We start from the raw sequence: 144179 nt of genomic DNA on the forward strand, positions 1-144179 counted from the left end.
CCACACCCGCCATCACAGCCCTGGGCACGCTGCCCTGTAACCCCTCATCTGTCCCCTCTGGGAGGGCAGGAGCTGTATCCCAGGCACCTCTGAGACCCAGGGCCCAGCCCAGGCCCTGGTACACAGTAGGTGCTTAATTAATAACAAAGATGAAAATGACCAACTATCCCAAAAGAGGACAGGGATACACTGCCTGGGAAGTTCTGAGGGGAGAGATGGTATTTTCAACATGGTCATGGGGAGGTGGGAGGACACACTGCGTTGAGTTATTATCATAGGGGTTGGCAGGTGGCAGACCTGAGTTCAGATCCAGCCTCTGCCACTTCTTGCCTCAAGCTAAGAGACTTGAGGAAGGCTTCAGGTCTCTGAGGCTCGGTTTTCTCATCTGTAAAATGGGTTAGTAATACCACCTGTCCAAGTCATTCTGAGGACTGACAGAAGACGTAGATGCAATACCTCCCTAACAAGGCAGTTGGTACACAGTAGGTCTTCAACAAAGGGTGGGATTTTGTTGTTGTTTTTTTTGGTTTTTTCCTGGGCCCTACGTTTCAAAGGTCTGGTCTTGAGTCTTCCCAAAAGGCGCAGCAAGAATAAAAGGCTCTGGGATCTACTCATCCAGTTGCCCCTCCCCCTGTGAAAAAGGCCCAGAGCGGGAAGGGGCTTACCCAAGGACACACAGCAGAGAAGTAGGTACTCAGGGGTCCTGACTAGTGGCCGATAACTCAGTCTAATATACTCTGTATTCTCTCCCATGGCCTCGGACCCCTTCTCATGCCAAGCAAGTCCCTGGCAGGCAGGCAATCCATTCTAGAAACAAAGACATGAGATTTCCAGGGCTGGGGCCTAAAATGAAAGGGAGAGACAAACTTGGGCAGCTTCCCAGGCCAAAGGGCCCTGGGAGTTCCCCAACGAGTCACTCCGCAGCCCAGCCCAGGGCACTGGGCAGGGCTTGGCAGGCACTGTGCCCACTAAGGCCCAGGCTCCATGTCTGGGCAGGCAGGGTGGCGGGAGTTCACGGAGTGACCTCGGTGGACCCAACGTGCCCACTGGCCTCCCTCTGCCGGTGGGCCCCGCACACCCTGGGCTTCCTTCCCACAGCGGCGCCTCACCACGCCTCAGGTAAACAGGATGGCACCCAGAAAGGGCTTCCTTCACTGAGGAAGCAAAACAAAAAGAAACGTCAACACAGAGCCACAGCCCTGACCTGGAGCCTTTGAAAGTGCAGCTGACTCTCCAAGGAGAGTCACACACAAAAGGGCTGCCACTGGCTGGTAGCTCTGGGAGAGGAGGTTCACCACACCGGGACTCAGTTTCCTCATCTGTAAAATGGGAACGACACTAGCACTGAGAAAAGATTGGATATAATAATGCACAAGGAACTAGAGTATAAGAAGCAGTCCATCAACGCTAATTATTATTTTGAATTACTGCTACTATGACTACTTCTGCTACTACAAACAAGGAAGATTTATATAGTGATTCATAAAGTCATTCCTTGGTATAACTTACAGAGAGTTTTTAAGAATACTAAACTGATCTTTTTATGGGTCAGCGATCCCATTTTTAAAGTGCCTACTATGTGCACGGTTATCTCACCTAACCCCACAACCACCCCACAGGGAAAATCCTAGAGTCTTCTTTCTGCAGATGAGGACTGAGGCTCAGAGAGGCAAAGTCACTTGCCCAGAGTCACACAGCAATGACACAGTACAGATGGGACGGAACACTAGGATTGTCTAGCTTGGCCTGCTTTACCGCCAGGGAGGCAGCAAAGGAGGGATTGAAGGCACATGGGCTGAGTCAGGCTGCAAGGATCAGCATTCCCCCTTCCTAGTAGAGGCCCTGGGCATGGGGCTCCCTCTCTGAGCCTCAGTTTTCTCATCTGTAAAATGGGGACATAAGAATCAAATAGGGCTTCCCTGGTGGCGCAGGGGTTGAGAGTACGCCTGCCAATGCAGGGGACACGGGTTCGTGTCCCGGTCCGGGAAGATCCCACATGCCGCGGAGCGGCTGGCCCGTGAGCCATGGCAGCTGAGCCTGCGCATCCGGAGCCTGTGGTCCGCAACGGGAGAGGCCACAACAGTGAGAGGCCCGCATACCGCAAAAAAAAAAAAAAAAAAGAATCAAATAAAACAATGATGAGCACAGTGCCTGGGACAGAATGAAAACTCCCTACTTATTATTTTTATTTTACTCTAAATAACATTTAGTGTTCTCAAAAGCCAGGTCTCAGCAGATGGAGGAAGAGCAGACTCAGTCATCTCCCCAAACTTCTGAAGGCACAGGAGCCAAGGCAGACCATCAGGTACACACAGGTCAAAGGCTGTCCTCTCTCACCTTCAGTGACACCTTGGCCCATCTGAGACTCACTTCACCGATGGGGAAATGCCCAGAGAGGTGAAGTGACCTACACAGGGTCACATAGGTATCCCATGCTGGCGCTACCCAACTCTTCTCCAAAAATCCAGCCCTGACATCAAGCAGATCCCATTTTCCCCATGGCCAGCACGGGATTTGCCAAGCGATAGCTACAGGATAAATTTTCATTGAATGAAGGAGTCAGTGTGACTTCTAACCCTGCACCTAGCTCAGGTGGCCTCCAGCCGATACTCATAACCAGGGGCTCCCTGAAACCTGCTGATTGTTTCCACAAAGGGAAGGTGTGAATATTCCTTAAACTCAGAGCATCCAAGACCCCTCCCTGGCCGGAAGGGGGCTGAGTGGATAGTCAAGGCTCGCCTTGGGGACAGAACGTCAAGTAAACAGTGATCCGTTAACTGACAGCTCTCCAGCTACAGCAGAAGGGGAAAAACACTTGCTGGGAAGCAGGGGTCCTAAGTCACTCCTTTCCCCAGGACCCTGGTGCTCCAAGGACCAGAAGCAACCTCACAGACCTTCATACATAACAATGATACTAGTAATAATGACAATAGTATTATTGTAAAAATGACACATGTAGGGACTTCCCTGGTGGTGCAGTGGTTAAGAATTCGTCTGCCAATGCAGGGGACACGGGTTCGAGTCCTGGTCTGGGAAGATCCCACATGCCTCAGAGCAACTAAGCCTGTGCACCACAACTACTGAGCCTGAGCTCTAGAGCCCACGAGCCACAACTACTGAGCCCGCATGCCACAACTACTGAAGCCTGCGTGCCTAGAGCCCGTGCTCTGCAAAAGAGAAGCCACTGCAATGAGAAGCCCGCACGCCGCAATGAAGAGTAGCCTCCACTCGCCGCAACTAGAGAAAGCCCGTGTGCAGCAACGAAGAACCACGCAGCCAAAAAAAATTAATTAATTAATTTAAAAAAATGACACATGTACATTCATTATAGGGCACTATGTATTAACTCATTTAATGCTCATCCACCTCAGGAGGAAGGCACCATTGTTACTCCCGTTTTACAGAGGAGTAAACTGAGGCACAGAGAGACCAACTGTCTTGCCTAAGGTCACACAGTTGGAGAATAGTGGAGGTGGGGTCTGAACACAGGCAGTCTGGATCCGGAGTCTCTGCATTATTCCCAAGGGATGTTGGGAATATCTAATTCTAGAACCAATTCTGCAGAACCGATATCCAGTTTTGCAGAATTCCTCACTCCACCCTAATTAGGAACCCCCACCCCCATCCCAGCTCCGCAGTCACAGGACCATTTATATGTCATCTACTTCATGCCAAGTGTTTCACAGTCCTTCTTGCTAATGGTCATAAGCACCCTGTGTCCATTTTACAAACAGGAAAACTGAGGTTCCGAGAGGTGATGAGACTGGTTGAGGGTCACGAGGACCATAAGGAGCAGAGCTGGGATTTGAAGCCAGATTGATCACCTCCACAGCCTCCCCTTGGCCTCACTGGGATCTCCCAGTCCACTGGCTACAGGTACCAGAGCCTGAGGAACAAAGTCCAGAGCAAAAACCACCATCAAGACGATTATCCCTCACCTTCGCACCTCATGTCACAGAAAGCACCTCCTTATCCAATACTGTTTCAAGCTTCACAGCAGCTCTGCCAGAGAAGACGCATTATTCCCATTTTCCAGATGAGGAAACTGAGGCTCAGAGAGGTGAACTTCCTGTTCTGGGAGTTCTCACAAACCGGGTCGCCTTACCCAGACCCCTGCTTTGATGTGTCCCCCACAAATCATGAGCCACGATGCTCACTGCCACCTCTGGGCGGACCCTCCACCTTGGCAAGGACCTCCCTGACCCATGTGGGAGGCTGTATTCCTGCTCAGAAGATATATACTAGCTCCCTCTCAGCCTCCATGAGAGGATCGTACTTCCATCTCATTGATATTGAGTTTGGCCACGTGACTTGCTTTGGCCAAGAGAATGAGGGCAGAAATGACACCTTCCCAGTTCCAAGGGGAGGCTTTCGGAGGCTCTGCAGGTTCCCAGTGAGCTCCTGAGCATCTGTTGTCCACCACAGAAGAGCACGTCCTGGCTGGCTGCTGCCTGTCAGCCTGGGTACCAAGATGAAGATACACAGGGCAGACGGGAACCCAAACCAAAGCCTGGAATCCAGCCTCCCTGCCAAGCCCAGGCAAGGTCAGCCAAGCCATCTGATGACCCCCAAGTACGAAACAAATGTTTGCTGTTAAAAGTCACTGCAGGGACTTCCCTGGTGGCACAGTGGTTAAGAATCCGCCTGCCAATGCAGGGGACACGGGTTCGAGCCCTGGTCCAGGAAGATCCCACATGCCGCGGAGCAACTAAGCCCATGCGCCACAACTACTGAGCCTGCACTTTAGAGCCCGCGAGCCACAACTACTGAGCCCGTGTGCCACAGCTACTGAAGCCCACATGCCTAGAGCCTGTGCTCCGCAACAAGAGAAGCCACCACAATGAGAAGCCCGTGCACCACGATGAAGAATAGCCCCACTCACCACAACTAGAGAAAGCCCATGCACAGCAACAAAGACCCAATGCAGACAAAAAAAAAAAATCACTGTGATTTGGGAGATGTTTGTTACACAGTATTATCATGGAGAAACCTGACTGACACAAAGGACTATGTGTTTCCAGCCTTGGAAGGAATAGGAAAGGTACAGCCACTCTGGAGGGAAACTGAGCAGGTGAGATCAACATTCTAAACACCCTATATCCCAACTGTTCCCCATCTTGGAATGTGCCCTCCCATCGACTACAACAAGTATGCAAAGACACATGAGCAGGGATGTCACCGTGACACTGTGTGTTATAGCAAGAAAACAAACCACTCAATGCTCACCAGCAGGGCATGTGCTCAATAACTAATAGCACCTTCAGGCATTGAAGTATTGTTCAGTTTTTTAAAAGAGTGCAGTAAGTCAACACGGTCTAAAATGGGTCCACATCTATTTTTAATTTCTGCGTGAAATTCTTTGTCTTATGATTGTTGTTGTTCAAAGCATATGTCCACATATACCTATTCATTTCTTTATTCCACAACTGTTTACTAAGGAAACAGCAGTGAAGACAAATAGGGTTTCTGCCTTCTTGGAGCGTCATCTAGAGGGGGAGGAAGCAATACCACCTCCACTACAACCACCACAAGGAACAAGAAGCAACACATACCGAGCACTGACCATGTGCCAGTTCCTTTTCATTTCCTCCTCTCAGCAACCCTCAGAGGTAAGACCCGTTATTATCTCCATTTGCCGATGAGGAAACTGCGGCTCAGAGAGGTTAAGTCACCTGCCCAAGGTCACACAGACAATAAGTGGCAGAACCAAGATGCAATTCTTTCCATCTGGTTCCAGAGTGGACCAAAAAAACCCCAAAAAACAACTTAAGATAGCAGAGTGTGATAAGGGCTTGGGAAGAAGTAAACAGAGCATATGTATGTGGAAAGTTTCTGGAGGGTCGAGGGAACTGCTGACTGCGTTATCTCTGAGGAATGGGATTGGGGGTCTTGGGCGGGATTTTACTTTTCACTTAACGTAAATTCATTTTGCCGTTTTTGAAGTGTTTGGTATGTTACATGTTATTTTACCATAATATATATATTATATGTTATTATTATACTGTGTGTGTGAGTGTGTGTGTGTGTGTGTGTATGTGTATCTCTTCTGACTCAGTGATGTAAATATCCAAAGATCAGCCTTTGGGGATGTATTTTATATTCTCAGTGGAGACAAGGCTATACAACATTTCAAAGGTCACTCAACTGAGCAATTAGCAAATGTGGCAGTGATAACTACTTCTCAGAAGTCAATCCATAATCATTTCCATATTTGTCTCAATTTGCCTTCCCCCTCCCTTCCTCCCAACCAATTGACCAGATTTCTGTGGAGTGAATTCCTAAGGGCAGAGGCTCTTTTGACTTGCCCATAGAAGATGCTCAATAAAATATCCATCACATTGAAGGAAAAAAAAATTTGTGTGTGCCTGTGTGTGTATCTCTCAATTCAAAGTTTGTTAGCTTCTTTGTAAATGACAGGAGTTTCGGTAGTGGTCTTGGGCAGAAGGACCCCCTCAAAGCCTCAGTTTTATAAACTGCAGAATCAAGGGTCCCCAAAGTAGGCATCGCCTGTGTTTGTTGTGAAGAATAAAAAAAGAACAAAAGAGCTTCGCCCAGAACCCAGCACATGTAAAGGGTTCAGTGAAAAGCAGTTGCTCTGATGTGTTATGTGCTTTCTCTACATTCTCTCCAATCCTCCCATTTTACAGAGAAAGAAATTGAGGTCCCAGGAGGGGAATGGCTTGTCTGGGGTCACACTCCTATAATCTGGATGGGTGAGTGGGGGAAGAAATGTGAAACTCCTGGACAGAGATTCCCCCTGCCCTCCTCTCAATCCCAAACCTGCCAAAGCCTTCCTGTTTGGGTATTTAGGGAGCGGCAGGGGGTGTAAAGAGAATTTTTGTTGCCAATGGTCTAACTTTTATTTCTTCAACACACCCTGTATTCTGGGTATACCAATGAGCACACAGTTCTCCTAATGGCCCTGCCTTTGCCTGTCCTGCTCCTGCTGCCTGCAATGTCCTCATCCTTGCCCTCTCCTCCTTTAAGACTCAGCTCAAGTGTCACCCGTGGTCGCCCAACGTCCCCCCCGCCCACCCACCAAACACACCAGGTTGGAAGAGGCAAGCACCACATGCCTGAAACACTATATATATATATATATATATATATATATAGTGTGTGTGTGTGTGTATATATATATATATATATATATATATATATATACACACATAATGACATGCCGTGGTGACATCTATTATAATAATCATACCCACTACTTAGTGGGCACAGACCAGTGTGGACACTATGCCTGGTAATGTCCATGCACTGCTTCTCTCAACTTGTATAACAACCCTTTGAGGGAGGGGAGTATCCTATCATGAGACCATTTTACAGATGAGGACACGGAGTCTCAAACCAAATACCATGGCCTCAGACCACAGCCAGGAAGGGGCAGCGCCAGGGTTTGCCCCCAAGTCTCCCTGGCCGACTCCCTCCTTTCTATCCCTGCCTCCTCCTGGAAGCCTCCCTGGGTTTACCCCTGCTGCACCCTGACCCAACCTCACCAACATTTGTGGCTTCTCTATTCAACTTCCCTAACTCCAAACATCCTGGATTTGCAAGCTGGAAGCAAGTTCAAATCCCTGCTCTGCCACTGGCAGCTGACAAAGACCTCACCGCCACAACACTGAGTCCTGAATCTGTAAAATGGGAATGACGAGCCCCACCCCCTCACGCAGGAAGATGGTGAGGGTTCCAAGGTAAAGTCCCCTCAGATGTTTATGACCCTCCCAGGGCAGGTGACAACAGATGCTCAGGAAGGTTTGCTGACTTGAATGAAATACTGACACTTAAAATATTCAGGCCACCTCCACTGGGGGTTTCCTTCTCCAGATTGACTGCCATGCCTCCAGGAAGGGGTCTTCAACCGCATGGCTCTTGAAACACAACACTGACCACTGTCTCTATCCAAGTTCAGTTCCATCATCACCTCTCACCTGGATTTTTCGAGCAGTCTCCAGCCTCCTGGCACACCATCTCCCATCCAGCCTCCCCAAGAGATGGGCAAGCTTCCCAAAACACACATCTGACTCCATCCCTCTCCCCCAGAGAAACTCCCACAGTGCCCCAGTGCCCCAGTATAAAGTCCAAACCCCTGGGAATGGTTGCCCTGGCCCCTGCCAGGATCTCCAGCCAACACCCTATGCTCCCTCCTCCGTCCAGGCACCCAGGCCTTTCTGTTCCCTCTTTCCAGCACATAACGCCATCCTCTACCCACGGGCACGCTCTCCAAGAAACAAACCCCCTGCCCACCATCCCCCACTCCAGGTCAGAAGCCCTCAGCCCCTCTTCCCATTATCACAGCTCTCTCCTTCTGGGCAACTGCCTCTTTTCACAAAGAATTTACCCCTTAAGGGTGTGCCTCCTCTTTGACATGGTGTCTTGAAATATTTGTTGAATGAATTAATTAATGAATGCACATTTAAAACATCCCTCTGGGGCTCTTTTTCTGAGATGGTCAGAGATGTATTCTGGTGGTGCTGAGAGGGGAGAAAGGCTCACGGCCAGATAGTGGGCTGTTCCATTCTCCTGCCAAAGTCAGCCCTGAATAAAAGCCAGCCCCCAGGACCTCCAAGGGGGGGTGGGGCACCTCCAGACTAAGAATCTGGGGTGAGGGTTATACCCCCAACATCAAGAATCAGTACAGCTGCCTCACTGGACTGCAGGGCAAGCTGATTGCTCACAGCTAGATCGCAAGCCAGGAGGACAGACCCTATATTGCCCTGGGTCCACCATTTCTAGTGTCTGCCACATAGTAGGTGCTCAATACACACACTGGTTGACCGAATGAGCTTCTCACATGTCTAGACACTGTACTGAATGAAACCCTGTACTTCTGTAGGATAATTGCACCCTTGTCAAGCATGCAAATCCTTTAAAAAGGATTCCCCATAAAACCACCAGGACCGTGCCTAGTGGATGCACAACTCCCTCTGGAACTGTCCCAAGGATGAGACACCGGTGTCTGAGGGTGAATGCATGTTTGTCCAGGAGCTTCGATGGATTAGCAAAGGGAAAGCTGGGCCAAGGGAGAAGTCTTGTCCAAATGCCCTGGTTACTGATTAGCCAAACCCTAGAGCTTCTCTCTGCAAGGGGGATCAGAGGGGCAATTAAACCCCTTTGGAAGAAAGACTAAGTTAAATATCTGCCTAATCCTGCAGTTTAAAAAGACGGCAAGTTGGGTTTCTGGAGCCTTCCTTCAGATACCTGAGGGGAAGCGGCAGGGCATGAGACAAGGGAGAGACCACAGAACGAGGGCCCACTAATATTTACAGAGCCTGAACCTGTTTCAGACCTTTTATGCCTATTAATCCTGCCAGGCACCCAGACGAGAGAGGACTGTGACCCCCACCCCCACTCCATTTCGCCCGAAAGGGAGACCCGGGCTCAGAGAGGTTAAGTGTTTTGTCCAAGGTCACAAAGAAGCTGCAAAGAAAAAGCACTTTCTTTGTGCAACAGGTATAGCCCTTTCCTTTCCAAAAGGTAATGGCAGCTCCTGTCTGGAGAAAGTTCAGTCCCGCGGGCAGGAAGCCCTGGCCACCTAGGCGGCGCGCGGAGGTCACACGGCAGCCCCACTACCGACCGGCTACCGACCAGCGGAGAAGCAGGGTTTCAGGGCGCGGCGCCGCGGCTCCGTGCCGAGTGTGTGCTAGGAGGGTGTGGAAAGGTCGGGCCCGGCTCGGGGGTCAACGGGCCGCTTCCCTTCCCCTGGGTCCCGCCTGTAGCCCTAGGCAGCGACGCCAGCGGGGTGGGGGCCACTCGAGCCTACCGGGAGCAGGGGGATTGAGCCTTAATCCCATCAGGGCGCCTCTGCCCTGAGAAGGCGCGCGGAGGGGTGCGCAGGCCCTGCAGGGAGGGCGCGTCTGGAGCCCCGGAGCCCGTGGGGCCCCGCGCGCTGCTCTCTCCACCGCCCCAGGTGCCCGGAGGATCCCTTCGCCCCGGGCTCCGCCTCGATCAGCACCCCCGCTTCCCAGTGTCCACCTCCTGGGCCTCCAACCTGCACGGACGTCCGGATCCTAGCAGTTCCAGGCTGGGTACGGATCTCCAGCGATACCCCAGCTCCCGGCCACCAGATCTCCTCTCGGAATCACTCCCAAGGCTCGGACCAGTGGGGGTCAGAGGAGAGGGATCAACTAGCTCCCAGTTTCCAATCACCGTCCACAGTCACCCCCAGGCTGGGGATCGTATGGGACCCCAGGCCACCAGTGCCCGATCCACTCCTGGGATCGACTCCCAAGTCTTCAACCGGGTGGCGTGGGATCCATTGGCTGCCCAGTGAGGGATCTTCCCGCGGGATCCACTCCCAAGTCTCGAGAGACAGACCTCCCGGCTCCCAAATCGAGATGCCTTCTCCCCGCAGACCCAAAGCCCCGGGAGATCCACCGGGTCCCCACCTCTTCCCCGGCCAACTTTGCCAACTTTTCTCCCGGGGCCTCAGCCGAGCAGAAACTTGGCGGCCATCGCCGGCCGCCGCCTCCCCGGCCCCCTTGCAGGCCGGGGACAGGGGGCGGATGGCCTGCCCCCATCTACCGCCGCCGCCGCTCAACCTACCCTAGAGCCGCCGCCGCCGGCCCGCCGTGCCTCCACCTGCCCGCAGCCCTTGGCACCTGCCCGCGCCGCCCGCGGCCCAGCGCAGCCTAGCCTGCTGGGGGCGGGGCCTCGGGCGTGGAAGCGCCCCCGTCGCCGTGGGAACCGTGGCCGGCGGCGCCTGCGCGGTGGGCCCCGGGGCGGAGCGCAGCCGGCGGACCCGTGCTCTCGGCCGGCGCCGGGGCCGGGGGACGGTGAGACAGGTCAGGGGTCACGAGTTTGCCCCGACACTCCTCCCGGAAGCGGTCCCGGCCCTCGAGCCCCGACCCCGCCGCGCCGGACTCAGAACGTTGTTCATGATCCCCGCCCGCATTCCCGGGGTCAGCCCGCGGCTCTGGCTAGGATCCCCCGCAATGGACACCGACCGGCCGCCGGGTCTGCGCCCCCAAGAGCCTAATGCAGCCCGGGAACTCAGGAGGCGCACGGTTAGAGCCTCGCCCATTGAATCTCTTGGGCTGCGGGCGCCGGCTTGGGTGGGTGGGGGTGGAGGGGCGGTCTGCGCGAGGCGCTCGCGTCGCCTCGCGGCAATCAGGGGAATTGCACCCGGGACCGCACGACCAGGGGCTTGGCAGGAGGTTGTTCACTCCCGCTGGGGCGCCTACTGTATGCCACGCCTGCTGCCATTGTGTTGAGGTGGGGGTTGAGGTGTGAGGCATTTAGAAACTTTTTGGACAAGTTGAGAGAATCGAAGGAAGTTGCTCCTGAATGGGAAAATGCCTGTTTTGCTATCCTTTACTCATTTCATTCCACAGGTCTTTATTAAGCACCTGCAGTATGCTGGATGTCAGGGACCCAGTGGTGAAGCATCTGGCAATATACAGGCTCTCGTGGAGCTTACAGACATTGTAAACAATATTTGCACGAATAAATTGAATTGTATTTGTGACTCGTGCTTTCTTCCTTAGGAAGGAAATGTACGGAGAGTTAACTGAAGGATCTAAAATCATACATGAATTTATTGTACGTCAGTTAGACCTCAATAAAGTCAAAGAGAGGAAAAAGAACATCACGCTGTGTGGCTTCAGGAGAATTGGCAGGGATCTCTCTTACCTGTCTTTTTCTCAATTTGTGTGTGTGTGTAAGAAGGCACCCCTGTTACAGGAGATACATACATCATATCTCGTTTCTTTTAATCTGCACTTTTGAAGTAAGTATCAGCATTTTATCAAGCAGCAGCCTGAGACTTGCCCACAGTGATGGAACCCAGAAGTGGTGAGGCAGTGGCCCCATGACGCCCATGGCTGCGTTGGTTCTTCGTTGCTGCACGCGGGCTTCTCATTGTGGTGGCTTCTCTTGTTGCAGAGCACGGGCTCTAGGTGCGCAGGCTTCAGTAGTTGTGGCACGTGGGCTCGGTAGTTGTGGCTTGCAGGCTCTAGAGCGCAGGCTCAGTAGTTGTGGTAGACAGGCTTAGTTGCTCTGCGGTATGTGGGATCTTCCCGGACCAGGGATCGAACCTGGTTCCCTTGCATTGGCAGGCGGACTCTTAACCACTGTGCCACCAGGGAAGTCCCAACGTCTTACATCTTAGAATAATCTCCTGTATCTGGATGTCTTGAGAACAGCCATCAGTAGGACCCAACTGAGTGGCTTTTAAATACGACTACCACTCCCAGGGCGGAGTCTTTGTGGTGGGGGACAGAGAATGGTTGGATTGAAAGTTAAAATGCCTCAAAATCAACCTTTAAGCAGGACTTTTGCATTACATGTATATTATATGAGCAAAGGCAAATCGTCTGCTGTCCTCTCCAGAACTTCTGGAGGCAGGGGCTTTTATCTCTTTAGTTCACTCCTTATTCTTAGTGCCTAGAGCAGAGCTTGGTACATAGTAAGTGCTCAATAAATACTGCGCTTAATAAATATTGGATTAAATGCATGAATGGCCAACAGCTGATAGGGTACCCTCTACTATCTCTCCTCCATAACCTTATCAGAACTTCCTGTCTCTCCCAGGCACATCTCAATGAACCAGAACATGTGGGCTGAGGATTCTGTTGAACTGGATGTCTCTCAGCTCCCCATCCAGCTTAGTCCTCCATCTTGGCCTCTCCTCTCTATCCCAGAACTTAAGTGGGGGAAGGGAGAAGACAGTCCTTTTTCTGCCACCTGTCACAGAAACCCCAAACCCAGATGTGTCCCCAGCCCTAGCCAGCCCACCCCCAACTCTACACCCCAAGAAATGCCCAGTGTCAGTTCTACCCACATCAAGCTTTGAGGGGAAATCTCAGATGTGCCAAACTACAACTCCCAGAGCCCTCCTGGCCCCAGAAGGGGCGGGACTTCCTGGCTCAGCCCCACCTTAGCTGATTCTCTCTGTGTTCCTGTGTCTTCCTTCCCAGGTGAGAGGCTGCCAGCCAGCACACACCCAGAGATTACACCCTGACCAAAGAGGTGTCAGGTTCTACATTGTTTTCAGAGCCAACACCCCACCCACCACTCCCAGCCCCGGCTTTTCTCTTCCTGAGGAGAGAGGACAGTGCCACCCAGGGACTTTCCCAGAACCCTTTCTCTGCCGTTGTTTGCCCCCTCTTCCAGAATGTTTGTCCTGAACTGGCAGCTCTGTCCAGTAGAGCTTTCTGCAATGACAGAGATGTTCTATATCTGCACTGTCCAACATCAATCGCAGATGACTACTGAGCACTTGAAATTCGGTCATTGTGTCCGAGGAGCTGAATTTTTTATTTCGTTTCATTTTAATTAACTTAAATAACCACACGTGGCTACAGCTACTGTATTGAACAGAACTCACACACTCCTTGGCAAAGACCATATTCACACATTTTCATTGATGTATATTTATTCATTTTGTTTCTCCCGTAATTTACCTGCTCCTTGAAGGGGAGAGCCAGTACGTTCTTTGAAATGTTTTCTCTCAACACCAGGCCTTTGCCCATGCCGTGGCCTCTGTCTGGAACACTTTGCCCTCCATCATCTGTAACAACTATGTGTCCTTCAGATCTTAGTTTTAAAGTCAACTCCTCCAAGAAGCCATCCCTGATCACCATCCCTTACCCACATGCCGAAGCTTCTGAGTCTTCTAGCCCCAACTAGACACTGATGACACTGTAGTATAATTGCCCAATTACTTCTCTGTCTCACTTTCTAGACTATGAGCTCCTTGGGAGCAGAGACTAGCATAATACCTGAATCAGAGCTGACCCCCAATAAATATTTATGGAGTTCAACGTTGAATAAATGTTTTCACATGATACAATCCAATGCCTCATTCACAGTAGTGATACTAATGAAAGCTGTAATTTATTGAGCTGTCTCATTAAACGCCACAACAATCCTATAAGAGATGCTATATTATCTCCTTTTCACAGGTAAGTGATCTGAAGCTCAGAGAGGTTAAGTAAATCATTCAAGGTCACACAGCTAGGATCACAGCCTGGGTTCCCTAGAAAACAGAGCCTGAGGCAAGATTTATAAGCTAATGCCTTATTAGGGATGAAATCCCAGCTTAACAAGAGTGAAGGAAAAGGGACTGTGAGACTGAGAAGGAGAGAGAGCAAATATAAGACGTGTCTTACTAAGTTGGCCACAGCTTTCCAAGAAAATACGGCTGGGAGTTCCACTGCTCAGGGCATCTCTGGAGAAGCCACGTGAAACATGCAGGGACAAAGGGCAAGAACTTCATCTGCCGGCCCGTCCCCTTTCCTGTCTGCCATTAGTGACCATTGGGCCCAACTGCTCCTCATGTCTGAGCTGTGTTACCTACACCTCCAGGCAGCCATGAGGGAAGCCAGTTCTACACCCAGAGCTTCACCTGAGTCTAGAAGAGGAGGCAGCAGAACCCTATTCCCAGCCCCCAGCCAAGGATCCAGTCAGGTCGGACTGGACCACAGCTGGGGTCGTTGGGAGACCAAGCCACGACTCAGGCCTCATCACCGCAGGCTGAACTGGCCAAGTGGCTGCAGCAACTGACCCAGGCCGCCTGCAGGGGCAGGTGAGCGGAGGCTTACGGCATCCAGTGCCGCTGGGTGGCCAGGAAGGACACAGCTAAGCACACCTGAGAAGGTGCATCCTTCAAGCCTGAGAGATATCACACTGGGATTCAGATCCAGTTCAGACTAGCTCCAAAGCCCTTCCACAAATACTGATTGAAGGAAAGAAAAAGAAAAAGAATAAATACGTGACTGAATGAGTGGGAAAAAAACCCTGGCAATCATCTCTTCAAAACCCTGGTGTATTCCAGAGGCTCTCATTTTACAGTGGAAAGACTGAGGCCCAGTAAAGCAGAGATCCCCTGACCAAGGCCACACTGAGTGTGGGTGGCAGAGCTGGGACTCCAGGCTCGGTCTCAGGCATCACTGAACCTTCCTGCTTCTGACAGCACCAACTGATGTGTCTCATTTGTCGTGTCAGCATTCATAGCATCAGAGTGACGCCTCTTGTTCTCACCTTCCCAGCATCCGCGGCCCATCCTCTGCTAACAGCACCTTGGTTTTCCTCCTAGAAACCAACCCAGCCCCCACCTTTAGTCCATGTAGTTCTAGCGCGGTGAGCCTCATGACATGCTTACTCTAATCCCCATTCTCCAACTCTCAATCCCTAATCCTTGAGCCCAGGTCCTAGGTCTGGCCAATCAGAGCATCCCATTTCCCTGGCCACAATGATGGGACCCAAGCTTGTCCAGTGAGCGTTAATCACAGCAATTGCGGCAACTATGTGCAAAGAGGAGCTTTTTTTTCTCTGGGGCTGCTAAGCCTGGAGGCACCAGAAGCCAACACTGTTAGAATCTGCCTGAAAGCGAACCTAACTCAGCAGAAAATGGAGCTGAGAGATGGAGAGAGAAAGAGAGGTCCATTGCTTGTTCACCTGGAGCCAGCTGTGCCTGAAGCTGTCCCACAGAATTTTCAGTTATGTAAGCCAATGCATTTCTCGTTTCTAGTTGAGCCAATTGGAGCTGCACTTCCATCACTTACCGCAAAGACAAGACAAGCGCCTATTCTGTGCCAAGTTTTATGCTGAATGTGGGAGACAAAGATTTTTCAGATCCAGTGCCTACTCTCCGCAGGTTTACAGCCTGCAGGGTAGGTATCCAGATCCCAGAGAAATATCCCTCAACTAGAATTACCAAGGCAGAAAAGTAGAGAGCACAGTGGCAAGAATTTCAACACCTGGTGTTTAATCGTAGATCGGTTAATCCCTATTCATGCCTTCTCCTACCCAGGAAACCCCATACCCTCACCCCATCCTGATTTGGGGCTGGCTTTTCCCTCTTTGCCCAACCCACCCAGCAGCCCAGTGAAAGCCTGTCGATTTAAGGAACTGGGAAGGAAAATACACACACACATGCACGCGCACACGCACACGCACACACACACGCGCGCGCACACACACACACACACCCCTCAGGCCAGCTTATCACACACTTGGGCTTTGTTCAGCAGCCTGAATGTTTCCTTCAAACAGAAGGACACCTGTTATGAGGTCGCAGACGTATGTTCAAAGCTGGAGCCTGAGAAGAAGTGGCCACGTTGGAGGGTCTTGACCTGAAGTGTGGTGAGTCTGGAGGGAAGAGGGATGTGAGGTCAGGATGGGGAGAGAGGAAAGTATTGTCCAGGAACCATAATGGGCTTTAAGGGTCCATGAGCCCCTGAAATTACAATACTGTGTGTGTGTGGGGGGGGGGTGTATACAAGTACGTCTGCATGAAGAATGCATCCATGCTTTTAAATCCTATTTTCAAAGGAATTCATCACCTCCAAAAGGTTAAGTCCCACTGGTCTAGGATATGGCCATCTTTCTGCAGGTGGGTGTTTTAGTCTACTCAGCCTGCTATAACATAGTGCCACAGACTAAGTGGCTTATAACCAACAGAAATTTATTTCTCTCAGTTCTGGAGGCTAGGAATTCCAAGATCAGGTAGCTTTGGTGTCTAGTGAGAGCACGCTTCCTGGTATATAGATGGCTGTCTTCTTGCTATGTCTTCACATGGCAGAAGGGGCAAGAGTGCCCCCTGGGGTCTCTTTGTAAGGGCACGAATGCCATTCATAAGTCCACCCTCATGACCTCATCACTTCCCAAATGCCCATCTCTCAATACCATCACCACTGGGGTTAGCATTTCAACATGTGATTTTGGGGGGCACACAAACAGTCCACTGCAATGGGGAAACAGAGGCTTGGAGCCATTACATTACATCATAATTCGACCAGCTCACACAGCCAACTTGTAATGGAGCTGGAAAAGCACCAGAAGTAGGGCTGACCTGGCTGTGCAGCTAGGAGAATGAGACAAGGGATGCGGGTCAAAGTCCTCCCCTAAACCTGACTTGCCCATCTTCAGATCTCAGCCTGGATGTCACCTGGCACCCAGGCTGGATCAGGTGCCCCTCCTCTGTGCCTGCCCCAACATCGCCCTGGGCTTTCTCTTGGTGTGACGCTGTGTCTGTTTGCATCTGTTGATCGATGGGTTGGCGAAATACACATCTCAGGCTTCATTTAGGCTACGCCACACTCAGCTATCTCCACCTCTCCTAGCAAACCGGTCCCTCCTGCAGCCTCCCTATCTCAAGTAAGGGCAGCCCCTCCATTCCAGGGGCCAAGGTCAAAAGCCCTGGCGGCATCCTTGCCTCCTCTTGGTCCCTCACACTCCAAGTCCAATCCATAAGCAAAGCTGGTTGGCCGGACCTACCTTTTTCCTTCAACAAAGATCCAGAATCCGCCCCCACCCTCCCTCTCTCCTCTCTCTCGGGTCCACTGATGTCTCTCACCTGACTGACTGAAGTTGCCTCTGGTTGCTTCTTCCTCGCCCTTCCTTCTGCCTCTCCTCCATGCAGAAGCCAGTGATCTTTTTTTTTTTCTGTATGTGGGCTTCTCACTGTTGTGGCCTCTCCTGTTGTGGAGCACAGGCTCCGGACGCGCAGGCTCAGCGGCCATGGCTCACGGGCCCAGCCGCTCCGCAGCATATGGGATCTTCCCAGACCGGGGCACGAACCTGTGTCCCCTGCATCGGCAGGCGGACTCTCAACCACTGCGCCACCAGGGAAGCCCCAGAGTGATCTTTTTAAAACACTGAGACAGGTGACGTCACATCTCTGCTCAAGACCACCCACAGACTCCCCATCTCACTCAGAAAGTAAAAGCCAAAGATCTATCATTGCCTACAAGGCCCACCACTCTCCCCCTTTCCTCATTCCTTCCAGTTACCGGGTCCTCCTCGCTTCTGCCAACACGCCAAGTACACGCTTACCACAGGGCCTTTGCACCTGCTCCTCCCTCTGCCTGGAATTTCCTCCCCCATAAATCCACATGGCTTCCTCCCTCAGCTCTTACTCAAAGGTCACCTTCTGGGCTTCCCTGGTGGCGCAGTGGTTGAGAGTCCGCCTGCCGATGCAGGGGACACGGGTTCGTGCCCCGATCCGGGAAGATCCCACATGCCGCGGAGCGGCTGGGCCCGTGAGCCATGGCCGCTGAGCCTGCGCGTCCGGAGCCTGTGCTCCGCAATGGGAGAGGCCACAACAGTGAGAGGCCCGCGTACAGCCAAAAAAAAAAAAAAAAAAAGGTCAAAGGTCACCTTCTCATGGGGCTTTCCTGACCATCCCCCAGTCACTCACCATCTCCCTTCCCAGCTTCATTTTCCTCTGTGGCACTTATTTACATCAGGCATCTTATATATTATTTCCTTATTGTCTCTCTCTCCCACTAGAGTGTAAGCTCCATGAGGACAGTCGTTTTGTCTGTTTTCCTCACTGCTAAACCCCCACCACCTAGAACAGTTCTCGGAACATAGTAGATACTCAATAAATATTTGTTGACTGGATGGACAGATGATGGACCATATTCTTCCACCCTGTTTGTCTGCCTTGCCCACGAAACCCTAAGCTCCTTGAGGGCAGGCACTATGTTCTGTTCACCACTGTATCTGTGAAGGTCACACAGGGTTGGGCACATAAAAGTTGAATGAATGAATGATCAATTCCTTCCAGTTCACAGACGAGGACACGGACAGCAGGATGATGGGGACATACCAAGGCTCTAGCAGCCACCTCTAAATACCCGAATCCCAGTTCCCCTTCTGCCATGGCTGGCTATGGCTACCCTGGCCATCCATGCTCACTGGCTGGAGCAGGTGGGAGGGTTGACCAAATTCTAACCCTGGGTAGCTCCTAAAAAACGCTGGGGTATTTGACTTTTAAACTAATTTCTTAATATCACTTTGGGTTTAGGTCCCAGAGTCAGGAGCCTGATTCCCTGAGTTTGAGTCCCTGGTCCACCACTCATTTCCTGAGGCTTCGTTTTGTCATCTGTAAAATGGGAACTCAGATAACAGTACTACCCACCCTATCATAGAGGGACCACAGTCTTGAATTGAATGAGGCACTGAAAGAGTTTAGAATGGGGCTTGATGAGTGCTCAGGAATTGTCAACTGCCATTAACAGTTAAGCACTGAGCTGGAGGAGAAAATATTCAGTCCCTTTCATGTTTCCCTTAGGTGGATTCCAGGTAATTGAAGCCTGGCCGGATGTGGTTTCGGGTTATAATGCCTCATTTAAGTTTCTGGGCACCTGGACGGTTGGTGTGATTTTCCCAGGTGACACTGAGCACATTATCTGGAGAACAAAACTTCTTTCAAGGTCAGAAACGCCCGGAGAGGCACTGGGGCGGCCAGAGAGAGGCAAAATCACGGGCCTCAGTCAGCTCTGGGCTCCCCAGCTTCCTGGCTGGAATTACACCCCTCGGGATCCTGCCAGCCCCAAAGTTGAGGCTGATTTTGGTGTAGGACACAAATCCACCCTCCCTTCCTCAAGGGGCCGTGTCTCATTTGCTGGCTAGCTGCCGTGAGGTTTTTCTAATCCTGGGAATAAAATGTCTGTGCCACCTTACCCTGACCTACCTTCCCAGGCTTAGCTCAGCCCCTCTCCCTGCAGCACACCTGCATCTGACCCCCTAGAACCCTACCCCTACCCTACCCCCATTTCCAGAGAGACGAGGTGACCTCCCCAAGGTCATAGGGGGGAAACGTGGTTTGTTGCTTCTTTCTACCACATCATCCTGCTCAGTGATTGAACCCAACACCACAGGCCCCCTGGGATTTAGAATCTGCTTTTACAGATGCAGAAGCTGAGGCCCAGAGCAATGGGGCAACTTGCTGCAGGTCACACAGCTGGGAAGTGGTAGAGGGACTGGCTGGCCTCCAAGCCCAGGATTCCGGCCACGTTTAAAGTGCTGGCTGGGCTTAGAGTCCCAAAGTGAAACCCAAGGTTGAAGTCCTGGAAAGTCTGTGTAGGTGCCCTTGGCTGGCTCAGCTGCTTTTGATCCCGGGTGCCCTTAGGCTGCCTCAGCCCTTCTGGGCCTCACTTCTGACCATCAATGACAATGCTGGCTATTAGCAAACCACCATCCTGCCTCAGCATCTCATCCAACCTCTATTATTATTTTGGTAAGACTGGACTTGAAATCAACTCTCTTTCTCCTTAAAATAGATTTTAGTTTAAGATGGATAACCGGTATCATGCCAAAAAATAGAACAAAAACACCACAACAAATACAAGGAAAATCCAACTACATCCCCCAAATCTCACTAGACCCCACTGCTTGCTCAGGGCTCCCTGTCTTTTAAAAAGAGGAGATAGACAGATGCTTGGGAGATGATTAAGACCCTTTAGCTCCAACAGACATTTTCTCCTTGGTGTAAAGAGAAGGATTGAAGGAGAATTGAAAACTAAGTAACTCTTGGCATATAAGGCTGGGTTCAGGTGCCACCTGACTATCCCTCAAGGGTCATATGTGGCACTGCATGAAACAGCGATATATAAAACAATGCCATTTACATACATGAAAAATACACATATACTGAACAATACTGATTTTGCAAAAATACCTCCATACAAAAAGATACACATTAAATAATGGTTAAGGATTGAGAGGAGATAGCTGATGGGCAGGGTAGAAGCAGACCTTTTGGAAAGTGCAAGCCTTGATGGGCAGAGCGAATGAATGAAGGAATAAATGAATGAATGAATGAAACACGAGAGGGGGCTCACATGGACCAGTGATGATCATTTCCCGAGGACTGGTTGTGCTCCAAGGTCTGTTTAAGCACTAACATTCATTCTAAAATTTGGAGTTTCGACTTTCAGAACTTGTTAGGGAAAAGACCCACCCTCACCCCAGTTATTAACACCTCCAAGTGCATCCCAGGCCGAAGGGAGGCTAATGACCTGTGATCTGAAGACAGGACCAGATCCCTGGCTGGCCGGGGAGGGGGGACACCTTTGCCAGCCCCTGTTTCTCTCCTTCCACTAATCTTGTCCCTTGACCTCTAGGTCACTGACATTCCCTGATGGTGGGCAGCGTGTGGGCAACTCTGGGGCTTTCCCTAACCTGCATCTCAGCCCTCAGCCTCATCTCTCCTGCCTGGTTCCAGACCACCACTTTCTCCTTTGGTGTCCTCACCTACTGCTCCTGGCCTCAGGGTAACAGCTGGAACCAGAGCTGTGGGACCTTCAGGTCCCCGGATGATATTCCTGACTTTGCCTGGAAGGTGAGGCGTGGTCTCATCCATTCACTGGGACCTGGCGGTGGGGCACTCTTAAACCCATCAGAGTAAAAAAAAAAAAAAAAAAGCCAATTTCTGCTCACCTTCCTTCTAACCTCTGACTCTGTAGGTGCGGGGTGGGGTCTGGCTATCCGCATTTTAGCAAACACCCAGGATCATCCTGAAAGCAGCTGCCAGCATGCAGTGCCTTTGTACAAATTAGGAAAAGGATGCCCCTTCTTCAGGACTCTATACTGCCATCTGCTGGAAAAGTGCTGTAGTCAATATGCATTTCTGTGATGACTCCCAAACGCATCTCCTGGAGTTGTGCAGTGCACAACCTGTACACACCTACCTGGTCATCCTCTATCTAAGCGCTGCTAGGTTTGAAAACCACAGCTAAGGTGTTGAAAGTCACTGCAAATTGCCAGATTCAACAATGGGCACAATGGGTTGGGACTCCCAGTTCAGCACCTCTAAGGAAGATTACACAGCCTTCAAAACCGATAACAAAGGTGCCTCTCTTGGTGACTCTGCTGTATAGCAGGTACTCAATAAAGGGAGGGTATAGTGGTTGTAGATCTAGATCTTAATTCTGACTCTATCTCTTAAGTAGCTGTGTGCTCTGAGGGAAATGACTCCAATTCCTTATACCTCTGTTTGTTTATATGTAAAACAGGGATAATAATAGCACAGACCTTGTGGGATTTTGAGGACTCAGTAGCTGATCAGTTAAGCAGAGAGAGCAGAGCCTGCCCCCACCCCAGACAACACCCTCCCTCCTTTCTCTTCCTGGCAGGTCTCAGCTGTGATGCTCCTTGGAGGCTGACTCCTATTGGCCTTCAGTGCAATTCTCTTCCTGTCCTGGGCCTTAGCCCCCAAAGGGCTGTGCCCAAGGAGGGGCAGCGGCCCAATGCCAGGGGTGCAGGCAACAGCAGGTAAATCTTCTATCACATATGTGTTCCAGACATGTTTGTGGAATGAATGAATGAATGAATGGATGGATGGATGGATGGATGAGCCTGTAAGCAGAGTCTTGCCTCCTAGTTGAATCTCAGAGATAAACCCTAGGATTGTAGACTATTCCAGGTCCTTTAACAAGCCAGAAGTTGGAGGTAGGGAATGGTATCCTTAACATCACCCTCTCTTGCCCTTATCCAAACCCAGTCTTAATAGTCTGTCCTCCTTTGTTTCTCTCCCATCCATCCACTTTGCATCATTTTTACCAGGACCATCATATACAGTTGGGCAGGTTGTGCACTGCATAAGGGCATCCAGCTGAGGGCTGAGAGCTGCTGAAATCTAGCCATGCTCCAATTCCTAAGCTGTGAAAACTGCAGGGCTGCGTCTGCCCGGCTGCATCTGCTTTTCTCTAATTCACACATCGGCTTGGGATGATCTAGCTCAGGTCTTGACTGAACCTTCATCCAATTAATTATCCACCATCTCTCACCTGGTTTAGAGGTGACCACCTCACACGTCTCCCTGCTGCCACTCTTGCCCCCTAGAGTCTGTTTGCCACACTCTGGCCAAGTGGGTCCTGTTGAAGCTGAAATCAGACCATGCCACTCGGACTGGCTTATCCGCGCCAATGACTTCCTGTTACCGATGAGGCTCCACTGATGAAGCTCTCATTCGCTCGCTGACCTCATCTCTTACCTGCTCCGCCAGGCTCAGCATGCTCCAGCCAAACTGGCTTGCTTTCTGTTGCTCATGAAAACCAAGCTTGTTCCCTCTGCCTGGAATTCTCTCTTCTCAGATCTTCACATCTTGCTCCTCCCACTTCATTAAGGGCTTTGCTCAAATATCACTGCCTCAGTGGGGTCTTCCATGACCTCAAGGTAAGGGAGCTTCCCTCTCCTTAGAGTCCCCTTCCTCTTACCTTGCTTTCCATTTTTCATAGCACTTACCTGCCCGCTTGATAATATCTTATCTGCCTGCTTGATTATTGTGCATCTCTCTCCACTAGAACATCAGCTCCATGAGGGCAAGGACATGTCTGCCTTGATATCACCAGCATCTAACACGGTACTTTGCACATAATAGTTGCTCATTAAATATTTGTTGAATCAATGGATGGAGATACAGTCCTTGTCCTCCAGTGTCTACTGGGGGTGGGGTGTATTAGGCAGTTATAACTCAGTGGGTATTTGGCACAAGAGGATGAGCACAGGATGCAAAGAAAAACTCCAAGAGGTACCAGACCCAGTGTGTGGAAGGTGTTAAGGAAGGTTTCCTTGAGGAGGCATCACTGAGATGAATCTGGAAGGATGAGTGGGAGTTAACCAAATGTAGAAGGGTGTTTCAGGTAATGGGAACATCACGGGCCAAGGCACAGAGAAAAGAGCAAGGCATGTGCAGGTAACCTCAAGTGGACGAGAGTGGCTGAAGGGTGGCTGCAGGTCACGTGACTCTCCTGCACGGGGAGTGCCTTCTAGGTGCAGAGGTGTCGGGTTCATTTTCTTAGTATCATTAGTACCTTTGACAGAGTGCCTAACAGTTTTGATGAATGAGTGCATGGATGGATGGATGGGTTGGTGAATGGATGGAGTAGGGTGGGTAAGTAGGTGGACGAGTTGATGGATGCATCAATAAACATATTACTGGAAGGATGGATGAATAGATAGATGGATGGAAGGATGGGGAAAATGGGTAGACTGGAATATGGATAGATGGATGGATGGATGAATTGGTGGAAGGCAGGTGGCTAAGTGGGTGGATGGCTGGCTGGCTGGATGGATGAGTGAATGGATAGGGAGGTGTAGGAATGGAGAGAATGAGTGGATGGGTGAGTAGATGGACAGATGGGTGGAAGGCTAAGCTGAGTGATAGGTGGATAAAAGGATAGATGAGCCAATAAATAAGTGAGTGGATGGATGGATGGGAGGGGGATAGGAGGGTGGATGAGTGAGTCCTGGGATGGAAAGGCAGCCCAGAGCCCCTTGACCGACACACTGGTTTTCCTTGCTGCTGTTTCTAGCCATCGCCACCATTGTGGGCCTGCTGGTTTTCCCGATCAGCTTGGCCTCCCCCTTTGCCAAGGAAGCCTGCTTAGCCTCCTCTGTGTACCACGGTGGTCAGTGCCAGCTGGGCTGGGGCTATGTGACTGCCATCTTCCACACAGCCCTGGCCAGCCTCCTGCCCATGTTCAGGTGGCTCCACGTGACTGAGGTCCAGCAGAGGACCATCCTCGTCTCCAGTGACACTGAGAGCATCATCCTCGTGCCAGAAATGAGCAAATAAAAATATCTCAGGAGGAGCAAAAAGAGCCCATGCAACAGTTGTATGAAATCACCATGCACCCAGGTTCAAATCCCACCTCTGCTGCTTCCTTGCTGTGTGACCTCAGACAAGACACTTCACTTCTCTGGGCCTCGGTGTATACTTCTGTAAGATGGGAGTGTGTGTGAAATAATGCCTACCTCATAGGGTTGTTATGAGAATTAACTTAAGATGCTGTGTATAAATAAAGCCCTTAGCATGATGTTAGGCACTAGTATTCAATAAATTTAGCTATAATTATTATAATCCCTATCTCACAGGACTGTGGTGAGGATAAATCTATTCATGAAAAGTGCCTGGGGCAATTCTGAATCCGTGGTCACCACTCAAATACTACATCTTTTAATAAGTATGTGCATATTCTCTATGAGAGAATAAAATAAAAATATCCTTCCCTTTTTATAACTCCTCCTCTTGGAGAATTTGAAAATTTTTCATTTTCCCATCAAACGTCTAGTGAGTGCCCCTTATAGATGAGAGTTGGTCCAGTGCTGGGGTGGGGATTGGGGGGTGTCAGGCAGTAAGGACCTATCTCACCCCTCCATGGACAATCCCACTGATGTGGAAACTTCACTGTTATTTGGGGAACATGAGGCCCCTCACGATCCAGTCCAAACCTCTCTCTCCAGCTTCTTTCTTGTCATTCACCCAACCCTGCGCCTCTCCCTCCAGCCACACTGAATTCTGAGCTCACAGTAGGTCTCTTCACAGCTCCACCCCTTTGTACACATTGCTCTCTCTGCCAGGGATGGAGTCAGTCTGTTGCCTTTGCTTATCAAGACCCATTGTCCTTCTTTGGGAAGAGCGCCCTAATCTTCCCTTGGGGAATGACCCTCAGCAACTCTCTGACCACCCCAGGCTTTAGGATGGACAAATGAGTCCTTCTGGCCAGTCAAACCCAGTCAGAATGATTGGTTCAGAGATGGGCATGGGACCTGTATAAGCCAACATGGACAAGAGTGGAACCACCAGATAGACAAAGATGGAGCTCTAAAGACTTCACTTGAGTAGCTGGATGCAGCCATGCCTGCTCCGCTACCTGCAAGAGACATAGTCACAGGCAGCTCCAGGCTGGTACCCCTCTAGTTAGACTGCCCAGAAGAAAGAGTGAACCGCTCTCTTCCCAGGGATGGAATCTGATTGGCCAGAACTGAGTCATGTGCCCACCTTGGGGGGAGGGGCTTGTCAGCAATCTCAATAGACTATAACTATAGTTATAACGTAGGAGATACATTTCCCCAGAAGATGGGAGAAGTTGCTGGTCCTAGAATGGGGCAAGGATGCCAGGCAAGCAAAAACATTTGATACCAAACTCTCTCTTTAAGGGAAGCTTTATTATCTGCATTTCACAGAAGTGAAAAGTGAAGCTCAGAGAGACAAAGTCACTTGCCCAAAGTCACACAGCTGATCAGTGGCAGAGCTGGGATTTGAATCCAGGTCTGTCAGACTCTGTGATGGAGGCAAAATAACACCTGAATTTGTGATCTCTGCCCCGACCCAGCTCACCAAACTCTTTTGGTTTTAAATGTTCAACTAAGAACATCTGTAAATAACAATATTATATTATTAGAGCGATTCTATTATTTTGAAAACACACAAACCACAGAGAATGCAGCTTGCATTTGTCTTTCAGAAAAAAATAATAAGGACAATAATTACTTTAAAAAGTAATAGAATAATGGAATAAAGTAATAGAAAACCTAGGAAGCCACCACATGGTATCCAAATGGACTCGAAGACCAGTGGTATGTTTCAAGTGTCATCAGCACTTTGATGTGAGTCAGGCTTCTGTGGGAAGATTCCAGGAGGCCCAGGCAGCATCCCAGTGCAAAAAGCAGCAAGTAGATGCCGCCAAGAAGAAGCCCAAACTCAGCTTCAGGTCACCCACCTGAGCTAGGGATGAGCCGCCTCCTCTATGTAATAACCTTACAGTAGCTCCCAAGTTCCTTAATTTTCTCCTTCAACAATTTCAGCAATGCCAAAGGGAGCAAATCTGCAGCCTATGAAGCAGAAGCGTTTACACAGACACTGTCTTTATTTGACAAGAGACAGAGGGATCTGTCTGTCTTATTTTCTGTTCATCATAATAAGAGGTATTCTTTATTTGCAGGAGCCCTTTACCTGCCGAGGCTGGAAATCACGGTGCCCACAAGACTGAATAAAGCAAGCCAGGAAGATACTGCAGGATTCCTGCCCAGCACCCCGATGTAATGGAAAGTCCCTAGGGAACAGCATCGTTCTGTAGGTCATTTGAATTCTACTAGGTTGACTTAGCAACGGATTGGCAAGCTGGCACTTCAAAAAGGATCAAACTGTGCTCCTTCTAGAGTCTATACCTGTCCTGGGCTCAAGCTCTCAATGTGTCCAGCAGCTTAAAAGCCAGCAGTACAGAGACCCGAGAGCCCTTCCCTGACTCAGCAGAACCGGATGCAAACTGCAGAGTCAGAGCGGGTTTTGCTCCTGCCAAGAACTGATGGCCTCACCACACCTAACTCCAGTTGCTCTGTCATAGCCCCAGAGGGCTCAGAGCTCATCCCTTCCCCAGTTCTCCTTCAGGAGCTGTGTCAAAGATTCACCTGAGAACCTGAGCAAGACAGATGATGGGAACTCAGGGAAACTGAGGTCCCAACCAGGAAATCATCCCCAGTGATGCTAGGGGCAGAGGGTCCCAGTGGAAAGAGGGGGGCCAGGACTGAATCCAGACCCAAGGGAGGCATTATTACCCCCAGTTCACAGAAATGCAAACCAAGGCTCAGAGAGGCAAGGTCACTTGCCCAAAGCCACACAGCCAGGAAGCGGCAGAGTTGGGATCCTAAGTCATCCCTCCCCAAGCATGTGGATAAAGATATAGGACCTGATTTTAGTTGGTGTGGTGAGAAAGTCACTCCCACTTCAATCCTCCTTGAAGTCCTCCAAGAAGAAAGGCTCGTCAGGTGCTAGCACGTCTTTAACCTCTCAAACCCTTAGCGCATCTCTTCTTAACGGCAAGAGAGCAAGCTTCAGAAAGCCTTTGGTGGGAAATAGTATTTTGGCAAAATAAGATTTATTTTTACAACCATCTTCTGTTTATGCAAATGATTCTGGCTTGCCATAAGTTTGAAGTTTTAAAAAATGAGTTGATTTAAAGAAAACTAGTAAAGGGACTTTCCCTGGCGGTCCAGTGGTTAAGATTCCGCGCTTCCACTGCAGGGAGTGCAGGTTCGCTCCCTGATCGGGGAACTAAGACCCCACATGCAACACGGTGTGGCCGAAAAGTAAAAAGAAAAAAGAAGACTAGTAAAGATATAATAGTACAGATGGTACACAGATATGGTCCAAATCAAAAGGTGGACTGCAGGTGACTTGAGTTTGATGCTGTCATAAAACCTGGGGAGAAGACTCATTGATTGATGGATCTAATGTCTCTCAAACTTGAGTATTTGTTGAAAAGGAAAGAAATCTAAACCACTTCCTCCCACTGCCCTTGACTGTACCCTCACCTCCTTTCTCCGATGGGCTGCTGGGACCTCAGGCCTGGGAGAGATGGAGGGAGGGATAAGAAGGAAGATGAAACAGGATGGCATAAATGGTTGCAGCCGTTCTGAAATGGGATGGTCGGGGCCTCCCAAACTCTTTGCATAAGTGCTTCTCAGTTGCCCCATGGCCTCTCCCACAAGCCAAATGGAAAGCTCGAGGTGAAAAGAAAATGGAATGTGATTTAGAAGAGAGATGACAGAGCAGCCAGAGGGTCTAAACCCAGCAGTGTTGTTCTGAATGAGAACAGCAACATTCAGTCAGAAGACATGGTGACGGACAGTGTCCACATGCCCATGGCTACAAGGAAAGGAGGCAGAAGGGGCAGAGGAGAGGAATCGGAGGGATGGGGGAGGGAGAAGATAAAGAAATGGAGGAAAAGATGGAGGAGGTGGCGGAGGAAGAAGAAGAAAAAGGGGGGAGGAGGGGTCCACAGTGACAACTGTGTGTGCCGTACGCATGGCAGCAAAGACCCCTTCTCCATTCCTGCTTCGAGTCACGAAAACGTGCCTAGTGGCCCGAGACTCATCTTCTCACATCTATGCAAGGTGCAGATGCATGTGTTTAGGAAAAACTTTACAAAAGCAAAACATTCTCTTAGGATTTTTTTCCCACAAAATACATCATCCTTTACCGTAAGTCAATAGTGCATGTAACTGCACATTTGTACACACATAACAGGTATGCTGGTGGTACCCAGGTCTGGTGGTGCCAGGCAGCTGCGAGAATAGTGGGGTCCTCCAGGAGGAGGGCCATGTGTACCAAGCTATGGCTGGAGTTGGGGAAATGAGACCAGTGGCTTCAAAGGATGGTCAGAACATCAGGACCAGTCTTTGCTCTCAGAAGCTTCTCCCAGGAAGAAGCAGACCTTCCCACTAAGAGAGCCCCATGGGGGCCAGCAAAAGACAAGTCCCCACCTTCCCGCTGCTGTGTGGCTTCAGACTTACCTCTGCTGGCACTCTTCCAAGAAAGTGGTGACTTGGGCTCAGCCAGGCCACCAATGCCACCTGAAACTCCTTTACTTTGCTGGCCTATTTGGAAACTAACTTTTTCTATAGAAAACCTGAAGTTTTGATGGGTGCTCATTAGATTAAATCAAGCTTTGCTTCTGCAGCGGAAAACCAGAAGTTTCCCTTGGTGCATGGGGGTGGAGATCCATGTGAGGTCTCCATTGCCCAAAGACTGTGGCTCAGAATGGCAGCCGTGAGTGGGAATCATAGATATTGAGGAGATAAGTTGATGGTCTATGGGAACACTGGGGGTGAGAGAGGAGCTAGCTCAGCAGTGGGGATACAGTGAGGCATCAACTTAGAGGTATACTCTTGAGTCCAATGGCTGACCATCTTGGGACCCCTCCTGTGCATGGACCTTGGGATACATGGTAGACTGTTTGCAAAAATACTCAATTATTTCCGTGCCTGTATTTACAGCCCTTTTCATTGTCACTTTTCAAAACCTCCCATCTACTGGCGGAATCTATTTCTCCATCCTTTCAATCTGAGCTCAGCCATATGACTTCTTTGACCAAAAGAATATAGTAGAAATAACTTTATGCCAATTCCAATCCTAGGTCTCAAGAGGCATTGCACACTTCCGTTTGCTCTCTTAGAAACTGCCATCATGGCCATGTAAACAAGCCTGAGCTAGCCTAATGGAGGATGAGAGATACATGGCCCAGTTTCTCCCACTATCCTAGCCAACAGCTGGCCAATTGTCAAAAGCAGAGTTGCCTGGCTGGCCATCAGCTGATCAGAGACACACAAAGAAGTCGAGCTGAGACCAGAAGAACCGCCCAGCTGAACCCAGCTCATATTGTTGACCTACAGAATCATCACAAGCTAAATAAATGGCTGTTTGAAGATTTGGGGTGGTTTGTTACACAGCATTACTTGTGGTAACAGCTAACTGATACAAAGGATGAGATGCGATTCACCAGCCTTGAACTTTCAGGGGAAAGACCAGGGAGCTATCATAAGAATACGTCCCTCTCTGTGTCTGGGTCACTGAGGTGGGGTGGAGGGTGGGGTATGAGGACACAGTCTTCAGAAGCAAGCATTTCTTTCTTTCAAATTAAAAAGAAAATCCCCAAACAAAGAAACAAAAAATAACCCAGGTTCACATGTTTCTGTTTATATATTTTCTCTCTATATAGACACAACTCTGTAGTAAACTGTAACAAGATATGTTGGCAACACTGAGAAAAGGAGGGCACTCCATAGATAAAACAACTCGCACGCATACGATTCAGGGACACAAGGACACACACAACGTACAAAGATCCAAATAAACACAGTAAGCCGAATAAATAGGAGTTATTCCAAATCACAACCACGACGCTCTCTGGAACACCACGAGAGAAGGCAGAGAAGAGATTTTGTGCTGTACTTTCAGACTAGTCTGTCAAAAAATAAATAAGAATCGGAAGGTCTAGGACCTGGGTCTTGCTAAAATAACATCCTCTGTAGTGAACAGTTGAATGGCAATATAAACTTTTATCTGGAGGGGACTTTCATACATTTTCTCCCATCTTGGGAAGGTGGGGGACTAGGGCGAGGAGATGCATTTCTCACGGAGCGTTCTTTGGAAGCGAGGGCCATCTAGTCTCATCCATCCTGCCCAGGAGACCATACTCAAGCGGAAGTTCAGTGCAACCTAAAGTGCTGGGTCCAAGGGAAGTGCCTTCACAAGCACGCCAGGCAGGGACTGCTCCCCTTCCTGGTTTGCTCAGGACGGAAGGACTAATGCACTCTCTCTGCGAATGCTTCAAAGTGCTTGACGAGTCTCCTACCCTCTCCAAAATCCTACCTGCCATTCTTGGGACGAGCATCCCTCCCCAACTCTCACTGTTTCTCCCGACTCTCGTACACTCTCGGGAGAGAAGGGCTGGCAGGACCACTCTCTTGGGAGGACAGGTAGGCAGGTAAACTAGCTTGCTTAGGGTCTGTTTGGGGATTGGTGACCCTCTGTGTGAAGACATGGAGGGGACCATTTCCAGTCTGGTCTGTGACCCTGGCACCAGTTCATCAGCTGATGTTTCTTTCCCAAGGAAAACACCCGCCATACCCTACCTGGGCCAACCTCTGTCCTCCTTTCCCTCCTTTGTCCTGAGTGAGCAAGGGCACTTAGAGAAAAGCCAGCCTCCCTAAACAAGTGGCTTGCACTAACACACATCTTCCAAGCTTCTGGAACATCAGACCCAATGTATGGAAGGAGAGGCGAGGTCCTTCCTAGGAAGAGAGGAAGGGGATGTGGACTCTGCCCTGCCCGGGGGCCCCTGAGCAGGACCCGGAAGAGGCCTATCTCATGCTTACAGACACTTCTCACAGGCAGACGTCTTTCTTTAAAAGAAGAAAAAAGTCTCTCCTGGGCCAGGTGGAGGAGAAAAAATGAGAAATATACAATGGTTGAAATCCCGGACCCCAAGAGAGATGTGCAAAGGACCCCATGTGCCTTTTCTAAATGGAAGAAAATCTCAGGATATAGGCGGCTCAGGTACAAAGAAAGTGGAGAGGGAGATACACTTGTAGCCCCTCCTCCAAGCCAGTGGTTCTCAAATGGGGCTACTTGGCAATGTCTGGAGGTGCTCCGGGATGTCACAAGGGGCTGGGGAGGAGGGTGCTACCGGCACGTAGTAGGTAGGGGCCAGGGATGCTGCTCAAATTCCAACAGTGCACAGGGCAGCATCCCTCCAAAAAGCATTAAATGTCAACAGTGCTCTGCTCCAGGCCAACCTTCCAGCCATGTTCTGGAACATCTCCAAAGGCCCCTTTCAAAGTACAGAGGTAGCCCCACAGACCTCTCCTATACCAGTTTCCAAAAAGTTCCCTCCCCAAGTCTCATCCGACAAGACAGTTGGAGGGATGGGAGAGAAGAGGGAGGAGACCATTCTGGGGACCATGAACGAAGATGTTCCCTCCGCACACCAACAACTCCCAACTCCCACAAGGGAGAAATCCCAGACTTGGGCAATCTTTGGTCAAACAGAAAAACGTAAGGCTGAACTGAAGGGGCAATCCCTCGATCCCACCTGCCTGGTGGCCAAAGTTGGGGTACTTTCTCTTTGCACAGAGGTCCATGCTCGGGAACAGATGCCAGGACCTTGCTCCCTGGGCAGCCAGGAGGAGAAGCAGGCAGGACAGGCAGGTGGGCAGAGGCTTGGGTGACGCTGCCTGGGTGACGTGGTCCTCACTTGTTCTCAATCAGGGTCTGCACCTTGTACACGAGGTCCCGGGCCAGCTTCAGGACCTGCTTGGTGTTGTGTCGCTCGGCCATTTCTGAAAGAGCGGAAGTAAAATCTCATGAGCCTCCTTCTGTGTCCATCCTCGGGATGCACTTTCAGTGCCCAGAGAGGTCTCTGGGGCATCCCCATCATCATCATCATCTGGCATCACCCCCAGAGCAGTTCTGGAAGCAGAGACTTTGGGGAAGGCCTGCATCTCCAGACCTTGGTTTTCTCATCTGTAAAATGGGAACCATAACAGTACCTACTTCACAAGGTTACCGTGAGATCAAACGAGACAAAGCTGACTCTCAGTGTGTGTGTTTAAAAAAAAAAATTAGGTCCTCCCACCACCCTCCTACAAACATGATGACTGGACACCTTTTAAGAAAGCAATGCCAGGCACAGGGTAGATGCTTAAAAGTAGAGAAGGAAGGAAGCAACAGAAGGAGAGGGGGAGGGGAGGGGAGAAAGGACCAGTAATCACTTTGTCGAGAGTGACATAAAATGATCAGCTCTTCAAAGCAGAATAATCCTAAACTTAGACATTTATCATAAAGAACTCATTTGGGGACTTCCCTGGTGGTCCAGTGGTAGTCCCCACCTTCCAGTGCAGGGGACGTGGGTTTGAATCCTGGTCAGGGAACTAAGATCCCACATGCCATGGGGCAACTAAGCCCACGTGCCACAACTACTGAGCCCACATGCTGCAAACTACAGAGCCCACGCGCTCTGGGGCCTGCGCACCACAACTAGAGAGAGACAACCTGCATGCCACAGCTAGAGAGAAGCCCGCATGCTGCAATGAAAGATCCTGCATGCCGCAATGAAGATCCTGCGCTCTGCAACTAAGACCTGACACAGGCAAGTAAATAAATAAATAAATAAAAGTTGAAATAAAAACAAATAAAAATAGGGATAAGTAACATTAAAAAAAAACCTCAGAAAAACAAAACAGAACAAGAAAGAAAGAAATGATTTGGTAGAAGAAAAACAAACAAACAAACAAAAAACACTAACACCGTGGTTCCCAAACTGGGTGCTGAGGAATCCCAGGGTGCCACAGTGAACACATGGAAACTTTGAGGGATACAGCTATCTTCCACATCTACTGAACACCACATAAACTGCTAATGCAAGTGAGTTTGCAAATTTCATGACATTCCTATTAACGGCTTTCTAGCTTTGCAAAAACTAGGTTTTCAGCAAGCAGTTGCCGTGATAAAAGCAACTATCATGTGAAAATCACTGTGGAATAGGAAATGAAGGTGGTGGGGTTCAAAACGATTCCAAGGTTTGAGAAGTTGTGCAAAGCCCAACAGGTGAACACACCCATTAGTAACTGTACTTATTTATTTATTTATTTTTATTTATTTATTTTGGCCACGCCGTGTGGCGTGTGGGATCTTAGTTCCCTGACCAGGGATTGAACCCATGTCCCTTGCATCAGGAGCACGGAGTCTTAACCACTGGACCGCCAGGGAAGTCCCAGTAACTGTACTTATTTAAATATAAAATAAAAATACGATTTTCTTTTGACTTACACGTATTATTTTTTCAAATGGCTACTAAGTTGTTAGGAGAGATATACTTATTAGGTGGTTTGGACCTAACTAGTTAGTGAATGGAACTTTTGGTCCGAGTGCCACGAAAACTTTACGGAGACATCAGGGGTGCCATGAACTGAGAAAGTTTGAGAACCTCCACGCTAAGACAGGAATTGCTTTGGGTTCTCAATCACACCCTCAAACCAAAAACAACCTAGATGCCCAATCAGAAGGGACGGTTCAGTAAGTTATGAACAGTCACTTGAGGTATATTCTGCTGTCTTAAAAAATGATTATATAGAAGATGGTTTTTAAAACATTAAGCGGAAAAAACCCTAGATACAACTGGATTCTGAAATGGTAACAACATAAAAATATCCATTACTTTGGGAAAGACTAGATGGAAAAAACATTTTTTAAAAAATGAACCCACTAAGTACAGCGTGGTTTCCTGGATTGGATCCTGGAGCAGAAAAAGGACATTAGTTAAAAACCAAGTGAAATCAAGTCAGTCTGTAGTTTAGTTGATAATAATATATCAATGTTAATTGCTTTGTTCTACAAATGTACTAGGATCAGGTAACATATTAACATTAGGGGCAGCTGGGTGAAGTGTATTGGGAACTCTCTGTACTATCTTTGCAACTTTTCTCTAAATCTAAAATCATTCCAAAATAAAACAGCTTCTTTAAAGGAAACTAATAATGTTTCCAGTGTAAGGTCATCACAGGTGGCTTTTTTCTTCTTTTGCTTTTTCCAAAACCTTCCTTAGTTTAAGAAAATGTTTTAATAGTGATAATATTGATAGTAGCAACAGCTTCTATTCATAGTAACAGCTATGAGCCAAGTACCATCTGACTGATGGGCTTTATATCCTTGTGGTCTCATTTAATCCTCCTGACATCTCCGTGAGGGAGGTGTTAGTACCATTTTATCCCCAAGGACTCTGAAGCCCAGAGACATAAAGTCACTTGCCCAAGTCACACAGCTCCCAGGTGGCAAGGCTGGGATCAGAATCCATCTCTGATTGCAAAGACTGTGCCTTTTTCATGCCATTTCAACTGCTTTCCTGTATCTGCTTTCCCTACACACGTCAACCTTCTGAAGAAGACACTGTTACTCCATTTCCCAGATGCGGAAGCAGATGTTTAGAGAGAGGGGAAGTGACGTGTCCATGGCACAGCTGATTAATGGCAGAGCCAGGGATGCTCCCTGAGCCTGATTTCAACACCTAGGCCCCTTCTGCCAGATCCCTGAGAAAAACACACAGGGATCACTCAGCATTACAAGATGTTAACTCATCCATTTGGAAATAGCTGCAAGAAGTGGGGAGAACCCTCCTCCATCCCCTTCATGGTGTATCAGTCTCAGTGACCCTCCATCCCTCTCCAGGCCCCAGGAAGGGGCCCTCCAGAAGCCTGCATCCCTCAGATAAGACCCTGGTCACATGGATACCATTAAAAAATTTGATGATGTCTGTGAAATCCATGTTGTTCTCCAAGATGATGTCACGGTAGACCTCCACCAGCGCCAGCGCGATGAACAGGACATAGTGGGCAGACGACACATGTTTGGCTGCCCAGATGGTCTCCCAAACAGAGAAGACGTCATCATAGATGAGTTCTGCCGGGACACCAACACACACGCGCAGGGGAAGGGTCAGTCACTGAGCTCACGGTGCTGCCCTCCCTCCGGAAAGATCCCAGGCCAGCCATGGTCCGCGCTTCTGTCCTGGAGCAGTGGACAGAGCTCAGGCCAGGAGACAGGAGACCTGGACGCTGTCATTTGACAGAAGCCTCAGTTTTCCCCTCTGTAGAATAGGCTATGCAAACCAGGTGGGTTGTAAGTTTCCAACTCTGACATCCTGTAAGTGGAGGAACCGGGCACATGCAGATTTGATTTACATTGACCTGTCCTTGCCCTGCCCCTTGGTCAGTGTCCCCCTCTCTCCCTGCTCCCTCCATCTCTTTTAGCACCAATGGGGGTATCTCCTTTTCCCCCTGCACCCAGGCAGAGCTGGCTGCTGTCTCTGGGTCTGGTAAAGAGATAGAATAGAGCAATGATGAAAAGTAAGGCTTCCTATGTCCAATAAACTCAGTCTGAATCCTGGCCCCATCACTTACTAGTAAGGTGACCTTGGGCTAGTTACTTCCCCTCCATGAGCCCTTCTCTTTCCTCATCTGTAAGTGCGGTGATACTAACAGTAATAAAGGACTGAAGAAATAATACATAGAAATGGCTCAGCACAGTGCCTGGACCTTAATAAACACCTCCATACAGGTTAGATATTATTAGCATCACCCCAAATTGGCATGACAGCAATGCACCGTGTCAGACATCATTTCTAAGTCACGTGTGAAAGATGCTCTATGGGCTTCAGAGTTCTTGGCCTCTGATAAGCGGCTTAATAGAATGGAAGGGAACTGGGCTTAGGTAGCCAGAGTGGGGCTCAGATCCTGGCTTTATTATTCCTAGCTCTGAATTTAGTTCTTCTCAGTCTTAGTTTCCTCATCTGTAAAATGGGGATTGTGACAACACCTACTGCATAGTGTCTCTGCAAGAGAAGTTGGGTGAACTGATAGTCAGAACTCAACAAATGGGCATTACTCTCTTCCACTGGCTTTGTTACAACACCTCCCAGCCTCACCTCCCTGGTACCTTTTCCCCTGAGATTCTGCTACAAAGAGTCTGAGAACAAGTTTCCAGTTTGAAGTCTGTACCTCGCTTGAAATCCAGCAGGAACCAGCGGTAGCAGAAGTAGAAGTGAGTGTAGTCCCCATTCTGATGCATCAACTCGAAGAGCTCTGAGTCCAGGATCTGTCAGAGAAAGGAAAGATAGGCATCAGTCTCCTGGGCAAAGGCTAGACTAGAGGGGACAGCTGAATAAATGATGCTACCTCCCCACACCAGATACCATACAGCCCTTAACAACCAGGTGGAGTTTAAAAATGGGCAAAGGATTTGAGGTAGAAGTCAACCTAGCTCAACCTAACCCCGTCATTTCTCTAAAGAAGATGTGCAAATAGCCAATAAGCACGAGAGATGCAACAAATGGGCATCATTAGCAATTAGGAAAATGCAAATCAAAACCATAATGAGAGACCACTTCACATGCACTAGGATGGCTATAATAAAAATGACAGACAACAAAGTGTTGGTGAGGATGAAGAGATACTGGAACCCTTATATGTTGCTGGTGGGAATGCAAACTGGTGCAGCTGTAATTCCACTCCTAGGTATATCCCCAAGAGAAATGAAAACCTATGTCCATATAAAAACTTGTACATGAATGTACACAACAGCATTATTCATAACAGCAAAAAAAGTGGGAACCACTCAAGTGTTTATCAGTGGATGAATGGATAAACAAAATGTGGTCTATCCATGCAATGGAATATTCGGCAATAAAAAGGAATGATGTACAGATATATGCTATAACATAGATGGACCTTGAAAGCATGATGCTAAGTGAAAGAAGTCAGACACAAGAGGCCACATATTGTGTGACTCCATTTATATGAAATGTCCAGAATAGGTAAATCTACAGAGACAGAAAGTAGATTAGTAGTTGCCAGGAGCTGGGGAGGGATTGACGTTAATGGGTATGGGGTTTCTTTTTGGGGTGATGAAAGTGTTCTGAAATTAGATAGTGATGATGATTTCACACCCGTGAATATTCTAAAAATCACTGAATTGAACATTTTAAAAGGGTGAATTTTATGGTACATGAATTGATCTCAAAAAAGGTGTGTGTGTGCATGCGTGTGTGTGTGTGTGTGTGTGTGTGTGTGTGAGAGAGAGAGAGAGAGAAAGCGAGAGAGAGAGAGAAATATACTCAAATATTTCTTTGCAGAAAAGGACCAATACAATCAAACATCCTGTTAAGGGCGAGGGCCATGTCTTGCTCATCAGTGTAGCCACAGTGCCTGAACCAAATAAATGCTCAGTGAGAATGAATGTAGTGGAGTTGAGCTGTTGAGTGAAGGTTGAGTTGAATTGAGTTTTTTAGTTTAACTCAACTGGGCTGAGTTAAGTAGGATTGAGAGACTGAATCAAGTTAAACAAGGCGTGGCTATTAAGTTGGCTTGCGGTCCATTGGGCTGAGCCGGAATAAGTTATATTATTGAAAAGCACAAGGTCCTACCTGGATTAGCGACCTCATGTTGGCAAAGTGCGTGTCCATGGCGCCTCCGTGGGGGAAGTTCTGGTTCATCCTCTTCATGAGCTCGGTGAAGCAGCTGAAGGCAAGCGCCTCTGCGGGAAGAGCACAGGAGGAACAGTCAACTGCGCCACTGCCCAAGGAACCCGAGGTCCCAAAGTGATGGTCCGAGGCCCTGAGCTGGTTCACAAAGTCCACAGCCAAATGAGAAACGTAAGGACGATGGAGTACAAATGTGTACCATTTCAAGGAACACCCTCCAATTAATTACATACTTCCCACCTTTAGAGGTACTGAAGTGTTTTATTTTAGGAAACAATGGTGACAGCAAAATGCTCTGTTTTAAAGATCCCTATTTGCTATAATGAAAAGTTGACAATGTTTGGTCCCAAACTTTTTGAAAAAAAAATTCTACAGGGTTCATGAAATTCTCATGTCTGGGAACCACTGTATTAAAAGAGCAATTGTTAATATTGGAAGGGTGTTTGCAGGCCTTATGCAAAGAAAGGGTCAAATAACATTGGGAAATGCTGCTTAGAGAGCCACTACCTATATTAAGAATGAAAAGGCTCTGAGAAGTCATGTAATTTAAAAAATCTTTTATATTGTTCAACCCAGTGTTTAAAACATTTATTTGAAAATAGTACCTTTTTTCTCTCTTAACACCTAGTAACTTTGGGGAAAGTTATGAGAAGGTTTCCAGAGGCACAGTAGGATCTCATTTATTTTTTAAAAGACTTTATTTTTCAGAACAGTTTACATTTACAGAAAAATTGGGAAGAGTGTACAGAGAGTTTCCATATACCCCACACCTCGTTCCCCCTATTACTAACATCTCCCATTAGTATGGTACGTTTGTTACAATTAATGACCCACTGATGATACATAATTGACTCAAGTCCATAGTTTTTTTACCTTATGTCCTTTTTCTGTGCCAAGAACTCATCCAAGGACTACATTACATACAACTGTCATCTCTCCCTAGGCTCCTCTTAGCTACGGCAGTGCCTCAGGCCTTCCTTGTTTTTGATGACCTTGACAGTTATGAAGAATACTTGTCAGGGATTCTACGGGATGCCTCCCTATTGGAATTTATCTGATGTTTTTCTCACGATAAGACTGGAATTATGGGTTATTGGGAGAAAGACGTAGGTAAGGTGCCATTTTAATCACATCATATCGAGGGTATACTGTATCAATGTGACTGAGGATGGCTGATGACCTTGGCCAGCTGATAGAGGCAGTGTTTTCAGGTTTCCCCACTGCATGGTTTCTCTCTCACCTCCCACCCCCTTCTACACTGAACTTTCTGGAAGCAAGTCACTATGCTCAGCTCTGAAGAGTTGGGAGTCATACTTCCCATTTTAAAACAGCCTTACTGAGGTTCACGTACCATAAAATCCACTCTTTTAAATGTATAATTCACTGGTTTTAGTATATTCACATCTGTGAACCAAAATCTCTAATTTCAGAACATTTTCATCACCCCCCAAAGACACTCTCTCTATATCAGAGGTCATCACCTATTTCCCTCTCCCTGCAGTCCCTGTCAACCACTAATCTATTTTCTGTCTCTATAGATTTGTCCCTTCTGCCAGCAATCTTATTTTACTGTTGCTAAAAGGCCCAGCTTCTCACATGATCTTGGAGGCAGTTTTCATATCTTACTGGCTTCCTCATTAATAAGTTGAATAAAATCTTTGTCATGTGTTTATTTTATTTGTATGAGAGAGACACATTAACTTTTTGAAAATTGTATTTTATCAGTTCTGAAGGTCATCCACTGAGATGTTTGAGGGGATTAATCCAATGGAGACAAATTAAATCAATTTACCTGTACATCCTCGGTGGCAACAGAACTTTTTCTGACCTTCTAGTTCTTTTTTTCTTTTTCTACTGATATTATGTATTTGTTTTCATTTCTGGCTTGTATACCTTCAATAAGTTAATCTGAATTGGTGGCAGCAATGACTGGGGATTTGCTCTTATGGTCTGACTATTTGGTGATCTCTGTTGGGTGTATAATGAAAGCCTATTCTCTCTTGGGCGAGAGATGACAGAGAATCCAATTTTGTCGTCTTTTTTTCTTTGTTGTTCTTTTTTTTTTTTTTTTACCTGTTTGTCTATTTGCAAACTCAAATCAATTAAGAATTGCATGCTCACTGGAAGAAAAATAACTAAGTTTTTGTGTTTCTGGTTCACTGTTTTCAGCAGTGTTTTATAGTTTTTGGTGTACAAATCTTGCACTTCGTCTGTTACATTTATTCATAAGCATTTTATTCTTTTAGATGCTATTGAAAATGGAACTGCTTTCCTAATTTCATTTTTAGATTATTCATGGCAATTGTATAGAAATTCAACTGACTTTTATATAGGTCCTCTATCCTGCAACCCTGCTGAACTTGTTTATTAGTTTTAATGTGTTTTGGATTCCTTAGGATTTTCTATAGGCAAGATCATGCCATCTGAAAATATACATGGTTTTACTTCCTTTCCAATCTGGATGCCTTTTATTTCTTTTTCTTCCCTAATTGTAAAGGCGAGGGCCTTTTGTGGCAAAAGGGGGCATCTTTGTCTTACTCTTGATCTTAGGTGAGAAGTGCTCAGTATTTCACCGTTGAGTATGATGTTAGTTGTGGGTTTTTCTGCTGAATTTTGTCAGATGGCATCTCTTTGTCAACTGAGATGATCATGTGATTTTTGTCCTTTATTCTATGAATGTAGTGAATTACACTGATTGATTTTCATACATTGAACCAGCCTGGGATTCCTGGGATAAATCCCATTTGGTCTTGAAATATAATCCTTTTCATATATTGATGGATTCTAGTTTGCTAGTGTTTTGTTGAGGATTTTTGCCTTTGATTTCATAAAGGATGTTGGCCTGCAGTTTTCTTTTCTTGTGATGTCTTTGTCTGGTATTGGTATTAGGGTACCAGTGGGTCCTCATACAAGGACCTGCCTTATAGGATGAGTTGAGACGTGTTCCCTCTTCTTCTCTGTTTTAGAAGAGTTTATGAAGTATTGGTATTCATTCTTTGTTAAGTGTTCGGTAGAATTCACTAGTGAAGCTGTCTGTGTCAGAGTTTTCCTTTGTTCTCACTCATGTTTATAAAACCAGTGGCTAGCAAAAGGTTGGATGGGTGTTGGACACCTGGAAATAAGTGTTGGTCAACATGGAATAAGAGAACTTTTTATTTCACTAGGACCTTGATGTGTTCACTGGACAGGCCTTCTGAGCACCTGTACTGACCCATTCCATGGAGTCACAGAGTCAGGTTAACCTCTCTTCTATGTAGTGGGAAGGAAACTGCATCCCCAGGTCTGGGGCAGGGAGGATACACTCACCGTCATCCAGAATGACCAACAGTGGAGCCAGGAGGTCACACATACCCTGGACATAGCCGATATCAATGTGCTGCCAGATGTAGCTACAAGAGAGACACAAGATGCCCAGTGATGCCCCCACGGCACAAGATGCCCAGTGATGCCCCCACAGTACAAGATGCCCAGTGATGCCCCCACGGTGTGCCTCTCCAACCCCTCCTCCTTTACCTCCATCCTGGTTTGGTCCCCATCTCTCACCTGGACCACTCCCTCAACCTCCTGCCTGCATCCCCATCCCCAGTCTCACTCTCTTCAAACATCCTACGCTCAGTCACCAGGGTGTCCTTCTTAAAGCTCAGCTCAAGGAGACCACTACATGCTCAAAACCCCACTGCGTGACAGGACAGTGTCCATACTCCTTAACTGGGGGTGCAAGGAGTTCACAGTTTCCTCCCAATCCCTCTTTATAGTCTCACACTTCACTTCCCAGTGCTTCTTCCCCTCCAGCTGCAGAGGTATTTACCTTTGTACAAATAAAGCATACATTCATGCCGCTGTGCTTTTGTCCCAGCAGCTTCCTCTGCCTGGAATTTCCATCTGTCCCTTAATAATAATAACTAATATTTACTAAGCATTTACCGTATGCTCTGTCCACTATACATGAACTGTATCATTTAATTCTCAAAATAATCATATGAAAAAGTTACTATTATTATCCCATTTCACAGGTAGGGGTAATGAGGCACAGAGAACCAAGTGACATGCACCAGGTCATACACCTAACAATAAACGGTAGAGACAGGATTTGAACCCAGGTGGCCTCACTCCAGAGTATGTGCTCTTAACTTCAGTGCTAAATGATTTATTTCTTCAGTGTCTTCTCTTTTTGCCAAAATTCATCTTGAAGGTCACACCACAGTGAGGCCTTCCGTGATTTCTCCTGGTGCCATACCTAGGTAAAAGTCAGTCTATCCTTCCTTGCCCTCCAGCACTATTTAATTTTAAGGTAGCATGCTATATTAAAGTTAATTATGTTTGTATCTCATCAACTAAATTTTGAGTGGCAGTAATTGCTTGGGAGACCATAAGACAGAATAGTTAAGAGGTGGTATTTATTAATAAGAACGGTTTGAACAGGGTTTGGCAATCCTTTTCTGAGAGGTCCAGATAAGAAGTATTTTCAGCTGTGTAGGCCATATGTTCTCTTTCTCAACTACATAACTTTGCAGAAGCAATCACAGATAATACGCAACCAAATGGGCATAGATAAATTCTAAAAAAAAATTTATTTACAAAAGCAAGTGGTAGGCTGGATTTGGCCCATGGGCTGTAGTAGTAGCTTGCCAACCCCTGAGTTAGAGTAGCATGTAAAGAAGTCCAGGGTGCACTGCTGAGTGTAAAAAGCAAGTTGTAGAAAAATAGTTTATAGTATAACCCAACGCAGATAAACATTTTTAAAAAATTAAAACGTGTGCATTCATATTATATTATACTATATATTACATAGTATAACTATATATTATATAGTATAATTACATGCTATATATTTATACAGTTATATAGCATTATATTACATTAAATATTAATTACTATCTAAATATCAATATATTAACGTGTATATTCATATTATACTATATAGTTATATAATTATATACTACATATGAAGCATAACTATATGTTATATAGTATAACATTGTATATTATATAATATACTATCTATTATATATGTGTATATATAGATATCTCATATATATGGCTTGGGAGGATATTCACTAAACTGTTAGCAGTAGTTTCTTCTTCTAGGTGAGTGGCATTAATGACTGGATATAAAAGGAGAAGTTTCTCTTTATACTTTATGAACTTCTGATTTCTTTGGTTGATTCAGGTTTTTAATAAGCATGGGTTACTTTCATATATCAAGAAATAAAATATTTACTATTTAATGAAAAGTAACAAGTAGCCCCAAATCCTGGCTTAAAGAAATAAAGCAGAGATTCTAGAGTCCGAGAGAAATGGGTGAGTTCCCGTACAGCCACTGCCCACCTGGAGGGACCCTGAGCAATGTGGTACCCCTCTGAGCCTCTATTTCCTCACCTATAAAAGGGGATAACACTTACCTCATAGGCTTGTTGTGAGGACCAAGTGAAATGATGTTAGTAAAGGGCTCAGGACAGTGCCTGGTATACAGTAGGTGCTTAATAAATGCTCTCTATTATTATCCTTACTGTAATTTTTATATAATTGTCAGGATGGGCTGGAATGAGATTCAAGGTGGGCATGGTGCCAGCTGCAGAGAGTGCAATTCTAAATGGGCTCCCCGTAGCCCACACCAGTGCCATCCCCTCCCAAGCCCTGACTGATCCATCCCCCCCACCCACCCCAGCCACCTGCACATGATGTTCCGTAGCTTCTCCAGGTTGGCGGGTGTGAAGTACCAGTAGTTGCGGTCACACCTCTGCACGTCCTTCTCGATGCGGTGCAGGTTCACCGTGTACAGATCCAGCAGCTCTGGCTGCGGGCCCCCAGGAGGGGAGGAAAAGAACAATTACACCCCAACTCCTCACAGAGGCTGTCTTCCAGAGATTCTCTTTCCTCCTCCTAGCCCTCTCCTGTCATCACTGAAAAAAACTTCCTCTACCTGGACCAGTCAGATGTTCGACTTTATTTTTGTTGCTATTGTCTCCTGAGAAAGCCTCTTTCACTTTGTATGTTGAAAATTCTCTTTTTTTCCTTTATAAAACAACACAATCCTGGGACTTCCCTGGTGGGCCAGCGGTTAAGACTCCACACTCCCAATGCAAGGGGCCCGTGTTTGATCCCTGGTCAGGGAACTAGATCCCGCATGCTGCAACTAAGAGAGCCTGCAGGCTGCAACTAAAGATTCTGCACACCACAATGAAGATCCCGCAAACGGCAATGAAAATCCCGCATGCCGCAACTAAGACCCGGCGCAGCCAAATAAAAAAATATATTAAAAAAAATAAACCAAAAAAAATAAAACAACACAATCCTATGAGATGTATAGAATTATTATCCCCATTTTATAGATGAAAAAAGTAAGATTGATATATATGTGTATCTATATGCTACAATATATATGTAGCAAACTAATAAAAAGCAAACAAAGAAATGAAAATACTTCTAGGAAAAACAAAATTTTTTGCAGGAAAGAAAAAACATATACAGGTTACTACATGGATTATGCATTAAATTCGTATAATAATATAACCACCGAACAGTCATTTAACTAAAATTACTATAACCATAGTGAATGGGTGGGGATTGGGACGGTTTCACTCGTGTGGTGGGTGGGGGCGGCGGGGGGGGGGGAAGGAAGAAGACTGAATCCTCTTCCTCCTCAGTGGGGAGTCAATAGATATCAAAAACTGAAGAAAAACAAAAAAAGATCAGTAAGTAGCAATACAAGTGTATTATTTACAGACATGAGGGTAAACACCAGATAATTGGGGCAGAATAAGTAACTACTACTGCCTCTGGGGAGAGCCTAATGGGCAGAGGTGGGGCGCACAACTTCCAGTGTTTGGATCCAGCCTTGTCTGACTGTTTGACTCTTTGTGATAGAAATAAAGAGTCCTTTAAAAGAAAATGGATATACAACACCTGGCCCAGAAAAACCTCCCTTTCAGTTGATGTCCTTTGCTTTGGGCTTTTTGGCAAGAAAGTAAAATATTTAAAAGATATTGGACCTGAGTGTAAATCAGGATGCTCACCATCAAGGTTTCTATTGATCGCTATGGGCTGAGCACAGAGGCCTTGACTCACTAATTCTGAAAACAACTGAGGGAGGAAGGTACGAGATAGATAGGGAAACTGAGGCTCAGAAAGATAAAGTGATGGACCTAAGCTGGGATCTGAACCCAGCACTGTTTGTCTGCAAAGCCTGTGTTCTTTAAGTATTATATTATCTTCTCTCCCAAATGGGTTTCTACAGTGAACCCTCCGTGATGGGAAAAGGCAATGAACCAGAGGTCGTTCTGGATAACTGAGGTTTGTGGGACACTCCCACCCTCCTGAGGCTGCAGAAAATTGAGTGGAGGAGAATCCTGGTGACTTACAGAGTAGGTGACGCCACTAGAAGACACAGGGGATGCCTCGTTGTTGGCAGAAGTGGTCACGGCCAGAGAAGCGAGCACAGGGAAGAGACTTTCCATCTCGGGCTCCTCTGAGAGGTCGTCCTCACTGCCCACCTGGCTCTGCTTCCCCACCTCGATGCCCCTCCAGCCCTCCATCGCAGGGCCCTCCCTTTCGGGCAGAGCTACATCCATACTGCCAGTGATGGACACGAACTCGTCCATGCTCCCGTTGGCCAGGAGGTCGCTCTCCAGGCTGTCCTGCACAGCCAGCTCCTCACGGGGGACCTCATCCCGGGAAGTGGTGGCCTCGCTGCTCTGCCCGTCATCCACACCGTTGTCCCTGGGTCGAATCACCAGTGGGGCAGGGCGCTGGGCGTCCATGACGCTGTCCTCCGTGCTCAGGCTGGGTTCTGAGTGCTCCGAGAGGCCCGAGGAGAAGTTGTGGGAGGAAGGGTGGCCGGAGTCTGGGGAACAGGTGCCATTCACCAGGTTCCCGTTGGGGATCTTGGGCTGCTTCTCCTCCAACCTGCATTCTGCCTCCACCTGCTCCACCTCGTCCACAGACTCGAAGACCTGCAGACCAGGTGCACAAAGACAGATGGACTAGGATGTCTATTGTGGTGCTACTGTCAGCAGCAGCCTGAATATCCATCCACAGGGGACTGGTTCAAATACGGAACATGCCTGCAGGGGAACACTATACAGTCAGTAAAAAGACTGAGGCAGAGCAAGGTGTAATATATGCTCCCATGTGTAGAAAATAAAAAATTGCTCCATATGCACACATAAGCGTAGAATAATCCAGAAAGAAACAAGGAAGCATTGCAGTTGACTCTGAGGAAGAATATCTTTTATCATACAAAATTATGTGCACATAATTGTTTAAAGTAAAAAAATTAGTTAACCACATAAGGAACAGGCTAAAAAGCATCCGTGTGGTGGACTATTACGGCTCAATTTTCAAAATTAGTTAGATGCATATGAAATATCATGGACAAGTCTCCAGGACACATATCTAAGATTTATTTGTGGTTCTTTGTGTCTGTAGGCCATATCCCGTCAAGACAGACTGTATAAGATCATGTCCCAAGATCACTTGAAATATTTCTTCTGTGTGGTTATGTCACCAACTTGATTTACTGTTAATTTCATGTGCTTCTGGTTTTAAAAAGATTTCTTTTCGATTAAATTGCTTTTGGAGTTAACTTACCTAACTCCAAAGTCAAAACTAGAAAACAAAGTACATTCAGGGAAATGTAGCTTCTTTCCCTGTGCCCCTCACCCCACTTAAGTAACCATTTGACCAGTTTCTGGTTTATCCTTCCATCATTTTAGAAAACAGATGCAAATACATACATATATTAATATTTCCTCTGTTTATGCAAAAGGTGACATACTTTGCACATTTTTTCACTTTGTTTTTTTCTTTAATATTGAGTGAGAATGTGTTCACTTTTCTTTGCACTGAATGAAATGAAAGGCTGTTGAACAATACATCTGATGGTATTTATTTAGAAATTTTAAAAGATTACTAAACATCGCAATATATTACATACTGTCTATGTATTTCTGTGTATGTAAAGGCATACAGAAGGGTCTGGATGGATACACAGCAAATTGAAGATAGCAATGTTATCTCTAGGGAGGGCACGTGGGGATTAGGGATGGTCAAAGCCAAATTTAGTTTTCTCTGTAATATTTTAATTTTTTTAACAGGCAAAAGAGATTCATGTATTACTCGTGTAGGTAAAACTTCAATTTTTAATGCTAGCATAAAAAGCTAAAACAGATCAACCATGAGTGACCTGTATATGAAGGACCTCCAGTCCCATTATTCCAGGTTGGAGGGAGGGGGATGGGTGGGGAGGGGCGGAGCCTCCGGGAGGTCACCTGTGTGCTGCTGCTGGAGTCGCTCTGCAGGCGGATGTTCTGGCGGCCCGAACTGCAGCTCTGGGAGGACTGAGAGAAAAAGGGGTAGGATGGAGTGAGGGTGAGGCTGCATCCGGGTTCAGGGTCCCCACATTGAGCTCAGGAGGGGCTGCTGGGCTGGAAGTCAGTAAGTGTGGTCTTATCTCTGCCCCTGACTCAGGCAAGTCCCTTCTCAGGGCCTCAGCTTCCTACCTATCAAATAAAAGTGGGGCGGCGGCTCACTCCCTACTCCCTGGAGCCTCCTCGGAGGCCACAGCAGCCACTGGACCTCCACCTCCCACCCACAACCAGAGAACCCCACCTTTAACTGCTCTGCACTTGAGACTTCCAACTAATATTTTAGTTCAACTCAAAGGACTGGTTGTATGCATGTCTATGTTCTACTCCTTCCCTGTATACGTGCTTTTTGCCCTATAACTTCTAGCTTCTGTCTATCCTGATGCTAAGCTTGGCCAAGTGACCTGCTTTGGCCAGTGGGGTGTTAGCAAACTCGACAGGGCAAACACAAAAAAAATGCTTGTGCATTTCTGCTTTCTCTCTTTAAGATCTGCTTTCACTGCGAGAACATGGCCAGGCTAGCCTGCTGGAGGATGAGAAGTGAGGAGCAGGGCCGAGTCACCCCAGATATGTGAGAGGCCAACGAAGATCAACAAACCTTCTAGCTGAGCAGAACTGCCCGGCTGACCCACAGACTCATGAGTAAAAAACACATGTTTACTGTTGGACATCATTGGCTTTGGGGGGTTGTTTGTGACACAGTATTAGTGTGGCAATTGATGATGAATTTACCACTGGTGAAGGGAATTGACTTTCTTTTCATCCCCTGCTTTGGGATGCTAAACTGGAGATTCTATCAGGACAGATATGTCTGACCTGGTCACTGGAGCATTCTTGACATTCCTGACAGTACCTGGCACATAGTAGGTACTCAACAGCATTTGCTGAACAAATGAAAGTCTAACACTGTGCTGGGCACTTTATATATGCTAGCTTGTTTGAGTGGTACACAAATCTCCCCTATACAAATGATCATTCCCATTTCATAGATGAGGAAACTGAGGCCCAGAAGTAAAGGTGCTTGTCTGAGCCCCAGAGCTAAGAAATGAAGGGGCTGGAGTTTGAAGTCAGGTCTGTGTGACTCCAAAGTCACCTTCCACCTAAAAGCCAGGGGTGAGACTCTGTCCCAAGGCCCCAAACACCCAGCCCTCACCCTTCCTACAACAGCCTGATGGAGCAGAGCCCCGCCCCCTGCTCCCTGAGGGGAGCCACCCGTCACCTCATTGCTGATGGTGGAGTCCCGGTGCATCATCCGGTGCAGGTGGCTGTCCAGGCTGGCCCCCGAAGAGCACTTGGCCAGGGCGGCCGCGTGGGATTCCCGCTCCCTCTGCCGCACAATCGCTTCACAGCCCAGCCACTCGGACATGGTCTGCGCATAGCAGGCATGCATCTGCTCGTCCACCTGCCAAGGCAGATGCACGGTCACCTGGAATGGTGGGATCCCAGGGGACAACCAACCCAACCCAGAAGATGGTGGCTCTGACCTGGGACCCTGAGCCCTAGAAACACCCATCCAACTTCATGGAGTTAACACCCAACAGACGTTAACTGAACACTATGTGCCGGGCACTGGCTAGGCCCTGGGGATACACAAAAGTGAGCAAGGCAACTTCTTTCTTTCCATTTTTCCCTCCTTCCTTCCTATCTTCCTTCTTTTATTCATTCATTCATTCATACACTTATTCAAATATTTGTTGACAACCTACTCTGTGCCAGGCAGTATACTAAGCCTTGGGGATACTAAAATGAGCAGACTGTTCCTTTCCTTCTTTATTACCTTCTTTTCCTTTTTCCTACTTCATTCATTCATTCATTCATTCACTTGTTCATCTAAGTTGATAAGTACCTACTATGTGCTAGGCACCAACCTAGGCATACGAAACATAAGATGAGCAAGATGCCTCATTTGTCCATTCCTCCAGTCACTCAATGCACTTACCAGGGGCCTCCCAGGTGCCCAGCATGGGGGTAGGTGCTGAGAACACAAAGATGAATAAAAGTGACCCTTTCCTTTACTTACAGCAATGGCTTTAGAGAAGGGCCACAGGTTTCTAGTGTTTCCCTTGTGAGATTTCAGCAGAGAAGATCGGAGCTTACTTCATTTCTGTGTTGCACAGCCCAGGTAACTGAGGTTCTGAATCTGCCAGACCTCTGGGCACATGTGGGGCAGACAAGCTGACGAAAGGGTGTGAGGGGGCAGGAAGGAGAAGAGGGAGGGCAGGGAGCCTGCCCATGCCAGGGTTAGGAGGGGCGGGCGTCCTTTAGCTAGTCAGGACTTCCAGAGAGAGGCTCTGGGTCCACCCTGCCCAAGCCTGTCATGCGCAGCTCCCTCCCACTGACCTCCCGAAGACTCATCCAAGCCCACCTCCCTGTTCCCACTGCCATCCTAGGCTAGGCTTCCAGGACCCCTCACACAGATGAGCTTCTTTCCTGGTACCTGCTTGTCCCAGCCTGGCCCCTCCTGTCCATCTCCCACTCTGCAGTCTTCCTCCTGTTTCCTCTCCAGCCCTGCTTCTCACTGCTGCCCCCACCCCCCTCGTCCTTTACGTCCCAGCTACCCACGTCCGCACGCCCTTCCGCCCCTCCCCACACAAATGCACACAGACACACACACATCGCATCATGCAGGCGTCTCTCTTCCTAGAAGCCCTTCCTCAGTCTCCTCGCCTGGAAAGCAACCTCTTCAAAGAATTCAGGTAGGCTTCTGCCCGGTGGAGGTGCCTCCTCTGTGCTCTTAAAGCCCCTGAGTTTGCCTCCATCTGATTTTGCATGAACCCCCCTAAACTGGCAAAGACCTCATCTAATGTACCTCTGGGTTCCCAGTCCCGAGCACGGGGCCTGCCACACCGGAATCCTCATGCTGGTCCTGAGATCATTTTCGACAGCTCGTGGCACAGCCTCAGCATGCGGAACCACAGTGTGAGAAAGTCTCCATATTCAACTTTTCTGATTATGAGGAAGGCCAGTCTGGCACTACCGTGTCTTTAATCCATCCTTAATACCTTATAATCTCCCTTCTAAACAAAGAGAGAGCGGCCTCGGGCAGCCTGTGACATCTAGGTAGAACTGAATTATTTCATTTTGTCACATTCTATTTATTTTTGGAGTTTCCTTCTCTTTTGGCAAGTCATATTGGTTTTCCATTGATGGCAGGGATATAAAATGCCTTTTTAAGTAAGTTATATAAATTTTTAAGTGAATCAATTCAGAGACAAATACTTAGTAAATCGTAGCACGGATGGTACACAGACATGGAGTGTAAAGTATGAGTGGGTTTTGAAAACTCAGTATGAATAAAAGAATGTAAAATATCTCACTAATAATTTTTATATTGAGTACATGCTGAAATGGTAATATATTGGATATACTGGGTTAAATAAAATGTTATTAATTAATTTCACCCTGATAAAATGACATAGAACCACACACACACACACACAGAGGAGCGGATGCAAAAACTAATGAAATCCTAGGTTGTACTGTACCAATGTTAATGTTCTGTTTTTTTGTTTTTTGGGTTTTTTTTGGCTGCGAGGCCTTTGGGATCTCGGTTCCCTGACCAGGGATCGAACCCAGGGCCCCGGCAGTGAGAGTGCCGAGTCCTTACCACTGGACCGCCAGGGAATTTCCTTAATATGCTGGTTTTGATAATACACTATATATAATAGTTCTATAAGATGTTTCCATTGGGGGAAACAGCGTGATGGGTACCTAGGACCTCTGCATCACAACTTTTGCAACTTGGCATGAACTTAAAATTATGTTAAAATTAAAACTTTAAAAATATTAATTGTGTCTGTTTCTTTTTACTTTTTAAAATGTAACTACTAAAACATTTAAAATTCCATATGTGCTACAGTAATGAAGACAGTATGGTATTACCTGAAGATTACTAATTATAGTGTGGCATTAGATCAAAGGCACAGAATAGAGAATCCAGAAATAGATGCCACTCTATAAGCCCCACTGATTTTTTCTCCTTCACTTTTTTTAAAATTGAGGTATAGTTGATTCACAATATTACGTAAGTTTCAGGTGTACAACACAGTGATTCACAGTTTTTAAAGGTTATACTCCATTCATAGTTATAAAATATTGGCTGTATTCCCTGTGCTGTACAATATATCCTTGTAGCTTATTTATTTTATACATAGTAGTTTGTACCTCTTAATCCCCACCTCTATCTTGCCCCTCCCCTCTTCCCTCTTCCCACTGGTAACAACTAGTTTGTTCCCTATATCTGTGAGTCTCTTTCTTTTTTGTTCCATTCACTAGTTTGCTTTATTTTTTAGATTCCAAGTATAAGTGATATCATACAGTATTGGTCTTTCTCTGCCTGACATTTCACTAAGCATAATACCCTCCAAGTTCATCCATGTTGTTGCAAATGTACTCCAAATGATTTTTCACAAAGGTGCAGAAGCAGTTCAATGGAGGAAGGATAGCCTTTTCAACAAATGGTGCTGAAGCAATTGGACATCCAGAGGCAAAACCCAAACCAAACCAAACCAACAAACAAAAACTCTTGACTTAAATGACACACCATATCCAAAAATGAACTCAAAATGGATCATGGACATTTTAGGAAAAAATAGGAGAAAAACTCTTCAGGATTTGGGGCTGAGCAAAAAATTATTAGACTTGACACCAGAAGTACAATCCCTCAGAGGGAAAATTGATACACTGAACCTCCTCAAAAATCTAAAAATTTGTTCTGCAAAAGACCCTGTTAAGAAGACAAAAAGACAAGGTACAGACTGGGGGAATATATTTGCAAATGACATATATGACAAAGAATTAATATCTAGAGCATAAAAAGAACTCCCAAACTCAACCATAAAAAAATGAAACAATTCAACAAGAAAATGAACAGAAGCCATGATCTGACATTTCACTGAAGATTCACAGATGGCAAGTGAGCACGTGCAAAGATGTTCAGTATCACTAGTCAATTGGGAAACGCAAATTAAAACCACAATGAAATACCATGTACACATTCCTGTAAGTGGCTAACATAAAAACTAGTGATAACACTGGTGAGGATGCAGGTGTGGATCGCTCCTACAGTGCTAGCGGGAAGATAAAATGGTACAGCCACTGCAGAAGTTTGGTGGTTTCTTATAAAACAAAACAAAGTGTGAACTACCATGGGGCCCAGCAACTGCCTTCGAGCATTTATTCCACCTTATGCTCACATGGAAACCTGTATATGAAGGTTCACTGCAGCTTTATTTGTAATCACCAAAAAACTGGAAACAACCTGCCTCTCCATCAACAGGTGGAGTTAAACTGTGGTCCATCCATACTGTGGAACACTACTCAGCCGTATAAAGGAATCAAGAACTGATACGCACAGCAACTTAGATGAGCTGCTACAGATTTACACTGAGCGGAAAAAGTCCATCCCCAAAGGTTATACACTGTACGATTCCATTTCTACAACATTCTTGAAATGACAAAGTTATAGAAACAGAGAATAGATCAGTGGTTGTCAGGGGTTAGGGATGGGAGTGAGTGGGAGGGAGGGAGGTTTGGCTATAAAAGGACACGAGGACCCTAGTAGCACTGGAAATGTTCAGTATGTTGACTGTAGTGGTGATACCCAAACCACACGTGTGATAAAATTGTAGAGAACTAAATAGACACACACACGAGTACAAGTAAAATGGAAAGCCTGATTAAGATTGATATATATATATATATACACACACACATATGTATAAGGATATATTATACAGCACAGGGAATATGGTCAATATTTTATAATAACTATAAATAGAGTATAATCTATAAAAATTTTGAATCACTATGTTGAATACCTGAAACTAATATAATATTGCAGATAAACTATCTCTCAATTAAAAATATATACATATTTATTGTAAACAACAAAAAAGAAACGCAATAAAATATGGACTTTAATGTAAAAGTAAAGATTGATACATTGCCAGTATATCTACGTCAATGTCAATACCCTGGCTGTGATATTATAGTTTTGCAAGAAGTTACCACTGGGGGAAGTTGGATAAAGGATGAGATAGCTCTGCGTTATTTCTTACAAGTGCATGTGAATCTATCACTATCTCAAAATGAAAAAGTTATTCAAAAAAATGACATCTGTGGCGTTTGTTGTGTTTCTATTGGACTGCGCTGCCCCCAAGCTTCCTGACTCCCCAACATCTCCCTGCCCCACCTTGGTCCACCATGGGACCAGAGCTCCCCCAGCCCCACATTACCTGGGTCTTCTTGCTGCCAAAGACCCCACTGCCCATCAGGGGTAACCAACCTCCTTCCTTTCTGTTTCTGTCATCCCAAACTGGTAGTGGCCCAGGAGGAAGGGCCACACGGCTTTGCGGATCTCTGGCTGGATGCCCCCGTAGTAGATGAGACGCAGCAGCTCTCGCTCCTGGTAACTCTGTGGTAGGTGCGGGGAAACAAAGGATTTGCTCAAGAGGAAACCAGGGGATGGACTCTGTGACCCAGCAGTCCCGCTTCTCAGACTTAGCCCTCAGTGATCATGCTGTGAACAAGCAAAGCCACATGAGCCCAGATATCCATCGCGGCATCATACAATAAAGCAAAACCCCAGGAACCCCCATAACTGCCCACCAATGGGGGAATGCTGCATCCCCACGTGGGAATACCACACGGAGAGTAACTGGGCAGCAGGCGCATTTATGAGAACCTACATAAAAGGACGTTCAGTGTATATTGTTAAGTGTAAAAAATAAGATGCAGAATAGGTCGAGGGTGAACCCATTTTTGTAAAAAACAAAAACAAACCCCAAAGGTCAGAATATAATGAATTAACATTTCTACTTAATTTTTAGTCAATTTTGTGTACTGTGCTTATTGGGGAATATTATCTCGGAGTTATTAATCTTGACTCAGCACTAAGAAAATTGTTTTAAAGCGAATTAAACCAAAAAGGAACCATTTCCATCTGATTCTTCGTACACTAATAGCTTTTGTGCACACAAGAATGACTTTAGCAACTGTTTGTTGTACTGTGGAATAGATTTGTCCTCTTTCTTTTTAAAAATTCATTTCCAGGCAAAGGCTTTGCAGATACAATTTGTCAAGCAGTCACGCTGGGGGACCAGAGGGTCCTATCTGTGTGTGTGTGTGTGTGTGTGTGTAAAGTGCCAATGACTGCCAGAAGGTTACCCTGAAGGGAACTAGGGTCCTGTTTCCTCCCACCTCTTTACTTCACATTATAAAATTAAAAGCATGTTTCATTTCTTAACACTAGTCTTAAATGTACCCAACCACAATGGCAAAACCAGCCATTTTGTTCCTGTTAGGAATTTTTATTCATATTGTATTGACAGCCTTGTCAATGCTGTATAAAAATTAGGGAGCTATTTGGGGCTGAGGCTGTGAACGCTTCATCAAAAATCTGTGTTCTCTTCTCCCGGAGTCCATAGCGGGACTCCATTTCCCAGCCTCCCTTGCAGGTAGGTGTGGCCATGAGACTGGGTTCTGGCCAAAAGGATGTAAGAGGAAGTGATGTAATCCATTTTCAAGCCAGGGCTTTGAAGAAGCGGGTGTACTCCCTTCACGCTTTCCATTTCCCCTCTGCTGGCTGGAAGCAGATGACCACAAGGCCCCAGAAGATGGTGGGGCCACAAGACTGAGAGATCCCTGACCCTCTAGAGGGAGGAGAGATGCCCACTCACCAGGAATGTCCACCCAGGACTGTTAAGTGAGCAATAAATACACCTCTATGGTGTCAAGCAACTAAAATAGCAGGGACTATGTGTTACTGCAGTGCAGTCCTCCCTGACACAACGATGCAACCAAGCAGATTGTGAAAGGGTTGGAGGAGTGTTAGATGAAATATATTCATTTTTGACTATTTATTGTTTCAGCCAATTTGTCCTTAGGATACTGCCTCCCAAACTGGGGAGATTGCGAGGAGCATTGGGGGAACTTTCTTTTCTTTTTTTTGGCCACAATACGCAGCCCATGGGATCTTAGTTCCCTGACCAGGCATCGAACCCGGGCCTTTGGCAGTGAAAGCACGGAGTCCTAACCACTGGACTGCCAGGGAATTCCCTGGGGAAGGGGAACTTTCAAACTATAAATTCTTGGGCTCCACTCTTAGAGGTGCTCAATCAGTAAAGCTGGAGCCCCTGGAGTGGAGCCCAGAAGTCTATAAATCTTTCGAATTCCTCAGGAAATGTGCACTCACTCTCACAGACTGCCAGGGATTATGAACACTATAACCTTTCAAGAAAGGTAAGCTGGCATATCTATTTAAATTTAAAATGGACATCAAACAGTTACATTTCTAGGACTCTACCCTCAAAATAAGAGAACTAGTACAGAAAGGTATATGCTTATAAAGATGTTAACTGCAGCACTGTTTGAAATAATTAAAAAAAAAAGAAAAAGGAACAGCCCAGATGTCCATCATTAGAGGAAGATTTGACTAAATTATGGTCCACCCACATATAAGGTGCTAAGGTTCTAACGTGTAATAGTTTACTTAGAGATCTGAAAGATGCCTTTGATATAAAAGTAAGTTGGTCACTTAAAATATGTTACCTCATTAAAAAAATGAGTTTCGGTTTTATCTATATAGACGTATCTGTGGATGTATAAGTACGGGAAATGTATAACAGGGTCTACACCAAACTGATACTATTCATTAATTCAGGGGATCAGAACTAGGGGGGGTGCAGCAGAGAGATCATATTTAAAAACTTTAAAAAAATTCTGTACGCCTGTGTTCTGCATTCTTTGAATTGTTACAGTAAGAAGGCATTCCTCCTGTAACTTAGAAAAACAACTATTTCTGGCAAAAAAAGAAAACCACCCTTCTGCTTGTCCAGGTTTGGGAATCAGCTTGTTTTTCCCACTGAGTCTCCTGGCATCCCCAGATTAATACACAGAATAGCACCTTCCCCCAACGTGGGGAAGCCAGGCTGAGCCAGGTGCTCACCAGCTTGGCCCTCCCCAGGGAGGAGGGACGCAGCTGACGGAGCCACCGCATTTACCCAGCGTGGAGGAAATGGGTATCTCCTCTGAGAGCCTGCACTTGGCAGCAAACCAGTATTTCTTAGAGTGGATTCTGCCTTCCACCATATGTGGTACTTTTCCAACGAAGGTCCCTGTGGCCACATACATTGGAAGGAACGTTCCATATGCTCTCCCACACTCCCCCAATTTCCTGAGCGTGACAAGCATATCAGCATAGCCAAGGCTCTGACAAGTCCTGCAGGATACAGAAAGCTGTTTAAGCTTGTTTCCCAAATTATTTCTCCATGAAACTCTTTTCACACATAAACATTTCCCTTCCAGGAATATTTGTACTCTAATAAGAAAATCTTAGAAATCTATCTCCAGGTGAAATAGCTAATGGTAGAATTCTCAAGCCCTAGGACAAAGATGAGAGAAAAGGGTTTCATGTAGTGGTGGGGTTTCCTTGGTCCAGCTGCCTCCCTCTAACTTAGCTACTCTCATCATTCTAAGTAGCCAACTGGACTGTAAATTCTTCTGGCCGGGAAGTCACAGCACATCATACAGGACCAAGCATACAGCTGATGCTTAATAAATGCTTACTGGCTGACTCATTCTTTACTCCTTCCAGGCAAACATATGTATTTTCCACCCTCCCTGATCCTCATCCCAATGGGCAGAAGCAGGCTGTGGGTGTTGGAACTCTTGAGGAGGGGACCTTCAATTTGTGTATGGAGAACCCAAGGATGTCACAACACCTGAGTCCCCACGCAGGTGGGTCTATTCCTCAGATGATAAGAAGTCCCCCCATAGTCTCTGTCCCCGCAAAGTCTCTGCCCCACGGCAGGCCGAGCCAGGCCAAGCCTTACTGTGCTGTCCTGCAGGTACTGCTCCCAGATCTCGGCCGTCAGCCCGTGTCCAGCATCGCAGGGCAAGTCCGGAGACACGATCATGTGATTGACCAGGGCTGACAGGTGGGTCCTCACAGTGGACAGGTGTCTGCAGTAGGCAAGCCCTACCGGGGAGGAAGGAAAAGTGTCATTGTCCACCATCCAACACCCCCTGCCTTGTCTCACGGAGTCTCCAAAGTACTGTCCTACCCGCAATCTGATTGAACCCTCGTGGCCAGCAAACTGTCGTCATCCTCCTTTTCCAGATAAGGAAGGTGAGGCTCGGAGAGGCAAAGTCACTTGCTGGCTTAACTGCTTAACAGCCCTGTGACCCTGGGGAAGTCATGTCACCTTTCTCAGCCCCAGCACCTCCTCTGCTGGAAACCAAGGCATTTAATTCACAGGCTGGAGGCAGGAAGAGGCCAGTGACTCCACGGGCTTGCTGTGCCCTGGGGTACCTCCAATCCATACCAAGAGAAAGAGAATGGGAGAGAGGGGATGACTCGTTCAAACTGCAGCGGGATAAAGAAGGCCCTGGCCAATCAGTAGCTGCGGAGATGCTGCGGGCACTGGTCTGCTTTCAAAGATGGCCCTGGCCCTTCGAGCAATTCCCACCAACTTGCCCCCCTTCATTTGCTCCACCCTGGGTGCCGGGTCCACAGGAAGCACTCAGCCGGTGCTGGCCTATGTGCGCTTTGACCATGCCCGTTCCTTCTGGCTACCGACCCCCAACTCATCGTCGAGTCCCAGAGAGGACCCTGGACCATCTGGAGCCTGAGGACTCACCCCTACCAACAACAGGGGTAATCATGATGATTACGATGAGGATGATATGATAGCTAACATTTACATAGCACACTCTGTTCCAGGGAGCTGTTCCCAGAGCTTACGTAACTTAGTTTATTCTCACTACAACCCTGTGAAGCAGGCACTCTTACTGCGCCCATCTTATAGGTGGGGAAACTGAGGCACAGTCTGCGTGCGTCACTTGCCCAGGTCACGTTGCTAGGTGTTGAGCTGGGATTTGAATGCAGACTGTCTGGCTCCAGAACCTGGGCTCTCAACCATCATCAGGGAGGAGCCACACCATGTGATGACATCAAGACCCATCTCAACCCCCAACCCTTCTACCAGGAAGCTCTTCCATTGTGGTTCCATAAATACTCACCCAATGCCTTCTTCACACCAGGCCCTGCGTTAGGCACTAGGGATGGGTAGTAACAGAACAGGCAAAAACCTTGATCTTGGGGAGCTCATGCTTTCCCTGTTTCTCCAGGCCGATGCGACCTGCACTGTTTTTTCGCAGGCCCCAGCAGGATATACTAACACTTTCCTAGAATCCCTGAAAATACACACATTGTATCTTCCCCATCTAGGCTGTGAGACAGGGGAAATAAAACCTGCTAAGAATCAAAATAGCAGAGTGGAAAAAACAGAGGCTTTGCCACCAGGCAGGCCTGGGTTTGAGTCCCAGCTCTGTCGCTTATTAGCCGTGTAACCTTGGGCAAGTCACTTTGCCTCTCTGTGCCTCCGTTTCCTCATCTGTTAATTGGAAATAATCAGAGCGCCTGTATTATGAATTTAGTTTTTAAGTTTTGGGGAAGGGATCAGGCCATCTTACTCTTCTGCTTCTGCCTATAGGAGAAGGGGACCGACACTTACTAAGCACCGACTGCATGCAATGCCAGGTGCTAGGGGCTTTATACACGCTTTCCATTCAATCCTGAAAACAAACCCTCTAAGGTGGGCACTGGAGATGCAATGGTGATTAAACCAAACCCCTTCCAGCAAGTGTTCACTGCCTCCCCTTAGGACCAAGGGAGACATTTTATGCCCAATCTGTAAATGAGGAAATTGAGGCTAAGAAAGGTTAATGTAACTTCACCAAAACTAGACACCTAGGAACTAGGAGTCAGGCTCCTTCCCCTGATATTGATGGCATGCAGTAGGCACTGAATAAATGCTCCCTGGAGACCACAATGGCAAATAAGGCCAATACGCACATCCATAGAAAGCTCTGGAAAGAATCTGGTACTTCATATTGTCACAGAGAAGCTTCAAGGGAGCCCTGTAGGAAGGAAGGAAGGGAAAGAAAGACACTTAGTACAGATCCACACATAGCCCAGGTTTGCTGGAGAGGAGCATAACTCGTTATCTCTAGGGAGCAGATTACAACCAGCCAGTCAAGTAGACTGGGGGTGTTACTGTTTCTATCTACACAGCATCACTGCCCCTTCCTCTGCTATCAGCTTGGGAGTTACCTCCTCTCCAACTCTGTCCCTAAGGTTTGGGTAGAGCTGATTCTACCCAGTACATGACTCAGCTTGGAGTCACAGTTATTGGGTCGGGGGTGGGGGGCAGTGCCACATGATCCAACCTGGGCCAATGAAAATCAGCCCTGGAACTTTTGTTGGAACTACTAGAAAACAGACACTCTTTTCTCTGCGTGAGTTCCTAAGCCAGTGGGATGTAGGGCAGCAGCTGCTGGGATCCGTTTTTACTACTGCACAGGAAGGGCCAGCTTGAGAATGAAACCATCATAGACACAAGCAGAGCCAAGAGCCAAAGAAACAGACATCCCTCTGTGGAGCATCTCGATCCAGCCATGCCTGAAGCCACCATACCTCTGGATGTCTCAGTTCTATCAAGAGATTTTCATTTGCACCAGTTTGAAGTGGGTTTCTTTCAGCAGCAGAAAGTGTTTTGACATCTTTTTATTTTTTGATTGGAGTATGGTTGCTTTTCAATGTTGTGTTAGCCTCCACTGCACAACAAAATGAATCAGCCATACATACACAGCCACATGTCCGACTTCTAAAGTGACCCCGCTGAACCAAAGTGGAGCCAGACTGCGATTCGGACTCTGGCTGACTGCAAAGGCGGTAATGCCTCAGAGCTTCTCCTTGCATGGGAATTTGTGGGGGTGGGGGTGGGGGAACTGTTTTGGCTGAAAGAAGGCCTCAGAATTGATGGAGAAAACAGGACTGCTGAAGGTAGCGTTGTGCATTCTTGGAGAAAACAGAGTGGAGGAATATTACACCCGTTAAAAACCCAGCGAGACTGGGAAGGAGGCATGGCTGAAGTCCTCCAGTTATGCACGTGGAGGCATTAAACATTAAAGTCACCCTCTTTGTGCCCTCAGGCTGGTGAGGCTTGGCTTCCTCGGGTTACATAAGGACAGCACCACACTGACAGCTGCCCCACAGTGGCCTTGGCCATCTGCAAGGTGGTGAGTTCCCTATCATTACAGACGTGGAAGCAGATACTATGAGAGGTACTAGGTTAGAGCAGCATTTGTCAATTGTCCATATGCACCGTCATCACAGAATCACTTGGGGTTTCTCCAGCATGTGGATTCCTAGGTCCTGCACAGACCTACTCAGTCACGATCTCCAGTAAGTGGTCCAGGAAGCAGTACGTGATGCCCAAAGTGATTCTGATGCCTATGAAAATGTGAGAATCTCTGGTCATTTCAGTGCTTCTCGAGCTTAAAAGTACACACGCGATCCTGGGACCTTGTCAAATGCAGAATCAGCTTCAGTAGGTCTGGCGTGAAGGACAGAGAATCTGCTCGGGTGATGGTACTGCTGGCGCGGAGACCACACCCTGAAGGCCAGGAAGTAAGTATATGGCTTTATCTGATGCTGGCCCCCATTTACACGCCCATGACTGAAGACTGGACCGCCCACTGGGACAGAGGCCCAGCAAGGAAAAAAGAATTCCATTCTCCCAGGCCAGGCCAGGCGGGGTCAATGGGAAACATGACCAGTCTCAGGAATGGGCTGCGTAGTTCCAAGGAGACAAAGCCCTGTGGGCAAGGAGAGAGGTGATCTGGGGATTTAACTTTATGCAATAAATTAAAAAGCGTCATTTATTGAACATCACCATGTGCCAGGTACACGTGCTGGCCACTTCAAACCAGTATGTGACTTGTCCTTACAACAGCTACATGACGTAAGCATTAGTATCCCCACTTGTTGGAAGAGCAAACTGAGGCATGTTTGGTTGTCATTAAGTAATATTTCCAGCTTCTGCCTTCCAGGAGTGTGGTAGGACACACTTCCTGGTCCCTTGTTGGTGGGGCCAATGAGGTGTGAGTGAAAATGTAAGTGCTGCACTCGGGCTGGAGCATTTAACCACTGGTTAAACCCCATCCAGAGCTCCATTTCCCTCAGTCACCGTGATTCGCAATGTTCAAGATGGTGGTGGCTCCATCTGCCGGGCCCTTTAATGTGGAGAAACCAGAGCCCCCAGCTGACCCAGGATAGACACACAGCATGAATATGCGCGATGGACAATCCTTTATTGTAATAAGCCACTGAGATTTCAGGGTTGTTTGTTACAGCGTCATAATCTTGTTTATGCTGACCGATATATGTAAGGAAGCTCCAACAGCTAGACTTCACATGGCTAGGATTTAACCCAGACATGGACGATTCTATAGCCTATGTTCACTCCTCTGAATACAAGGCAAGGCAAGAAATGGGCATCTGCAAATCTCTGGTAAATCCTTCCGTTCCCTCCAACCACAGTCCAAGCCCCTCATACCTCTCGTGGTTGCAGCCATTGGTTGAGCCACCATCAGCCGAGCCACTCTGTGAACAGGAAGATTTCCGTGGGCTGGGTTGCCATAGGGATGGCAGGTTGCTCACGGAGACATCCATCAGGTCCTGGGGGACTGTGGTGGGTAGAAGGGGCAGAGGAAGAGCCATGGTTAAAAGCCTATGTGGGTCACAGAAACCTCACCCCAAAGCAAGCAGCTCACCCCTAGACCAGCACAGGGATAGGGAAAGACTCTGAATGTCACAGCAGGAGACAGCGACCCCAAACCAGGTCCTTGAGCCCATCCGAGCCAATGAAAGCCACCACCAAGATTTCGGGCCCCCAGCAGATGGGCAGAGCCGATGAACGCTGAAGAGACAGAAGGAGAACAGACAGAAAGAGATCAGAGCCAAGGAAACAGGCCCAATCCCCGAGCAGGAGGCCAAGCCTCACCATGTTGTCATTCAGTTGTCCTCATAGGAGGCTGGCAGGAAGGAAGGGGAGCCTGCTGGGGACGTCTGGGGAAGGCTGATGGCCTCGAGTCCCCAGAGGTAGGTCTCATGGGGAGCTCCTGGTGGTGAGATGTAAGGAAGCCTGACTCAACAGGTGAGGCAGGCCACCCAACAGCAAGGGGACCCAGTGGAGTCCCCACTGATGAGGGTGCCTGCACTGTCCATGGTCCTGGGCCTGTAGCTGCTCTACCAAGAGAGCCTCAAATAGGTTGGCAACCCCCCAGAATCATGTTGAGGGGGCATGTTGAAAAGCCATATGCCTGTATCCCACCCCTGACCTACTGAATTAAAGTAGGTCCTACTATATGCAGGCTGGATCCTGGAGATACAGCCCTTGAGTCCGTGCTTCAAAAACAGTTTTGAGGTAGCAGCCACATTTGAGAACCAAGAGGGCACAAATGGTCTCCTAACTCTTGGACACTGGTGGTTCCCGATCAATTGCTCCCAAGGATATAGCACTTATAGTTTCCCTTACTGTCTTCTTTCCCAGGTCCATGGAAACCTCAGCATCTGCAATGCTGCAGAACAAACACACCGGTGACCCAGGCATTAGAATTTCTACAGTTAATTTCCTGGTCTCTTGGTGCAAAAAAGTTGTTTTCTCTGGGACAGGGCTTGGTAAATATTTTCTGTAAAGGGCCAGGTAGAAAATATTTTAGGGTTTGCAAGCCACTATCATAACCACTTGACTCTGCTGCTGTAATGCAAAAGCAGCCAAAAACAAAAGGCAAACAAATGAGCACGGGTATGTTCTAATAAAACTTCCTTTGTGGACACTATAATGTGAATTTCATATCATTTTCACATGTCACAAAATATTATTCTTCTTTTGATTTTTTTTCGATTTTAAAAAATGTAAACACCATTCTTAGTTCATGAGCTATACAGAATGAGACTGGATTTGGCTCGTGGGCCATAGTCTGCCAAACCCTGCTTTAGGAAATTAAGAGGGGTACTCATTCGCCCCATGAGCCATGCCTCCTCAAGGATGACTGGTAATACCTGGCCTCTTCCCTTGGGCTCTAAGGAGAGGGGGAGCTGTGGATCTGGCCCCCCTAGTCGCCACAGATCCGTAGCTGACAGCGTCTGCCCCCACCCACTGACAGAATAGAAAGCTGCCTACAGAATGAGGTTCTTGAGGCCACCAAAAGTGGCTTGTTGCCCTACTCCTCCCCATAGACTCACCAATGAGCTGGACGAGAAAGACCAGTAGGCCCCTGTAAAATGTTCTAGAAAAAGTCCCAGTTCTCAGCCAATCTCAGGGAAGCACTTATCAGTTTCACGCAGATGTGGCAAGCATGCCTCCACCCCCAGCCTCTCACACCCTGCAGACATCATCAATGGATCCCTCTGCTACAGAACCCTCAACACTCCAAGCTGCGTCCTGCAGCACGGAGGTAGGACAGTGTGAGGGCATCAATATTTCTCCTGCCTCCACCTCCCCCGGGACCAAGACTCAAATGACAACATGGCAGAGGTGGCTGGCACCCAGCCCCAGGGGTGGGGAGAGCCCAGACATTACTGGGGGGCTGCGGCTTCTGGCTTGATGTGGGGAGGGTGGTGTCCCATTTGGTCTGCGCCCACCGACTGCCCCTGGCCACCACTAACGCGGACCGTCCCGCAGGAACCACCATCCAGGCAGGGCCCACGGAGACAGGGGAAGTGCCACCCACAGCACTGGAAGCAACTTAAGAGGCAAAATAAAAAGCCCTGGTGAAATGGAAGGTCTGCGGTGACAGGAACACTGAAAAGGCGAGAAGAACCAATTCCCTGGGCCTTGAAACCTTCCCCTGTCCTGTTCCACTTAGTTCCCATGGATTGTGTTTGATCAGAGGAAGAAAGAATGCTGTTACCTATAAAGTGCCTACTCTGTGCTCGGTGCACATCCCCTACTATATGCAGGGGATTGCCTTATCCCTAACGACCCTGTAAGGGATGCATTTTTTTTTCCTATTTTGCAGAAGAGAAAAGTGAGGCTCAGAATGGTAACATAACTTACTCAAAGCCTCACCTTTTTGAATAAAGGCCCCCCTTCTCTTCCCACTAAGAAGAGCTGTCACTTCCCGAGCTCAAGTCCTATCATTATCCCCTTTTACAGATTAGAAGACTGAGGCACAGAGAGTTCAAGCAGCATGCCCAAGACTACTCAGCTAATAAGTGGTGGAGCCGGGATTCCAACCTAGAGGATCAGACCCCGAGATCCTATTCATACTCTCAGCTGTTTTCCTACTGGCTGTTGTCTCCCCAAACCATCCTTGCCCTAGACCAGCGGTTCTCAACTGGGGTGATGTTGGCCTCCCAAGGGACACTTGGTGATGTCTGGAGACATTCTGTCCGTGACTTGGGAGTTAGCTAGATGTTACTAGCATCTAGGGGGTAGGGATGCAGCTCAACATCCTATATAACATATAAGACTCTTCCCTCCTCCACCCACAAACAGTTATTCAGCCCAAAATGTCAACAGTGCCAAGGCTGAGAAACCCTGCACTGGGCAGGTGCTGTCCAATACAAATCCAATGTGAGGTACAAGCATAATTTAAAATTTCCTAGTAGCCACACTAAAAGGGTAAGAAGAAACAGATGAAATCAATCAGCAATATGTGCTGTTTAACCCAATAAACTCCAAACGTTATCTTTTTTTTTTTTTTTGGCCGCATGGCGTGGCACGTGGGATCTTAGTTCCCCGACCATTGTTGACCAGGGATCGAACTCGCACCCCCTGCAGTGGAAGTGCAGAGTCTTAACCACTGGACCGCCAGGGAAGTCCCACCAAATGTTATCATTTTCACACAGAATCAATATAAAATAATTAATGAGATATTTTACATTCTTTTTCTTGGTACAAAATCTTCAAAATCCAGTGTGCATCGTACACTTACAATTTGGACTAGCCCCATTTCAAGTGCTCAGGACCATATGCGGCTCACACCTCCCATACCAGACAGTACAGAGACTGTCTTGGCGACAGAGGGGTCTGGAAATGCCCTTCTCTGACTGTGAACCCACCTAAATGCTTGAGAACTTGTCTTTGCCTCCTCTGTGCACAAGAAGCAGGCACAGAACCAGGTGGTGGAGACAGGGGTGAGAAGACACGGAAAGGGAGTTTAGAACCATCTGTGGCCACATCTTTCCTCCCACAGGGGAAAACTCTTCTCTTATCATTTAAGGCAGGCATCTGTATACTTTTTCTGCAAAAGGCCAGCCAGTAAATATTTTTGGCTTTGTGGGCCATGTGGTCTCTGCCCCAACTAGTCAACTCTGCGGCTGTGGCTTTTCAAGCAGCCACAGACCATATGTAAATGGATGGGTGTGGCCGTGTTCCAATAAAACTTTATTTACAAAAACAAGCAGTGGGCTGAATTTGGCCCACAAGAAGGGGTTTGCTGATTTCAGATTTAGGCACTTCCTCAGAAAGAACTTTACAGACCTTACAGATGAAAATCATAACATGACTGTTTTGTAAACTCTGTGACGCTCAGGGTCCTGAGAAAATCAACCAAGCATGGGGGTCACCATTTCCATGTGGGCTGAACCTGACCTTGAGGATGAAGGGAGTGAAACCACAATGCCCTCCCCTACCCTCCCATCAAAACAATCTGCATGGAGTGGATGTAAGAAGCACAAGCTCTGGAGCCAGACCATGTGGGTTCAAATGCCAGCCATGCCAAGGATTAGCTGGGCAATCCTGGACCAGTTTTTTAACCTTTCTGTGCCTCAGTTTCCTCCTTTGAACAAGGGGGGATGGTGATGACAGTGGTACCTGCCTTGGAGGGCTGTGGTGAGGATTAAGTGAATTAAGACATGGAGAGAGCACAGAAGTGGGCTCGGCACACAGTGTCACTTAGTACATGAGACCCACCGTTGCTCACAGGGCATCTGCCATATTAGGTGTGTGATGTATCATTGAGCTGACTTCTAAGAATATGATCCCGGGCGGGGACTGCTGTTATCCCAGTTCTACAGATGAGGAAATGAGGCCTGGAGAGGGCCAGTCACTTGGCCACACTGCAGTGGCAGACTTGAAAGTAGTAATGTGTTCTTTTCTCTAAACCAGCAGTTCTCATCCGGGGGCAATTTGGCCCCCAGAGGACACTTAGCAGTGTCTGGAGACATTTCTGGTTGTCACAACGTGGTGCTGGCGGTGGGGGCAGATTTACTACTTGGCACCTAGTGAGTGGAGACCAGGCATGCTGCTCAACACCCTACAGTGCACAGGACAGCCCCCAACCACAAAGAATTACTCCAGCCGAAATGTCAGTGGTGCTAAGATTGAGAAGCCCTGTTCTAAATACACTGTCTTGGTTGGGGTTTCCTTGAAGGCAGACAAGGATTCAAGTGCAAGTTGGGAGATGTTCCCAAGAAGCACAGGTAGGGGACAAGTGAAAGGACACAGGAGGGGAAGGGCGAAGAGGGTAACAAGCTGGTCACTGCATCAGTTACCATCATGGGCACCTGGCGCTTGATCTCGTGGGGGACCTCCAGACATGTGCAGACACACATTTCAGAGTGTTCTCACCTGAGGGGTGAGGAAGCTGGGGCATTTATACACCAGCTCCTACCGGACACTGGCGGAGGGCTGCTCCAGGGAGGCACTGATTGTAATCCACCCCACCCACCCACCAGGGCAGAAGGAACCCTGGTGGCTGGAGACACTAAGGCTGGCAGCTGGCAGTGGAGCTGCCTGCACAGAGGGTGTGGGTGGGTGCAGCTAGCATCTGTTGCCCTGGCACGTGCAGGGCCACAACAGGCTAACGTGGATATTCCCCAAATAAGTAAGACGTTCAGCACCCAGCCTGGCTCCCAGCAAGAGCCTACAAATTGTTTGTTGGATGAGGCCCTGTGGAGAGAGCTGCCTGGGAAGGCAGCCACAGGGCACTGGCCTCTCTGATAAATCAGCTCTCTGTGGGGGGCGGAGGGGGGCGGGGGCGTGCGCCATGTGAGCCATAGTACCGCAGAGAGGCTAGGATGGCTTCAGCCCCTGATCCTGGGCAGGAACGGATATGGCAATACACGTCAGGACGCTCCATGGCTCTTAAAGACACAGGAACATGAGGCTTTGCTCCTAACTGAATACACGTGAAAACACAGGCTAACCCAAGCAACATAAGACCTTACCACCAAGCCTGCCCACGTCCCAGCTCCGACAGCAGTGGACGTGAACTGGAGCGTTAAGCAGCCTGGCACGATTAGACCCACCTAGCCAGGGAGGGTGTCTGCTTTCAAAAGAGCCTCTCACTGCCCAGCGTGGTCACTTAAGCAAAGGGAATCTCAGAGCCATTATCCATCAAATGGGAACAGGGCTGCAGAGGGTTAAATATTTAAAATAAGGTTTATAGAAAGAGCCTATAACTTATTATTGATTTGTTTAACAGACATCCACACAGTGCTTAACAAATGTCAGGCCTCCTTCTGAGAACTTTTCAAATATTAATTCATTTCATCGTCACCACAGCCCTCTGGTAATGAAGATCTTCATAGCAACAGTTCCCATTCACTAAGCATCTACTTCATGGCAGTCACCATGCAAACTGTAGGACACATGTTTTAATCTTGTGTGCCAGTGCCCAGGGCTTCCCTTCCCCTCTGCTGGCTTTTATTTATTTATTTGTTTGTTTATTTATTTATGGCCGTGCTGCGCGGCTTGCTTGATCTTAGTTCCCCAACTAGGGATTGAACCTGTGCCCTCAGCAGTGAAAATGCAGAGTCCTAACCACTGGACCACCAGGAAATTCCCCCCCTCTGCTGTCTTGACAACCATTTATTGAGGGCCTACTGTATGCGAGGCCTCATTCTATGGGCATTACATTGACCAGCTTATTATCTCATTGAATCCTTACAACAATACATTGAAGTAAAATAATAATAACAACATAATAGCATGTGAATGTTCTTTCTGTGCCAAGTGCTTTATCTCATTTGATCCTCGCAAGAGTCCCATGAAATAGGTGCTATGAATAGGTCCCCATTTTACAGATGAGGAAACCAAGGCACAGAGGGGTGAAGTGACTTGCCCAAGTGCAACCAGGATTCCAGAGCCCATATCACTGCTGCTACCCCATGCCACCTTGTGCCCATGGACATCTTTATTAGCTAAGTAGAGAGTGCTTATTTGTTTTCATTTGGGGAAAATCAAGGCTGCCAAGACCCCAACTTCCTGATTCCAGGTCCCCCTGCTGGCCCCAGAATCCACATCTCTTGTCCTCTAGTTCCACATGGCTGAAGTCAACTTCAGGACCAGCTAACAGGTGGATCCCTGGGCCCAGGGCCAGGGCAGCTTACCGAATTCGGACTGCATGCCAGGGTAGATGATCCTGAACACGTAATCCGTGGCCTCCTCATCTTCCTTGTCTGAAGACGTGGACTCGGACGAACCCTGAGGGCTTCGCTTGCGCAGTTTGGGAAATACTTTGCCCTGAAAGAACAAATCCCAGTGCGTGGTCCCTGGGACTCACCTGTCTCCACAACCTGCACAGCCCGAGGGTCTCTGCGGGGCATGCAAGCGCCTATGCAGCCACATAAGGGCCCATGGGCAAGAACAGCCAGCCACTCCCCATGGCTTACCCCTACCCCAGCCTCCCTGGGGCTCCCACGATCACTCACCTTCCCCCGCTGAGACCAGAGTGGCGGGTCCAGCTGCCCGTGAGGGAGGAGCCCATTCTCCAGGCACGAGAGGAACTGCAGGAGGTGACCTCCCTTGGGGAAGCGGAAGGGCGGCCTCTGGATCCCGTCCTGGCTGACCAACACCACTGTCCCACCGCTGTCCACTGCCACCGCGACCCGGCCAGAGGAGACCCAGCAGGAAGTCACTATGAGACATGGTGATGGGCCCCCGCCCAGGCATGCCCAGCCAGACCCAGCGGTCCTGCTCTAAGGCTCTGGGAAAGGTCTGGGCAGAAGCTCAGGGGCAGCTGTCACCTCCTCTGAGTCCCCCTCATCCCACCCACCAAGGTCATCAACTGGGGAACTACAGGACAAGGTCAAGAAGAAGGTGCTTGGCCTCCCTGCATTCACCCACCAAAGGAAAAAGGTACCCCCAAACACCCTATGCCCCTCAAACACACTCTACAAATTGACCTGACCTATTTTTGTATGGAGGCTTTCAGACAGACCCATTTTTAGGGCAGTAATTGACTCTTTTTTTTTTTAAATTTATTTATGTATTCATTTATTTTAGTAATTGACTCTTGCTAGCATGTATTAAGCATTTACTGTATACATGCATAGCACGTTAAAGGCACTGTCTTATTGTAATATTCAAAAGAGCACTATGAGGCATATTTATTACTGCCTATTTTGCATATGATAAAACTGAGGCTCAGAGAGGTTATGTAACTTGCCCAAGGTCACACAGCTGGTGAGTGGCAGGACCTGGATCTGAACCCACGTCTGTCTCATTAAATAATTTAAATCACTGTGTTTTGTGTCTTGGTGATGTACAGATTCCTTTCTTAATAAAGCAAGATGGCCCTCTGCTTGTTCAGAATATACCTTCCTTGAGCTATAAAGGAGAACTCTAGCTATAAATCTTTGATTTTCAGAACACTGACTTTGGAGGGACAAAGGCCTGGGTTTGAGACCAGACTGGGGAGCTTAGGACGTATATCAATGTGCCACGCTGCTTCCTCACCTCTAAAATGGGAATGATGGAGCCCCTACCGCTGGGTTGTTGCAACGATTAGATAACAAGCATGTGAATAGTGAGAACTGTGCCTGATACATGGGTTTAATGCTGAGCCCTTAACAAATGCCATTTGATCCTCACAGCAACCCCATGAACAGACGCTGTTATGATTTCCATTTTACAGATGGGGAAACTGAGGCTCAGAGAGGTGAAGTCACTTGTCTGAGGTTGCACAGGTAATAAGTGGGTGGGGCAGGCAGGGGGTCCAGGAGGAACACACCCCAGCCCCATGCTCACCCTCAGTCCCTACCTTGCTGGTGGCAATGCAGGTAGACAATCTCCTCCAGGCGGATGGTCATGGCATAGTCCCAGTAGACGCTAGAAGGGGAGAGAGGGTCAAGCTTGCAGGATGTCTGCCCAACTCGCCATGGGGAAGCCCAATCCATGGGCTCCTCCACTCTCCTCACCAGGACCACCTATCCCCAACATCCATGTCTCAGTCTTCCCAGACTCTATCTCCCCTTCTTCTGGTTCCAGTACCCCAATTTTCCAAGGAATCCCCCCTACACACACATTTCTTTAACCCCAGTCCATGTGGCTAAGGCTGCTCTCTCCTACCCTCCCCCACCTCAAGGACTCCAGGAATGGGCACCTGACCCTGGTGGCTTGGCCACTCAGTATATGACACTGTTCCAGCCACTGTGAGTGGTTCACAGATTGCCCCATGATGCAAGCAGAGCCAATGAGACTCAATTATTGGATTTATGTTAGAAATCTCTGGGAAGGAGATGCTCCTTTCTGCTAGGAGAGTAGTGGTTAGGAGATAGAACTCTGGAGATGTAGAGGGCCATGGCAAGAAAAAGCCTGCCTGTGAATGCAGTCAACAGTTGGGAAAGTAGAGCCAAGAGATGGAAAGAGTTCAGGTCCTCATTTGAGTCCCTGGATCCAGCCATGCCTGAAGCCACCACCCTGGATTTTTCAGTTCATGTGAGCCAATGATTAAGGCAGTTTGAGTTTGGTTTTCTGTCACCAGCATCTAAGATAAGAGTATTGACCAACTCCAGGCCACCATGTGGTTAGAACAGCCACTCAACAGCCTTAACTGCACAGGTCTCAGCAGGGTGACTTGAAGGCTTCCATGAACCTCATTTTCCTCCTCTATAAAACGGGGCTCATAATAATATCTACTGCATCGTGTTGCTGTGAGGATTAAATGGAATCACATATTTGAAGGGCTTAACACAGTGGTGATGCATGAAAAGGTACTTGGTGAACAGTCCCTGTGATGATTTACTTAAGGTTTTCCATTTCCAGCTCAATGCCTACTGCTGTCTTGAAACAGATTGCCCTTCCCCTCAGAACACAGTGGACAGTGGGGGCCACAGGAGTGCACTGTTCAAGTTTCCTTCAGATCTTGCTGTGGGGAGCAGAGTGACCAACCAACAGCTTCAGAGGCCGCCCCTGTGGATCCACCACATCTGTGCTAAGGTCATGCTTCACTTGAGCTGCTTTTAGTCAGGACTGAGCACGTGGGGGTGACAGTGTAGGTCTATTCTTGTGGGCTGGGAGACTCCTCCAATGGTCAACTTTAGCCCAGGGATCCCCTACTGATCTGGCCAAATGTTCTTAGAACTGCACTGTGTCCGAGATTCTTCTTGGCCAGTCTTCCTTCCTTTCCCCATCCCTTCCCAGTAATGAGAACAGCTTCTCGGTCTGCCCGCCTCGTCCTGCTCCTCACTTTGATCCTTTGCAGGTTCTTCCCCCATTACATCTCTTCTGCACGTCTACTCCTGTCTTGGTGTCTGCTTCTTGGAGGACACTAACACAGGCGTCAAGGTCAGGCAGGGTTTAAATCCCACTCCTGCCACCTACGTGGAGCCAGTCTTTCCCCGTCTCTGGGCCTCAGTTTCCTCTGATGTGAAGCAAGGAAGTTGGAATATATGCTCTCCGAGGGTCCTTCCTGCACAGGTCTATACCAGAATCAGTCTCGCCAGGATCCATGGAGTGACTGTCCTTGGACGATGGTCAAGTATACAAGCGTTTTTCTGAGAAGCAGCCTCTTCCGAGCCCCTCACAAGGCGAGTCTCAGTGAGGAGTTCCTTCCCAGGGCTTCCACACCAGGCTCATCACACAGGGCTGCAATTGTCTGTTTTCTCCTCTGTCTCTCCAAGAGGTGCTGTGGGGGCCACAGGAGTGCCCCCAGTTCCTGGAGAGGGACTGGGCTTTTTGTTCACTTCTGCAAAATGCTTAAAGAATGTTCATAATGAATGGTAAATGCTGGATCCTGGAATGCCCAGGAAACAAGGCAACTCTCCAATTACCACCAGACACCAGCAAGGAGGATCTCTGTGGCCACAGGTCCTTTGGATCCACCTAAATTAACACCAACAAACCCCATGACCGGGATGCCTTTCCAGCTGCCAGGCTTCCTGCTAAGGGCTTTATATGCATTTTCTTATTGACTCTTCCCTGTATGTCTCTTCAGAGGTTCCATTACCACATCCCCACTTTACAGATGAACAAACTGAGGCTCAGGGAGGTGAAGTTGATTATCCAACTGGGAAGGAACAAGAGTTGAGTTTCTGTTTTCGTTTTACATGTTCTAACGGCTTCTAGAGTGGAATTTCTGGGTCATATAGCAAGGGTATGTTATAAGAAACTTCCAAACTTGTTTGTAAAGTGGTTGGACCATCAGCAGTGTATGAGGGTTCCAGCTGTTCCACATGGCAGGGCTGAGATTTGAGCCAAGTCTGGGCTGACTCCAGAGACCAAATATCCACCTTTCTGGTGGTATTTCCCCTCAAACATCAGGAAACCCAGCTGGGGAGTCATGATCCTGGCTGTGTAAGAGGGAAGTCTGGCTGGGAAAAGAGGAAAGAGGTCCTGAACCTCCTCCTCCTTATCGTCATTGTCCCTTGATCCCCAGAGGGATGCTGGAGCCCCTGGGTTCCCCCCTTTCCCATGCCAACATGCACATTTCTGACCCCTGGCTGTTTTTATTCCAGTGAACCTCAGTTCCAGGCAAGGATAACAAGATAGATGGGGGTTCAGAGCCCAGGGCTGGGGAAGTTCCCAACCCCATTAGCAGTGACCTTTGACGTGCAGATTCAGCTGGAACTAAATATTGAAGCACTTATGATATGCCTGTCCACAGAGGAAAAGATGATGCAGAAACAGGCAGAAACAGAGTCCCCGATGATTTGAGCTGGAGGGAAGGTGCTTGGCAACCATTTGGTCTAATGTCTTTCCCAAAACATTAACATCAAAAGTTTCCTGCCCACACAATCCTGGGCTTAGGTCCAACCAACAAACAGAGTCCTTGTGTTGTTGAAAGCTTTGATGTTTGGTGGAAGACACGTCAATGTTTAGGAACCCCTGCAGACCCTTGGGGAACCCTTCATGTTTTGGAGAGCTCATCCTGTCCACCCACCTCATTTGATAGGAGAGGGAAGCTGAGGCCCAGAAAGGGGGAGTGATGTACCCCAGGTCATCCAGTGAGGTGAGGACCGAGCAAGGACTTGTTCCCATCACATCCATTTGTTCATTGCTTATTCGTTGTCTCCTTCAGTACAATGTAAATACAGTGTAAGCTCTGAAAGATCGATTTTCCTCTCCTTTTACGCATCTGTTCTCTCTCTTGGACCAAGCACAGTGTCTAGCACACGGTAGGTACTCAGTTAACATTTGATGAATGAATCCAGGTCCCCTGACTTCCCTGCTTTGCTTCATAATTATTTGATATCTAAAGGGCGAGACAGTCGGAACACAAGTCGTAACAGATTTATTACGATTTTGTAAATGCTAAGAAGGAGATTCAGGGGACCTCCGTGGGACCTGAACTCAGCTGGGAGGTCAGGGAAGGCCTGATATAGAGATTTCAGATGAACAAGCTGATATAAGGTTCAAGGGCAAGAGCATTTGCTCGGCTCCCACACTGCTCCTCCCAGAAGGTGTTGCCATCAGAAACTCAGGAGTCTGGCTGGAGCTGAATTACGTGGCCCAGCTGAGGACTGACTGCACCTCCCAATGACCGTCTCTGAGGACAGACGGTAACCCTTGCCCAGGAAGTGATCAGCTTAGAGAATGATATTAATCACACCAAAGCCTGGCGTTAATCACACCGAGGCTTAACACTACACAGAATACAGTGATAGTGCTCTGGTCACGGCTCTTGGAAAGAGTTCTTCTTTTTTATATATAAATATATATATTTATACTTACAAATATGTATATATATTTATAGATGAAATCCTATAATTTCATGATGTTTGTTTGCTACTGCAGGACAATATGAAAGGCAGAGGGGATGATGGGATGGCTGTTAGGGCTGCATCATGGGTACCTGAGTTCTATTTTTATGTTAGAAATTCCTCATAATCAAAAGTTCTGAAGAAATCGAGAACATGTATAATAATAATAATAGAGCCCGATGTGGGCTCAGAGCAGCAAAACCCATCATCCCTCCTCCCCACCGGCAGCCAAGACTCCCCCAGCAGAAATCACCGGGCGGGCTGCACCTCTGCATGGCGGCTTCCCTGTGTTTTTCCTAAACTTTCCCTAATTGCGCTGGAACACAGGGGATCGCAGGCAGGGAATCCCTGGTCCCCGGGTCTCTTTGAAGTGTGACTCCAAGGCCTTTGCTGGGTCTTATAACTCGCAGGGTATTACAGGAGATACAGACCTGGACCAGATGCTCACAACCAACACCTCTGGCCTTCCTTTTGCATTGAGTGATGGGTAAGGTGGCAGGAGATTGGGGAGTATTTGCCATTTGCGGGCTTACGAGATCTTTGTTACGATTTCTCTCTCCGGGTGGTGTTTGCCCAGGGCACTGCCTAATACCTATATCCTAAGATTCTTCCAGTCAGTTCCCAGATCCTCCTGAGTTACCCACAAGGCCACAGCTGCAGGGAGGCTGGACCAAGTGGCCATAACAACCAGACGGAGCAGGGGCAGAGGCGGGGCACAAGGGACAGGGCACAAACATCCCTGCGCCGAGGGGAAGGGAGGCTCCCAGCACCCTACCTCTTCTCGTAGTCCAGGTCCCCCACAGACCCGTTCATCAGCTGGTTGGGCGTCCACTTCAAGGTCATGACGTCAGCTGTCTGGTGCAGGGACAGATACCCCGGCACAGCCTCCATGTCATCCCTCTGCAGAGACAGCAGGACTCAGGCCTGATCATAGCGCTGGCATCACAGTGGACACGGGCCCTGGCCCATGTGACTCAAGGGCACACAACCAGAACCAAGAGGTTGGCTCATTCCCTCCACGGCCATGTCCATCTGGAAGACTCCGAGCCTCCCTCCAGATGGCTGTGCTAAGCCAACCACCACGACGGGTTTGGTTCTACGGAGTCCAGCTGTGAAGGCCGCCCACCCCACCCTTTCATGTGGCTCAGGAGCCCTGATGCAAGGGTGGAGTCGGGGGGGAATCTTTAGAACCAGGAAGGGGGCTCTGTCCTCTCAATAACACCCTTTCCAAAACGGAAGGCATGTATCTGCCATCACTGTGTCCAGTCTTAAGGGAGAAAGAGATGGCAGCCGAGTTCTGTTCCACAGATATTGCCCAGAACGCCCTCCCCAAATACCCTCTCCATACTCCCCGCCCAGGAGCCCCATCCTCTGCCTTCCCAATATGCCTGCAGGGCTTCTCACCTGCTCTGCTCTATCCCAAGTGGGGTTTGGCGGAGGGGGCTGTCTCCAAGCCTCACACATGAGAGGCAGCCCTCCTCCCCCCAGATTCACCCCACAACATGTGGAGACAGACAACTAACATTTACTGAGCACCGAGGGTGTACCGAGCATGGCTCCACTCCATAAATATCTCAACCACACATGCCAGCAACCCTGGGAGGAAGCATCTTTGCCGTATTTCATCGATTCTAAGATACACAATTTTTTTTCACATTTTAGTGCACCTGAAACGGTGCATAGCAGGTTCAGTACAAATGAGTGAACTAAATGAGTGAGTGATTACAACAGAGAATGATAGATAGACAGCTGGCTGGACAGATGGATGGACAGATGAACTGGAAAACAAATGGACAAGTGCAGACATGGATTGATGATGGGTAGATGGATGGATTAATAGATGAATATAATTATGGGTGGATGGATGGAGGTAACGATGGGTAGATGAATGGATGGATGTAATAATGGGTAGATGGCTGTATGGACGTAATGATGGGTAGATGGATGGATGAATGAATGGGTGGTTGGGTGGATATAAATACAGGCCGATGGATAAAGAAATAGTGATGGATGCATGGATAGAGTGATGGGTGAATACAGAGACTGGAAGAGAGGAGACTGGCTGGGTGGGTGGAGACTTTGACAGATGGATGAATAGATGGGTGAATGGGTGGATGGATGGATAGATGAGCAACCAGGAGCCAGAGGGAACTCCTCCTCTACAACCTGCAGCCAGACCCCCAGTGGAAGAACTGGGCCCAAGATGAACTCTCACCGGCTGAACCAGAACGTTGTTCTTGCCATAGAGCAGGGTGGCCCGGGAGTTCTGGTGCAGGGACTCTACGTAGTCACGGGCGGAGAGGGACGGCCGGTCATCCATGCTGCTGCTCGAATGCCTTTTCTGGATCTGGCAATGTGCGGGGAGGTGGCAGATGAGGTCTGGAGTGACCACCAAGGCCCCGGTCCACTCCCCACCTCCACACCAAGTCCAGAACTCAGCCAGACTCCCTCCCAGTGCCCCACCGTCCACCCCACTCACGCAGAGGGCCGGACGCTTGGTGGGCGAGTCCTGTCGCAGGTGCAAGCTGTGGATGCGGTGCCTCTGGACAAGCTCGTCAGCTGAGGGGTCCGTCCAGAAGTGATCGGAAGTCTTCATCTTGGTGTACTCCAGGGCACAGGGCCCTACTGTGGAGCAGACAGGGGCTGGGAAGCCATCTCCCTGGAAAGTCCTCCCTCCCTTCTACCACCAGATGGACCACTTATTTCACCATCTCTCCCCTCCAGGCAGCTAGCATGACCCAGGGTCCTGCTAAAGAGAAACCAGCACAAGACCCTGAAAGCAAGAGGCAGGGAGCAGTTTTGAAGGGAGAGGCTGGAGGGAGGCGAGAGAGGCCCTTAGGAGGTGCCCCCTGGAGCTGAGACCAGAGATCCAGAGGAAGCTCAGAGCACTGGACCACTTACCCAACAAAGATGCAAGGATGGGGCCATCCACGGGGTCCATCAGGAGGGCTTCCTTCTCGTAATACTTACTAGCAAGAGAGGAAAGGACATGCAGGGTTGTATGGTGACCAGCGGAGGGTGCACAATCAACTACAACCTGAAGGTTAAGAGCAGACTGGGTTCAATGCCTCTCTGGTCACCCAGTACCTCTGTGAGCCTCAGCTGCCCCATCTGTAAAATGGGGATAATAATAATATGTCTCATAGGGCTGCCAAAGGACGTTTGAGAGAGACAACAGATGTAAGGCACTTAACACAGTGCTTGGCTATAACTGCTTAATACATGGCTTATTAATAATACATTATTATTAATGATGAGAGTAACAGGAAAAATCATTAGAAGGCTGCCGAGGCCTGGCTGTTCTGCTTCTCTTGCATCTTCCATTTCAAACATGAAGTCACTTAGAGGCTCAGATGATGTCTGCCCTTCCAATATTATTGAGGCAAACATATGCTTTTTAGCTGTGGTGTGTCCTCAAAAGCTGTAATCATAGGCCTTCCTGTCTGGAAAACTAAAGCAGATGACGCTGGCCTGACACGCTCAAAAATGCCTCCGGCCTCTGACTCTCCAAAATAACATGCAATGTTGTCAATACGTTCGTGCTGTTTTGTTTTTTGAGTTGTTGTGCACTGGTTTCCAATTCTTTGCAAACTCATACAATCTAGAAACTAACAGAACTTCAGAATTGGAAAGGACCTTGTTCTGACCTCCTGAGGGATCTCAGGCCCAGAGAAGGTAAGTGACTTGCTGGAGGCCACACAGCAGGTGGATGCAGCCTACACCCAGCAAGCTTAGCTCTTCTTCCCTTCCTACAACAGAGGGTGAAGAACACAGGATCTGGAGTCGGACTGAGTGGGAGCCCAGCTCGGCCACTCCCTCCCTCGCTGTGTGTCCCTGGGCAGGTGACTACCTTCTCTAAGCTTCGTTCGGTGCCCTCAGCTGTAAAGTGGGAAGAATGACAGAACTCACCCACTTGCGGATGCTGGGAGGAGCAAATGTCCAACTGCATGTATTAAGTCCCAACACCGTGAAGTTCTCACTAAATGTGGCAATATCATTGTAATTTTACCCCAAAGAAATCTTCAATCAACCATAAAATTGACTGAGGCAGAATGACACATCCTGGACATGCTCAACATCAAGTTTATACATTTTGGTGTCAGATCTGAAGCTAATACTTTGAGACACTTTCCAGTCCACCACTCATATTCTATTCCAAAAATCAGCACAGTTATGTGATCGTAACCTGGAAATAATGCCTTCAAATAGTAGGTAGGTTGGGAGCAAGATGTGACTATATAGGGTAGCCCCAGGGAGTTTCTTCCGGGTGATGGGTTTCTTTGGAACAGTTCTATAGCCTGAGTGTGGTGTTGGTTTTATGAAACTATGCATGTGTTAAAATTTCATAGAATTATATAGCAAAAAAAAAAAAAAGAATGTACCAATACTGTTGGTTTAACAGTATTGCATCAATGGCAATTTCTTGGTTTTAAGACTTGTACTACAGTTATGTAGGATGTTAACACTGAGGGTAGGCAAGAACCCTCTGTACTACTGTTTCAATTCTGTGTGAACCTAAAATTCAAAATACAGTGTTAATGAAGAAATAGTAGGTTGGTATTGCTGCTCAAATAAATTACTAAATAAATATGACCAACTTTTTCAGTGGGAAAACACAAGGTCATATGCCAAAGGCAATTAACTACAGAGACCCTGGACCCATAACAAGACAGGGGGCAGAGATGTGTTATAATTTACTAGAAGGTGAAGAGGTGAACTGGAACTCCAGAGCCTGGATTTCTTTCAGTTCCTCTCCTGCCCCTGGGCCTTTGCACCTGCTGTTCCCTTTGCTGAGAACACTCTTCCCCACACTGTTTCACAGTATCCCATCTTCTGGGACACTTTCCCTGACCACCCAGAGGAAGTTAAACACCACCCACCTGTCCTGGTACACTCATCACAAATTATCACAATTATTATTTGCCTGTTTTCCCTGCTACAATGTGAGCTTCATGAGGGGAAGGACTTTGGTTTGTACTTTCATACATATTTTCCTAGCAAACAGGCAAAGAATAAAAGATGAGAACAATGATACCCACTCTGTGTGAGGATGTGGTTAAACAGGCATTTTCACATACTGAAAGATGGAAAGATTCTCAGATATATTTCTTTCTTTCTTCCATCCTCTCTGTCTCTCTTGCTGGAAAGGGGTGCTGGCCACGAGGAGTCTCAGATCATAGATCCTTCAGTAGATCTCCACTGTTCTTTTCATAATATCCAAGTTCTTAAACATGACAGGCAAGACCAGTGTATCCCCAACATCTAGGTTAGTGCCTGGCACATAGTATATGCTCATTAAATATTTATTGGGTGAATGAATGGATGCACGGATGAATGTTTGCCAAGAGGACTTACACTGTAAAACCTTTATACCATGTCAATCTGAGCTAGGAGAGAAAATGTAAAAAATATCACTATGCATTTCCAAAATGCTGTGTACTCACTAACTCCTTTTCTCACCTCTTCTCCAGAGTGGCAGCAATTCCCATCCTGTCCCATTCACCAGAAGAGACAACAGAGGCACAGAGAAGCTAAGTGAGTCCCCTAGGGCCACATAGTGAATAGACTGTGGGCTTCATTCATGGGAAAAGGAACATCTCTAAGATTGCAAGATCCTTACACCCCACCCCAATTCCAGAGACCCTGAATTGCTATTAAGCACCCAAATATTCCCAAGGTTCTAAGCTAGGCTAGTTCAGAGTCAAACATCCAGAAGGCCCTTATTTAATCACCTTCACATCAAGTGTATATCAAGGGGGCAAAGGATAAGGAGCTTTGCGTGAGAGAGTGCAATTCCTAAGAAGGCCAGCAGGTGGTGGCAGAGCGCACCCAGGTGTCTTCCGCTCACCTGCTGTTTTCCACAAGGTAATGAACAATTTTGTCCAGGACCTTCTCAAACAAGGCTGTACGGATCCACAGGTGCTTGATGGCGAGTGGGGACAGGTTGGGCAGTTTTGGCAGCTTTCGCACATTCTCCTGGAGGCCCTGTATCTGGTTTCGCCTTCAAGACCAGTAAAGGAAGAGAATAGATATTCACAAAAGAGGAAATCCAACAGGATCAATATGCAAATAGGAAAGTGTCCAACTTCTCTAAGAAATCAAGGAATGTCAATTAGAACAACAACAAGAGCCCATATTGCTCCTGGAGAATGGGAAAAGAGTTGAAAAAATAATACCGAGTGAGTGTGAAGCTGTGGTAAAACTGACGCTCTCCTACACTGTGGATGGGTGAGCCAGATGCTCATACAGAAATGTCTTTGTTTTTTTAACATCTTTATTGGAGTATAATTGCTTTACAATGGTGTGTTAGTTTCTGCTTTATAACAAAGTGAATCAGTTATACATATACATATGTTCCCATATCTCTTCCCTCTTGCGTCTCCCTCCCACCCTCCCTATCCCACCCCTCTAGGTGGTCACAAAGCACCGAGTTGATCTCCCTGTGCTATGCGGCTGCTTCCCACTAGCTATCTATTTTACCTTTGGTAGTGTATATATGTCCATGCCACTCTCTCACTTTGTCACAGCTTACCCTTCCCCCTCCCCGTATCCTCAAGTCCATTCTCTAGTAGGTCTGTGTCTTTATTCCTGTCTTGCTCCTATTGAAATTTCTGTCTCTCTCTTACTTTCTCTCTCTCTCGGCTGGAAAAGAGTGCTGGCCAAGAAGAGTCTTGGATTATAGATCTTTTGGTGGCTCCCCATTGCCCTGGAGAAGGAAGCTTTTTAACATGACTAGCAGGGCACTCCATGACCTTGCCCGTTTGCCTCTCCAGCCACCTCCTTACCACTCTCTGCCTCTGACCCCATGATCCAGCCAGACAGAGATATCTGTGGATCCCTGAGGCTGTGAAGCTCTCATATGAGGACTTTCGTGAGCTGCTGCTTCTTCCCGGCTTCCCCCGCCCACCCTATTCCCTGCCTGACTCTTTCTCACTCTTGAGGTCTCAGCGAGGGCACCCCCTCCTACAGGAAGCCCTCTTGCACCAGCTGAAGCTGGGGAGGGGCCCCTCCTCTGTGTTCCCTCAACCTCTGCAGCTTAACTTCCCACTCACTTCTCTGTCTTCCCCTCCGCACTGTGACCTCGAGGGTATGGACAATGCAACTGCTTTTAAAATAAAATATTGAGTCTACCAAGTGGCAAGCCTTGGCCCTTTTTCACGCCTGTATCTCCAGGGCCCAGCACAGTGCCTGGCATATACAAAGGGCTCAGTAAATATGTCCATGAATGAATAATTGCACAAATGAATGAATGGACACCTGGAATGGACATCTCTCATTCCTCCATTAGAAAGTTGCTCCCAATGTTATGGAAGGTCCATGGAAATCCATCCCTTTTAAGAAGTTATCAGCAAACACCTGGGAATTTAGCAGATGGACTGGAAGGCACCTAAAGACCAGGTGGCTGAGGAGTCAGATTCCAAATGGGAGTTGGCAATGCCAAATCCATAGCCTTACCCATCATGCAGTTCTGGCCAGCAGCCCGGGGCTGGCAGGGCCTAAAGGGCAAGGAAAGGGCCATTTCTCATCCAGTGAAGTAGAGTAACCACTCATGGCAGAGAGGGCAAACACATGACATGCACGCCTCTCTCTCCCTTCTGTTGCCCATAACAGGCATGGCTAATCAATCCATGCCCCCTTTCCCATGTAGTCCACTCACAGCTCCAGAATCTTTCACAACACAACTCTCTGTGCAGCTACTAGGACCAAATGGATTTGAAACCTATTTGCCATCCCTGACCAGGCTCCAGGTAGAGGGTTTGGCTGTGCAGTTGGGACGCTGGGGGTGGCTCGGGTGGAAGGCCCTCATGTGCACACTCTCAGGCCATGAGCCTCCCCCCAGTACACACAATCAGCCACTAAGACAACATCCCCTTCAATGGCTGCTTCACTGTGAGCATCTGTCCACACAGACAGAGACCATGTTGGTTATGTTAAACTTTGATCTTCCTGCATTTGGCACAGGTTTGGCTCAGGGTAGGCACTTATTCGTTTTACAGTTGTTTCTTGGGCATCTCCCGGGTGCTGAGCACTGTCTCAGACACTGGGGACCTAATGGGGGATAGCACAGGTGCAGCTGCCTGCCCTCAAGGAGTTCAGAGTCAAGTGGGGGAGACAGATGACAATCAAGTAAACAGTAAACGAATGAATGAATAAATTACACATGGTGATAACAACTGGGAAGACAATAAACAGAGGGATATAAAAGAGAAATGGGGTGAGGGTTGAAATTTACCATTAATTAGGGGAAGGCCTGAGGATGACAAGGAACCAGCCATGGAAGATGAGGGGTGTGAACTGGGTGGAGGGTACAGTGTGTGCAAAGGACCTGGGGTGTGAAAGAATCTGGCAGGTTGGAGGAGCAGAATGGAGAGTGGAGAGGGTGCAGGCTCTCACTGAGCCCGGGGAGGAGCAGGGGCTATCCTCTGGGGGTACCCTAGCCTGTACCCCGTTCTCAGCACTTACGCGCTCTCGATCAGCTGCTCCAGGTCCTGCACCTTGCGGCTCAGCTCCTCTGCTGGCGGGAAGCTCTTGCCCACTTTCATGAAGAGAGCTGCGATCTTGTTGCTGCGCAGGAAGCCAGCCGCTCGCCTCCGCAGGCCATGCAGGACGCAGGCCTCCACAGCCGCTGCAGGGACACAATGATCAGCAGGCCCTGCCCATGCTCCCCAGTGCCCAGCCTGGCTCTGAGCTTCCAACACACACAGGTACCTTGAAGATCCGGGGACCCCAGAATCACAAATTTCGTGACAGCATCATAGCAAAAAGCACGTATACCTCTCCACCATCCAGCCCCTCAAAAGGGAGCAAGGGGGCTTAGTGGTGAACCCACGCTGGCCGCCCAAGGTCAGATCATCTCTGTTCACATTCTCTCCTGGCCAATAACCAGCTGTGTGACAGGGGTCAATTACTTCCCCTCCCTGTGCCTCAGTTTCCTCATCTGTAAAACGGGGATGGTATGAACATTAACCTCGTGAGGTTACTGTTAGGATGAGGTGGAAAAAATGCACGGAAAGCACTTTGCCCAGAGCCTGGCACATAGTGTGTGCTTTACAAATGTTAGCTATTACTCCTGTCAATGAGGGAGGGGAGCCTGGACCATGTGACTGCTGAGCTCTATTCCGGTTAGGGAGTCACACTGTTGTCACTACTACTGTGACTCCAGTAACAGCTAACATCATGGATCTCATCTGATCTCTGCCACAGCCAGGCAGAAAGTAAAACCATCCATTTTTCAGATGTGGAAACTGAGGCTCCCAGAGGTAAACTGAACTGTCCAGGGCCACCCAGCAAATGAGTGATGGAGCTGGGATTCAAACCCACATCTGAACCCAAGGTGTGCTCACAACACTTGTGCCTCCACAAAGGGCCTTTGAAGAGAGGATTCAGTCATAATCTTCCCATTTCTGTGTTTCCCCTGGAGGCCCTGCCCAGCCCTCCTCAAATAAGAGACCTAGGGTGTAGCCTGGGTTCTACCACTAACTTGCTGTGTGACCTTAGGCAAATAACTTTCCCCCTCTGGTCCTCAGTGTTCCCTTCTAAGAAACAGACCCTCTGCAGGCCATTCTGATGGCCCCTATCTTATATCTGATACTCTCAGCAGCCTTTATTTATCTTCTTACTTTCCATCTTACACAGCAGACTGGGAGCTCTCTGGTATGCACTGGAGCATAATCAATGTTTATGGGAAAATGTTAATTTATAATAAGAGCTACCCCTTCTTGGGCACCTACTCAGCCAGTGTTAAGGTTTACCTTCCCTGATCCCCGTGGCAAAACTCATTAAGCAAATGTTCTAGTTACTGTCTTTTCAGAAGAGCACACCAGCACTCAAGAGCCTGGCCAAGGGCTTCCCTGGTGGCGCAGTGGTTGGGAGTCCGCCTGCCGATGCAGGGGGTGCGGGTTCATGCCCCGGTCCGGGAGGATCCCGCGTGCCGCGGAGCGGCTGGGCCCGTAAGCCATGGCCGCTGAGCCTGCGCGTCCAGAGCCTGTGCTCCGCAACGGGAGAGGCCACACAGTGAGAGGCCCGCGCACCGTAAAAAAAAAAAAAAAAAAAAGAGGCTGGCCAAGGTCATGCCATGTGCAAGGAGAAATACTGAGAGGTTTCAGTTTAATTGCTTGTGTTGCTTTTGTTGTTGTTGTTAGCAATGACTTGGCTTTGAAGGATTGTTCACATGTTGCCTAATCTGCTCATGGATTTAAAATATTCTGGGTGATGATCTCTAAAATATCTTCAGTTTTGCTTACATACCCAGAACTTTCATTTCTTTATACTGATTAAGTTCATGATCCATTCTGGCTTGGTAGACATTATTCCATTCTTTCCGACAATGGCTCATAAGGAACAATGGACAAAAGAAACCCCAGGGACATCCCTCAGGTCTCATTTAGAGCCAGCAGATTTCTCTCACCCCCAAACTCTGATCAGAGTTAGAGAATTATTATGATTTTTATCACTCTCTAGTCTTCTAAGTCTTTAATTGGTAGGTATGCTAGTGAGTCCCAAAATAGACATGCATATCATGTCTTTTGCAAATAAAAATGTCCAGGAGAAAAAAGAAAGCCAGAGATATATATCTATATTTATATAGAGAGATATATATTCCCATATATATGTGTGTGTGTATATATATATGCACGCATAAATGTGTATTTTTATACATAACGTAACATCTTACAGAAAAACCCGAATGAACTTTTTGGCCAACCCAATATATACATAAAACATATTTCCGGGACTTCCCTGGTAGTCCAGTGGTTACGACTCGGCGCTTTCACTGCCATGGGCCCAGGTTTGATCTCTGCTCAGGGAACTAAGATCCCACAAGCCAGGAGGTGCAGCCAATATATATATATATATGTGTGTGTATATATATATTTATTTAAATAAATGCATTATCACCTAAAAAAATAAGATCTTGCCCAAGGTCACCCAACCAAGAAATGGCAGAGGTGGGATGTGAACAGAGGTAGGCTGCAAGGGGCTGAGCTGACGTCAGTGGTCTCCCAGGTCATGGCACATGCTCGGCCAGCTGCAGGCCCATGGGTGGTGTCCCCGGCCATCTGGATGGAGGCTGATGGGCCCCTCTATAGGGCCAAGACCGTGAGGGGGGCATTACAGCTTGTCCTTTGTTATGAGACTCCAATCACGAAATAAAAAGGTGTTCAGGGAGAAAGAAACACTCCCACGTATACGTACACACTGCTTAGGCACTGAATCTGACTTCAGGGACACGGTAAGACACCTGTCTCTAGCCATTGTGAAAGTACAGTAAGCACCTGGCAGCGAGGTTGTTCCTGGAACCCTGTGGGCCTCGCAGGTTCAAGGAGAGAAGTCTCAGTCACGCTCTGAGCCTGCCTCCTTTGCTGAGCCAGCTGGAAGAGATCCCTCGGGATGTGTCTATGGCTCTTGATTCCTTTCTTTTTTTTTTAAGTCCTCATTCATCCTCTCTCTTTACCTGGGTGAGGAAAGGATGTAGAGCCCATCCCTTAGATGCAAGACCCTTGGTCGCTTGGGGTAGGGTCAGTGCAAACGGAACCCACGGGAGGGAAGGCATCCTTCTGTGTCAACCATGATTACCTTTTCCCGGGGTGCAGATGTCATTCTTAATTTCTTCTCTACTTCCAAATCTTTTCTCTACTTCCAAATTCCCTAATGGAGTCCCTTTAGAATCCAAAAATAACTTCGCAGTTAAAAAGCAAAAGAATGACATGAGAACTTTGCTCAAAGAAAGACGCCACATCCCCAAGGCAGCCCACAGAGGGAAAAAAAGCCGCTTTTCAAGGCCACGGGCCACTAACTCACCACAGAAAGAGATGATGTGGCTGCTGTCTTCATGGACAAACTTGCGCGTGACGGCTTCCTCCATAATCTGCTTCACCTGGAAGGCAGAGGCACCAGAGGGGGAGACCCAAACCCACTCAGGGTGCAGACACCTCAAAGGGCTACATCACCCCCCACGGTGTTCTCAGGCTGCTTGGGATGTTTTGGTAACTGCTTTCCTTCCACATCCTCCCTGCTGTGTTTTCTGTAGGGCTAGGGCCTGTGGCCTCTGATAGCTGCACACTTCACGCTGAACTAAATTATTTTTTCAGGCTCTCTGCACAGTGGGCTTCTCTTGAGGTGTCACGAAAAATGTCCTCTCCTTCCTGACTGTCCACATCATCTAAGGCATCCCACCTCTAACTCCTTCCATCCCCTGTTATGGTTTCTTCAGAGTACTTCCTGTCCTATTTGTTTACTGTCTGTCTCCATCTTCTACAATATAATTTTCCCAAGGGCAGGGCCTTGTCTGCCTTTTTTCACGGCTGTATCCATGGAGGCTAGAACAGTGCCTGGTCCACAGTAGGTCTCCATAAATATTTTCTAAGTGAGTGGATGAATGAATGAATGAATGAAACGGGTATATTAAAAAAAACAGGAAGGTGTAGTATGAAAAATCAGCCCTGGAATCCTGTAGACCACAGTTCAAATCCCTGCTCAGGTACCTACCAGCTGGATTGTGATCTTATTTTGGGAAACAGAGGCTTAGCAACGTGTAGAAATTCACCCAGAAACGTAGAGCTGGCCCAGAGTGGAGACAGAATCCAAGCTGGGTCTGACTCCCTAGGCCGTGTGTTTTTCATACTACATTCACTCATTCAACAAATATTTATTGAACACCTGTGATGTGCCAGACACAGGGGACACAGCGCTGAAAGGGCAGCCATGCCTCTGCTTATGGAGGTGGCCCTTTGGTGGCCTGAATGCCCTTCTGCTCTGCTGGATTCTGGGCCCCACTGTGTCTGGAGTCACTGTAGTACTTTAGCAAAGTGTTTCTCCCCTCTAAGGCCTCAGTTTGCCCACCTGGAGGTTGAGGAGGTCAGAAGAGATGACCTCAAAACCTGGTCCCAGCTCTACATCTCTGGGGCTGTGACGTGGGGATCCGGAATCCACCCCCATCGATGAGCCCCTACTCCCTTCTGGCTGCCCTGCAGCCCACCTACACTCGGCCTGGCCAGCCCATCCACGCGCCTGTCTGAGAGCAGTCTCAGGCTCTCAGTGTCCCTCTCTCCCTTCCTTCTGATTGCCTTCTGGAGGGGAAGACAGAACCCAAAGCATCCTTGGCCATGTTCTCCGGAAAAACACATGGCAGTGACCACCTGAGAGCTGACACAGCACCTCCCCCGACACAACCAAGTCAGCACCCGCACCGTGAACAGCTCCCAGCCACCAAGTCCAGCAAGCTCTAAGCCTGGTTTTGCCAGCAGCATTTCAAAGTCTGAAAACTATCTAACTGAGCCTGTGGAACTGGTCCCAATTACAAATGGGGAAACTGAGGTTCAGGAAGATGAACTAGCCCACCCAAGGCCATACGGCTAGGAAGCAGCAGAGCTGGAATTCCAACTTATAAAAATGTTTCTCATTTTGGCTCCAGCTACCATATCCTGGCCCGTCTAGCTGCTAGCTGTATTTCCTCAGGCAGCCCATGTCGCCTCTCTGAACCTTAGTTTTCTCACTGGGTAAAGGGCTTGTAGGAACAGCACCTACAAGGGGCAATGGGAGGACTGCACAAGGTAATGCACCCCATGTGCTGAGTACAGAGCCTGGTGTGTAGTGTACCTGCGATAAACGTTAGCTGCATGTAGGTCATTGCCCTACCGAGAACCTCACACCTGGCCTCCTTTACCGTTATTCTGGTCCTGCCTGAAACATCACCTGTTAAGATTAAATTTCCTTGCTTGGGGGCCCACAGTGGCTGCTTTTTGTAACATCCATCAGATTTGTGATGATTTTGTCAGCATCTGTCCCCCCTGCCAAGCTGTGGACCCCATGAGGGCAAGCACTCCGTGTCTCTCTGCTTAACAACTGTGGTTCCAGCACACAGTAGGTGCTCAATAAAGTTCTGTTTGAGGAATGAATGGCTTGAAAGATCATGATTGACTTCTGCTTTGGTAGAATATTCTAGTTGAAAAACATGCTTTCTTATCACTATAATCATGGGTAAATGGAGTAGCCATATAATGACAAACAAAGGCACAGAGAGGCGGAGTAACCTGCCCAGAGTCACACAGCCGGTGACGAATGGATTCAGGGCTTGGACCCAGGTTTATCCGACTCCAGGGGTTGAGCCTCTTCTACAACATGCCGTTAAGCCCACATGGTCTCAGAGCATTTGTCCCCCTCTCTGCCCTCCTCAGCCTCAGGTACCTGCCTCCCTCTTTTCTCTGCTCCCAGCACCTAGACTTGGACATCCTTTGGGAATAGAGGCTGAGGGAGTGAGTTCAGGCCAAATAGTGGTGACAGTAGACTGTCAGGGAGGCATGGGGGTGGGTGTCCAGGCAGCTGGATCGGGAGGACTTTCAAAAGCACAGTGAGTAATCAACAGCCAAGAATTGGGAGCCAAGCAGACGTGGGTTCAAATCCTGGCTCAGCCACTTACTAGCTGTAGGAGCTTAGGCAAACTCCTTTACCTATAGCTCCAATTTCTACAGAATCGTTTCACTGACTCTTTTGGCTCCACCATTGAAACAGACTTAGAGTCCAACCATTTTTCCTCCCCTCCACCAGCACTGCCCAGGTGCCAGTGATGCTGGTCCAAGTCATATCTCTCCTAGATTGACACTGTAACCTCTCACTGGTCTCCCTGCATCTACATCCTAGAGGCTGTCTTAACAGCCTTAACAGTGTCCAGAAGGATCTTGTTAAAAGGTAAGTCAACAGAACAACCAGACAGAAGGCCAAGAAGGAAACAGGGGACTTGGACGACATTATAGACCAACTGGACCTAACAGACACATGGACTGTCCAACCAACAAGAGCAGAATACACACTTTTCTCAAGTGTACATGGAATAGTCTTCAGATTAGTGTGTTAGGACACAAAACAAGTCTTAATAAATTTTAAAAGACTGAAATCAAAGAAAGTATCTCTTCCGATCACAATGGAATGAAGCTAGAAATCAACAGCAGAAGGAAAACTGGGAAATCCAGAAATAACTGAAAATTTAAACACACGCTTAAACAATGAGTCAAAGAAGAAATCACAAGAAAAATCAACAAACGTCTTGAGACAAAAGAAAATGAAAACACAACATGCAAACATTTATGGGATGAAAGGGAAGCAGTGATAAGAGGGAAATTTACAGTTGGAAATACTTACGTTAAAGAATAAAGATGCCAAATCAGCAATCTAACTTTACACCTTAACGAACTATAAAAGAATAAACTAAACCCAAAGCTAGCAGAGGGGAATCAAGATTAGAAATAAACAAAATAGAGAACAGAAAAAATTAACAAAAGCAAGAGTTGGTTCAAACAATCAGCAAAATTGACAAACCTTTAAGCTGGACTGACTAAGAAAAAAGGAGAGGGCTTCCCCTCTGAGAACCAGCCCTCGGATACTGAGTTCAAGGTGGAGAGAGCTGCAGGGATGGAGTAAGACAGTCCTGCCCTGAAGGGGCCCTTAGTTCAAAGAGCCACAAGCTAAGAGAGGTGGGAGGTAAGTGCGATGGGGACCAGCAGAGCTCCTCGGGTGGGGCCCAGAAGCACCAGCACTGGCACCAGCTGGGAACCGGTCAGAGAGAGGTACAGATGCTCAGCCTCACCCTGGACCTACTGAATCAGAAACTCTGAGGTGGTGATCAAGCCCTCCAGGTGATCTCAAGCACGCTCAGACTGTACTCAAGGATCTAAGGGGATGGAAAAGGAGAGGCGGGGAGAGTGGGGAAGGGTGGGGGAGGATATAAAATATAAAATAAGGAGCTGCCCCCAAATCCTTAAGAAAGAGGTGTAGCAGTCACAGCTGTCTCTGGGGACCCTCCCCACACAGGCTGCCCCTTCTGGGAACCTCTCCCTCCCACCCAGATCAGACTGGGGGCAGTAGCGGGTCCTGGTTCCCCAACGTTAATATCACGGGGTGCTGCATCCTTCCCTTGCCTTAGTCAACAGCCCTTTATTAAATTCACCTTGGGAAGCACTTGCTTCCTATCGGCACCCTGACTGCACACACACATTGTCTCAACTCCAGAATCTGCAGAGCGGAGAAGGCCGTCTGCTTGCAGCTGTGGATCCTGAAATTCAAAGGGTCACACAGCTGGGAAGCCGGCTGCAGGGAGGAGCCCGTGGCTGCCTGGCTCTGGGCCTCTTGTCCTGGGGATGGATCTGGGGGTGGGTGGTGGAGGGTAGAATGCAGCACCCAGGGTGTTCTCAGCCTGAACAAGGGGTTCCGGCGAGTGAGGGCCCCTCCCCACCTCCGTTGGCTCCCAGCTGTGGGCTAGAATATCTTCCCAGAAGTTCATAACAGGCTGACAGCCGGAGGCCAGGAGAGGAAATTAAAAGGCAATGCTGTGGGAGCCTCCCCTAGAAGGTCACTGAGAGTCTTGCAGAAGAGGGCATGGTCTCGCCGCAAGAAGAAAGAGGCTGCTGCCCACTCCTGCGAGGGGGGGACCCATCCCCGGGGACAGGTCAGCACTGGGGGTGGGGGAAGAGGGTCTGGCAGCTGCAGAAGACTTCTGAAATTAGCTCAACCACCTTCCCCCTCTCACACCCCCAGACATGGTCTTGAACTTGGTCCACGTTGGAGGCAGACAGACTGAGGGACCGTGGGGTGGTTTGGAGACAGTGGCAGTGGCAGGGTGCCATCCTGGCTCCTTGCAGCCTGTGTGAGTTTCTAAGCTTTGGACCAGGAATCCCGCCCCATTTGGGCGGCACAGAGGCAGTGACTATGGTTGGCGCCACTCTAGAGCCACACAGACCTGCATTCTCACCCCAGCCCGGCCACTCACGTCCACTGTGAGCTCGGTCGAGTCGTGCCCCTGCTGGCACCTCAGTTTCCTCATCTGTAACGTGGAACCTATCACCCCTTGGGGCTGTGCTGAGAATTAAATGTGATGTGACTGGTGAAAGGGCAGGCCGGGCTGGCACACAGCAGAAGCTTTATGACGCTAAAGCTTACCCTCACTTTTTTGGGCACTCGCTGTGTTCCGGGGACTATCTGTAAGCACAACCTTAATGAGGTCATTTCCCAAGTTATTCCCATTTTATAGATGGGGAAACTGACACACAAACATCAGCTAACTTGACCCAGGTCATGCAGAGGCAGCAGGATTCAGACCCAGGGCCTTTGTTCTAACAAATACTTTGTCTGTCACTGCAGAAGCAGAGGCCACTGTGAACCAAATGCTTCTGTTATTCTCCTTTTGTTTTGTCATTCTGCTTTTGTTATTAGAATAAAAGAGAATGTATACTAAGAGCATCTACGAAGTGCCAGGTGATCTGTATAGAATGTCTGATTTAATCCTCATGAGGGCATTATTATCCCCATTTTAGAGATGGATAAAGTGAGGCACAGAGAGTCTATACAACTTGCCTGTAGGTCACACAGCCAGGACTTGAAGCCAGGTCTGACGGCCTGACCTGAAGCCCTGCCTCCAGCCCTGCCCAATGCTGGGTCAGGCCCTCTGAAACCCCAAGGTGCTGAGAAACCTGTGAGGAGGGATTCTCCAGTGTCCCCCAACTTGGGGATGGAAAGAAGCACTGAACTGGGAGTCAGAAGACCTGGGTCACCTGGATGTGACTCTGCCAACTACATCCCACTGTGGGGACCCTTCAGAGGCAGGGGGACCTCAAAGGTCACAGTGGTCAGGAAACTGTGATCCCTCTCCAGCTCCATTCTAAGGAGTCCTCCAACAACTGCTTGTATTTCTTCAACGATGGGGAGCTCACTCTTTTTGGAACCAGCTTCTCAGCTCTAAGGACAGGATGTGAGGAGGCAGTTGAGAGAGGCTAAGAGCCCAAGAGGTGGAGTCACTGACCTGGGGTCCAATCCTTGGCCACTCACTGCCCACATGATGCTAGACAAGCTTCCCCATCTGTAAAGTGGTGTGGATGGTCTTAGCACCCCTACCTCACAGGGGTAATGTGAGGCTTGAATGAGACCGTGGAGACTGTACTTGGCACATAGTAGGGATGCTACAAACAGCAATGACTCTTGACATGATAGTGACGGTCAGGTTCACTGAGTGGCCCACGGTGGATATCCATGAGGGTTAGTTAGTTAGGTGAATGGCCAATTGCTAAGGGGCCCTTTCAGCTCTATTCACCAACCCCAACTTCCTCTGGCTGTGGCCCAGCCGTGCCTCCACATCAGGCCTCAGAGCACCTACCCCACCCCACCGCTGGCCCCACCCGGCAACCATTCAGAAATATGCCCTGCCCTCCCCCATCCCTCCCTCCCTCTACCTGCAAATATTTAAACAGCATAAAAGGAGGATTAGTCTCAGGAGGGAGACAGGGAAATCCGGGCCAATCTGCAAAGCCGGAAGGGGGGCTCCTGGTGGCTCCCCGGGCTGCCCTGTGTCTCTCCTCCTCACACCTGCCACCTGCGCACACCCAGGTACCCTCATGTTGCCCACCTGGAACCCTGCCAGCTTCCAAATCGACTTGCTCCTCCTCCCTGACTCTCCACACTGTTTTGTGTTCACTCCTCTAAGCCCCGATGGGAATCACATGGCCCAGTATGCAGGGCTGTCACAAGGATTACGGAAAATACAGGCAGGGGACCTCAAACGAGACCCAGCACACAGCTGGCACCATATAAAGGGAGGCATTTTAGTGACGTGAGTAAGAACATGGGCTTGGGAGCCACCAGGCCCAGGTCAAACTCCAGCTCTGCTGTTCGCTGGGGGACCTCGGGCCTCGGTTTCCTCATCTGTGAAATGGGGATGATGTTTGCACCACCTCACAGGGGTGCTATGTGAGGATTCCACAGACAAAACAGGCACAGTGCTCAGAACCGCCCTGTCTAAAACGGAGTCTCTTGCATGGCACCCTAGAACTTATCACAGTCTGATCGTCACTACACGTCTGTGGATTTATTCGTTCAGTGTCCGTCTCTCCCAAGTAAACCTTGAGCCCCTCGGACAAGCAGTTCAATATATATTTGGTGATCACTTTGATTATACCAATAACACGAATACCAGTAGCCGATGCTTATGGAGCTGGGTTCCAGGCAGTGTCCTAAGCCCCTCGGATGCCTGATCTCGTTTGCTATGTGTGTAAGGCTGGGGTCAGCAAACTTCTTCTGTAGTAAGTCAGACAGCAAATACTTCAGGCTTTAGGATAGCGGTGCCATATAAAATACAGGATGCCCAGTAAAATCTAAATTTCAGATAAACAAGAAATACATATATATATTTGGTATAAGTATGTTCCAAATAGCCAATGGTAAATACTTTTGCTAAAACATTACTGTTTCCCTGAAAGTCAAATGTAATTGGGCTTTCTGAATTTTCATTTGCTAAATCTGGCAAACCTCTTTTTTAGACCACGTACAGTCTACATCACAGAGTCTCTTTTGTTTTCACAACCCTTTGTAATGTAAAAAGCACTCCTGGCTCAAGGGCAGCACACAAACAGGCTGCATTTGGGCCACGGGGACCCCTGGTTTAAAGCACCCAGCACAGTGCCTGTGGCACATAGGAGGCCTAAATAAACATCACCAGAGCTGCCACCTGCTCGGCGGCGGCCTTAGAGCATCCGCACACCAGCTGGGGTCTCAGGTGGTGGGTGCCTGGTGGTGCAGGTGGGTGAGTAATGCTTAGGTAGCAACAGCTTCTGAGATGGAGGCCCCTAGGCAGCCTGACTCTTACATCTACAAGAAACTCACGGTGGAGAGGACCGTTAGATTAGGATGCCTGGAGGGCCTTCGAAGTGGTTTTAAAAATAACTCTCAGGGACTTCCCTGGTGGCGCAGTGGTGGAGAATCCACCTGCCAATGTTCGAGTCCTGGTCTGGGAAGATCCCACAGGCCGCGGAGCAACTAAGCCAGTGCACCACAGCTACTGAGGCTGTGCTCTAGAGCCCGTGAGCCACAACTACTGAGCCAGCGCACCACAACTACTGAAGCCCACGCGCCTAGAGCCCGTGCTCCGCAACAAGAGAAGCCACCACAATGAGAAGCACGTGCACCACAACAAAGAGTAGCCCCTGCTCGCCGCAACTAGAGAAAGCCCGCGTGCAGCAACGAAGACCCAACGCAGCCAAAAATAAATAAAAAACAAAACAAAACTCTCAGCATGTGGGGAAAGTGGGGAGAAAAGGGGGGTGGCTCAAAGGCCCCCTCGACAATGACTGGGGTGAGGGGGGTGAGAGGTGGATAGGCTGGGCCACTCTGCAGGCACCCCGGATGCTGAGAACAAGAAGCCGATACCTTAAGAGGCCAGTATTTCCAGCTCTGCCTCAGAACGCAGGTCCCCAAAGGCAACGCAATGGGCTCACCTCCACGCCTTTGCCTAGGTGGTGCCTTCTGCCAGATGCCCCTCCCTGCATGCTCCAGCTGGCTAACTGCCCAGGGGTCCCCTCCTCCTGGGAGCCTTCCTGGACTTTCCATACCCCAAGCGGGGATAAGCACGCCTCTTCCACGTTCCGCTAACACCTGCCTTCCCATAACGTATCACATGAACCAAAACTGTCAAAACTGACTGCTCAGTCAGTCAACATTCACAGAGCGCCTCCTATGTGTGCAGCATTAGGTGGCAAGCAGATAGAGTCCCTGTCCTCATGGAGGTCACAGTCAAGCAAGGTGGAAAGACATTAACTAAATCACACCAATGGGTAGATAATGACGAAGTGAGACCAGTTCTCCGCAGTGAAAGAACTTGGTTCTATGAGAACAGATAACAAGGAAACTGGGTGGGTGGGGAGGTCAGGGAGGGCTTCCTGCAGGAGGTGACGCTCAAGATCTGAAGTACAAGTAGAAATGAACTTTCTGGGCTTCGGATTCACCAACTCTAAAGCATAGGGAAAAAAAATTCCTCCTGCTACTTCCCCCACAGAGGTGCCCTGGAGCTCAAAGGAAGGAACAGATGTATGGACAGTGTGGCAGGGAAAAGCACTACATGGAAATAGCTGGCGGCTCTGTATTTTTTAATTTGATATGGGCGAGGCACGCAGGAGGTGAGAGTTGGGAGGGGCTGGAACAGGGCTGGGGCTGATGGGTGGGGCGGGGAGGGGAGGGAAAGGAATATTTTGGGAAGCTCCAAAGCACAGACACAGATGTGGGGGCTGGATGGGACCGCCTGGCAAGCTATAACTATTCCCATGGTGTGGCTCCACCTGCCTTTCCTGCCAAATCCTGTCCCTTCCCAGTCACACGTGTATTCCTTCTGTGTGACCCATGTGACTCCCACCACCTGACATTCGCTTCTGCAGTGCCCTCCACCTGACATGCCCACCCACCCTTACATCCACCTCCAGCTCTGGAAAAACCACCCAGTGCTCCAGAACCAGATAATGTGACCTTCTTACTCCCTCCTGAGACCCCCTCGAGTTGATGTGATGCCCCCTCCCTTTCCCAACTCCTAGAGTAACACCCACTGCACAGCCATGAGCACTGGACTCTGGAATCAAACTTCCAGAATTCATATCCCAGCTCATGCACGCATGATCTCGGGCAACTCATGTCCCTTCTCTGAGCCTCAGCATTCTCATCCATAAAATGGTGTTATTCATATTAGTGTTATATTAGTAATTGTATTAGATATTAGCATTGTCTCAAAGGCATAAGATAATACATTTTGTAGCAATATATCTTGGATCTGTCTCTGAAGGCAAAAGAAATAAAAGCAAAAATAAACAAATGAGACCTAATTAAACTTAAAAGCTTTTGCACAGCAAGAGAAACCACTGACGAAACAAAAAGACAACCTACGGAATGGGAGAAAATATATGCAAATGATATGACCGATAAGGGGTTGATATCCAAAATATATATAAACACCTCAGACAACTCAATATAAAGCATTAAACACAATAGCAGCTACATAGTAGGTGCTTTATGCATTTGTTTTATGTAAGAACAACCGGCATTTATTTATAAAGTGCTCACTGTGTGCCTGGCACTGTGTTTAGGGGGTTTATCTCATCCAATCCTTGTGGTAATTTGGAGAAATGGATACAATTAGCCTCCTCATTTTACAAACGAGCAAACTGAGTCTCAGTGAGATTAAATGACTTTCCAAGAGCACAAGGTTTTCAAATGGCAGGGCAGGGATTCAAACCCATGACTACCTGCTCTGCACCGACCCTGGCACACAGTAGGTTCATTCATTCATTCAACAGACACCTACGGATGCTTCCCACAAGCTGGGTAGGAGCTTTACATATGTGAGCCCAAAGATTCACAATAATATAGGTGTCATTGCTACTATTCTCATTTTTCCAACGAAGCAGCAGACCTGGGAGGGACAAAGGTCATCTGGCCTGTGAAGAGGCTGGGATCTGAATCAAGGTCTCCTGCTCCAGAGTCCCAAGTCACAGTGGGGACGCTAGCAGCCAGGTGGCCAATGCACCAGCTCCCTCAGTCCAGTGAAGCCCAATGTCAGTCACAGCCAGGGTCCAGCAGCGCCTGCCAGCTCCACCTCTGCCCCAGCCATCATCTTTCATGACCCATCTCTCCCAGCTCGCCAGGCACCTCCTAGCTCCCTCTCTCTGCCACACGTCGGTTCCCGAAGGAAAATCATAGTCATGAAAAGAATGTCCAAGCTGAAATGCTTATTACTAAATGAAAGAAGCCACTCTGAAAAGGCAACGTACTGTATGATTCCAACTGTACGACATTCTGGAAAAAGCAAAACTATGGAGACAGTAAAAAGATGGGTGGTTGCCAGGGGTTGGGGGGAGAGAAGGATGAATAGGGTAGAGCACAGAGGATTTTAGGGCAGTGAAACTGTTCTGTGTGATGCTCTAATGGTGGATACACGTCCCTATGCATTCCAGACCCATAGCATGCACATCACCAAGACTGAATCCTAGCGTAGCTATGAACCTGGGGTGATAATGTGTCAATGCAGATTCCTCCATTGTAACAAACGTCCCATGCTGGTGGGGGGTCCATAGTGGGGAAGGCTGTGCATGTGTGGGGTGGGGAGTGTAAGGGAAATCTCTGTACTTTTCATTTAATTTTTACTGTGAACCTAAACTACTCTAAAAAAATAAAGTCTGTTTCTTAAAAAGATGTCTTTACCTTACTCTGCCACTCATGGAGGATGTCGGCAGGGGTCTCAGCTTTTGGGCAAACAGGCTGAGTCTCCTTCCAAAGAGACTCCTCCTCGCCTTCAGCCTGTGTGGTCTGCAGGGCGCTCTGGGGCCTCGCAGAGCAGGGGTCTGAAGGTGTCTGGCACTAGGACCTCAGCAACCACGGGGAATGGATCGAAGCTTCCTTTTCGGGATTCTCTCTCCTCTGCAGTTCCAGGACTGATCTGCCCCACCCTCACGCCCACATCCTTCCACCCTGCCCACCACATCCACGCAGGTAAGGAAGGCAAAGACACAGGGGTGTCCTTCTGCAGTCCCATCCGTGTGATGGGAATGAGCGGATAAATAAATAAATGATGAAGTGGTGGCATGTGGATTTTCAGAGGGTTAGAAAAGCCCTCCCTTCGGTTCCTCACTCTTAAACGCCCTAAAGGTGGCTATGGGGCTTGCAGGAGAAGCAAATGCCTCTCCCGGGCTGCTGCCGGTCCCGCCCCAGTTAATAGTTTACTGACGTGCTATAAATAGGCACCAGGCATTGTTTCCGAAGAGCAGAAAGACCCGCCAGCCAGCGGGGCCTGGAAGGAGAGGTGTTCCGGGGCTGAGAATGGGGTTCCCACCAACAGGTCTGTCATCGCCACCCCGCACAGGTGCCCCAGACCCCTCGACAAGGAGTCTTCCCCAGTGCCTGATTCTAAGACCATTCACCTGGGGACATCCTGGCCAAAAGGTCCCTCCGGCCAACACTCCCACACCCAGCCACGGATGGACTTGGAGAAGCCTTGAAGACCATCCCCCGGCCGCCCCCCATCCCCAGGAAAAAGGGCCCGCGTGTTTCACATTCTCAGCCCACACCACGGACACCCGCCAGCTTTCTCCCGGTTGCTCTGCCTACTGCGTGTGGCGGCTCCCCTGGCAATATGCGCTGTTTCCGCAGACCCACGGGCCTCAAGGATGAGGAAGGCACACACGGACTCCAGAGGGTGCCGAGATTCTCTGGAAAGCTGCCCAGAATTTGGGGGTCTGGGCGGCTGCAGGAAAGAAAGAAACGGAATTCCCAGATGGTTCACACTCAGGATGGACCAGAAAATGGACTCACCACCTCCAGCCAACCTTAAGAGGAAAAGCAGTGAGATAGTGTGTTTAAGGGCTGGGTTAGAATCCTGGTTCTTACGGGCTCTCCGACCTTGGGCAAGTCACTTCACTTGCTCTGTGCTTCAGTTTACTCATCTGTAAAATGGGACAATAAATAGGACCTATCCCTACCTCTGAGGTAGGGGTAGGTCCTATTTATTAAGGATTTTTTAAAGATCAAATATGTTAATGGATATAAAGCACTTAGCACAACGTCTAGAATATGATAGAACTTTCTGGACATGCTGTATCCCTGTATCGTCCAATATGGTATCACTAGCCACGTGGGGCTATTGAAACGTGCCTAGTGCCGTTGAGGAACAGTATTTAAAATGTAATTTTACTTGATTTAAATGTAAATAGGCACACGTGACTAGTAGCCCACATTGGACAGTGCAGGTCTAGAATATAGTAGGTGCCCAATAATGCTCATTATGATTATTATTAGAGATTGATATTATTATTAGAGGACTCACTGGGTTAGAAATTAGGAGACACTATTTCATTTCTGAGCACGTGGAGGTTGGGAAACTGTACTGTATTCACCTTTGTATCCCAGCATCTTTCAGGATGTTTTGTTTTTTTTTTTAATCTGTGAAAGGTTTATTTAAAACCATATTAAAGGACACCAACTGTATTAGGGTATCTGGGTTGTGGATCCTCTACAGGTCCTGAGGATGATGGAGGATACCCTCTCCATACAGCAAGTACAAAGTGTTTGTACAATTTCAGGGTTTTGCACACCCCAGAGTAAAAATCTCTGATCCAGCAGACACCTGCGCACAGCAGGTCCCCAGGCAGCACTTGGGATCACAGCCAGGCACGGAGCATCAGAGTGGCCACCTCTACTGTTAGGGGCTGAGCTCCAAATGCAGGACCCTCAGGCTGTGAAGGTGGATGTCTGTGGTTTGTTGGCCTAGTTACCATCTCCCTGTCTGGTCATTTCACCTTGACTCTCCTCTGGGTCCCCTCCTTTACTCTCACAGGGCTGACTCCACACTTCACCCCTCCAGGCTTGACCAATCAGAGCAATCCATCCCACAGCCATTGGCGCAAAAGGAGCACATGACCCAGGCTGGTCGGATGAGATGTAATCCTAAGACTTCTGCTAGAACCGTGGGGAAGGAGAAGCTCTGTTTGTCTCCATGTCAAGCTGGCATATTGTTTCCTGAGAGCGGCTGGGCAACCCTCTACCTCCCCATAGAGAGGAAGCATAAAGCTTACACAGACAAAAGCAGCACAGAGAGATGGAGAGAGATGGTCCTGATAACATCACTGGAACCCCTGGATACAGCTGTACATAAAGCTGGATCACTACAAACTTCCCAAACCCTTGAACCAATAGATCCATTTCTTAGCCTCTCTTTCCCTTTCTGCTTTATATTTATATGTTTATTTACTGTTTTAACTAGTTTTTTTTTAGCAAGTTATCATCCAACTTGAATTGGACGGGGCTGGCTAAAATACCCTGCTCTGCTGCTTTGCAGCTGTGTGACCTTACTTAGTCTCGTTTCTCAACCTCTATGAGCTTCAATTTCCTCTTCAGTAAAGAGGAGTTGCTATTCTGTACCTACTCTATAGGAAAATTGCTTTGTGGATTAAATGAGACAGAGTAAAGCACTTAGAGTAGCGTTTAACAAATGGTAGCAGTAAAAATGTCTTTATTTCTTAAAAAAAAAAGAAATGATAGCTGCTCTAATTCTAACTTTCTATTTCAACATAATTCACTAAATAACAATAATTAGAGGAGAATTCATTCAATGCCCCAAGTATCGCCAAGTCCCTTGATCTCTTGGGGCTTCAGTTATCCGATTTTTGTATGGGGTCTACGGCAATAGGACCTGTTACTGTCCTTCACAAATGCCCAGAATCTGAGTTCCTTCAAGATTTTGTAAAGAAAAAGCACAAAAAAACTATTCATCTCCTATCTTCTTGTACTACTAAAAGAAAGAAAAATACGCTGCCCCCATTGGAGTTCAGCCCTCCTAGCTGCCTCACCTGGGGGCTCACAGCAGCTAAGCGGCAGGGCCAGCAGGCTCACGAGGGTTTCTGACCTCCTGAGGCTGAGGGATTACCTCCATGGGGGCCGATGAGCAGTCAGACACAGAGGGAACCTCCAGCTGCCCACCGAGGATGGCAATGCCATCAGTCAAGACTCAGCCTTGCAGACTCCTACTCAAGGGCTCAGTCCCGCTGGATCCCCTTCCTAGGCTACAGCACCGCTGCTGTGGTCCTGGCACCCCCCAGCCCGAGGCTTACCCAAGGAGATCAAGATCCCATGCTGAGGGCATCTGCAAGTTCAACGTGACCAGAAAGGGCAGCAAAATGTCCTTCTGCAAACGAGTTCCATCTCACTCTTAACTGCGTGAGCCAAGCACTGTGCCTGGTCCCTCCACAAATACTGTCAAACCCCCCGTGTGACAGCATAAACGAGTGGTAGATGATGCCCTGGCCATCTGATACACAAGGAAACTCAAGCCAGAGAGATTCCCACAGCTCCTAAACGGCAGGGCTGCCACCTGAACTCAAGGCTGTCTGGCTCCAAAGCTTGGCCTTATCCCTAACTCCACACTCTCGTCACAGCTTATAACCACATTGGTTTTGGCTCCAGAGCGCAGAGCTGGGTCCTGGAGCCAGACCCCCGAGCTGTACCACTTACAGTCTCCACGACCGCACGGGTGTTACTTGCCATCTCTGTGCCTCAATATCCTTTTCTATTAGGGAGAACGTTTTATCCACTCCACGGGGCACTGAGATACTTAAATGAAGTCATTCATATAAAATGCTCAGTAAATGCTGTTTAAAAAAACTTGATCCCATCAGAATGGCTTTAGTCGAGCCCTTGTTTTCCTTGAGTGAAGGCTCCCCAAAAGTCTTATCAGCTACTGAGTATAATAAGTCTTAAATACAGACTTGGCAAATTCAGAGTAGAGAAAACACAGGAGAGACTTGGCTCTTGTAAAGAGATGCCGGTCAAATTAGATGGCTCGATGTTCTTAGAATCCCTGAGCCGTCCGACCTTGTCCACTTAAAAAGCAGGAGAATGAGACAGGGAGAAGGGACCCGCTAGGAGGCCACAGGTCGTTAGACGCAGAGTTGGGACAAGGACTCAGGTGTCCTCACCTCCCATCCTGGGGTCTGCAGCCAACAACTGTGGGTCCAACTGGGTGACAGAAATGCACTTTCCCACCTGCCAACCAGCAGCAAAAGCTACCACCCTCTCGCAGAGCCCCTCAGGAGGTTACTGCAGGGGGGACCCAGCCAGACTTCACGGGAGACATATCTAGGCAGGAAAGCCAGAGTCCCTCCTGCCACCCCCATCACATCGAACCCAAGCCCACCACTATCCAAAGCTCCCGGAAGCCGCATTGCCAGAGATACAAAAAAAGCATCAAACCAGACTATGTGTGGATATAGCTGCATTATTCATGAGAACTTCTGCCGTTTTAAGTTCGAAAACACGACACACACCAACTGATTTGAGTCAACCCTGCAAGCAACAGGGAGCCCCAAAATATCCCATCCAGTATTCCTGCTTTTGTTCATTCGATCAGCAAGCGTTTTCGGAACCTCCACTTGGCCCAGCAGAGGAGTGTGGGGCTGTAATTTCCAGCCCAAGAATGGAAAGCTCGGAAAGAACTAGATAGAAGTTTCCTCTCTTGCCTAATGACTTTGTATCCTCATTTGTCCCCTCCATGTATTGCCTGCCTGCAGCCACACATAGGTGAACTCACACTCCCCCCATGCTCAAAATCCCCCCACGGCTCCCATCTCACTCAGAGTAAAAGCCAAAGCTTCCGAGGGCCACAGGCCCTGCACGATGGGCCTCCTGTTCCTTCTCTGACCTCATCTCATCCTCCTTCATTCTTTTTCCCTTTGCTCCAGCCTCGCTGGCCTCCTCGCTATTCACTGTTCCCCACTCAAGGGCTTTGTATATGCTGTTCCCTCTGTCAGGAACACCCTTCCCACAGACGTCTGCCAAGCAGACAATGTCACCCTGTCAGAAAGGCCATCCCAGAGTGCCCCCTCTGGAGCGCGCTTCTCACCACTCTCCACCACCTTTCCTGCTTTATTTTCCTCATAGCTCCTGTCACTATATTTATTGTGTTATCTGTCCCCTAACTAGACTGTAAGCTTCACGGGAGCACGTGAGCAGGGATGTTGCTTTGTTCACTTCTCAATCTGCAGTTCCTACAACAGTGCCTGGCACCTAGTAGATGCTCAATAAATATTTGTGGAAAGAAGGAAAGAAGAGAGGAAGTTTTCTTCTAAGAGCTGGCAGAAAGGGTCTGTCCTGGCCCCTGCTGCCAAATGAAACTTCCTGAAGTACAACTCCAAGCAAGACCTCCCCTGTTCATAAATCTTCTAGAGCTCCCTACTATCTGATGGAGCAAAGGCTGCCGCCTGCCATCCACAGCCCTGCACAAGCTGGGGCTAATGGACCTTTCCTGACTCATCTCCTTCCCCTACACACATCTGACCCCCAAGCCTGCTTCCGGGGACTCTGCTGTAGCTTGTAGCTCCCTACCTCTCAGGATCACCCTTCAGATCCTGAGAATGTGGCTTCTCCACAGGCTGGCTGTGCAACCTTAAAGTGAGCTGCTTACCGTCTCTGTGCCTCCAGGTCCTCTTCTATAAAGTGAAGGAGATGGTTATTCTCCCTCTTAGGGCTGTCTTTCTGAGTAAAGAAGGTGGCATGTGGGGACCAATCAGCAAAGTAGTGCTGTTCTGAGCTGGATACTCCCTTGTGATGGGGGCTGTCCTGTGCTCTGTAGGATGTTGAGCAGCATTCCTGGTCTCTTCCCACTAGATGCCAGTAGCACCCGCAGCTATGACAACCAAAAATGTCTCCAGATGTTGCCAAATGTCCCCTGGGGTAGGGTTGCCAGATTTAGCAATACATACTCATTCTAAAAAACTGTTTGTTGTTTATCTGAAATTTGGATTTAACTGTGTGACCTGTATGTTATCTGGCAATCCTACCTGGGGGGCAAAATTGTGCCCCCTCCTTCACTAAGAGCCACCGGGTTAGACTGACACCACCACAGGGTCCTAGTACTAACATCAGCTGTTTCCCTCTTGATTTCCTCCAACCTTCTCAACACGTCCCACCTACCTCCCCTCTCATGATCCCCCACTCAGGAGCTGGGAGGCTGAGTCCCCAGACAAGCCCAGCTCAGCCACTGTGAGGATGGCTCCCCAGGACAGCCCTCACACCAGCTCCAGTGTGCAGAGCGTAGCTTCCTCTCTAGCACCCACCTCATCGCCCTGCCTCTTTCCCAGGGTCTCTCCTCCCGCCCACAAGCCCCTGCCTTCTCCCCTCCAATTAAGAGGCCTCCCAGGCCCAGCCCTGAGGCAGGAAAACAAGGCAGTTAGACACTCTGCTTCCCTTATCAACTCGTGTCACGTGGCTAGCTCCTTTAGTGGCAGTCGTCATGGCAACGGGAAGCCAGTCCCTGAGGCTCTGGGAACCAAAACAAAATTAAGGGGTGGAGGCGGGGAGGGAAAAGGAGGGGAGGGCTAATCGAGCCAGGAAGGAGCCAGGATAGAGTTGGTTGGATTTAACTGGAGGAAATTATGCTGAGGCCACGCTGTCCCCAGCTTTCCCTGGGTGGTGCTGGGGAGACAGAAAATAAAAAGATTCCTGTCCTGGAGAAGCTCAGACTAACGTGGTGGGTGTTTTCACATGGTTTACCCTGATAGGTGAGTAATTTTCACCCCCATTATGAATAAACTGAAACCCAGATACGTGTGAAGGTAAAGACAGATGCTTGTCCAAGTTGTACAATTGATAAGCAATGAGTTTCGGCTCCACCCTCTTCTTTCCATATTCCTCATGTCCTCCCCACTCCTTTCCTCTTGCTTTTAGGAGAGGACCACATGCTCTGCCCCCTCTGCATGTGGCACCATTGTCCTTTCTCTCTGCACTCCAGCCACTTCCTAGTCCTTCCATTCCTTGTCTGTAGTGCTCCCTCCAGCCACAAAGTCTTTGCATGTGCAGTTCCCTCTGCCAGGAATGGTTTTCCTCTGTCTCTTGCTACCTCATACCTTCACCTAAAAAGCCTACTTATCCTTCACACATCTTCTTAAACATCACTTCCTCCGAGAGGCCCTCCTGAGCCACCTGCATGCAGTTATATGTTCTTGTGATGCCAAGTGCTTCTACTTCAGACCTCAGTGCACAGCCTGCAATCATCCTTTTAATTACATTCGGATGTCTGTCAGGGTCTGTCCACCGTACTGGAATGTAAGCCCCCAGAGGGCAGGGCCGATCTTGTTCACTGTGGGATCCACAGAGCCCAGCTGAGTCAGCACTAGATGGAACTTCCAGCCCCACAGGCTCTACTAGCCTTTGTAGCTTCAGTGGCTCAGACAAAGTTTGCAGACCTGCTTGGCTTATCTACAGAAACTGACTGTTAAGCCGCCCCTTCCAGAAAGAAGGATGGGAGGGGCCTCTGGGCGAGGCTGTGACAGGCAGGGATGTGGTTCTGAACCCAGAGGGTGGAGAGAAGGAAGACCTCAATCAATTCCCAGTTTTCTAAGCAAAGAGCTCCCCTTCACCATTCCATTGGAGATGCTCTCCAAAGAGGTAGGCAGAGGAAGGAAAGGAGAGAGGAGATCTGCTTTGGGGGGCATGGATTTGTCACCACGCCCTTGGGGGCACCCATGCTGAACAGGGGGCTCACAGACAGAAGACTGTTCCCCTTCACTGGTTCTGTGCCCTTGAAACACTTCGCTTACTCTCTCTGGGCCAGTTTTCTTATCTGTACAATGGAAATTATACCACCCACACATGCTGAGATTGTGGCACTGTGTAGATGTGGATGGGCATGTTTGTGATTTAGGGGGTAAGACAGCCTGGCTCTAACACCAGACAGACCAGGGGGATAAGTCCCTTCTGGGCTGTGTGCTCTTGAGGAATTCACTCCTCCTCTCTGAGCCTCAGTTTCCTTGTCTGAAAATGGGAACAACCTCATTCACTTCATAAAATTACTGTGCACACAGGATACGGCACAGAGTAGCCCCCAGAAAGTGGAAGCACTAATTACTAAAACAATGTGCCCCACGAAATGCAAAATTTAGAAACAGCTATCAACTTGCAACTATAAGTCTTGCCTTCTGATTGCAGATCGGGGTCAATGGGCACTCGAGGTCCTTTGCCGAAACTTGCAACGTTCTGCCTCTGCACTCCGCCCCCCCTGCCCCCCACCCAGGCATCAAGCAGGATGCCAAGAGGTCCCTCTGACCAGGAGATGGCCTCAGCCTCGAGCCAGGCAGAAAGCTCAGCGCAAGCCCCAAACTCAGCTGCTCTCAGGAGAGAGAATGCGGCCTCAGACCGCTGGCCACCAGGGGAAAAGTCCCCCACAGCCTGGCCAATAACCCAAACTAGACTGACATGGATGGGACCTCCAGGGACACTGAACCAATGCTCCCTCCTCCAGATATGGAAACTGTGTCCCTGAGAGGGGAAGGAACTTGTCCAGGGCATCGAGGGAGCTGGTAGCAGAGCTGGGTTCAGGGCCCCAGCTGGAGGCCTGCCCAGAACCAGGGAAGCACTCCCTCCAAGATGTTCACAAGCTCTTCTGCCTGTAGGTCCCCTCCCCCAACCTCTTGTTGAACCAGTCAAGCATTTCCTTAAAAACACAGCCACTCCAGGTGAAAACATTTGGGGAGCACATATTACACCTAGGTTTAATTAAACAATGAACAAAAAAATTGTATGTTTTTAACCTGAAGGGTTTTGGGCGGGAGGTCTATACACACTTCCCCCCAAAACAATCAGAATATGTAGGTTTTGATGGAAAGAGGGTCTAGACAGAGCTTTCTTCAGGTCCCCACAGGGGTCTCTAAGAGGCCTGAGCTGAAAAGTTCTGGGCCTTTCTGAGGGATTCCGTGTAGCCTGTATGTCTCCTTATTCAGAAACGCTAGAATGGGCAGTCAGCCTGGAGCTGATTCTTTTAGCAACAATGGGACATGCCACACACTGAGACATATGCACAGACACATGCCCACGCTCCCCAAGCGGGGAGGGGCAGCAACAGGTTCCAGCCTCCAGGCTGCCCTTGGTGGTATCTGCCACCGTGCGGGGAGGGGCTTCTTGGTGGACAGCACTGTTACCAGATACTGACACCCTCAACATACACAGAGGCACAGGATCAGGTCAGCCCCCGAGGTCTGCGGCCATTCCTGGTCTAGGGCTGAGCACTTAGGATGCAGATGTGAGGCAGGCTCAGCAGCAATGGGGTCCCACGTGGAGGGATGCGGGTGACATGAGGAGGGCGATGCACACACATGGACACAGCCTCACTCATACACACATGGTCACAGCTCACTCATTCACACACAGACTCATGCATCCCATGTCACATGCACACACACAGTCACAACCTCACTCATTCACAGAGATTCCCACATCACACAGATACACATCATAATCACAAAAACAGATAAACACACAGACACACGGATGCATGTACACATAGAGATACACTTAGATATCTCCAGGCAGATGCACACATGTTCTCAGATACACATACTCACAGCTACATGTCCTCACCCACACAGACATGTGCATGCACGTACACACACAAAAAAACACACGCAGTCCAGGCATCTAAATGCTTCCCCAGGCACCCATCACTATAGATTCTCCCACTCTCCGAGAAGTCATGAACTATTAACTCTAAGGCTAGACTGGGCTTCCGTCTAACCCCAGGGAGAGTGAAGGGGCAGAGGGGCAGCTGAACCCTGACTAATTCTCACCCTCGTTCGAGGGTGGGGTGGGGTGGGGGTCAGGGGGGACCTGCCTGCCAGGGGAGCATGCACACATGCCTCAAATGGAGTAACCCACTGACCTGGGACTCTCAGGGAGGGAGTTCCCTGGCTCCTGGGGGTGGCTCCAAGGACTGAGAATTTCGGGGAGGGGTAGGTGGGGAGCTTTATTTCCCCGTAGTGACTTCCTCCCCTTTCCCAAAGTCTCGTGCTCCTGCTGCAGTCCCATCCAGCCCGCCCCCAGCAACATGCCCTGTCAGCCCCGCCAAGTGCTTTTCTCACCTTGGCGAGACCCACCAACCTGCTCTTCCACAAGAGGGGGTCCTACTCAGACACATCCAGGTGTGCCTCCACCTGGAGGACCCTCACACAGCAGTCGCCCCTGCACACAGCACAAAAACACCCAGGGCCCCCCACCAATAATCTCACCCCCAAGCTCACCCGCTTCTAGCCCCGTGGGGTCAGCACCCACGCAGGGTAGCTCCACACCCCAGGAGGCCACCGCTCCTTTGCAGACGCTTTCCGGGCTGGCTGCGGTGGCTCCCTTCCCTGTGGGTCGCGCCCCCGGCCCCCGCCCGGCACTTACCTCCTTCTTGACGGTGCGCAGCAACCTCTGCCGGGTCTCCGCCTCTGTGGGGTGACACGGGGGAACTGCCGCTCAGCCGAGGGCTGGGGGCCGCGGCTCGGGGCTGCCCTCCCGCCGCCCCCGCGCCCCGCGTCCCCTTACCCGCCAGCCCTGAAGCCATGGCTGCGCCCGCTGCGATCCAAGTGCGGCCGGCGGCGGTGGCTCCTAGGGGCTTCTCCCGGCTGCTGCGGCCGCGGCGGGGCGGGGCGAGCGCCGAGTGACGGTCAAGGCGCCAGACGTCAGGCCGGGCCGCGGCTGCCCCACCCTCCGAAGAGCCACGCTGGGCCGCCCAGGCCCTAGCTGAGGCTCCGCGCGGCCCGACACACACGCTCACCCCCGCGCATCCGGCGCGTCCCGCGCATCCCGCGCCTGGACCTCCCTCCTGAGGGACCGCCCCCACACGTCCATGCCCACCCGCCTTCTATGCGGCCGGGAAGGACAGCATCATTTATTCAATGTCTGCTGTGTGCCAGGCTTGGAAGTGGCGGGAGACGGTGGGGCTACTATCGACACTCTACTAGCTTCGGTTTTCTTATCTTTAAAGTGGGTATAATATGATCACCTCATGGGAATAATATGAGACTTAAATGAAGTACTGAATGTAAAGTGCTTAGCACACACCTAGGAAAAAAAGGCCAGCAACCATAAAAGATAGCTGTGCTGCTACTATTACTGTTGTTGTTGTTATTATTATTATTACAGGCATACCTCGTTTTATTCTGCTTTGCTTTTTTTTTCATTTTAAAAACTTTACCATGGACATTTTCAAACATATATAAAAGTAGAGAGAATAGCATAATAAACCGGATTTATTATAACTGGGGATGGCCCCAGTTATTAATATACAGCCAATCTTTTCTTTTTTATACCTCATTTGTGTCCTACCCCCTGACACCATTATCATTTCATCTATAAATATTTCAGTGTATCTCTGAAATATAAGAACTCTTTTTGTTTACAACAAAACCCCAATCTCATTATCAGACCTAAAAACTAACACTAAATTCTTAATAACAACAAATATCCAGTCAGTGTTCACATTTTCCCAGTCAACTTATAGATTTCAGTCTATTTTCAACTAAAGTATTGCTTGTGTCTTATACCCTTTACTGCACTTTGCAGATATTGTGGGTTTTGTTTTTTACAAATGGAAAGTTTGTGGCAACCCTGAATTTAGCAAGTGTATTGGTGCTATTTTCCTGATAGCATTCGTTTCCTTTGTGTCTCTGTCACATTTTGGTAATTCTCACAATATTTCAAACCTTCCACCTGCAAAAAGATTGACTCCTCAATGAAGGCTTGCATGACAGCAGTTTTTAGCAATAAAGTATTTTGAAATTAAGATATGTCCATTTTTTTAGACATAATGCTATTGCACACTTAATGGACTGCAGTATAGTATAAACATAACTTTTATAAGCACTGGGAAACTGAAACATTTGTGTGACTTGCTTTATTTTGCTATTCACGCTTTTTTTGTGATGATCTGGAACTGAAGCCGCCATATCTTTGAGGTATGCGGTATTATTAAGAATCTTCCAAGGCACACTGGTTCTCCATCCAGGAGATGCCAGGCCTTGAGGGGCTCCCTCCCCCACATGCAGGTCATTGGGAGAGTGGGGTCCTGGCAGGACCCCAATAGGGGCACCTGTCAGCCAGGATCTCCAGGGCTGGGCAGGCAATGGGCTCTTTGGGACCAAGGTTTGTTCCGCAAAGTTCCTGACTGCATCCACCCAGGATGCATCTCAGATCTATATTTATTGAGCACCTACTATGTGCCAGGTTACTGTGCTAGGGATACTGAAGTGAGCAAGACAGACAAAATGCCTCACTTTGTGGGGCTTAGGGAATAGACAACAAAATAAATAAGCAGATGATATAGTAGGATGGAAGCTTCTGGAGAAAAATAAAGTAGGCAAAGCAGAGAGGGAGGGCCCAGACGGGTGGGCTTTGTATTTTGAAGCGGGGTAGCGGAGAGAGGCCCCACTGAAGAGATGTCATTTGAGCAAAGGCAAAGGAGTAGGCTGTGGGGATTTCTGGAGGAAGAGCATTCCAGGCAAAGGGAACAGCAAGTGCAAAGACCCTGAGGTGGGAGTGCACCCACAGAGTGTGATGACAAGCTGAGAAGCCAGTGGGGCTGGAGTGGCACAAACAAGGAGCACAATGGTGGGCCAAAGTCCTGTAAGGCCTTGAAGTCCACTTTAGGATTTGCATCCTGCCCCAGAGGGGCCCCCACTATTCAGTTTTCCTTTCAGAAGGACTGAGGACAGCTCAGAGTGTGCCCTCTCCCTGCAGCCGTGGATCCAGAGTCCCCTCTTTTCCATTTGTCAGTGTCAGGGGCCTTTGACCATAAGCCACAGGTTCTGACTTTGGCTAACTTAGCAAGAGGGAATAGACTGGAAGGATAATGGGCATTCCCAGAGTCCAAGGGAGGCTGGAAGACTCAGAAATGGGATGAAAACCAAGGCAGCTCTGGAAGGCCAGAAAGAGACTCTTGGGAATAGTCGTCTGACAAAGACTTTAGAGCACCACCACTCAGGTGACAGGAGCTCCACCTATTTAAGGCCCTGCTCCAGAGAGGGAGCATCTGATTGGTCTGGCCTGGGTCACACAGCCTGCTCCTTCTGTGGGAGAACCTCAGCACCTCACTATCTCCAGTGCAGGTGCCCAGAATATGAGAAACAGTTGCCTATTGGCAAAAGAAAAAAAAAAATGGTAATACGCGAAGTGAACAGCAGTCAGAATTCTGACCCCAGGGCTCAAGAGATTGATCCAGTGGTTCTATCCTTGACTGTGCCCCTAGGATAATTGTGGTACTTTAGAAAAGTAGGATGCCCAGGCCCCACTATGGGGAGCCATTTCTCAAAACCCACGTTTTTCCTTCTGCCAAGCACTAGGCATGGATAGGTGACCTGTGATGGTCCCTCCTTGAAAACCTGGAGCTTTTCTTCCAAAAAGAAAGACTTGATGAAGCTTGCTTTAATGGCAACAGGAAGATGGGCATCGGTGGGACCTGGATTTGCTCAGGTTTCTGAACCAGGAGCTTGGCTGTCTCCGCTGAAGTTAGACCGCTCACCACTTGGGGCGCCATCACCTAAGATCAGCTTGGAAAGATCCCAAAGCCCTCCTCAGGGTCTGAGAATTCCACCATCTGACTCACAGCTACCCAGGCTTTGCCTCATACCTGTGCTGCTGACCACTGGTGCAGCTGCGGGAACCAGAGAGAAAGGCCTGTTTCTCCTGCAGTGTCTCTTTAGCGCCCTCTACTGAGAAAACTCAGCATCGTGCTCAGTATAAAAGACAATCTTAATGCAGTCTTGATTATTATGGAGGAGCCTCCCTTGGACTCCGGGAATGCCCGTTTTTCTTCTTAAGTTAGCCAAAGTCAGCTTCTGTGGCTTATGGCCAAAGACCCCTGAATACTTCCATTCACTATGGAAGAAAGAATTTGGAGTTGAAAAGCAATACACTGATTACTGGCACAACGGCATGACCCTATTGTGAAGTCATTGACCTAGAGTTTTCTCTTACCTGCAGTTGAAAACACCTTGCTGATAAAATTATTCTATGTAATGTGTTCATCTGTTTACATGAACATTTGTAAAAAAAAAAAAGTGACCTGCTTTTTCACTTGAAAATGAACATCTAGGGCTTCCCTGGTGGTGCAGTGGTTGAGAGTCCGCCTGCCGATGCAGGGGACACAGGTTCGTGCCCCGGTCTGGGAGGATCCCACATGCCGCGGAGCGGCTGGGCCCGTGAGCCATGGCCGCTGAGCCTGCGCGTCCGGAGCCTGTGCTCCGCAACGGGAGAGGTCACAACAGTGAGAGGCCCGCGTACCACACACACACAAAAAAGAACATCTCTCTATGTCAATAAATATAGATCTAGATCATCCCAGGCACATGGAAGAGCAGGTGCAAAGCCCCTGGGGCGGGAATGAGCATGCCTAGACAAAGAAGAGAATGGATGTGGTGGAGACTGTAACACAGTGAGTACTTAAGGCTCCTCCAGTCCATAACTCCCTAAAAAAACCCAGGAGAGTCTTGATTTCCTTCTTACCTTCTCATTCCACATTCTATCCATCAGCAAGCCTTTTTAATTTACTGTGGTAACAGTCACATAACATTCACCATTCTAACCATTTTAAAGTGGACAATTCAGTGGTATTTAGTACATTCACAATGTGATGAAGCCATCACCACTCTCTAGTTCCAGAACACTTCTTCATCTCAAAAGGAAGCCCTGTACCCATTAAGCAGTCACTCCACATTTCCCCCTTCCCCCAACTTTTGGCAACCACTAATCTGCTTTTTGTACCTATCAGTTTGCCTGTTCTGGAGATTTTATGTAAGTTAAATGATCAGTAGGTAGGTAGCCTTGTGTCCAGCTTCTTTGACACACCATATTTTTGAGATTCATCTATGTTGTAGCATGTATCAGTACTTCATTCCTTTTTACGGCTTAAGAATTTCCATTTTATGGACATACCCCATTTTGTGTCTTCATTCATTAGTGGACGGACATTTGGATTGTTTCCACCTTTTGGCTGTTGTGAATAATGTTGCTATGGATAGTGCTGTATACTTCGGTGTACAAGATTTTATGTGGACAAATATTTTTATTTAGCTTGGAGTGTAATTGCTGGGTGCTATAGACTGAGTGTTGATGTTCCCCTCAAATTTATATGTTGACATCTAATCCCCAGTGTGACAGTATTTGGAGGTAGGACCTTTTGGAGGTGATTAGGTCAGGGGGATGGAACCCTCATGAATGAGATTAGTGCCCTTATAAGATACCCCAGAGAGCTCTTTGGCCCCTTCCACCACGTGAAGACACAGCAAGAAGATAGCCATCTATGAATCAGGAAGTGGGCTCTCACCAGACACTGAATTTGTCAGTGCCTCGATCTTGGACTTTCTGGTCTTCAGAACTGTGAGAAATAAATTTCTGTTGTTTATAAGCCACCTAGTCTATGGTATTTTGTTATAACAGTCCAAATTGACTAAGACATGGGTCACATGGTCATTCTATGCTTAACGTTTTGAGGAACCTCCATATTCTTTTCCATAGTGACTGTACCATTTTGTATTCCTACCAGAAATGTACAAGGATTTCAATTTTTTCACATCCTTGCTAAAACCTATTTTCCTTTTTAAAAATTACAGTCATCCTAGTGGGTGTGAAGTGGTATCTGATTGTGATTTTGATTTGCATTTCCCTAATGACTAATGATGTTGAACATCTTTTCATATGCTTGTAAGCCATTTGTATAACTTCTTTGGAGAAGTTTTATTCTAGTCTTTTGCTCACTTTAAATTGAATTGTCTTTTTGTTGGTGAGTTGTATGAATTCTTTACGTATTCTGGATACTAGACTCTTATTACATATATGGCTTGCAAATATTTTCTTCCATTCTGTGGGTTATCTTTTCTCTTTCTTGATAGCAGCCTATTGAGATAGTGCAAAAAACGTTTTACATTTTTATAAAGTCCAATTTATGTATTTTTTCTTTTGTTGCTTGTGATTAAAAAAAATTTTTTTTTGTCCGCTCCACAGGGCATGTGGAATCTTAGTTCCCCAACCAGGGATCGAACCTGTGCCCCCTGCATTGGAGGCATGGAGTCTTAACCACTGGACCACCAGGGAAGTCCCTGTTGCTTGTGATTTTGATGCCATATCTAAGAAACCATATCCAAAACCAAGGTTATGCCTATTTGCCCCTATGTTTTCTTCTAAGAGTTTTATAGGTACAGCTCTTATATTTAAGTCTCCAATCCATTTTGAGTTAAGTTTTATATATGGTGTGAGGTAAGGGTCCAACTTCATTTGCATCTGGATATCCAGTTGTCCCAGTACCCTTTTTTCAAGAAACTATTGTTTCTAAAAATAAAGCTACCATATGATCCAGCAATCCCACTCCTGGACATATATCCAAAGAAAACCATAGTTCAAAAAGATACATGCACCCCAGTGTTCACTGCAGCACTATTTCCAATAGCATGGAAGCAACCTAAATGTCCATCAAGAGAGGAATGGATAAAGAAGATGTGGTACATATATACAATGGAATAGTACTCAGCCATAAAAACAAACGAAATAATGCCATTTGCAGCAACATGGATGGACCTAGAGATTGTCATACTGAGTGAAGTAAGTCAGACAAAGAAGACAAATATCGTATGATATCACTTATATGTGGAATTTAAAAAAATGGTACTTATTTACAAAACAGAACTTATTTACAAAATAAGTTCTTATTTGCAAAACAGAAGTAGAGTTACAAATGTAGAAAACAATCTTATGGTTAGCAAGGGGGGAATGTGGGGCGAGGGATAACTTGGGAGATTGGGCTTGACGTATACACCCTACCATATATAAAATAGATAAGTAATAAGGACCTACTGTATAGCACAGGGAACTGTACTCAATACTAGGTAATGAACTATATGGGAAAAGAATCTAAAAAAGAGTGGATATATGTATATGTATAACGGATTCACTGTGCTGTACAGCAGAAAGTAACACAACATTGTAAATCAACTATACTCCAATTAAAAAAAAAAGAAACTATTGTTTCTCCATTGAATGGTCTTGGCAGCCTCTTGAAAACCAATTGATCATAGATGTATGGTCTCCTTTCTGGGCCCCCAATTTTATTCAGTTGATCTATGTAACTATCCTTATTCCAGTACCTCAGTTTTGATAACTGTAAGGAAGTGTGAATCTACCAATTTTGTTCTTTTTAAAGATTGTTTTGACTATTTGAGGACTCTTGATATTCCACATGAATTTTTGGATCAGTTTTCTCATTTCTGCAAAAATGGTGTTGGGAATTTCCCTAAGGATTGTACTAATCTGTAGACAGTTTGGGGGAGTATTGCCACAGTTTATAAAGTGGTTTCACAGTCATCACTTGGTCCTCATATTGTCCTTACGAGGTAAAGGTTACAATCAGTGTTTCCCATTCTACACACAAGGAAACTGAGATCAATGAGATGGAATAACAAAGCCCAAGGTCTGGCTGTTAGGAGGTGACAGATCCAGGGCATGGAAAGCAGAAGGAATAATACATGCAGGGTTCAGAGGTGACAGCCAGTATGATACATTTGGGGAATTACATGTTGGTCAGTAAATTGAATACTGGGGTGTTGAAAGTGGGGTGGCTGAGAAAGCTCTGGGGTCCACTCAGGGAGGCAGCACCATATACTGGTTAAGACCACAGTCTCTGGTCAGACACACACAAGACTGAATTTCAACTCAGCTACTTGCCAGCTGTGTGACCTTGATCATGTCCCTTAACCTTCCTGAACTTCAGTTTCCTCATTTATAAGATGGGGGCAATAATGATCAATGTAAGCTTGTTGTGAGAATGAAATGGATGCCAAGTGCTATATTCCTGGCATACAGAAAATGCTCAAGAAATAATAGTCTCTAGGGACTTCCCTGGTGGCGCAGTGGTTAAGAATCCACCTGCAAGGCAGGGGACATGGGTTCGAGCCCTGGTCTAGGAAGATCCCACATGCCGCAGAGCAACTAAGCCCATGCGCCACAACTACTGAGCCTGTGCTCTAGAGCCCAAGAGCCACAACAACTGAGCCCTCATGCCACAACTACTGAGCCTGTGCTCTAGAGCCCATGAGCCACAACTACTGAGCCCTCCTGCTACAACTACTGAGGCTGCGCTCTAGAGCCCACGAGCCACAACTACTGAGCCCGCATGCCACAACTACTGAAGCTCGCATGCCTAGAGCCTGTGCTCCACAACAAGAGAAGCCACTGCAATGAGAAGCCCACACACCACAATGAAGAGTAGCCCCAGCTCGCCGCAACTAGAGAAAGCCCACACTCAGCAACAAAGACTCAACACAGCCAAAAATAAACAAATAAATTTATAAAAAAACCCGTCTCCAGTCTCCAAACTTCAAAATCTGATTGGCTTAGCCTAGCCAATGAACTGACTCTATCCTGGGTCAGGTGGCCCTATCTGCTCCAGTCAGCTGTAGCCAGAGGGCTGAAGTTATTTGGTGTGAACATTGTTACTGAAGCAGAACGAAGAGTATGTGGCTCAGGAGTGTGCCTATGAGTGAGGCCTAGAGAAGGTGGGAGAGAAAAGTGTTCCAGATGGTCTCTGAGGGCTCCAGGATGTCCTGGTTCCTGTGCCACAGGCTTTGCCTTCTGAACATCATTCCTTATCCTCTAAGCCTCACTTTTCTCATCTATAAAATGGGAGAGGTGTTAATTCTACTTGTCTATCTATCTCCCAGTGCACCTTTGAAGATAAGAATCAAATGACATCGTGTTTATGGAGACTCTTGGGGTACATGCCATGTAAGTACATATGACTGTTAATTTACTGAAGTGATAAAATTATGTTATTGAGCTGCTAAAGCAGATCTTAGTCAAGGCTCTTGAGACAGGAAAGACACTCACTCTGAGTCACTTAAATTGATGGAAAGATACGGGGGGTGGATTTGACAGAAGAAAAGGACAAGCCAAATAGCATCTCTGGCTGTGTGAAGTTTAATGATTTTCTCTTGCTGTGTGTGGCTCCATTCTCTTTGCCGATGGGTCTTTCTCCCTTTACTAATGCATGGGAAGGAGACTTACTTTGAATTGTGTGCTCTTTCCAGCAGTACGTTTGCAGTTTTTTTTGGCCGCACCACACGGCATGTGGGATCTTAGTTCCCCAACCAGGGATTGAACCCGTGCCTGTGCCCCCTGCATTGAGAGCACAGTCTTAATCACTGGACCACCAGGGAAGTCCCTCCAGCAGTGTGCTTTTCAAAAAATTGTTATGAACATATGTTACCTTTTCACAAAATAGAAAATAATAATGATAATAATAAAGATGATGGGGCAGGGTCTCAGCAGGAATTGCAAGTACCGGCCTGTTTTGTGAATCTTGCCTCCTTGTGAATCAGCTACTTCTCCAGGACACCTTAGTTTCTTCTTTTGGAGTGTGGCGTTAGAAACCAAGATCTGGGCACGAGGTATCTTCTGCTTGGCCTCATTCTGCCTCCTTCTCTTCACACCCTTCGAGGTCTTGGGTTTCCAGTTTCCTGGAGGAATGCACAAATGAGAGATAAATTTGTGTTAGAAACAAAGACAGAGGGCTTCCCTGGTGGTGCAGTGGTTAAGAATCTGCCTGCCAATGCAGGAGACATGGGTTCGAGCCCTCGTCCAGAAAGATCCCACATGCTGCGGAGCAACTAAGCCCGTGCGCCACAACTACAGAGCCTGCGCTCTAGAGCTCACAAGTCACAACTACTGAAGCCTGCATGACACAGCTACTGAAGCCCGAGCACCTAGAGCCCGTGATCCACAACAGGAGGAGCCACCGCACCGAGGAGCCCGTGCACTGCAACAAAGAGTAGTCCCTGCACTCCGCAACTAGAGAAAGCCTGTGCACAGCAACAAAGACCCAATGCAGCCAAAAATGAATAAATAAATAAATAAATTTTAAAAAATTATAAAAGAAACGAAGACAGAGCGGAAGCAAGGTCCAGGATACAGGAACCCGAGCTCTGGCTGCTTCTCAAGCAAACTGTTCTTTCAGGTCGGCTTTTGCTTCCTAGACTCCAGAAGTGTGGATCCTGAACCAGAGGAAAATGAGCTGGGTGATGGGACTTTTAACATCCCACTTTCACCAATGGACAGATCATCCAAAATGAAAATACATAAGGAAATACAAGCTGTAAATGATACATTAAACAAGATGGAGTTACTTGACATTTACAGGACATTTCATCCAAAAACAACAGAATACACTTTCTTCTCAAGTGCTCATGGAATATTCTCCAGGATAGATCATATCTTGGGTCACAAATCAAATTTAAGAAAATTGAAATCATATCAAGTATCTTTTCCAACCACAACACTATGAGACTAGATATCAATTACAGGAAAAAATCTGTTAAAAATACAAACACATGAAGGCTAAATAATACACTACTTAATAACCAAGAGATCATTGAAGAAATCAAAGAGGATATCAAAAAATACCTAGAAACAAATGACAATGAAAACACGATGACCCAAAACCTACGGGATGCAGCAAAAGCAGTTCTAAGAGGGAAGTTTGTATCAATACAATCCTACCTCAAGAAACAAAAACATCTCAAATAAACAACCTAACCTTACACCTAAAGCAATTAGAGAAAGAAGAACAAAAAAACCCCAAAGTTAGCAGATGGAAAGAAATCATAAAGATCAGATCAGAAATAAATGAAAAAGAAATGAAGGAAACAATAACAAGGATCAATAAAACTAAAATCTGGTTCTTTGAGAAGATAAACAAAATTGATAAACCATTAGCCAGACTCACCAATAAAAAAAGGGAGAAGACTCAAATCAATAGAATTAGAAATGAAAAAGGAGAAGTAACAAATGACACTGCAAAAATACAAAGGATCATGAGAGATTACTACAAGCAACTCTATGCCAATAAAATGGACAACCTGGAAGAAATGGAAAAATTCTTAGAAAAGCACAACCTTCTGAGACTGAACCAGGACGAAATAGAAAATATAAACAGACCAATCACAAGCACTGAAATTGAGACTGTGATTTAAAATCTTCCAACAAACAAAAGCCCAGGACCAGATGGCTTCACAGGTGAATTCTATCAAACATTTAGAGAAGAGCTAACACCTATCCTTCTCAAAGCCCTGTTAGGACTAGCAGGGCCTGAGTTAGGAGTAGTGTCAGGGCCTTAATTAGGGACAGTGTCAGGCCTTAGTTAGGGACAGTGTCAGGGCCTTAGTTAGGACTAGCATCAGAGCCTTTGTTAGGTATAATATCAGGGCCTGAGTTAGGAGTAGTGTCAGGGCTTTAGTTAGGGTCAGTGTCATGGCCAGAGTTAGGTGTACTGTCAGGGCCTTAGATAGGGACAGTATCAGGTCCTGAGTTAGTAGTAGTGTCAAGGCCTTACTTGCAGACAGTGTCAGGGCTTTAGTTAGGAGTAGCATCAGAGCCTTTGTTAGTTATCGTGCTAGGGGCTGAGTTAGGAGTAGTGTCAGGTCCTTAGTTAGGGACAGTGTCAGGGCCTTAGTTAGGACTAGCATCAGAGCCTTTGTTAGGTACTGTGTCAGGGTCTATGTTAGGAGTAGTGTCAGGTCCTTAGTTAGGGACAGTGTCAGGGCCTGAGATAGGATTAGTGCCATGGCCTGAGTTAGGAGTAGTGTCAGGCCTTGGTTAGGATTAGCATCAGAGCCTTTGTTAGGAACAATCTTGTCTTGTCCTGATCTTAGAGGAATTGGTTTCAGTTTTCACCATTGAGAATGATGTTGGCTGTGGGTTTGTCATATATGGCCTTTATTATGTCGAGGTAAGTTCACTCTGTGCCTACTTTCTGGAGGGTTTTTTATCATAAATCGGTGTTGAATTTTGTCGAAAGCTTTTTCTGCATCTCAATAGATAATCAATATTACCTCAATAGAGATAGTCATATGGTTTTTCTCCTTCAATTTGTTAATATGGTTTATCACATTGATTGATTTGCGTATATTGAAGAATCCTTGCATTCCTGAGATAAACCCCACTTGATCATGGTGTATGATCCTTTTAATGTGCTGTTGGATTCTGTGTGCTAGTATTTTGTTGAGGATTTTTGCATCTATGTTCATCAGTGATATTGTCCTGTAGTTTTCTTTCTTTGTGACATCTTTGCCTGGTTTTGGTATCAGGGTGGTGGTGGCCTCATAGAATGAGTTTGGGAGTGTCCCTCCCTCTACTATATTTTGGAACATAGAGAATAGACTTGAGGACATGGGGCAGGGGAAGGGTAAGCTGGGATGAAGTGAGAGAGTGGCATATACACTACCAAATGTAAAATAGATAGCTAGTGGGAAGCAGCCACATAGCACAGGGAGATCAGCTCGGTGCTTTGTGACCACCTAGAGGGGTGGGATAGGGAGGGTGGGAGGGAGGGAGACGCAAGAGGGAGGGGATATGGGGATATATGTATATGTATAGCTGATTCACTTTGTTATAAAGCAGAAACACACCATTGTAAAGCAATTATACTCCAATAAAGATGTTTAAAAAAAAAGGATCCAGTTAATGTGATTTTTGGAGGCTTAAAGGGGTGACCCTGTGAAATCAGGAAAACAAATGGTAAGGAAATTAAACTCAAATTGAGCATTTATTCCTAGGAAGATGGCCTTACACTTGCACATATGGGTGGTGGTGTACCAAAGTGGTTTTACTGTCATTTAGAAGAGGAATCCCACAGTGATATTGAGGAAGCCACAACTATCCACCTACAGGATTAATTTTTTTAAACGTCCTAATGCCACATGAATGCCTTGCTGTGGTTTGTCACAAACTCCTGATTCAAAAAGGTCTGTTTTTCTTTCCACATAGATGGAAAACAATCTGAAAAAGACATATATATGTATGTATAACTGAATCACTTTGCTGTACACCTGAAACTAACCCAACACTGTAAATGAACTATGATTTTTTTTAAAGGTAAAAAATAAATATACATAAAAAATGCTAATAACCTATAATGAAAACCTATAGTTTTCTGTTATCCTGATTTCTTGTGAAACCGGTCAGAAATTTGTATATTCCTTCAATATGTTAGGGTTTACTCCTCTTCTTAACTTGATTATCAAATAATCCAAGAGCCTAATCATTGATTCTGTTTGAAATTTATCTCTTCCTCTTCATAAATTATTGCTTTGGGTATGATACAAAAAATTTTTGTTATATTTCTCATTGTTTGGTGCATTTATAAATATATGTGCCACATTACTGACTGTATTCCACTTGGACTGGGTGACCAACAGAATTGTTGTACACACTTGAATTTCCTAACTGAACACCATAGCTTGTTCATTAAGGGAAATGGTTCCTGATCTTGCATATTTGGGGCCTGAAAATTGCAGGGGAATATGTATTGGATAGGAAAATTTTTTTTTATCCGGCTGTGCTACGTGGCTTGCAAAATCTTAGTTCCCAGACGAGGGATTGAACCTGTGCCCTCAGCAGTGAAAGCGTGGAGTCCTAACCACTGGAGCACCAGGGAATTCCTGGAAATTTTTAATTTTGGTTGTTAAGGACGCAAAAAACCACCACACATCCACTGTCTCCATCATTTCATAAAAGAAAAACCGGGACTTCCCTGGTGGCGCGGTGGTTAAGAATCCGCCTGCCAATGCAGGGCACATGGGTTCGAGCCCTGGTCTGGGAAGATCCCACATGCCGCAGAGCAACTAAGCCCGTGTGCCACAACTACTAAGCCTGAGCTCTAGAGCCCGCGAGCCACAACTACTGAGCCCGCGTGCCACAACTACTGAAGCCCGCACGCCTAGAGCCCGTGCTCCACAACAAGAGAAGCCACTGTCATGAGAAGCCCGCGCACCGCAACGAAGAGTAGCCCCCCACTCTCCGCAACTATAGAAAGTCCGCGGGCAGCAACGAAGACCCAACGCAGGCAAAAATAATAAATAAATTAAAAAATGAAAAGAAAAACCATCTTAACACCTAAAGGATAGGAAGGACCTAATTTCAGCCCTAAAAAAAAAAAAAAAAAAAAAGGCCTTTCCCGGGCAGGGACAGCTGGTGTTTGTACACTGACAATTTCACTGCAGAAACCTTCTGCCCCTGGCTTATGGATTTGAATCTTGTCTCTGATACTTCCTAGCTGTGTGACTTTGAGTAAGCAACTTTGCCTCTCTGTGCCTCACTGCCTCCTTCTCCGGGTCATTGTGAGGATTAAATGATTTAACCTATGTAAATTAAAGCCCTTGCTACAGAGGCTGGTGTAGATTGATCGTCGCCGAAACTCACGAGTGACAACAGCGCCACCTAGTGGCTCTTCATCCCAGGTACAGACAAGCTGCTTCGGAGGAGGCATCCACACGGGCAGTGAGTGGGAACCATGTGTAATGGCCAAGGCTGAGGGAGAAATAAGCAGAAAAGCCACAAATATTCACGGAATTATAAATAAAGTTGGATTCTCACTTTATGCCATATACAAAAGTTAATTCAAAACTGATCAAATATCTAAACGTAAGAGCTAATCCTATAAAACTCGAAGAAGAATACAGGGCAAAATTCTACATGACGTTGGGTTTGGCAATGATTTCTTGGATGTGACACCAAAAGCACAGGCAACAAAATAAAAATACATAAATGACTACATCAAAATTAAAAACTTATGTGCATCAAAGGACACAATCAACAGGGTGAAAAAGGTAACCCAGGGGATGGGAGACAATATTTGCAAATCATAAGGGGTTAATACTCAGGATATATAAGGAACTCTTACAATCCAATAACAAAAAACTAATGTCACCATTCAAAAATGGGCAAAGGAGTTGAATAAACATTTGTTCAAAAGTGTATACAAATGGTCAGCAAGCATGTGAAAAGATGCTCAACATTACTAATCATTAGTGAAATGCAAATCAAAACTACAAGGAGGTGCCACCTCACATCCATCAGAATGGTTACTATCAAAGAAACAAAAGACAAGTGTTGGTGAGGATGTGGAGAAATTGGAAACTTTGTGCACTGTTGGTGGGAATGTAAAATGCTGCAGCCACTATGGAAAACAGTGTGGTGGTTACTAAAAAATTTTAAATAGAATTACCACATGACCCAGCAACTTCACTTCTGGGTGTATACCCAAATGAATTGAAAGCAAGATCTCAAAGAGATATTTGTACACCCATGTTCATAGCAGCATCAATTACTAGAGCTAATCCACGGAAGCAATCTCCATCGTCAGACGCATGAATAAAGAAAATGTTATATATATATATATATATGTCATATACACACACACAATGCAATAATATTCCATTGGACACAATGAAATACCAGTCCTGGGTCATTCTAAGGAAATTGTTCCATCCAAGTATCAAATGGTTTTCTAAATTTATAACCCATCACAGGCTCAAAGTCATGCCTCATTTTAATTGGCCTCCTATTTGGCCCATGACTTTCTTGCATAGACTTATTTTACTAGAACTTGTAATTGGCTTCCTTAGTTGTTACTGACATAACAAGCATATGTGTTCTCCTTATTTCCAAGATTTTCAGTCACAGCTTCTTTTTTTTAATTTTTTTTTATTGAAGTATAGATGATTTACAATGTTGCGTTAATTTCTTCTGTGCAGCAGAGTGATTCAGTTTATACATATATACATTCTTTTTTATATTCTTTTCCATTATGGTTTATCACAGGATACTGAATATAGTTCCTTATGATATACAATAGGATCTTGTTGTTTATCCATTCTACATGTAATATTTTGCAACTACTAACCCCAAACTCCGTCCATCCTTCCCTCACCCCCCTTCCCCTTGGCAACCACAAGTTTGTTCTCTGTGAGTCTGTTTCTGTTTCATAGATAGGTTCATTTGTGCTGCATTTTAGATTACACATATAAGTGATATAATATGGTATTTGTCCTTCACTTTCTTACTTCACTTAGTATGATAATTCTAGTTGCATCCATGTTGTTGTAAATGGCATTATTTCATTCTTTTTTTATGGCTGAGTAGTAGTATTCCATTGTATATATGTGCCACATCTTCTTTATCCATTCATCTGCCAATGGACATTTAGGTTGTTTCCATGTCTTGGCTATTGTGAATAGTGCTGCTATGAACACAGGGGTGCATTTATTTTTTTGAATTATAGTTTTGTCCAGATATATGCCCAGGAGTGGGACTGCTGGATCATATGGTAATTCTATTTTTAGTTTTCTGAGGAACCTCCATACTGTTTTCCATAGTGGCTGCACCAACTTATTAATACATTCCAACCAACAGTGTAGGTGGGTTCCTTTTTCTCTACACCCTCTTCAGCATTTGTTATTTGTAGATTTTTTAATGATGGCCATTCTGACTGGTACGAGGTGGTACCTCTTTGTATTGTAGTTTTGATTTGCATTTCTCTAATAATTAGTGATGTTAAACATCTTTTCTTTTTTTTTTAAACACCTTTATTAGAGTATAATTGCTTTACAATGGTGTGCTAGTTTCTGCTTTATAACAAAGTGAGCATCTTTTCATGTGCCTATTGGCCATCTGTATGTCTTCTTTGGAGAAATGTCTATTTAGGTCTTCTGCCCATTTTTCAATTGGGTTGTTTGTTTTTTTGTTGTTGTTGAGTTGTATGAGTTGTTTGTATATTTTGGAAATAAAGCTCTTGCAAATATTTTCTCCCATTCCATAGGTTGTCTTTTCATTTTGTTTATGGTTCTCAGTCATAACTTTTTTTTTAGTCATAAGTTCTTTTTTTTTCGGTATGCGGGCCTCTCACTGCTGCGGGCCTCTCACAGGCTCTGGACACGCAGGCTCAGCGGCCATGGCTCACGGGCCCAGCCGCTCTGCGGCATGTGGGATCTTCCCAGTCCAGGGCATGAACCCGCATCCCCTGCATCGGCAGGCGGACTCTCAACCACTGCGCCACCAGGGAAGCCCTAATAAAATTTTTAAATGGCAAAGCCAAAGAATGACAGAACCTGGAGGCAATTAACAAAAAGACTGATAAAACAAATATCATTTACAAAAACAACCTCCAATAGTTAGCTTAAATATCACTGCAAATCCACTTGTAGGGATCTGTGCCAGGGAGACAACTAGGGATGAGCCCGGGTTTGAGTCCAAAGACAGCCACAGTAGCTACAACTGAGTTAGTTATATTGGCCACAGCAGGGATTTAGTTCAAGTGTCAAGTGCTAAGGACATAAGTTTCTGGAGTTCCAAGTGAACATCATTTGGTAAAGTCACTCGGCAGGTTAATCCGCGGATGGCTGATGGGTGGGATCAGGTGGGCCCAAGGGCAGGCAGAGCCACTCCCCCTCCCACCTTCCCATCCCACTGACACTCGGAGCATCTCTTAATTCACCAGGTGCAGCTTAGAGTTGGCTGCATTTGGGTCAGGATGGAGGCGGCGCCAGAAGAGGCTGGGCAGCAGGGTTGAAAACGAAATTGAGGTGGGCCTGCACCGGGCACCTGCCCTGCTTGGGGTGAGGCGCATCCCACAAAGCGGCCAGGCTAGTTCTCCTTCCAATCCCACCCCTGCTTGGTGACTGCTTTGGGGGCACAGGGTTGTGTCCTGGGAAGGGCTAACCCTTTTAGAAAGGAGCTTTGCACCTCTAACCCTGCAGAAATCGGCGCTCAGACACTGTGGGGCTGGAGGAGAGGGACCCGAGGGCACAAAACTGTGGGTGCATCACGCACAGATCTTCCTAATTGCAGAAGAGGAAGGAGGGTAGGTGAGCTGTGTGGGCTGAGGACCAAGACTGGAGATAGGTGGGTGGAGTAGCAGTTCAGAGGGGTGTGTGTGTGTGTGTGTGTGTGTGTGTGTGTGTGTGTGTGTGTGTGTGTGTGTGTGTGTGTGTGTGTGTGTGTGTGTGTGTTAGAGAAAGTCTAGGGGACACCGTGTGTGTGTGTGTGTGTGTGTGTGTTAGAGAAAGTCTAGGGGACACCGTGTGTGTGTGTGTGTGTGTGTGTGTGTTAGAGAAAGTCTAGGGGACACCCAGGCTCCTCACTGTGCTATGGGGATGCCTAGTAGGTAAGAAGAACCCAGTACACACCTGACTTGTACTAGCAAGCACTTTGACCATAGTGTCTCGTGAATCTGTGTGTGGAAAAGAATCATAATCAACAATTTTCTTAAATTCCCATGAGTATCTTCCCAGGTCCCCAGTCTTTTACTACAGGACACTTCTCTGACAATTTAGGGGCAGTCCCTCTTGTTGGTGTGACTGGAAAACGTGTGTAGCTAGAAACCTGATGCTTTATTTGAAGTCGTAGTTTAAAAAAAAGTTCCCAGGCAACTACGCAGAGATGTTTAACAAAACCATGTTTTTTAAGGGCCTCCCCCCTTCAGGGTCATCGCCTTCAGGACAGCAATGACCGGCAGGGCCAGGGTTCGAGCCCGAGGCAGAGCGTGCAATCCAGCATCCGTGGAGCCTGCTAAGCCTGAGGTGGCTAGGGGGTCCTGAGGTACCCAGAACCGACCCACCACGGAGCTTCGCTGACATAGTGAGACGTGGCACAGCAGTGAGCTTCCTAATGTTCCTAAAGATGCCTTGCTGAGTCAGTACAGTTCAGGTTTAGAGTTCTCTCCTGCTGAGAGGGAACTAATGCATCTTGTAAGAAAAGTCCGATTCCACGGCTGTCGGTGTGGGTAGGCTTTATCTACCTGGATATCCTCTCTACCCCCTCCCTTTCATGTGCATCTTCATAGATGCAAATAGACTTTCTTCCAAACCCCAGTGGATGGAAAGTCATCTACATCTCTTGGTCTCAGCCAGTGACTCCTCTTTGGGGAGTGATTTCAAAACGGGCAATTTCAGGCGAGTGTTTGAACAGACTGAGTTGGATAGAATTTTTTAGTCTTGTTTAAAACTTGCTACCCCTGCTGTCTCTATGCACTTCTCTCCTCTCTTATCCCGCATCCACTTTGCATGCTTTAGGGGGTCTTGCTTTGAACTCTGATGGGTCCCAGTGCTGGCCAGCAGTCACATGACCCCATCAGGTCCTGTTTCTTCGCCTCCCCCACCTGCTCAAGCCTCAACCCTTCCTGCTGCTCCTCCCCCATCTTAATTTTCAGCCTTTAACATCAACTCCTATGTCACTGAGACAAATAAAGCATCAAAGCAGAACTTCAATGCTGTCTTCACCGAATCTCCACATCCTGGCCTTGGCCCCTCACCCGAGACCCTAGGGCACTGGCTCTGCTCCTACCTAAAGGAAAAATCTCCTGGGCCCCTTAGCCAATTCTCTATCCCCTGGCATCTCTCCTGCAATTCTCCTATCTCCCAAGTCCTAGGTCATCCCCATCTGCCTACAACCAGCTGAGTTGACTGCCATCCAACGAGAATCCTCTCCTGAATCTGCTTTCCTCACAATTACTTCCTTTCTCTTTGCTTCTCATCAACGAAGTCTTGTCTCTATTCTGAACTCCAATCCTTATCTCCCTCTTGTCCCTTCACTCCAATCAGGTGCTCTCCCCATTGCTCCACTGAAATGGCTCTTGTCAGGCTTCCTCAGTATCCTCCACTTTGTCAAATCCCCAGGTCCGTCCTAGGTCTTGCCTATCACTTGTACTTGGAATAGCTGAGCCCTCCTTTCTCCTTGATTAACTCCTTCCATGTGGTGGTCAGGTCACCGCACACCCTTGGTTTTCCGCCAACCTCACTGGCCACTGCTGTAGCTTCCCTTGGCTGGGTTCTCCTCCTGTCCTGTCCATATGCCCAGGACCTAGTCCTTGGGCCTCTTCTCCTTGGTACATGTACTCACACCCTTGGTCATCTTTTCAGTATCATGGCTTTAGGTGTGATCTGGTATGTGGACAAGTTCCCTCTCCTGCACTAAACGAACATCCCCATGCATGTCTCACACTACTGATTTGCCCTCCCAGACAATTCCTAACTACTTCATCTGATGAAATCCCTTTCTTCCAGTTGTTTAGGCCAAAGTCTTTGGATTCATCTTCTCTTGACCTCAAACCCTTCACATAAACAACCAGGAAATACTGTTGTCCCTGACGTTCAAAAAATATCCAGTCTCTGATCATTTCTCATCCCCTCTATTACTACCCTCTGGGCCAAACCACCAGCATCCCTGGCTGGACCCCACAAATGGCCTCATAACTGGTCTTCTTGCTTCTGCCCTGGTCTCATCCTCAGTCTGTTCCCAGCACAGAGCCAGTAAATTGGATTCACGTTCAACCCACAGCCTGTAAGCGTTCCCATTTTCTCAGAGTCACAGGAGATTTCCTTAACATGGCCTCCCTCCCACTACCTCTCCGGGTCCCTCTGCTTCCCCCTCCCTTGTTCATCTTGCTCTCCCTTCAACATTTCTTCCTTAGGAGCTTGCTCTTTCCTCCACCTGAGGCTTGTGTAACCTTGTTAACTCACTGCCTCTGAGTCTTTGTTTCAGCGTCAACTTCGCACTGAGGCTCTGCTTTGTCTCCCATGAATTAATGCAACCAGCCCCTTTCATACCCCACCTTCCCAATAACTCCCAATTTTCCATACTTGGCTTTGTTCTACTTTTTTCATTTCCCTAGCAATTATCATATTCATGCCATATAAGTTAGTCATCAATTTATTTTCTGTCACTGGAATATGAGATTTTCAAGGAAGTTCCTTTGCTGTATGCTCTGATACATGCATCGTGGCACATGGCAGGCATATGATAATTTTTGGGTGACGGTCGAACATATGGATAACATTACTCTTTATTTTTATCTCCAAAAACTTGCAGGCTCAGCAACCTCGTCAAATCCAGCCTAGACTCAAGCAGCTGTGGGGTGTTAGCCATGTGGCTGGGGCTGGACCACCAACAGAAGCAGAAGGAACACCGCAGCCTTCAGGTAAAAAGAGGGAAGAAGAAAGATATGGTGAGGGGCAGAGGATACTTAATATGTGACGGTACATGACAGCGATAAAATTCTAGACAGATAGCCTCGGTGCTCCCGTGATGTTTGGCAGGATGGGAAGAAGGTACAGCTCTCAACTATCTCCTGCAGTGAATTATCTGGCTATCAATGCTTTATTCCCCTTATATTTTAAGGCTTATGGAAAAAGAAATAGAGGTCATTATTCATTAGCTAATTCAATGTAATTGCTTTTCAAATTTAGAAAATGCATTGGTATGACAACTATAAGTTAACTAGTTCGGGGAACAAGATTTTTCTTGGGTTCGTGAATCGCTATACTGAAAGGTTGAGCAGTTCCTCAAATGTTTACCTACATTGTATTATCCTCACAGGTGAACGGTTATCATTATACAGGTAAGCCCACAGGCTCAGATGTTGTCGTTTGCCAAGGATTTGGGTAATGCAGTGAAACCTTAGATCTGATTCTCCAACCACCTTTTTAAAACATTTTTTAAATTTGTATTGTGGTAAGAACAATAGAGCTCTACCCTCTTATTGTATTTTTTTTCCTCTTATTGTATTTTTAAATGTACAGCACGGTATTAACTATAGGCACAATGTCGTCCCGCAGATCTCAAGAACTAACTTACCTTGCATAACTCTAATTTTACACCTGTTGATTAGCAAATCCCTATTTCCCCTCTCCCACTCCCTGAAAAGCACCATTCTACTCTCCGCTTCTGAGTGTGACTATTTTCATTGTATAAGTGGAATTATGCAGTATTTGTCCTTTTGTGACTGTCTTCAAGGTTCATTCATGTTGTTACATATTACAAGATTTTTCTAAAATTTATTTTTATTTATTTTTGGCTTCATTGGGTCTTCGTTGCTATGCCTGGGCTTTCTCTAGTTGTGGCGAGCGGGGGCTACTCTTTGTTGTGGTGCATGGGCTTCTCATTGTGGTGGCTTCTCTTGCGGAGCATGGGTTCTAGGCGTGCGGGCTTCAGTAGTTGTGGCACGTGGGCTCAGTAGTTGTGGTGCACGGGCTTAGTTGCTCTGCGGCATGTGGGATCTTCCCGGACCAGGGCTTAAACTATTATATATACTCATATGTGAGGATATATATGGGCAAAGGATCTGAATAGACATTTCTCCAAATAAAATATACAAATGGCCAATAATCACATGAGAAGATGCTCAACATCATCAGCCATCAGGGAAATGCAAATTAAAGCCACAATGAAATGCCACTTCCTATCTACTAGGATTGCTAAAAGTTAAAAAGGAAGATGTTAACAAGTGTTGGCAAGGATGTGGAAAAATTGAAACCAACCATTATACACTGCTGGTATAAGTATGGCCTCTTTGGGAAACAGTCTGGCATTTCCTCAATGGGCTAAATATAGCATTACCATATGACCCAGCAATTCCACTCCAGGTTATATACCCAAAAGAAATAAAAACATATCCACCACAATTGGAATATGAATGTCCACAACATCACTATTCATACTAGCTTGAGGATAAACAATCCCAAATGTTCATCAACTGGTAAATGGATAAACACAAATGTGGTATATCTATACAATGATATATTATTTGTCAATAAAATGGAATGAAGTATAAATACATGCTACAGCATGAATGAACCCTGAAAATATTATGCTAAGTGAAAGAAGCCAGTCAGGGAAGATCACATATTATATGACTCAATTTATATGAAATGTGATGAGTAGGCAAATGCATAGGGACAGTAAGTGAACTAGTGGTGGTTTAAGGACCGGGGGAATTGGATGGAAACAGGGAGTGACTGCTCATTGTTCAGGTGTTTCTTCTTTGGGTGATGAAAATATTCTAAAATCGCGTGATGGTTGCACCACTCAGTAAGTATACTAAAAACCATTGGACTGCACACTTAAATGGCTGAATTGCATGTTATGTGAATTAATCTTAGTAAAGCTATATATCCTGCAATTACCTGTAGGATTTTAAACCACTTCTTTCTTACATGCTTCCATGCAATAACGTCAGGAATAATACCATATATTACGATTATTCCACAGGTATGACAACAGAACCTATAGGGCGGATGGTATTACTTGGGAGAAGTCTCCCAGCTCTACATTTACAAGATCGGATGGCAGTGAAACCTCCTTTGTAGACTATTACAGGGAGGTATGAAATTTTATTTCTTCAAACATACTTGCCTTAAAAATTTTCATATTATATAGTTAAGTATATTTCTCAAGTCTTATTTAGACACATATATATGTATTTGTATATATTCTCCTTTTGGGGTATTATAGCTTGGCTTATATTATCCATGTATTAGAGTGTTTTGTGTATAGGGTAATGTCACATAATTAGAATGGCTCCAAGATGGCCCTCCCTGTCAGGCTTAGAAGTGGCTATGGTAGTTTTGAACATGTAGATGGATTGTTAGGTAGAAAATAAAATATGGTAAGACTTCAGAAATGAGAACTTTATGTAGGAGTTTCAGCCCTACAGAACTTGGTTCAAAAAGAAGAAAAAAATGACCAATTACAATCTGAGATGATGTCTGTTACGTGCTAAATCTCATAATCTCCGTTGCTGTGCACGGGCTTTCTCTAGTTTCGGCGAGTAGGGAATACTCTTCATTGCGGTGCGTGGTCTTCTCATTACGGTGGCTTAGTTGCTCTGCGACATGTGGGATCTTCCCAGACCACGGAACGAACCCGTGTCCCCTGCATTGTCAGGCGGATTCTTAACCACTGCGCCACCAGGGAAGTCCTTCCTTTTTCTTTTCTTTTCTTTTTTTTCTTTTTTTTGCGGTACGCGGGCCTCTCACTGCTGTGGCCTCTCCTGTTGCGGAGCACAGGCTCCGGACGCGCAGGCTCAGCGGCCATGGCTCACGGGCCTAGCCGCTCCGCGGCACGGTGGGATCTTCCCGGACCGCGGCACGAACCCGCGTCCCCTGCATCAGCAGGCTGAGTCTCAACCACTGCGCCACCAGGGAAGCCCTCCCTCCTATATTTTTAATTTGCGTGCTCACAAATAAACTCAGGCCAGTTGGTGAGGTTGGTTTTCTAGCTTTAGCAGATGAGAGAAAGGTAATTAAAGGAATGGCAGATATTTGTGGCAAATGGAAACAACTTATAAATGGATGTTTTTAAAAAAGCTTGCATTATATTGGGACTCAAAACATAGCTACTTGGAACAATTGCAGGTACATAGCCCTCTGACATCCCTTCAAGGGAGGGTTATTATGACATTATCCTCATTTGTGTTTCACACTTATTGCTTGTTCATTCAATCCCAAGAGCATTTAGTGCCTATTGTATATCTTGGGTATACATTAGTAAGACAATTTAGTTCTCAGCTCTTAAGGCACTTGCATTCTCATGGCAGACAGAGATATGACAAACAAGAAGAAAACTATTCTAATAGTTATAAGGGATATGGAGATAATTAAAATCGGGTGGTATTATGGAGAATATCTGGTGGCTATTAGTCTGCAAGGTCATGGAAAGCTTCTCTGCGAAGCTGATATGTAAATGGAAGCAAGGAGCAAGCTAGGTGCGGATGAGGGAGAAGAGGTAGTACAAAGGCACTATTTTCGGGGTGGGCATTGTGTACCCAGAGCCCAAACTAGGCTGGAGTGTTCTCTAGAGAAGTAAATTGGATTTTATTGTCAAATCATATTGTGTAGATATTTGTAAGATTTCTGTCTAATATACAGAGAATGGGCTGTATGGGTGTAAAAATGGAGGCAGGGAAACCAGTGAGGAGGTTATTAAATCAGTTGACTTAAATGATGATGGTGGCCTGGAGCAGGGTGGGAGAAGTAGGTGAAAATGGAGAGGACATAGTGAAGGCTTGGTTGTAATAAGTGAGGGGATTGTTCTGGGATGAGATAGGCACAGATGGAATTGCAAACTGAAATATCAATAAGTTAATTTTAAAAGGTTTATTTCTGGCTTGAATAAAGCCTAATGAGAGTCAGGGAGACTCAGTGATCTCATCTGTTACCATTTTGTGGCTCTACCATCTCAACAAGAGGACTCCAAGGTTGTCATGTTAGAAGAAAAGAGGTAGAAGCAGCATACTGGCTCTTAGGTCCCTTAGACTGAAAGTGATAGGCTGATGCACTACTTTCACTCATATTTCTTTGTTAAAATTCAGTCCTATAGCCTGAACCTATCTAAGTGGACACTCTTTTCTTTCGTGTACAGATGTGGTGAGTTCAGTATCATCTCTCTGCCAAAGGGTGTAAATAAAGTATGCTCTTTGGGCATGCGGATGAGTCAGGAGTCCCAGGGTGTAAAGCCTGGAGTTTTCATTTTGGGAATTATTAGCTCTTACCTAGTCCTTGGATTTTGATATGCAGTCACCTAGGCAGAATATATAGATGACCAAGAGAATGAAATATTTCAGGAAAGAAGGATATGCGTCTCTGTAGAATGTTAAGATGAGGTTAAATGAGAGTGTATACATATGCCCCAATTCACCAAACTGTACACATTATGGGCAGATTTTTGTATACCAATTATACCTCAATAGAGCTGGGGGAAAACACACAGTGAAGAGTACATTGAGTTTGATAGCATGGAGTTCACTGCCAAGAGCAAATTGTGTAATGGTGGCAATTGAAGTCCAGGTGGAAGGCACTGAAGGAAAAATTTAGCAACGCTTGCTGTAGAAGGGAAGAGAAATGTTATGTAGATGAAGGATTTTTTTAAGTTAGAGAATACTACAGTATGTGTTTATCCTGGTATAAATTGTCCAATAGAGAAGGAGAAATTGTTAATACAGAAGGCAAGATAAATGAGGGGTAATGATAGGAACAAAATCCCTGAAGGAAAGAAGAGGTTAGTATCCATAGCTGTAGTAGAGATTACGGACCCTTTTCTGGAGCAGGACACATCCTCCATAGTAATCGGAAGGCAAGAAGAACATACATATGTGTAGAGAGAAGGCAAACACCGGGCAGAATATAAGTGTATTCCTGTCTGAATCCTCAGACATTCACTTCTCAGTGAAGTATGAAGCAAGATCATCGGCTGAGTTAGTTGATGGGCAGCGATGAGGGAGATGTATAGGAGATTTGAGAAGAGATGAGAAAGTGTGAAATGTTGGTTTTTTGAATGGGTAGGAAGCATAACTAGGGCATCTGAACAGAGCACCCCTTTTAGATTGTGGCAGACTAACTCTAGAACCACTCAGCAGGGTTTGGCTGTTGGTTGCATGGGCAGAACAGACAGCTGGGTTTTACCAGGGTTTGAGACTTGCCAACGTAGCATGATCAAGGCATAGTCAAGGAATGAATGGTATTTGTGAGGACTTAATTGTGACAGGCTATGGAATGCAAGCTGGGGAAGTAAGGGAGGTGACGCTGTGAGAGAGTTAAGGACCTCTCTCCTCAATTTATGTGTGCTGATTCCTCCACCTAGGCTGACGTTTGCTTGTTCATCCTACAAATTTTATCTCAAAGATCTTTGACTAAGAAGAGCCGCTCTGGGTCCGTCCATGTTGCTGCTAATGGCATTATTTCATTCTTTTTTATGGCTGAGTAATATTCAATTGTGTGTGTATGTGTGTATACACCACATCTTCTTTATCCATTCATCTGTCGATGGACATATGGTATTACTTATACGTGCAATCTAAAATATGACACAAATGAACATATCTATGAAACAAACAGACTCACAGATACAGAGAATAGACTTGTGGTTTCCAAGTGGGAGGGAGTGGGGGAGGGAAAGATTGGGAGTTTGGGATTAGCAGATGCAAACTATTATATATAGGATGGAACGACAACAAGGTCCTACTGCATAGCACAGGGAGCTATATTCAATATCCTGTGATAAACCATAATGGAAAAGAATATGAAAAAGAATATACATATGTATAACTGAGTCACTTTGCTATATAGCACAAATTAATACAATATTGTAAATCAACTATACTTCATAAAATGTTTTTAAAAAGAGCCATTCTGGATAACCCAACAGTACCCCTCCCTCTCGTGCATACACTGACCTGCAACATCAGGCCTCTGTGAGGTCACCCTGTTCTGTTATGTACTTGTATTTCATAACACTTATCCCAGTTTGTAATTATATATTTGGGTGATTTTATTAATCTCTCCCCTCCCCAACAGACTATGAGTTTCATAGGACTAGGAGAGCTATGATTCTGCTCTTTGCAATACATATCTCTTATACCTTACACCATGACTGGCACATAGTAGTTCATACACATAGGTTGTAATAGATAATTCATGCATGTTAGCATCACAGAGTAGTGGGATTAGTAATAATTTGAGGGAGTGTGTCACATTAAGGCAAACTACCTTCATGGCATGTGTTGATATATAGAGTCTTACATGTAAACGTAAGAAAATGGTTCCAGCAGATTTACTTGAGTGAAATGGATGTGCTGAAATAGTTGAATGACTAGGGTAGTCTCAGGATGCCCTGGTGGGAACTGAGTCTCATAAGAGATGACAACTTTGTCGTAGGGTTGTAATGAGATCTGGGGAAAACTGCTGAATTCATAGATGAGGCATTAGAAAGTAAGCGCAATCCTACCTTTCAAATAATGGAAATAGGGACAACAGAACTGATTTGTTTTTTGGACCTAAAACAATAGACTGCAGGTTTTTTCTTCAGCAAAGATGGGTTGATTTGGGATCAGTGGAGAATTGCAATTTGGGGTCTGCAACCCTGGCGAGCCACGTGCAAGTCCCACTTGATGAGGAAAGGAGAACCCCTTCATAGAAGAGAAAAGCAAGTTGGAAGGGCTTTAGTAAACAAAGAGTCCATTGCTTTTCATTGGCCAAGGTCTTGCCAGGGAAGAAAAGAAGTCTTTCTTCTTCTTGTTGGGCTCTGCTATCGTTGCAGGGTATGAGAGCTCCCCCTCTGGTCTCCTGACTCTATTTAATTGAGGTTTGTTTATTTTTTACAAAAGCTATAAGAAATGGGAAGTGTGATTTCCAAAGTTCATAGTTGGGGGTTAAAGAAATATTAGGAGAACACCATGGGCTAGAGTGGGCCACTAAGTTTGAAATAGGTTGTTTATATTTTTCTAAAAACTGGTTAGTGTGGTGAATTATAGTGTGGTGAATATTTCTCTTAGTCCACGCAGGTAATGCATTTAATAAAATCTCATACTTTTTCATGTGAAAAGAAAAACTCACTTAATCTACAATGAGAAAAGAATTACCCTAATCTGAAAAAGAACGTCTGCCAAAAACTTCTATAAGCATCATTATGTTAAAAAGAATATACTGGGCTTCCCTGGTGGCGCAGTGGTTGAGAGTGCGCCTGCTGATGTAGGGGACACGGGTTCGTGCCCCGGTCTGGGAGGATCCCACGTGCCGTGAAGCGGCTGGGCCCGTGAGCCATGGCCGCTGAGCCTGCACGTCCGGAGCCTGTGCTCCGCAATGGGAGAGGCCACAGCAGCGAGAGGCCCGCGTACCACAAAAAAAAAAAAAATATATATATATATATATATATACACTGATGATTTTTCCCATTAGTCAGAAACAAGCCAAGCAGTAGCCTCTCTTCCTAACTGCTCAGTGTCCTACTGGAGGTCCTGGCGAGGGTTTGGAAACTTGCTCTGCTGCTTGTAAATCAGGCAGTTTCCACAACAGCCCCCAAGCTTGTTTGCTGGTGGGGGCACATAACAGTATTTATCTCAGTTGACTGGTGAGAGAATTAACTGAATCAAGTAGAATGCTTGGGAAGCGCCCCACACACAGCGATCATCCCATCGACGGTGACTGTCCTGAGGACGGTATAGTTCAGTCTATGTTTTTAACCCATCCATGTTGACTTCATGATAAACTTCTGGAAATGGAACGACTCCTGGGAATGGAATGACTAGGATGAAAGGGTTTTGCAAGTTTAAAGGATCGATGCATATTTCCAAATGCCTGTCTCGCAGCCTGTCTCTTCCATACACTCACACTCACACTTGTTGAATGCAGTGTGATTCTAGACCCTTCACCCTCATGGATTCAGATATCTATTTAATAGTCTCTACTTTGTCAGTGCTCCACCTATATAGCTTCCTCGACACGCATCCATTTCTCACGTCACTGCATTCTTGCATTTTGGGGAATGTCATGTTTGCTTTCTTTCAAGGTCCTTTTCTTGCTGCCCACTGAAAATAAAGAAATTTGTGATGGCATAAAAAGACACCTGTGTGTCAATTACCCGATCCCAAGCCAGTGTGTGTTGAAACGGACCTTAGAGAGACCACCGCTACAAAGATTGCCCTGCAGATGAACTGCAAGCTAGGAGGTGCCCTCTGGAAGGTGGATAGAGAAGTACGTGGGGATTTTGTTGCCTTCTCTTGCTTTCATCTGTCTTTGGTAGAATTTGTTATGGTCCTACTTAATTGGAAATTTGCTTCGTGTTCTAACTCAATCTGCTACCTTGTTTAAAATTTAAGTTGCAGAATGCAATGTTCATCGGTATCGATTGTTTCCACGGTATTGTACATCGATGGAAGTCAGTCGCAGGATTTGTGGCAAGCATCGATCCAGACTTGACGCGGTGGGTAAGCTTTGGCAGACAGTGTTTAGTGGGGAGCTATCTGGAGGCCAGATAGGAGAGGTGGACTTAACACACATTATTGGCAAGCTCCATGGACAAGTTGTTCTTAGAGATGTGCTCTCCTGATCTTCTGGCAAAGTTAGGCTCCCAGAACATTTTGTATGGAAGCCTCTGATCACTCTCTATTGCTGCCTAACAACCATGACAAAATATGGCAACTTAAGACGACACTCACATGACCATGGACAGTCCTGTGGGTCAGATGTTGGGCACTGCATGGCTCTCAGGGCCTTACAAGGCCGAGATTTTGTTTGTTTTTTTGGCTGCACTGCGCAGCATGCGGGATCTTAGTTCCCCGACCAGGGATCGAACCCATGGCCCCTGCGGAGGAAGTGCAGATTCTTAAACACTGGAGCACCAGGGAAGTCCCAAGGCTGAGTGAAAAGTGCCACATAAGCCACATTCTCACCTGGAGGCTTGGGATCCTCTTCCCAGCATACGTCGATGTGGCAGAGCCAATTTTCTTGTGATTGTGGCACAGAGGACCCCACTTCCTTGCTGGCTGTCACCTACAGCTAGTCTCAGCTTCTAGAGTTTCATCCACGTTCCTTCTGATGTGCTCCCTGCCTCCCCTCCAACTTCCAACCCGCCAATTCACACTGTGCTATTGTTCTCTTTTGAATCTCTCCATCTTCCTCTTCTGTCATCAGCCAAAGAAAACTTGCTGATTTTAAAGGAGCTCATGAGGTCAGATATCATCCATCTGGAGACTCTCCTTATCCTAAAGTCAACTGTGCCATATAACATCACCACAGGGGCCAGATCTCAGTATGTTCACAAGTTCCAAGGATGAGGACAGGTAGAATTCTGCCAACCGCAGAATTTGATCAGTAAGCCTCTGCATAGGGACACATGAGGAAGCACTTAGGATATATGTGGGTGAAGACACATATTATACCTTCAGTGGCCTGTAGGTATAATAAGATCTTGTCTTCATACATTTGTATATAATGTACCTGAATAAGGAGATGTGCTTCTATATCCTATGATTCTCCTTTTCTCCAGGGACCTTTTATTTTCTGTGCTTAGAGTAGAAAATAAAACCCATAGTGCAGATGGGTCTGCATATTCTTCTCCTGTGCATTATGGTATGTGGGACAGTCACAAACCACTACTATGTTCAATGCTGTTTGTGGCCCACCAGGTATAATTCCACAGTATCCTTTAAGGATCTTTTTTTTTCTAGTCATACTCTAAATACAGTAACATGGATTTACTCTGCCTTTTTTAGTAGAAAATGCTGTGATAATAGGTAAAAAGTTAAGCTTGCATTCATGCAATAGATATTTTTGAGCACTTGCTATGTGTAAATACTGAGAATGCAGCAGTGAAGATATAAAGCCAAAATACCTGATCCCATCCATTGGAGTACAGATTCAGATGAAGAGGCAAACATACATCATACCCTATCACGTCATCCTAATACTCTGAAGTAAACAAAGACGCAATAAGGGGATAGAAACTCGAGACAAACAGGTGATTTTACTCGATACCTCGAGCAGTGGTCACAATAGCTATTACTGTTTGGAAGCAAACTGCTCCCTCCAAAGCAGATTCATGTGGATGAACCATTGTTTAAGACACTGAACTAAAGTAGGAGTCTCCAGAAAAACACCGGGTTTGCACTTTGTGGAATTCCCCAGGAGCTGAAACAATATGAGTCATATGTATTCAAAGCATGTATAATTTGTAGTTAACGTTAACAAATGTTTCCATTCTATCTTACTCCTTCTGTGCATTCAAAATGTTACAAAATGCCTAAGATATGTGAAGAGACCAATACCTGGATCTCTGCAGCGGGATGAAGAATGGATCTTTAGGGCTTCCCTGGTGGCGCAGTGGTTGAGAGTCCGCCTACCGATGCAAGGGACACGGGTTCGTGCCCCGGTCCGGGAAGATCCCACATGCCGCGGAGCGGCTGGGCCCGTGAGCCATGGCCGCTGAGCCTGCGTGTCTGGAGCCTGTGCTCCGCAACGGGAGAGGCCACAACAGTGAGAGGCCCGTGTACCGCAAAAAAAAAAAAAAAAAAAAAAAAAAAAAAGGATCTTTAATTGGATCCTCAACTACTGATAGTGAATTTTTTTTTGGTCATAGATTAATTTCATCATTTTGATTCTGAATTAATCTTGTTTTCCAAACTAATGGCTTATTTTTCTCCATACAGGTGGTTCTCTCAATGCATCATCCAGCAATCGGGGCAGGAGCTTGTCAATGGGCTGACAACCTGCTTGCACAGTCAGTGCCTGGTGGAGGCTGGAGGGCTTGAGTCTATACTGGTGGAGATACTGCTCCCCCACCTGGGACATCTGGCAATGAGTGAAGACACTTTTGGTTGTCACAATGGGGATAGAGGTGCTATTGGCATCTAGTGGACAGAAGTTTAGGGATGCTGTTAAATGTCTTACCATGCATGGGACAGCAACACTTCCTGCCCCTGACCACCACAAAGAATTATCTGGCTCAAAATTTTCATACTCTTGTTAAGTATGGACTAGACTGAGGACTTAAGCAGTGTCCTGAAAGCTACCATGTTGACAAATGAACACAGAAGTTGTCTAAAATAGTGGCCACTTTGTTCCAAGTTATGGTTTATTTATATGTGTTTCTGACTTCCTTTCAGCTGCCTTGAAGCTCTGGTATGAACAAAATTCATCTCTGCCACATTCACCATTGTGTATTGAGATGGAGTGGGAGATGGACAACTTCAAGCACTGACTGACCAAGAACTAAGACAGATGGAGTCCTACTTAGAAAATGCTTACAGAGGACAAAAGTGGGTATATTACTCTTGAAGTGCAGATTTTGTAAGCTTTACATTTTAGTTTCCGGGGGCAGGGGGAAATATCTACAACAATTGTGATGTGTGAATTGGAAAGCTGGATACAGAGGGCTTCAGTGGATTTCGGGGGGAGAAAAAACAGACCCTTCCCCCTTTGTGTTCCATGCCCACGTCAGAGGAGAAAGCAGAACTGAAGCCTTGCAGTAGCAGGTTGTTTCCCCATATGGAAACCCATGATTCTTTCTCTGTTTCCAATCTCCTTCCAAACCTTGATGGAGGAGGGCTTGCTAACCTCAGATATTCCTAAAAGTCCATGAACATAGCTAATCAATGGTTTGTACTTATCCAGCTCCTTTATCCTGGAGTTCTGTACGTCCCAGGACTGGGGATTCCTCTCAGTTCCCTTCTCTGGCCTCACCTGTTTGTCAGTGAAGCCTGGTGCCCAGCATAGACAGTACAAGTAATCCTGACCTTGGGAGGAAGGGACCCTTCTCCTAGGATCTGAATGGCTATGAATAGAAACCTCCTCCTTTACTTCCTGAATTAGGCTCTTGGATCTAAGACAGTAAAATTGGGGTGTGTGGAGAGCTAACATCTGCAGACTCCTTTTAATGTCCTACATGTGGGCTGTTTTCGACATTCTGAATGCTTCTGAGATAATGCAGAGCAAACAGAGTGACACTGATCATAATCTTTTAAGTATCAGAGTAACTTTCATCGTGGTGAAGAAACAAATAAACATCAGATTTTTTATTGAAAAGGATGAAGGAAGACTTGACAATCCATCTCCAGGAACGGTTATTGATTTAGAGGTGACTAGGATGGAATGGTAAGCCATCTTTATTTTAAAGATTCCTTTTTATTCAAATAGTAACAGAATTTTTTAAGGTTTCCATGATTTGGACGAGAAAGGAAGAATTGACCTAAAGAAGGTTAAAAATGATAGGTATATTAGATGATAATTTTTTCTGTCTTCAATCATTTTGTTTCTCAGAGAATTTTATTTTTTTTTAATTATTATTATTTTTTTGCGGTACGCGGGCCTCTCACTGCTGTGGCCTCTCTTGCTGCGGAGCACAGGCTCCAGACGCGCAGGCTCAGCGGCCATGGCTCACGGGCCCAGCTGCTCCGCGGCATGTGGGATCTTCCCGGACCGGGGTACGAACCTGTGTCCCCTGCATCGGCAGGCGGACTCCCAACCACTGCGCCACCAGGGAAGCCCTCTCAGAGAATTTTAAAAACAGACAAATATTTATTGATCATTCTAAGATGATTCCGTTGTTAGGAAGAAGGCTAGAACTTCTGGTTAACTTTAGACTTGTAAAGTGAATTATGCAAATGAGAAAGTTATGCAAAACCACAGCAAGAAATAAAACAGGACATTCATACCAACAGATAGGGAGAAATGAATTAAATTTGAAGAAAGGCAGAAACACTGATTTTTCTAGTAGAAGGCATGAAAGGATTGAAGAAAACAAAGCAAATGAAAAGTACAATTAACATAAAGTATAACATAAAATGATATAAACATTCAATATTTACAATAAATTGGTTAAGCTTACCACTTATATAACTTAGGGAGTTTGAATGTATTCTGGTGATTTGCAGGGATGGATATTCCCATCTTTCCCTGAATCTCGGAATCACATTACCTATGACCATGTCTAACGTGCTAATTTGAGGTTTGCTGCCTCTAGGCATCAGTGCATATGCTTTTGAGTTTAAATCCCATGAGCGTTATTAATTGTCAATGATTTCACTGTCCTTTGTAGATTTGCTTTAGCAAATCATTGCTCAACAGTTAGCCAGGCTTCTAAATATAAAGGAAACTCTGTATCATAGATTTCTGTAAATTGTTACTTCAGAGACTAGGTTTGCTACATTGTTTTTCTTCTAAAATAAACTTGATACCAATTAGGTTCTATAATTCTAGGTATGACTTTTTTATTGTGAGTCAGTCTGTGAAAGAAGGCACTGGTACTGTCACTCCCACTCATTATAATGTCATCCATGACACGCTTTACTTGAGCCCAGATGCAGTACAGAGTCTAACTTACAAACTATGCCACATGTATTACAATTTTTCAGTAAGTACTTTTTTTCTTTAATTTGGTAACGTGCATCTGTTAATCCTATACTCCTAATTTATTCCTCCCCCCTGCAGTTTCTTCTTTGGTAACCATAGGTTTGTTTTCTGTGTCTGTGAGTCTGTTTCTACTTTGTAAATAAAAATAAGTTCATTTGTATGCTATTTTTTAGGTTCTACATGTAAGTGATATCAAATAATATTTGTCTGTGATTTACTTCACTTAGTATGATAATATCTAGGTCCATCCATGTTACTGCAAGTGGCATTATTGCATTCTTTCTGAATGAGTACTATTCTATTGTATACACATACCACATCTTTGTCCGTTCATCTGCTGATGGACATTTAGGTTGCTTTTGTGTCTTGGCTATTGTAAATAGTGCTGCTATGAACATTGGGGTACACGCATATTTTTGAATTAGAGCTTCCGTCTTTTCTGGATATACGCCCAGGAGTGGGATTGCTGGGTCATATGGTAGCTCTGTTTTTAGTTTTAAGGAGCCACCATACTGTTCTCCATAGTGGCTGTGGTAAGTATTTTTTGATACTGATTTTCCTTCAGATCTGTGAAACTGTTCAAAATTGAATCTGCTTTTTGAACCTTGGATATCTATAAAAATTTAAACTTAGGGAAAGTAGACATAAAGGTGAGAAAATTGTTTTGGTTGATCTTTCTCCTAAAGGGTATCATCTGAGTCCCTGCTCCTTGCCATTATGCCCATAAGCTGGCTTACCTGGTGGGCCAGAGTCTTCACCAAGAACCACATGGGTCTCTGTCAAAACGTCTCTTTTACCTTTAACATAGAGAAGAAAGCATGATGGGATGTTGAAAACCACAATTTGTAAATTTATTTTCTCATTCTGCATCTGTACATCTGAAATTTTTTCCTAGATGCACGATCAGAGTTTAAAACCATTCTTGACTGGACATGGACGAGACTCCAAGTGTGTTATGCTATTTTCAATACTACCACTAACTTAACATGAGGCTTCTCTTCTCCAGGCTGGAGAACTGACAGTGAGAGTTTTGTTTTAGAATTTACCTCTCAAATGTGTTACAAGGACTTTATGATTAAATATGCCTGAATATTCTGTACTCCAAGCAATGCTGCTCTAATTGTAAAGGTTGGGGGACTTCCCTGGTGGTGCAGTGGTTAAGAATCCACCTGCCAATGCAGGGGACATTGGTTCGAGCCCTGGTCCAGGAAGATCCCACATGCCGTGGCGCAACAAAGCCCATGCACCACAACTACTGAGCCTGTGTTCTAGAGCCCACGAGCCACAACTACTGAGCCCACATGCCACAACTACTGAAGCCCATGTACACTAGGGCCCATTCCCCGCAACAAGAGAAGCCACCGCAATGAGAAGCCCACGCACCACAATGAAGAGTAGCCCCCACTCACCACAACTAGAGAAAAGCCTGCACACACCAATGAAGACACAACGCAGCCAAAAATAAATTAATTAATTTTAAAAAAAGGTTGGGCATTAGTCACATGGAGAATATATATATCTATGAACAAGTAAATTCTACTTGGAAAATCATACCTACTTTATTTTTGTAACATCCTTTTTCTCAAGGACAGCGAAGACATAAAAGTGGCAAAATTAAATGGGAATTTATTTGTGTTTAATATTTTGTATGAAAGAAACAACCTATATATGAAATAGTTTGTTCTTTGTACCTGCATGGCAATCTGAATTTTTTCTGGTGGAGCTGTAGTAAGGAGAGCTTTGCGATTTAAAAGTTGGTGGCTCAGGAATGTAACATTTTGTCACTTTTTCCACAAAGAAGGTAAATTAAGGGCTTTGTTAGCATTTCTGTTTAATTCATTCTCTTGTGCATGTTCTAAGTGTGACATTATTGTGTTAGCTGTACCATCATCAGAAGAAAGTCTTGAATAAGTTGTTTAAATGAAGCTATCATGTTTTTCCTGAAAGCAGACACATTTTTTTTCTCTCTCCACTTAAAACTATCTGTAAATAGACTTAAGAAACAATATGTGGGACTTCCCTGTGGCTCAGTGGTTAAGAATCCGCCTGTCAATGCAAGGGACACGGGTTCAAGCCCCGGTCTGGGAAGACCCCACATGCCGCAGAGCAGCTAAGCCCAGGCGTGACAACTACTGAGCCTGCGCTCTGGAGCCCGCGAGCCACAACTACTGAGCCCACGCACCACAACTACTGAAGCCCACACGCCTAGAGTCTGTGCTCCACAACGAGAAGCCACCGCAATGAGAAGCCCACGCACCATGACAAAGAGTAACCCCCGCTCACCGCAACTAGAGAAAGCCCGCACACAGCAACAAAGACCCAACGTAGCCAAAAATAAATAAATAAATAACTTAATTAACTAAAAAAACAATATGTGAAACTTTCATTCTCTTATACTCCTAGAGTGGTATTTTTTCCTTTTGAGGTGGGGTAGTTAGGGGGCTTCAAATACGTCGGAAAGGATATGTTTAAAAACAATATAATTGCTTTGATTATAGGTTAATCAATTTAGGTTTGCAATTTGAACCCATCTTATAAGAAATAAAATTAAAACAAGTCTTTTAAGTATACTGTAATCCAGGTAACGTCCTACCTAGCTGTATTGCTAATAATGATAAATATAGGATATGGTCTCCATGATTAAAGATAACACATTCTTTTCTAAAGCTAGAATTTGATTTATGATAATACATTTATGGTAGTACATTTTTAGAGAGCTACAAAAATCACTTGGAACAAATTCAAAGTAATGAGCACTTTCTGAACATTTCCTATAAATGCAATACAAATATTATTCATAAAACTATAATGTCTAGAATTATAAATTTAA

The 144179-nt window shown here is 46.9% G+C and overlaps 4 protein-coding genes across 6 annotated transcripts in view; 2 read left to right on the top strand and 2 right to left on the bottom strand.

The window, feature by feature from the left end:
• Positions 1-10850, bottom strand: part of KIAA1671 — a 185290-nt gene extending 174440 nt beyond the window's left edge. Inside the window, exon 1 of the mRNA XM_079943577.1 lies at positions 10552-10850. The gene's annotated coding sequence lies outside the window, so the exon portion shown is untranslated. The remainder of the gene's footprint in view (positions 1-10551) is intronic.
• A 10028-nt stretch (positions 10851-20878) lies between these two features.
• Positions 20879-24346, top strand: LHFPL7 (LHFPL tetraspan subfamily member 7; the record flags this gene model as incomplete). The annotated part of the gene is given in 4 exon segments (XM_079943203.1): positions 20879-21079; positions 21873-21899; positions 21903-22011; positions 24054-24346. Coding segments are annotated over 4 exon segments (600 nt in total). The 3' UTR covers positions 24317-24346.
• Positions 24347-29440: 5094 nt separating this feature from the next.
• On the bottom strand, positions 29441-107717 carry SGSM1 (small G protein signaling modulator 1). Of its 3 annotated transcripts, XM_079943157.1 has the most exons (25): positions 107622-107717; positions 107481-107524; positions 85782-85857; positions 82443-82605; positions 79828-79980; positions 76881-76948; positions 76459-76604; positions 76195-76326; positions 74755-74879; positions 70040-70107; positions 68709-68872; positions 68388-68520; positions 61603-61732; positions 59058-59122; positions 57034-57179; positions 53487-53615; positions 48420-48602; positions 47105-47173; positions 45197-45787; positions 43508-43632; positions 41142-41224; positions 37779-37888; positions 36355-36451; positions 35090-35257; positions 29441-32142 (listed from the first exon to the last, which is right to left on the bottom strand). In XM_079943157.1, the coding sequence occupies exons 1-25, from the start codon at positions 107638-107640 to the stop codon at positions 32054-32056; spliced, it is 3276 nt and encodes a 1091-aa protein (XP_079799283.1). In that variant the 5' UTR covers positions 107641-107717; the 3' UTR covers positions 29441-32053. The 3 variants fall into 3 exon arrangements, with proteins under 3 accessions (XP_079799283.1, XP_079799284.1, XP_079799285.1); XM_079943158.1 differs by lacking the exons at positions 107481-107524; positions 107622-107717 and adding an exon at positions 102730-103984; XM_079943159.1 differs by lacking the exons at positions 107481-107524; positions 107622-107717 and adding an exon at positions 92920-93005.
• A 20098-nt stretch (positions 107718-127815) lies between these two features.
• LOC307197292 (piwi-like protein 3) lies at positions 127816-142152 on the top strand (the record flags this gene model as incomplete). Its single annotated transcript, XM_079943053.1, is given in 11 exon segments — positions 127816-127896; positions 136011-136125; positions 136128-136195; positions 136321-136424; positions 138649-138719; positions 139105-139161; positions 139164-139257; positions 139964-140092; positions 141197-141350; positions 142036-142044; positions 142048-142152. Coding segments are annotated over 11 exon segments (987 nt in total).
• Positions 142153-144179: the final 2027 nt, after the last annotated feature.

This window comes from Stenella coeruleoalba (assembly GCF_951394435.1).
Source record: "Stenella coeruleoalba genome assembly, chromosome: 14".
NCBI classification, from domain to species: domain Eukaryota; kingdom Metazoa; phylum Chordata; class Mammalia; order Artiodactyla; family Delphinidae; genus Stenella; species Stenella coeruleoalba.

Excerpts from the sequence above, each read along its gene's own strand:
- SGSM1 (XM_079943157.1), bottom strand. Across the intron at positions 61,733-68,387 it reads TGGCATGCAGTCCGAATTCG|TCCCCCAGGACCTGATGGAT; the intron begins GTAAGCTGCCCT and ends TACCCACCACAG. Across the intron at positions 59,123-61,602 it reads AATGGCTGCAACCACGAGAG|GGCTCCCTTGAAGCTTCTCT; the intron begins GTATGAGGGGCT and ends TCCTTCCTACAG.